This window comes from Aethalodelphis obliquidens, unplaced genomic scaffold (genome assembly GCF_003676395.1).
Source record: "Aethalodelphis obliquidens isolate GAN/ISIS:26980383/991018 unplaced genomic scaffold, ASM367639v1 scaffold25, whole genome shotgun sequence".
Classification (NCBI taxonomy): domain Eukaryota; kingdom Metazoa; phylum Chordata; class Mammalia; order Artiodactyla; family Delphinidae; genus Aethalodelphis; species Aethalodelphis obliquidens.
The window spans coordinates 33,991,176-34,135,354 of record NW_020837969.1 but is presented as its reverse complement, the minus strand read 5'-3'; the positions used below and the strand labels follow the sequence as shown (position 1 = coordinate 34,135,354).

At 43.5% G+C, this 144,179-nt stretch overlaps 1 protein-coding gene and 1 long non-coding RNA gene across 2 annotated transcripts in view; both read right to left on the bottom strand.

The window, feature by feature from the left end:
• Positions 1-3,344, bottom strand: part of PSD3 (pleckstrin and Sec7 domain containing 3) — a 565,935-nt gene extending 562,591 nt beyond the window's left edge. The window contains exon 1 of the mRNA XM_027122996.1: positions 2,376-3,344. Within this exon, the coding sequence (XP_026978797.1) occupies positions 2,376-3,092 (717 nt within the window). The 5' untranslated portion in view covers positions 3,093-3,344. The remainder of the gene's footprint in view (positions 1-2,375) is intronic.
• A 73,386-nt stretch (positions 3,345-76,730) lies between these two features.
• Positions 76,731-121,242, bottom strand: LOC113628927 (uncharacterized). Its single transcript, XR_003436300.1, has 3 exons — positions 120,783-121,242; positions 77,717-77,869; positions 76,731-76,971 (listed from the first exon to the last, which is right to left on the bottom strand). It is a non-coding gene; the product is annotated as an uncharacterized LOC113628927 (long non-coding RNA).
• Between the last annotated feature and the right edge of the window lie 22,937 nt (positions 121,243-144,179).

Sequence of the window (144,179 nt, the reverse complement as noted above, 5' to 3'; positions counted from 1 at the left end):
TTCAACAATAAAGGAGTAAATTTAGCCATTTGGAGAAGGAAGTCTACACTTAGGATCCAGACTTTTTTGCTTGAGAAGTTGATACAAGGACCTCCATCCTATGATACGCATGTAGGAATAGATTTCGCTTCCACGTAAGCAATATTTCACTTTAATAAATGTAGTAAATAATCACATTTGTATGAGTGTATTGAGTGAAAGGCCTCTTCACTGGTAGCTCACAGAAGACATTTTTAACCAGTCTGCTGTCACTATGCGGTGACTCACACAGCTAAGTTCCAACTCATGTGAGGACAGGGCGGTGCTTGCGCACCAATCTATCAGACCCAGGGAAACCGTCATGTGCCCAGGGCTGGGCGGATGGAAGCCTCTCTTTGTTGATTTCTTCCTTTCTCTAACACCCAAGGCCAGGCAGAGGTCACCTGGCTAATAACAGCCATGAGGCACCTGAGGGACTTGTAGTTCTGAAGGTGCTGATTTTCCAACTCCCTCTTTGCTGTGACAGAGACCATCACACAGTCTGACCAGCATGGTCAAGGTTAAGTTTAGCCCTGCATTCTCCCCTGACCCCAGAGTCCCCAAACTGACCCCTCTAACTCCATGCTTCCCGGTCCTACCTGCTGTCCCACTGACTTTGCTTCTCTTCTCTCCCCTAAGATAGGGCTACTGAGGGACCCTCACTGGCCCCGTGGCGACTGCCAGGCAGGTGGCATCCTCAGGGCTTTCTGATGGGAAAACTGAGAGCTCTGGTGGTTTGCTCAAGGTTAGGAGTTGAACCTGGGGTTTCCAGGATTTTAGCCAGGAATCTTGCCGTCCTTGCTTTAGATGGGGCAGATGTCTGGGGATCCATTAGCAAAAGTGGCTAATGGGGCAGACAGGCAGAAATCTACCCACTTGGAACACGTCCCACAGTGCCTCTCCCTAGAGGACTGGCAACAGCTCTGAGGTTTTCTTATACCTGGAAGGCGGAGGAGAAAGGAGGGGAGATGGAGTTTTCAAGTCATCAGAGCAGCATTAAAGTACACAAACAACTACCGTGTGACCCCACATTCAGAGACTGGGCTCTGACGCACGGATATGTCATTCCTCTTAAATCCCTGTAGGAAACGCAAGATACAAGGACTAGGATGGAATGTAAACCATTTCTTAAGGAAGCATGCTAGCATTTCTCTTCTCCAAGAGTTTCCCTCCAAAGAGAACTTGAGCTCATCTTTTCTCCCTGATTCTCTACTGTGGCTGTAAGGGCTGCCTGTTACGGGGAAAGGGGCAGGAAGGAGGGTGTAGAGGCACGCAGGAGGGAGGCACAGGCTCCAGATGATGCAGCATCACGTCCACACCTCTGGGAGGCCCCTCTCCCGATGCTGTGAATTTCATCCATTTCTCTGGTGACTTCCCCAAGCGTCCCTCCATGTGGACCTTCCACACAGTCCAGCAAGAGGCCCCTCCTCCATCTCATCCCACCAACCCCTCCCTCACCCTCATTGCCTGTATATGGACAAAGTATAGCAAGATGTCCGTGCTATCGGGAAAGAGAAAACAAAAGCATAATTTTTAATTTTGTCCACCCATTTTGGGATCAGTACATCTGAGCTGGGTGGAGAGGGGAGGCTGGGCTCAAGCACCAGCCCAGAGAGGAGGCTGAGTGGAGATGCAGAGAATAAAATGCAAAGAGCAAAGAGTAGGCTTGGCCATGACTGGAGCTGGGAGAGACGCTGGAAACCACCCAGTGCTACCCTTTCCCTTCTGGTGGGAAGGGAAGCAGGGTCTGGAAGCTGACGCTAGGAAGAAAAACATCGACCTGCCGGCAGGGGTGGAAGGTGGTCCACTGGGTACAGATGGGGCTGAGTTCCAAGACTGCACTCCAGTTCTGGAAACCTCGACAAAACCCACCGAAGGCTCCCCAAGTCCCCCTCGCCCATTCCAGAGAACAGGTTTTGCTTCTGCCCTTTCCTTTTTGGGAGCAAGAGGAGGATTTTTGCCTAATCACTTCCCAATTCCTTCATCTGGAGTTGGGGATAGGAGCCTTTGTCTTTCGGGTGGCTATGCAGCTTAACACCCAGCATAAGGGCTGGCACAGCACAGGGCTCAACAAGTGTCCGTGCACCGCCACCAACCTCCCTCTCCGCTTTCCCATAAAGGACGCTAGTCTTTGGCAGAAATCTTGGGAAGGAGCGATACATTCTCTCCTTCCGCAGGATAAGCCGCTCGTGCAGGGAAGGTGGCGGAGCACAGAAGAAGGAGCCAGGCCCACAGCGGACAGGAGACCCCAGCGTGAGGAACTAGGGGCCCTGCGGGCACATCGGCCCCCTCTCTCCACTCTCGCTTCTCTGGGAAGAGCTCGGGTCTCAGGGATTCAGCCACGCGCACTTTCTTACCTTGAGAGGCAGGGCGGCAGGTGGGGCCGGGCAGCTCCTGCTGGTCTGGAGGAGCGCACGATGCCTGCCGAGCCTGGCGCTCCTGGGCCGCGTGGACGTGCCCGAGCCCTCAGCGCTCCGCGGGCGCTCCGGGCGGGGTGCCGGCGCCTCGCCACTTCCCCCGGACCGGGGGCTTTCAGCCGCGGCGGCGGCAGCCAGGGGCTGGGGAAGGGAGCCTCCCACGGCGTCCTGAGCCTTCGGGTCCGTGCCCCACACGTGCCGCGGGGCAGGACCGCCCGGCCAGGGCTTCCAGCCCGCGGAGGGACTGCGGCCACCGTCGCCCATGCCGCGAGCCGGGCTAGGGGGTCTGCATGGCCGGGGCTGCCGCCGTCCACGGGTCCCGGAGGCAGGGGATCTGCGAGCGCGCCCCCTCCTTGCATCCACGTCCCGGGTTTTCTTCTCTCCCTCTTTCCCCTCGTCGGGAGCAGAGCAACTGGGAGCAGCTGGTGCCTCTGTCCCACGGCCCTGCCTCTGCGGGGGAGGGGCAGCCGGGCCCCGCGGGAGCCCGAGGGCCCGGCCTGCCGAGAAGCCGGTCCCGGGACCCGAGAGAGAGCGTCCCTCTTCCGGGCCCCCTGCGGCCGCAGTCCGGGCGGGAGCCAGGGCGGGGCGGGCGCGCGCCGGGGTGGGCCGCAGCTGCACGGAGAGGAAGGAAGTTTTCATCTGCTGCTGCTCAGCCATGTCCTCCAGGGGCTCGGCTGGTCCAGCCGGGTCGACTTTCAGACCTCGGTGCCCAGGGATGCGAAGGCCGGCAGCTGCGGGCAGGCGTGACCTGGCCCCATGGCTCCACGACGGCCTGAGGAAGCAAATTATACACCTTCAGCCCAGGGGGAGTCTTCCCCCTGGAGTGGGGAAGGAGTGGGGATGGAGGTGACCCAGCCGCGGGTCAGGACTGTGCATGAACAGACAGGCTGGGGGAGCGAGGCTGGGAGGGGACAGTTGGGACTCGGCTGCCCTCTCTCTGGTGTGTCTGATGGCTTTCCTTCTGTTATCCGGCCCCCTCCCCATGTTTGAATTGAAGACACTAAAGTTACTAGTTTCCATGCTTATCCTAAACTCCATATTAGCGACACCTGTTGTTTGGTGTCTGACACTGAGACGGATGCATGTAAAGATGAGCCCCCAGGACACTTCAAAGCTCACTTTCAATCTACCTTTCTCGCATCAGTGACACACAGTTGTAGACAACTTTAATGTTTTAATGAATTTCCACTTGAAATCATGTGGTTATTCAGGAATTCCCCAGGGGGTAGTCCCATAGTCCCACAGCAAAATACTAGGCATCACATACACACACACACAAATAGATAAGTAGAAATAAAGAGATAAAGATGAAAAAGAGAAAATAAGAAAGAGAGAAAGATGAAATAAGAAAATCTATCCAGGTGACAAATCAAGCAGGAGGTTTTTTGTTAAATTATTTTAAGAAATACTTTAGTTTTCTTAAACTGTGAGAACAATAGGAAATCACCTGAAAATTCATCCAGTAATTCACATTTAGTGGGCTACTACAGGCTCAATATCCCTCACAATGGAAAAGAGCCCTTTGAGTCCTGCTGACCTTGATCCTGGGGACAGCATAGCAGTGAGTGGAAAAGGTCTTTTCTTTATCAATTTGAGCTTGACTGGGAGGGAACCAGGAAATGATCCTCTGAGACAAACTGGCACGTGGCCTGGAGAGCTGGCAGCAAACTAGCCTGAGCCACAGCCTCCCAACTCCTGACCATGACCTCCCACGGGCAGCGTACCTTCAGTGGCCGAGGGCACCGGCCCTGGCTGACCACCGCTGGCCGGGGCGGCTCCTTGGAAATTCTCAGCCTGGGTGGATGTGGCCCTGTGTTTGTTTTCCTTCTTAAACATCTTCACACAGCTTTTCCACCCAAGTTTATGGAGGCTTCTCCTTGTTTCCAGACAGCTGACAAATGACTCAGTCTACATGTGTCCAGAGCTGTCTGGGCCAGGCTCTGGGCGCTGTAGCCCTTTTATAACAAACACCATGACAGAGAAAATTGCAGCAAAACATATGTCCAAGTCTCAGACTTATCCATTGAAATTATGACATACTGATCTGATTATATTTATTTTCAACAAAAATCCCATGTGAGTGATGTCTAGGCCTCTTTATGTAACTCACTCTCCTATAAAAGAACTTACTTGGACATTGTAACCACTCAACAAGTATTGTACTAGTTGGTTAACCGATTAACTCTGAATAAGGCCAGGGGGGAGCTCTGTCTTCCTGCAGAACAGGAATTTGGGGAGAAGTACCGTTGTCTTGTCTTAGCTTCCAGGGGTTCGAGCATCACACTAGGTGCTCTGCATTTCTGTTATTCACAGTTCAACCCCATCTTGAGAGGCAGGGGGCAGTGTTTCCACTGCACAGGTGAGGAAGGTGGAGCTCGGGGAGGGGAAATGATTGCCTTTTTACCACAACTGCCCCAGATGGGCAGGGGCTTAAGGAACCATCAGAAGAGAAGTTTCACTTCAACTCCAACCTGCAAATAAAACAATGTACCAGGGGCTTCCCTGGTGGCGCAGTGGTTGAGAGTCCGCCTGCCGATGCAGGGGACACGGGTTCGTGCCCTGGTCCGGGAAGATCCCACATGCCGCGGAGCGGCTGGGCTCGTGAGCCATGGCCGCTGAGCCTGCGCGTCCGGAGCCTGTGCTCCTCAGCGGAAGAGGCCACAACAGTGAGAGGCCCGCGTACTGCAAAAAAAAAAAAAAAAAAAATGTACCACAAAGTCTGTGGTGGTGGTGAGTTCAGGACAATTCTCTCTTCCGACTTGTTATTAGCAAGGCTGCCGCAGAGGTGATTACTGCCAAATGTTTCATGTCTAGGTTGTTTGGGCTGGCCTGGGAGGAGAGTAAACAAATGGCGGGGATGCCACTGGGGGGTTGACAGGAGGGCGGAGGGACTTACCTGGAGGACACGTGTAAGACACCTCCTTAGTATTGGGGGGACTTTTAGGGAGCTGGGGTTCTCTGTGAGAAGTAGGGGCAGGTGCCAGAAAAACATGGGTTTCTGCTGTGATGTAAATAGCACAGGGACTGAGAGCACGAGCTTTGGTGCTACACAGACATTTTTCTGAGCCCACTGTGTGGCTTTGTGACCTTGAGCAAGTTACTTAACCTCTCTGATAATCAGTTTCCTCTTCTCTGCGTTAACAATACCCACTTCATAGGGTTGCTGAGAGGATGAAGTGGAAGTGTCTGTCAACGTCTTGTTTAGCATAGTATCGGGCACAAAAAGGTTTCTCGATAAATGTTAGCATTTCTTAGAATGCATATGCACACACTTTTCAGGCCTAGGAAGTTTGGTTGACCCAATGGAACAATTTGAGCTGTTGCATGAAATCTTTTTTTTTTTTTTAAACCTGCAATGGCAATCATATGCAAGTTTGTACGCTTCCTATCTGATGGGTAAGCATCTGAGAACTGAAGAAGTCACTGCGATGAGGGAAGGGTTAAGGTTAGGGTTAGCAGTGAGTTTGGGGTCTGGAGGTCTGACATGATCATTTATTAGCTGTGACTCACAGCATGTTTCTGACCCTCAGTGGACTTACCTGAGCAAAATATATTTCTGCCCTTTCTGTCTTAAAGAATTGTTTTGAAGGTCAAGGGGGATAATCTGTGTAAGAGTACTCTGTAAACACAAAATTAATATTTATTAAGTCTTTACATCAGGATGGGTGTTGTTATAATAATATCATTAATAATAACTCTAAACTTAACCATCGTCTGATTTCTCTGAAAACTCAAGATCTCTTTGTCTGAAAGGATTCTAAATTGATTTCTCCACCACCACTGACCTTCAAGATTCATAAGGTGTGAAGGCAAACAACAGATAATTTAAACTGGACTCTATTTCTGCTAATGACCTCTTCTCATCACTTCTAGCGAGAAAAGAAGATCTAGAAACTTAACACGGGTGGAGCGGGGAGTGGGCACTGAGGAGAGATGTCAGGGCTTCTCTCTCTCCAACCTTGTGACAACCTCATGCAGTCGGCAGCTGAGCCCCCTTCCAGAGACGCAGAAAGAGACTGAGAGCACCGGGGTCCAGAGTGCAGCGGAGATTTCATCGGGTCTGGCTCCCTCCTCCCCTCTCTAGACCGGTGGACGGTGCACACAGCTGGTCCAGCCCATCTGCTCCTCTCTCCAAACCTGGGCTCCCTGGAAAGGCCCACCCACCCACATGAGCTGCCTCGCTGCCCAGGGAGCTACTCGCTAAAGTTTTTTCTCTAGCGTTCTTAAGAGCTTAAATGATTTAAGATTGTACAAAATGGTACCTTATCAAGATCTGTTGTCTGAATTGAAGAAAAGTAATTCTCCCAAGAGTAGTGATTCCAGAGAAAGAGTGTTAGAGGACCATGTCCCGGGGGTCCCAAGGGCTCCTGGAAATATTCCATTCAGGAGTGACATCCTCTCCACACGCACTCATTCTCTCAGGGGAGTTCACGCCACTCGTCCTTGGCAACTAAATTTGGAGCCTTCTGGAGTCCCTGTGCCCAGTTTGGTCATGACCTTCCGGCATTAGCACCTGATAAGAAGAGAAGAAGGTGGTATCTCCTGCCAAAGGATATGTTTTGGAAAATGCACTGTTTAAAAATAATTTTCCAAGAATTTTCTTCCTTCTTTTTTTTAATTTTTCTTTTTTATTTTTGGCTGCATTGGGTCTTCATTGCTGTGTGCGCGTGGGCTTTCTCTAGTTGCAGCGTGTGGGCTTATTGTGGTGGCTTCTCTTGCGTAGCATGGGCTCTAGGCGTGCGGGCTTCAGTAGTTGTGGCTCGCGGGCTTAAACCATAGACTCAGTAGTTGTGGTGCCCGGGCTTAAGTTGCTCAGCGGCATGTGGGATCTTCCCGGACCAGGGCTCGAACCCGTGTCTCCTGCACTGGCAGGCGGATTCTTAACCACTGCACCACCAGGGAATTCCCGGAAAATGCATTCTTGATTCAAGAAAGAACGAGAGACAAGGCGGAGGTGGGGGTGGGCCAGAGGGAGAGCTTGGCAGAAATGAAGCCTGAATGGTTAGGGAGGCAGAGAGAGTGGACCCGAGCAGAACTCTGTGGGGCCCCCAATTACAAAGGCCTCTCCATGTCCCCTGCCTCTCGTTTGTAGAAAAGCTGAAGTCTCCCAGGCCTCCCTGAGTCCAAAAGAGTGAGCCCAAGCAGCTAATGATCAGGACAATAGGGTCCCAGACTCAGTGTCTGATGCACACTCCTGAGCTGTTTTACAGATACTATAACTGCCACCAGAGGGAAAAAGCTCACTGCATGATGACCAGACTGCAGCCATGATATAACTGCCACACGCTGAGCAGTACTGAGTCTATGGCTAGCACAATTCCAAGAACTGGCCTCAAGAGAATGGGATTAGCACTGTTGCTCATGATCATCTATACCTTTGTGAGCATCAAAGTAATTATAGCTTGCTCTGCCTGTATACATAAGCAGGCAATAAAAACCGTCAGCAAAGAGGTACTACGGACACATGTCAACATCTTCCGCTCTAAGACCTCAATGCCCTTTCTCAGCATGAAGAAGTTACAGAAGATGTACCTTCGTTCCTAATCCCATAGAAAAGAAATGATATCTGATGGGGGCGGGGGTGGGGGGTGGGGGTGGGGGGGATTTGTAAGTAGCTCTTTGCAGGAAACTGCCCTCAGCAGGAAACCCCCTTTCTTGTTACTTTAGCAAAGCATCTTATGGAAAAACCCCGAACAAACTTTTTGGCTAACCCAATATATTGTAACTAACCTTAAACCAGGCACCCGCATGCTCTGCTCATCTCCAGCCCAAGCACACTTTTCAAATCTTCTGATCACACAATACCTTGCCTAACTTGTTGGTTCTTTCCTTAGATCAGAGAAGTAGAAATGAAGAATAAGTAATTAACAGATGATCAGATCTCTTCCCTAGCTTCCCCTTCAGTAATCTTGTGAACAGACTGTGTGAACAAGACAGCATCTAAAGAAAATCACAAGAAGTTGAGAAGCCTGCACGCAGTGGGGGAGGGTGATGACTCTGACCCCCTATCTAAATGATTAACTGAAATTATGCCCCTTTTTTCCCTTTAAAAACTGTCATGGCTGAGTAGAATCTTCAGAATTGGTCTTGGGACATGAGTCCACCTTCTCCCCAGATTGCGGGCTTTTCTGATTAAAGCATTTTTCCTTTCTACCAACCACTGCCTCTCAGGTATTGATTTTTTGGTTTGTTTGTTTTTGTTGAATTTTTGAATTTTATTTTATTTATTTTTTATACAGCAGGTTCTTGTTAGTTATCTACTTTATACAAATTAGTGTATACATGTCAATCCCAATCTCCCAATTCATCACACCACCACCACCACCACGTTGCTACTATCCCCCCTTGGTGTCTGTATGTTTGTTCTCTACATCTGTGTCTCTATTTCTGCCCTGCAAACCAGTTCATCGGTACCATTTTTCTAGGCTCCACATATATGCGTTAATATACGATATTTGTTTTTCTCTTTCTGACTTACTTCACTCTGTATGACAGTCTCTAGATGCATCCACGTCTCTACAAATGACCCAATTTCATTCCTTTTTATGGTTGAGTACTATTCCATTGTATATATGTACCACATCTTCTTTATCCACTCATCTTTTGATGGGCATTTAGGTTGCTTCCATGACCTGGCTATTGTAAATAGTGCTTCAATGAACATTGGAGTGCATGTGTCTTTTTGAATTATGGTTTTCTTTGGGTATATGCCCAGTAGTGGGATGGCTGGGTCATATGGTAATTCTATTTTTAGTTTTTTAAGGAACCTCCATACTCGGGTATTGATTTTTGGGTGGTGGGCAGCCAGACCTGAGATCAGTAACAAGAGTGATGGCAGGAATCAGCACTGAGCATTCCTGCTCAGGCCGTACAAATAAAGCTTCAGGACTTTCCAGAATGTTCTGTCTACTGGTTAGAAATGCACCTTCACAGTTGTAGCTTGGTTTCCTCCGTTATCATAAGGAGATTTGCCTAATAGTGAGCTTGATGGTGGTGACAGTGAGAGCTGCCATTTACGAAAAATCTCTTTTATGCCTGACACGGCCAAGGGCACTTTATATATATGACTTCTCACCCCCAGAACAAGGTAAATATTAGACTCTGTCTCAGACAGGAACACAAAATCTGCAGAAGTTAAACTGCTTTCCCAAAGTGACATAGCAATGAGGTGGACCCAGGTCATTCAGGATCCAAAGTCCATGCCCTTTCCACAATGCCACATTGCCTCCCAATGAATATATTTAGAGGACAGCATTATCTTCCATTTTACAGACAAAGACTTGAGATTTGGAGAGGTTAAAAAAAGAAAATTTTCTCACATCCTCCCCAGGTTCCAGGGGCACGTGGTCCCCTCAACTCCTCCACTCCTTACTTTCTCCAAACCCAGTCCCCTGTGACTATTTTTTCCTCTCCTCCAAAAGCAAGCCGGGCTCATTTCTTCAGGAGATGACACTGTGTCAGATAGTCCCCTTGTGATGACTATTTATGGAGGAACCAGATGGGAACGCTTGGGAAATGCTCTGATTAGAAAGAAGCTTTCATTTCCATCCTGCTTCTATTTCCTTTACTGCCTGCCACCCAACTCCATACACACATGGGTGTGTTCTGGGCGATTCTTTGTATGTTAAGTTGCTATGTGTCTACACTGGCATCTGATCACACAGGCTGATGCTTTTGAAGTAAATGGAAAAATTTCTTGAACAGATCAGAGCACTGGCCTGAGGAACTTGAACGCTCTGTCCTGTGTCGAGCTTAGATGGCCATCCTCTCGTTCACGGTTCTGAGACACTTTCTACTACGAGGCGCTGGGCAGTTAGAGGTGGGGTCCTTGCAGGGAGCAGGACCACTCCACCGAGGGGCTGGGGTGGGGGGAGGAGAAGGGCGGCTTGAAGGGGAGGAGTGTGTTTGGGGTCTGTGTTCGCTGAGGCCCGGGTCAGAGCCAGAGGCTGTACCTCTTCACTTGGTCTGTAATTGTCCCTTGGGGAAGCCAGCCTCATAGGGCTGTGAGTTTCCTGGAAGGAGGCTTCACGGAAGCTTGATTAGTTGAGTAGCAATGATTTCAAGTGCACATTTTGTAAGTTCCAGGTGAACTTTGTGACGGCGCAGTTTGATCCCACGTGCCCAGCACCTCCCATCTGCTCTCCTGTTTAGTCCTCGGGATGCAGAGCCTGAGGCCCAGGGAGGTGGGTCAACTTGTCCCCTGCTGCTGACCAGAGGCAAAGCCAGCCCTCAGCCCTTCTGTCATAACTGCACACAGGGCCCTGATGGCACCAGGTGCCTCCCAGACCCACCCAGGCCACACTCCCTGCCACCCCATCGCATCCTGGCAGTGCCCACCCCATCCTGGCCAGCCAACTATACTGACGCTCTGCACCTGTCTTCCAAGCCCCAGGTCTGCACGCCTATGAGCCTAGGTCCCCAGTGTCTCCAGCGTTGTCAACTCCACAGACAGTGGTTTGCCTGCACCATCCCTGCATTCCCAGACTCTCCTCCCACTCTTCCTCTGTGGGGTCCCCTCAGACAGGACAGGTTCCCCAGGGCCACCGTGCAAAGCCTCCACCCGGACCCTGGCTGAGCTCTCCCCTTCCCTGTCCTCCCCATCCTTGCTAGACACTCTGGCCATCAGTAATACTTCCTTTTCTAGCACTTTCTGCCAGAAACATTGATTCTGATGCCAATGGTAGAAGTAAGAAAGAAAAGACAGGAGAGAAGGAAGTTTTCAAAAGGCTTTAGAAATTTTCTTTTTTCTAACTCCTGACACAGTCTCAAAAGCCATCTGAAATGTTTTAATGTTACAACTCCTCTCCCATAAGTAAAATATTAGGCTAAATTGTAAACTCAGATCAGAACTACATATTGATAATTTTTTAATATACACCAGACTACAAAGTTTATTGAGACTCTACGGAACTATGACTAATTCAGCAGTGAGCTTGAAAATGTGTCTGTATATGTATATGTGTCTGATATATGTGTATATGTGTCTGATATATGTGTATATGTGTCTGATATACTTGCATAGTGAGGCACCGTTTACATAGAAGTGAAGGAGGTTTTATCAAGTCTTAATAGGAACAGTTGTACCCATATGATGAACACCCTCTTTTCACCCTCTGGTAACGGCCCTGCATGAAGGCTTTGAAGGGAAAACACAGTGATTCTCAGCCCTTGTTGGGGAGTTTGATCTTTTGCTCTACTCCCTAATTCCTGAAAGGGTAGAATGATCCAGAAGTCAAGAACCAGTCCCCTGGATCAGTGTTAAACAGAACCTCTGTCCCAAAAAAGGTACAATGTGATCACTTAAGCAATAGGGAGGGAGAAATCTAGAATTAATAAGGCTGGATAATATTGGGGATCCTTACTTGTCCAATGGATTCCCAGCTTCAGTTTTAGGATTTCCCAGCTTCTGCTGTACTTTCTTTTTTTAAGTTTCTTAAAATAAATTTATTTATTTTATTTATTTATTTTTGTCTGCATTGGGTCCTCAGGTGCGCAGGCTTTCTCTAGTTGGCAGCACGCAGTGGCTACTCTTTGTTGCAGTGCGCGGGCTTCTCATTGCAGTGGCTTCTTTTGTTGTGGAGCATGGGCTCTAGGCGCGCAGGCTTCAGTAGTTGTGGCTCACAGGCTCAGTAGTTGTGGCTCGCGGGCTCAGTAATTGTGGCACACGGGTTTAGTTACTCTGTGGCATGTGGGATCTTCCCGGACCAGGGCTCGAACCCGTGTCCCCTGCATTGGCAGGTGGATTCTTAACCACTGCGCCACCAGGGAAGCCCTCTGCTGTACTTCTTGACAGGAGCTTCAGGCTGAAGGACTGTCCCTTAACAGAGACAGACCTAGGCTTTGGTCTGGAGAGAGTGATGGAGAGGAAGGAGCCGTGGACCAGACTGCAGTACTAGCCTCACACCTTACCAGTAGCACAGATGTGAGGGTTCAACTTCTGCACGTAAAATTTTTTTTAATTTTTATATTTTAACTTCAGAATGTTACTGAATATATTTTACTTCATAGTGTTACTGAATAATTACCATGTTAGGACCATAGAAGGGAATTTGAATCCTGATGCTTTCTTCTAAGATAAGACAAATAGATTGAACAACTGATGTCATTGCCAGGAAGTGACACAAGTTCACTATTTTAACAAATGCTACCGAGCATCTCCTGTGTGCCAGGTGCTGTGAGTCCTGTGTGACAGGGCTACAGAGGTGAGACTGCACTGTCAGTGCCCAAAGCAGCTTAGACCCTGTGGAGTGCAAACTGCACAAGCAAGTAAACGTCCTTAGAGGCCATGAAACCAAAATGCCACAGGGCTCAGAAGAAAGGACATCATATTAGAGTGGGGAGAGTTAATAGAAGACGGCCTTTGTGGGCTGAATGTTTGTGTCCCTCCAAGATTCACATCGAAACCTAGTCCCAGAGGAATTGTGTTTGGAGGTGGGGCCTTTGGGAGATAATCAGGTCATGAGGGTGGAGCCCCTTTGGTGGGATTAGTGTCCTTACAAGAAGAGGCCAGAGGGCAGTTCCTGCTCTTTCTGCCACGTGAGGACACACCAAGAGTCAGCAGTGGGCAACCAGGAATAGGGACCTCGCCAGACACCAAGTTGGCCAGCACCTTGATCTTGTATTTCCCAACCTCCAGAGCTGTGAGAAATACGTTTCTATTGTTGATAAGCCACTCAGTTTATGGTATTTTGTGATAGCAGCCCAAGCTGAGACGGAAATGGGGTGCTGCTATAATAAATACTTAAAAATGTGGAAGCAGCTTTGAAACTGGGCAATAAAGGAACTTTTAAAGGCAGTGCTGGTGCAAGCTCAGAAAGGAAAGGAGAGCTGTAGAGAAAGCTTCCATCTCCTTAGAGATCACATAAATAATCATGTACAGAATGTTGGCAGATATATGGATGGAAAAGGCCGTTCTGATGGGATCTCAGTTGGAAACAAGGAACGTGTTACTGGACAATGGAGAAAAGGCAATCCTTCTTATAAATTGGCAAAGAACTTAGCTGAATTGTGTTTGTTTCCTAGTGTTTTGTGGAAGGCAGGACATGGGAGTGATAAAATTGAATATTCAGCTGAGGAGGGTTTTTCTTGTCCGTGTGGCTTTCAGGATCTTAGTTTCCCAACCAGGGATCAAACCCGTGCCCCCTGCAGTGGAAGCTTGGAGTCCTAACCACTGGACCACCAGGGAATTCCTAGCTGAGGAGGTTTCTAAGTGAAGTGTTAAAGGAAAGGCTTGGCTCCTTTTGACTTCTTATAGTAAATTGTGAGAAGAGAGAAATGGCTTGAAGATGGTATTATTAAGCAAAAAGGAACTAGAACTTGAAGATTTGAAAAATTATCGTATTACAAAGAAAATGAGAAAGCATGTTTGGAAGAGAACACTTAGGGTGTGGCCAGGCGACTGTTTGATAAGTAGATTAGTATGAGTGTGAACTGCGTCAGAGAAGACTTGAATAGACATTTCTCCAAAGGGGACATACAGATGGCCAACAGGCACATGAAAAGATGCTCCACATCATTAATCATCAGAGAAATACAAACCAAAACTACAATGATAGATCATCTCACATCTGTCAGAATAGTTATCATCAAGAAGTCTACGAATAACAAATGTTGGTGAGGGTGTGGAGGAAAGGGAGCCCTCGTGGTGCACAATTGGTGGGAATATAAATTGGTGCAGCCGGTATGGAAAACAGTATGGAGATTCCTCAAAAATTAAAAATAGAACTACTATATGATCCAGCAATTCCACTCCTGGGTATATATGCAAGGAAAACGAAAACGCTAATTTGAAAAGACACATGCACCCCAATGTTCATAACAGCATTATTTACAATGACCAAGATATGGAAGCAACCTAAGTGTCCATCAACAGATGAATGGATAAAGAAGATGTGGTATAGGGCTTCCCTGCTGATGCAGTGGTTGAGAGTCCGCCTGCCGTTGCAGGGGACACGGGTTTGTGCCCCAGTCCAGGAAGATCCCACATGCCGCGGAGCGGCTGGGCCCATGAGCCATGGCCGCTGGACCTGCGCGTCCGGAGCCTGTGCTCCGCAACGGGAGAGGCCACAACACTGAGAGGCCCGCGTATCGCATAAAAAAAAAAAAAAAGAAAAAAAAGATGTGGTGTATGTATACAATGGAATATTAGCCATAAAAAAGAATGAAATTTTGCCATTTGCAACAATGTGGATGGACCTAGATGGTATTATGCTTAGTGAAATAAGTCAGAGAAAGCAATTACTGTATGTTATCACTTATATATGGAATCTAAAAAATAGAACAAATGTATGTAACAAAACAGAAACAGACTCACAGATATAGAGAACAAACTAGTGGTTACCAGTGGGGAGAGGGGCACGATGGGGGTATGGGATTAAGAGACACAAACTACTGTGTATAAAATAGGTGAGATAAGAGCCAGCATGGAGCACCAAGGTGTGGTGGGCACGTAGTCATGCCCAGCAGGCAGGTGCAGATGACTCAGGTGTGCAGGTCTGGTTCACCTTCGCCTGGCGGACCAGGCAGAATCAGCAACCTCAACCAGGCATGCGTGGATTTGCTTCTCACCCATGCTCTCTGCATTTCAGAAGGAAATCCTGCAATAGCAGAAAAAAGGCCTTATTTATCTTGATAGGCCACGTCAAGTACAAGAGGAGTGAGGGGTAGAGGGCAGCAAGCAACACTTAAAAGTGCAACTGTTTGAAAACAGAATGCTTTTCATTAGGTCTGTGCAGCTGCTTAAATAATGGAAAATGACTGTTTATTCCATTTAACACACATAGGCATTAAAACCCCTTTTTTTAAACTTTGCTTCACTTATCTCCACTTGGTAGTCAGGGGAGAGGAAAAGGTCCTTGCTTGTGAAGCAACTTGGAAGATGCCAGGAAGGCCTACTTGGCCTAAAAGTTATGCTTATCAGAGTGACATAGACCCAAAAGATCTATCCACATGGATTCATTTCTCTGGGTTAATCATTGCCTTGGGGGTGAGGGTGGATTCTCCTTTAATACACTAATTACTCTGGGAGGAGCAAACCCACCACACTCTAGTGTCTCGGTGCAAGTGGTTTTCTTAGGCTGCATCCTTAGGAGGGCCCAGGGGTGCAGACTGGAGGAACAAGCCTCACTCACCGCCCCAGGGAGCTCCCCACAAGCCGAGGATCCGGGGCAGCTGAGGAAGATAAAGGGTTAATGAGCTCAGTGTTTCCAGCTGTAGTTGCAGCCTTTTCTTTTAGTCACTTTCTACTTATAAAATAGCGTAAGTGACGTAAAAAATTTTAAAGATAATTTTCATCCTTTCCAGCTCTTTGTTATTACAAATATTTGCTTCTGAAAGAAACATGTTCGCACGTGTACACTTATGTGACTGTGCTTTTTTGGTTTGTTTTGAGTTTAGCAAGAGGAAAAAACCAGTTAACACTAAAAAAAATCCAGCCAAGCAGAAAATTGGGAACAGCAGCAGCTGTGAGGAGAGATGTGCACACCGGGTACAAATGAGTTTCCTTTCCCCCCCCCGCCCCGAGACTCTGTCCTCAGTCCTCTGAGTCACCAGAGGCCCATCGGATAGGCGGCCATGGTGTGGGCGGGATGGTGTCGGAGGAGAGAAGGGAGAGAGCCTCCTGAAGAGTCCTGATGGAAGAGGCGCCTCAAGGCTGAGGGTTTCCAGTACCGAGGAGCCGCCCTGGCAGCCCCGGCTCGGAGGGAGAAGGCCCTGCCCCTTCCGGACCCGACAGGTGATCTTGGGCGAGTCACTGGGCTTTCTGATCCTCGTTTTCTCATCTGTAAAATGATAATGATAATGATGTCTCCCTTGCGGAATAGAAGCAAGGACTAAATGAGATACTATACAAGGAAGCAGTTTGTAGGATGGATACTGCTGTGCACGGATGCATAGATGGCTCTACTCAAGGTTACAATATGTCCCTGAAAGACGTGTCCTCCTGCACGTGGCTCACACCAGTCTTAAAAATGTATAGGGGGCTTCCCTGTTGGCACAGTGGTTGAGAGTCCGCCCGCCGTTGCAGGGGACACGGGTTCGTGCCCCAGTCCAGGAAGATCCCACATGCCGCGGAGCGGCTGGGCCCGTGAGCCATGGCCGCTGAGCCTGCGCGTTCAGAGCCTGAGCTCCGTAACGGCAGAGGCCACAACAGTGAGAGGCCCGAGTACCGCAAAAAACAAACAAACAAAAACGTATAGGAATTAGCCAGTGAAAGAGGAGGGACAGTATTTGTGTTCGCAATGAACAAAACACGCAAAGAAACCCGAGGTCTGCAATGTGCAGGGCCGGCCGGGGCTTGCGGAACTGCGAGGCGGGGTAGCGATGAGTCTCAAGGGGGTTGGGCTCGGTGCCCTGTCAGGTTTGAGGCAGACAGCAGCGGGAGCTGACCCCGCAGGGCATCACGTGCCATGTTAGGGAGCTTGGATTTTTATTCCCTAGAGCAATGTTTATCTACTGTGTTCAATGAAATGTTAACAGACATGTCTGTTAAAGTTTCTATAGTCCAGCAAGTTCAGGATTAAACAGTAAATCCTGTTTCTTTGCTGCAGGACTTGTCAGAGCCTTTACTATGCTAAGGTGCTCCATGAAGCTTCAACAAGGGCAGGCACTCTGCCGTATTTCTTCACGTTTGACAGGAGGACCTTTTTCTGACCCTGCCCTCTCTGGAACGCCCACTGCACCAGGGTTTCCATTTTCTAGCTCCACAGTTGGGAAATGCTGCCACTTCAGGGAGTCAGCGTCAGGGTCACTGCATGTCTGTGCTTGTAAATGTTACTGTGCTTTTCCAACCTTTCCTGACCCTCTGTCTGCTCGCCAAGACCCCGTCCCAACCTTCTCTTCTCAAGGGCCCTGCTTCTTCCCCAGTGGATGAGTGTACAAAAAGGATGAAGTCAAGCTGGGCTGGCCCTTGGCTACATCCTAACACATCCACGTCTGCACACTCTGTCCTAATTAGTTCCAGAGATGGCGTTCCTCTTTCCTAGGGTGGACGCCAACATGTCAGTCTAAGAAGAGGAAAGAACTGTCAGCGAAGGGAGGCTACCTGTTCCAGGTCACAGAGTTGAAATAGATGGAGGCCTGGCTAGAACCTGTCTCAGCTGCGGCGGCGGGGCCTTCCGCAGGTCCCACTGCCATCCAGACACCCGGGAGGTAGTCCTGGTCCGAGAACGTGGCAAAGGCACGTCATCAGTACAGCGTTTATACCAGCACAAAATTACTTAGTCAGATCTTGAATATGTGTGGTAGAAATCTCTCAAGTTTCTTTTACCAGAACTATTTTGTTCCCTTTCTTTTCACTACAGTTTCTTCATATAAACCACTCTTAGTCCCAGAACTACCAGGGATTAATATAATGCTTTCTGCCCTAACAATTAAAACAAAAACTAATTTATTGAGCTGCCTTTCACAGGCGCTCTGTCATTTTTGCTCTTTTCCCAGCACTTTCCCTGGTTCCCACCGTGCTGGGGATGCCCAGGAGGTGGGCATGAGACGGGTACCCTAACCCTGCAGCAGCTTCAGCAAGCTCTGCCCTCAGCATCACCACGTAGAACCAAACACTCCGGGGTGTGTTGGCTTCACTTAACATTTTTGGATTTAGAGACAACACATGAATAAAATAGCCATTTAAAGCGCTTTGCTAGAGGTGGCCTCTGGGCACTGAGTCAATGAAACCCCTTTCTTTCTCCGCTGCTCATTTCTCTTGGCACTTAGAGTTAAGCTGTTCCTTGGCCTTTTTCTTTTTCCAGGTACTTTGGGTAGAATTAGTTTCTGTTTATTTGTTTTTAAATACATCTTTAAAATCTGTATGAATGTTTTCGAAGTTTTCAAAACTCATAGCTACTTTAATCACTTTTTCCGGGCACTGTTTCAATCCAGATACTTTGAAGAAACTGGGCCTTAGAGCTGGCACACACATGTCCTGAATAAGGGCCCTTGTTCTCCAAGTTTAAAGCAATCTGATTTGGAAGGAGTGAGACGTTGCTTGTGTTTAAAAATAGCCAGCTGAATATGGGAGGCTTTTTCCAATTACTGTGGAAAGATACTTTCAGGCCCGATTAGCCCCCATACCACAACTATAAATGTTTTACAGCTTGTGGGCATAAATATATTTGAGATAATTTGGGGCAGTCATTCAAAAATTGATCATTTGAACATGACATATCCAAGGCTGAACTATTTGATCAAGTCAAATATTGCTAATTCTTCATGAAGAATATAATTAATTACTATATGTAACTTAGTTCAACCGTACATTTACACAACATATTTACCTTTTTAAAGAATACATGTGTATATATATATTCAAAGAATATATATGTATATAAATATACTTATCTGCTGAATCATTTTTTCTTCCCAGCAGCTTTGCCTCCAATTTCTTTCTGATTTAATCCATCCCTTATGCTGCTGCTTGGGATACCTGCCCATAGCACATGCATGAAGCCATGAAAGATAAAGGAATTTATGGCATCTGTAAATGATGATTAGAATGGTGGAGAATGGGATTGAATCTAAGCAAGAGGGGAGCCATTCATGAGGCTACTGATGGACAGGGAAGAAATGGGAGATTCAATGAAGTGTGAGTCATGATGAGATTGGAAGCCCACGAGGAGGGATACTTGAATAACTAAACTACAAGGACATGGATGGTCTGGGAGCTGGAGGTTGGCCTTCAAGCTTTCAGAGGTGGTGCAGTGTCCAGGGGCAGTGTCTGGGGGCAGCTGTCAGAGTGGGCAGCTGCTGGAGAGGGAAGAAAAGACCATTTGAGACACGACATGAAAAAACCGAGATGCTGGGGAACCTAGATGGCCTCCCCTGGGAATGTCTAAGTCACAAAAAGGATGGAATTTGAGTGGAAGGAAGCCCAGGAACCAGTGAGTGAAGAGGGTGACTGAGAGATGACAGAAACCGGGGAGAAGCCCAGGGAGGGGGTGGGTAGCATGTCTGAGTCACATGAACATCAGAGGCAAAGGTCTGACAGGAAAATGGGTGCAACTGTGTGGAGGTAGCAGAGGTGGGCACGGAGGCAGCCACCCCCCTTCCTGTGGGCCCCGGTTACATGGCATATGGGAGGAAAAACAGCCTTGAGTGTCCGTGGGAGAGCCGTCTCAGAGAACCTCCCCATTTCAGAGGAGAGGCCATGAACAGAAGGCAGACTCAGGCGCATCAGGGTCTGTACAGAGGTGTACGGTGATTGCTCAGGTGAAGGGAGGTGGGGACTCAGGGCCTCTAGCTGCGTGCACAGCGATGAGCCTGCTGGCTTCTTAGAGGGTGGGCTTCAGCCTGGCCGTCTCGGGCCACAGCCCTTGTCGTCCAGGGCGGCTGCCCTTCCAGTGTGCCCTGTGTGCTTCTGGGTCCTCACGGTCCCCAAGCACACTCTGGATCCTCCCACCTCTGCCCTCTGCCCCCAGCGCCCCACGAGAGATGCCCTATTTCAGTCCCATCTGTCTTCAACGCCTGACACAAAAGCCACCCTTTCTGCAAAATCCTGCAAGTCACTTCCAATCAGAAACAACCTCTCTGGCTTCTGGATTTATGTCAGTGGAATGAAATGGAATTCGAAATGGAATGTTTCAAAACAATTTTTCCCCTGCTCAGCAGAAAACCTTTTTTCTGTGCATTTTTGAGGGAGGTGATGTATCTCAAAGGGGGACCCCTGTGTTTCTAAGGCCCCCATGCTTCCCTTCTGGGGAGGGGAACGGGTTTTGTATTGCCTGGGATGGGGGTTCCAGGCCAAGGGAGCATTGGGCTCCCCCTGAGGCTGTGGTGAAGGAGAGCTGAGGCAGGTCGGGGGGACCTGGGGAGGGACTGTGGAGGGAGTCCGGGGAAAGGGACAGGGGCCGCTCAGAGAGCTCACGTGGCTGCGTCCATCCTGAGGCCCGGGAGCTGCTCTCAGGGAGCACGAGGGTGAGGACGGGCAGGAACTGACTGCAGCCCCTCCTGAGGGGGCATCGTCCGTCTGGACCGGAGCCGGCACCTGTCCGATGCCCAGTGGATGCAGATGCTGGCACTGCCGTGTCCACAGTCCCCAGCGAGGGGCCTGGTGCCTGTGCGGTTGGGACTCCGTGTAGGTTTACTGAGTGAAGCAAACATCCTGTGAGGTGGGTGGGATAGGTCTCATCCTCTGCACTTTACTCCTGGAGATTCTGAGGCATAAGAAGGTTAAGCTGACATCCATATGTTTATTTAAACAGTAACTGACAGGAACAAAACCCAGGCTCCGCAGGGACTGGCGTCATTGCCATTTGTTTTCCCCAGCTACATAGCTTCCCTGAACAGAGATTGAGGCTATGTCAGAAAAGAAAGGCAGAATTTTATGATTCTGTATTAAAATTATCCCTTTGGTAGAGAGATCATTTTCTGTAAAGCATCCCTTTTGTTTGCATAAACAAAAGGCCACTTAAAGACAATGTCCTCATGTGAACCTGTGGTAACCACAGGGTAAGACTTGGAGTGAGTGTGGACAGGACCGGGAGGTGATCTGCAAATTAAAGTGGTTGTAGAGTTAGGCTGGGGTTATGATAAACCTCCTGACTTTTCTTTGATACCTAACTTATTATTTTTATGTTACATTTTCAATAGATGCCTAAGAAAATCTCAACTTTAGAATAAGGCAACAACTAATAGCACTTGTTGAATTGCTGTTAAAAAGAATCACAGGTAAACAATATTTTCTTGTCTCTGCTGCTGGAAGACAGGAAGACAGTTGTTGAGATGGGAGCAGCGTTAGGGAATCCCCAGCCCCTCTCTGGAGGCATTCCACTTGGGATGCAAAAGCCCTGGTGTCAACTGCGGACTCTATGGGTTGAATGCCACTGTTGCAGTTGCCTTTTGTGACTTTGTTCGGGGACGTGCAATTGTGTGGGAGGGTAGAGAAGTGGCTGAAGAGCAGGCCTGGGAGTGGGAGGGGACCACGCTGCCTATGACATTAGCTCCACGTCTTCCTCATCAGACCCAACTCCAGTCCCTCCCTGCCCAGCTGTCACCAGCTGTCACCCTGACACTTCCGGCTGGCAGTTCCTGAGCAAGTTCTGATGAAGGCAGATGACAGGGCATCCAGATCCACCAGAGCAGGGCCTTGAATTAGACTCGCTGCCACAGGCCTGGGGGCCAGGCATCCTCAGGCCCCCAAGTCAGAGCCGTCCCCTGAGTCTTGCATGTAGGAAGCCTGACCAAACTAATGTCTGCTTTTAGAAGGTGGGACAGTGTTTCCCTTTAGACTGTGTGAGTAGCTCCCGTGATGGGGCAAGGAGGGACTTCTGGGGGCCAGTCAGGCTCTCCTTCCTGATCTGGGTGTCACCTGGGTGTGTCCAGTTTGTGAGAATCCCCTGAGCCAGGCAACACTTACGATGCGTCCACTTTTCTGTGTGTAGATTATAATTCAGTAGATCAAAAGTAAAGAAGAAGAGAAGAGAGGGAGGGAGGAAAGGAAAAAGGGAAGGAAGAAGGAAGGGAGAAAGGGAGAGTGATGTAAAGCCAGATCGAGGCACTTGGACCTGATTCAACAGGTAAACATGTGAACTCCAGTCGTCCCATCGGGACAGGACAGGACAGTAGCTTTATTGTAGGAAGATTGATTGTGGAGAGCGGTTGAAATGGGATGAGGCTGAAGCAAGAAAGCAAAGGAAGGGTTACAGTGGCCTTAGTCTGGGGATGAGGCTTAGATTAGATACGTGGGGATGTTAACAGGGTAGGGGGCCCGTTTCAAGGTAAGCTTTCCATTCATGAGCCCTCATGCAGCACACGCTGTCGGCTGCTTTCATAAGCTATCATTTCATATCGTGCTGCACAACATTAAAATTCACTTTCTTTACACAGTAATCATGATACTTGCTGTTATCGGCTGGGCAGGGCCCAGGACAGCCCACTTAGACGTGCTCGTCCACAGCTGAGCTCCAGAGCTCCAGCCTGGCGAGCCCCTGCTCCCAGACGTGTGCCCTTTGTCAGGAGGTCCCAAGGTACTCTAGCAGAGACCAAGCGTGTGATGGGCAACATGAACCTTGTTTTTTTGTTTTGCTTTGATTTGGTTTGGTTTTTAATACATCGTGATAATGTTGGTGTCAAATGATTAGCCTGCAAGATAAAACTACTAAGACCAGTTCACAAGATTGATTTAATGGCAGAATACTGAAGATTGAAGAGAATATTGCTTTCCAAAGTATATAATGAAGATTTTAAAGATTGGATTGAACAGATCAAGCTTGTTCTTTGGAAAAATAATATGAAGCACAGGGTATTAGCACAGGGTCCTCAGTAGAATTTAGATTTATGCAAATGTTCAGTGTTCCATAAGCCAAAATTAACAAACTTAGAATGACACAAATCTGTTGAAATATGATGCAAACTAAACATTTTAATGCATCTTTCTAGAATTCAACAGAATGTTGACATCTAAATTTACATTATGCACCTCATTTAATTTCTGCATGATGAACCAACAGGCAGAAATAGATGAACTGCTGACATGTTGACTTTTTTCCAATTCCTAGAAGGGAAACAAAGGTTTGTAGTCAGAGATCAGGGAGGAGTTCAACTGGTCCATTAGTTTGTGTAAATCCATAATTATGCACACAAGTAATTTCTATGTGCTGCACTAAATGTGTTATTATTATTCAGCTTTGCTGCAATGCCTGTCATTGAAACATAATCTAATTTTATTAAGTTCCTCAAAGCCTGGGAGAGTCTTAGTTACAAGCTGGTTCTCTACTCATTAGCATTGACCTCTATGGTTTGTTTGTTTGGAGTTTTCTTTTTGGCCTTCTGCTCCCAAGTTAACACCCCTTTGTTTCATAATCCATCCTGTCATCATGCCCTCTGGACCCAGAAGAGAGGCAGATGAATGGAAGTATTGATGCCAATTTTACAGCTTCTACAAACAGGCAAGAGGCCTGAATGCCTAGTCACTTGGCTCTGATTTCTTTGGAAACAAAGAAGGGAGGAGTAGAAAGAGGACTTGAGCAGGTATTCAAGGCCTTCATGGACTCACACTAAGCAATGCTGTCTGTAAGATGATTAAACAGTGCACAGCACATAGGAAGTCCTGCACAGATAGCACTCATTTTTGTTGTTGTCCCTGGTGTTGGTATTTTGAGGGCCTCTGCTTCAGTCTTGTACTGTCTTGAGACTTGGTCCAAAGGCCCTGTATCCCCACTCGAACTCCCAACCAGCTGAGCAGCCCTCTACCCTCTTCGAAAAGAACAGGAAGAGTCAGTTAAGATGATCAGCAGGACAGGTGGTGCTACGTGAGGATGTGCCAAAGAGGGCATGGCTTCAGCCTGCAAGAGGGACCACAAAACCCACAAAATCAGAGTGGCCTGTGTAAGAGAAACATGGGTACCCCCCAAATCTAGACATATTCACATGACACATGGATTCTGAAGTTTAATGATTAAGCAACAAATAAAATGAATTTTTACTTCATTGAGTTGGTAGTAAACTTATAAAATGCACTACTAGAAAGCTCGGGCAGGAAACATAATTGAATTATAAGAAGGGTCAAAATAGCTATTATGAAATTATATTATACAAACTACATAAAAGCTTGGGAAATTATGATGTTATAATTTTAAAAATAAAAAACAGAATTAAAATTAAATGGATATCACAAATACAGTAATATAAAAATATGGATGCTTGGGACAAAAGATAGAGGGATTTATAAAAATGAAAATAATTGTGGTTAAGATTTGGGGCAGTGTTTTGTTTTCTTTATTCAAAAAGGTATTGAATATAATATTGCTTTAAATAAGTGTTTATCTGTTATATTGTTTTCTATTCTTTTACTTCAACTTGTTGGTGTATTAATGTTTTAGGTATGTCTCATAAATAGTATATAGTTGGAATTTTTTCCCTCCCTCTCTCTTTGGTTTACTTTGTTTTTAACTTGTAAGATGATAACACTTATATTCATTGTGATAATTGATATATTTAGATTTGTTTATATGATCTTACATTATTATTTTGGTCTTACTTTTTCTATGCCACTTTTTCCCCCTTCCTTGCCTTTTAAAAAAATTAACAGAACTTTTATTCACTTTTTTTATCCCCTTTTTTTCTTCTTCTGGTTTGGAAGCTAAATATTCTATTACTATTTTTGCCAATGAAATTTCTGGAGTAAACAAAGCCTAACTGTAGTCAATATCTTAATCTTTTCCCCCAAATGCAAGAACATTGTGTTGGTTCTAATTCCACAATTAGACATCGTTTTTATTATAAACTGCATGTTTTCTACTTTATTTTCCTGCAATTCCTTCTTGTGTCTCAGATCTTCCTTCTGGGATCACTTTCCTTGATCTTGAAGTAGGTTCTTTAGAAGTTTCTTTCATAAAGTTCTGCTCCTAGGAACACTGGGCCTTCATCTCAAAAGGTTGTTATTTCACTCTTATTCTTAAAATAGTTTTTCTACGTTGTTATTCAGCTATTGATGATACCGTTCCACCATTTCTGTCTCCTTTTTGTGTGTTGAGAAGGCTGCTGTAAGTTTAGTTGTTATTCCTCTGTGGGAAACCTGCATTTTGTCTTTCACTGCTTATCAGGCCTTCTCTTTGCTTAGATATTCTGTAGTTCGTTATGGCGTATCCAAATAATTTCATTTATCCTGTTGGTAAGTTTTCTCTCATCAGAAGTCCCCTTTTCTCTTCAGGTATCACCTCTTTCTATTCTCTCCCTCCGGGACTCCGCTTATACGTTTGGTGGACTTCTCCTTCTATCTTCCACATCCCTTTATCTCTTTCCCATAGTTTATACGTTTAGAATCATATAGTCTCTCTTCAGCTATTATTAATACACTAATCTATCCATTGAGTTTTCAATTTCAACAATTGTACTTTTCATTTTAAAAAGTTCTATTACAAATCAAAACTACAATGGGTTATCACCTCACACTGGTCAGAATGGTCATCATCAAGTAGGCTACAAATAATAAAAGCTGGAGAGGGTGTGGAGAAAAGGGAACCCTCCTACAGTGTTGGTGGGAATGTAAATTGGTGCAGCCACTGTGGAGAACAGTATGGAGATTCCTTTAAAAACTAAAAATAGAGTTACCATATGATCCAGCAATCCCACTCCTGGACATCTATCTGGAAAAGACAAAAACTCTAATTCAAAAAGATACATGCACCCCAATGTTCAAAGCAGCACTAGTCACAATAGCCAAGACATGGAAGCAACCTAAGTGTCCATCAACAGATCAATGGATAAAGAAGATGTGGTATATATATAAGATGTGGTACATGTATACAGTGGAATATTACTCAGCCATAAGTAAGAATGAAATAATGCCATTTGCAGCAACATGGATGGACCTAGAGATTATCATACTAAAGGAAGTCAGACAAAGAAAGACAAGTATCACACGATATCACTTACATGTGGAATGTAAAAATAAGGATGCAGAAGAACTTATTTACAAAGCAGAAACAGACTCACATACATAGAAAACAAATTTATGGTTACCAAAGTGGAAGCAGAGGGAGAGATAAATTAGGGGCTTGGGATTAGCAGATACACACTATTGTACATAAAACAGAAAAACAACAGGGGCCTACTCTATAGCACAAGGAACTATATTAAATATCTTGTAATAACCTATAATGGAAAAGAATCTGAAGAAGTATATATATACACTTTGTATATGTATGTATATATATATATATTAATATATATACTTATATATATACTTTACATAGATGCTTACATATACATTATATATGTGTGTGTATATAGATATAAATATATATAAATATAAATAAAAATAAATAAATATATATATATATATATAAACTGAATCACTTTGCTCTACACCTGAAACTAACACAACATTGTAAATCAACTAAAAATAAAAAAAAGTTCTATTAGGTTGTTTTGTAAATCAACCCATCATTTTGTTTCTTGATCAAATTTATGATCCCATTCTTTATTTCCATAAATACTTTGTATTTAAGAATTATGTATTCTTTATCTGAGAATTTAAAAATATGAAATCCTTTGGGGTCTAAGTCTGTTTATCTCCTTTTTCTATGACATGATGTCTTGTTTATTTGTGTGTTTGGTAAACTTTTTGAACTCTTTTTGCTTGAGTGCATGGAAGTCATGCAAACTTCATCAGAGAGAACTTGTGCCTCCTTTTGCTACTACTGAAGCTGGCACTGTCTACTTCAGTCCTCTCTGAAACCCCCTGGCTGATGTCAGAACACAGGCTTCCCTCGCCCACCTGGCACTGGCCCAAGGCTGGAGCTCCCGACTGCAGTACAGCTCTCAGCCTTTGCCCTCAGGGAAACACTGCACATCTCATTTGCTTACTGCTCCCAGCTCCTGACTCTGCTTTCAGCTCACTCTGTGGTTAAGGGCTGGGGTCGGGGCTAAAGCCTGCAGGGCTGTGGCATCCTGAAGAGTTCCTTTCCTTCTCATCAGTCCAGCAATCTATCTACAATCTACGAGGTATCTCAAAAGAGATGTCTTCTTCAATGCAAAGTCCTTCAGCACCCAGCACAGTGTTTGACACTGTATTTATTTAAGGAATGGATAAGTAATAAAAATGTTACAAAAATAACAACACAACCACATTCAGTGTGTCAGCCTCTATGTCACTTTTAGAAAGTGGTATCCTATTCCCTATAACCTTACAAGGTCAATATATTTATTATTATTTGTATATTTTACAAATAGTAAATGGCAACTATACCCCTAACACAAGTATATTTTGCTCCACAGTCTATGTACATAATTGCTATGTGTGTTGTTTCAGCATAAATGAATAAATATAAATATCATTCATTTATTCAATTAATAAATGTTTATTGAGAATTTACTAAGATCCAAACATTGTTTTTAGGTACTGGCAATATAGTAGTGAACAAAACAGAAAACAAGTCTTGCCTGTGTGGAGCTTATATTATTAAGGATGGAGAGAGACAGCACAAACATGTAAGTAAATTTATAATAAGGAATTTATATATAAATTTATAATGTATATATTTATAATGAGGAATTTATATGTATAAATTTATAATTAAGGAAGATTGAGATTGCCAAGGGCTGGGAGGTTCTTACTACTTTACCTTAAGTGATCAGGGAAAGTCTCACTGAGAGTTGATATTTGAGCAGAATAAATGAATGGATGAGTTTAAACTTTAGCTGTCTGAGTACAACATGAGACAAACTACATATAATTTAAACATAAATGGAATAGGATTTCCTTTAACAAATGTCATTTTCATTAATAAAGGGTTGTTTCTGAATATTAATATATTGCATTTATACTTTAATTTCTATTTAAGATAATGAGGTTTTATCTTATTTTAACATTGTAGATCTAGTAGTTTAGAGAATAATGATTAATAACATGGGTTTGAATTCTAATTCATTTCTTCTCAGCTCTGTGACCTTGCGAGGAAGTTACTTTACCTTTTTGGTCTCAGTTTCTTCATCTTTCAAGTGGAAATAAAATATAGTGTCTTCCTTATACAATTATCGTGAGGATTAAACAAATCAGTGCATGTAATACACTGAGAACAATGCCTGTAACAAACACTGTATATTATTCTCATTTTATAGTGGTGAAAATCTAGATGCAGCTGGTTACTCTAAAACAAGATTGCAAAATCTAAATTCCCTGGCTCCTGAGGGCAGGAAGCATAACTGCATAAACACGCTTGAATTTTACTTTTGAACCATTGCAACACTTATTTACCATGTTCACGTTTGCTTTCCTCAAAGCGGTTTACATTGCTACCAGGGTTAAAGTCAACAGAGATACCTGGGTTTGCAAAAAAATTGCTGGGCAAAACTTTTCCATTGCACTGTTTCCTCCAATTTGGGGTTCAAATTGTGACTTCTGCTTAGCCAAGGAATGGCATGCGATTCTCTTCCTGAATCCTGTGTGCTTCGTTAGTTTAAGTAGGAGCAATTCTTTCCCCAGAAGAATCACAAATTGCTGAGTGTTTGGGTGCTGGCTCTATTTTCTAAACTTTCACGTTCCCCGCACAGTAGCTGATGGTCATATGTGGCGACTGAACACTTGAAATGTGGTTGGTACAATTCAAGATGGTCTTTAAGTAAAAAATACACACAAGACTTTGAAGCCTTGGTGTGAAAAAAAGAATGTAAGTTATTTCATTATTTTTTATATTAAGTTAATGTTCCTGATATATTAGCTTAAATAAAACATTATTAAAATTAATTTCACTTGCTTCCTTTAACATTTTTAAATGCAGCTACTAGAACATTTTAAGTGGCAAGTGTAGCTCACATATTTCTTTCCTTCATTATTTTCCTCCATTGAGTAGGTCTGAAGACCAAGAAAATGGCATTTTCAGTTCTTAAACTGACCACTTGGCCATTTCAAACTTAAAAATTGGTTCACAGCCAAAAAGATGACTTTACTTCACACTGGCTACATCTGTTACGCTTGAAAACAAAGTGCTAGTTATCTCAATATCCCAAATAAGGTTTTTCAAAATTTGCTCGTACTTTTAATTCCATTGAACTTGGATTGGGGGCAGAGGGCTCAGTGGGGAGAGAAAGGGAGCAGATAGAAGGAGAACAGACAGGGATCCTTATCCATCTAAGTTCATTAGGAAACTAGGATGTTTTTTAATCAACTGTTGAGACAAACGATACACTTAATTTAGGTAAAAGTGAGCAATAGAGTGAAAGATTCCCCAGGATTATTCGGATACTCACATACTCACCATGCTGCACCAGATCCAGCAAATACAAAATCCTTCTCTTGGGGTGTAACTAACGAGGATCTATCTCCACATTTGACTAAAAGTCAAATACATCTCTTTCAAGACTCATTGATGGTCCAGCCAGGGTCGCACAGGGGTCGGGGCGCTGCTGTCTCTTGTTCAAGCTCTGCTGTGGAGCTCGAGGGGGACAGAGTGAAGGAGCCACTGGAGAGGACTTTCCACCCAGAGCCCAGAGAGGGTTTCCCTCCGTGCAGAGGAAGAGGGCACAGACTCTTACACTTAATTACAGGTTCACCATCTTTTGCCCACAATTCCAAAGAAATTCCTGAAAACCAAGAGATTTTCAGAATTCATTTGAAGGCAAAACCTGGTCTGAACTGACTGGAGGCTATTCTTAGTCTCCCTTTATCCCAGTTAGTGTGATGTTCATACAGAAACTGCAGACGTGCTGCTGTGTTGGGTTGTGAGCTGCTGCCCCAGCCTCCGTGGGGTGTCACACCATCTGTCACAGTATATCCAAAATAGATTACCTTCATGAAGCCCCAAACATTCAGAACTTGGAAACACATCTGACCCCATGAATCTCAGAGAAGGGACTGTGAGCCTACCTGCGAGTACCACAGCCCAGAAGGCAGGGAGTACCAGACCTCTCCACCTACCAGGGTTTTCTCCTGACTCAGGCTCTTATCCCAGGGTTACTTTTCCCTTCTGTGCTTTAGTTCCTCGTCCACACAATCCTGCCCCAACTCAAACGGCACTTTGTGGATAACCACAGTTGCCAGATATGTTTCAGACACCCCGTGGTTCTCTTTATGATGTGGGCCAGTCTTTGTTTGCAAGCCTACATGAAATTATAGTAATGAAATTTACCTTCTCTAAACTTACTTAAACAGAAAAAGAATATAGAGGATCTTTTTCATATAACTGCAAAGGAAAAAAGCATCCCATGAGTTAGGAGAAGAAAATAATGTGTGACGTATTGTACTCTTAAGATTATACATTGTTTTCAGAAATTTGCAACATTCTAATCTATTGAGAGAGCGTGATTGTTCTCAAATTTCCTATTAAGAATTACGATTTTAATTCATTTTGAAAGATTTTAAGGATTTGGGGAAGACCTGGCAACTAAAATGTAATCAAATCTGTTTTATCTTAACCAGGGATTTTTTTTTTTTTTTAAATCCTACACTGTTTCTTTAACAACACTTCTAATTATCTGGCTTTGGTGAAAGCATTTATGGTTTCTTTCTTGGAAACGTTTCCTTAGTGACTATTCATATACCACTCCAGATGGATGTTGCATATTTGTTACTGTTTACAGCCTTTGGCCCTAAATTTCATTTTACATGAAGACAGAACATGAGAAAACTAATCAAAAGGCTGTATACTTTTCTTTCTTTTTTTTTAAAGAAATCTTTCCACTTCTCTCTCCCTGGGAGTGTAAATACGTAAATCTATATATAGCTTATGCTATGCAGTGGTTGCAGTCATATATCTGTCCAGTTACTCTTTGTTTGTATTTGAATATCATTGCTTCAGTGTAAACTCAGAACTCTGGGATCATCAGCCTAGGTAACACACAAGACATGACATAGCTTTCAAACTCTGTGCCCCTTGCAGAAGTCCTGCATGCCAGCCTATTGGGGCCTTCTCCCTCCCACCTGCGTGGGGTCATCTTAGTCGTGCCTTGAAAATTCAGACCAGGGTACCTACTGATGTGGCACCTCTGCAACCCCAGGAAGTCGACACCTGAACGCAGCCCCACTGACACCAGGCCAGTCCCTTACCTGGGATGTCGAGACCCGCCCTTGTGGTCCTTTTCTGGAAGTCCCTCTACCTTAGGACTGGTTGGTCTCCTTTTCCCCATGGAGCTACCACCTGGAGCCTGAGTCTCACTCTGCTTCTCCCGTCTCCCAGTTCTTACTCCAGCTGTAGATCCAGGCATGGCTTCAGGTGAAAGTTCATCTGTCCATTCGCTCCTGGACTTACCCCACCTCACACCATCTAATGTGTTTCTGTCATATTTAAAAATTTGTCTTTTGCCATTAAACTCCATTCTTCTGCCTTTTGTGTTCTTCTTTGGGGAATGAACTCAAATGCGGGCTGCTTTGATTGGATCACCCTTCCCAAACTCCACAGGTGACCAGAGAAAAGGCACTCCATGAGGAAGCAGATGATTTTTCCATGATGTATGGGACCCATGTGCTGTCATGGTTAAGCTGGTGTTTTGGGGTTTTGTTCTTGTTTCCTTCTTTCTAATAGTTTCTCAAGTTTCATTTCTGCCTGAGTTTCACAAGAACACATGTAAGTTCTGCCCTAACCCAGGCTTAGGGCGTGGTAGGCAGCCCTTAAACTGGCTTGTCTATACTTTCTTGCGGGTTTGCATCTGCCCCACCAGCACTGTATTCACTCAGCTTAAACAACGGCATTAAAAAAAAATATTTTATGTATTTATATTTTGACTGTGCCGTGCAGCATGCGGCACAGCCAGGGATCGAACCCACGCACCTCGCAGTGGAAGCCTACCTGGAATCTTAACCACTGGACCACCAGGGAAGTCCCAGACAACTGCATTTTCAAACTCTGAGCTCAACAGCAGTTGCCCTGGGAGCGAAGTGACCCGGGAACTAAGCCCTATGCTGCACTCAAACTGGCAACAAGGATTCTCCACAAACTCCTCCTCAGCAGAAATCTACACTACAGTCTCCTCCACCCATTTGTGTATTTTCTGGATCACAAAGTTTGTTTCAAGTTGTCTCTAAAGCTCCAAATAATAATTTCTGGAGGACAACACTTTTTCCACAATACTTGTTTGGGATATAATTCATAGAACACAAAACTCATCATTTTAAAGTGTTTTTTAGTATATACTAAAGTATATACGAATAAAGTAGTTTTCGTATAATAAAGTATATACTAATAAAGTGGTTTTCAGTTTATCCACAATGTTATGCAACTATCACCACTGTATAATACCAGAACATTTTTATTATTTCCAAAAAACCTCCATACCTGTTACCAGTCACTCACCGTTCTCTCCTCTCCCCATCTCCTAGCAACCACTAATCTACTTTCTCTCTGTACGGATTTGTCTATTCTGGACATTTCATAAATGTCATCGTACAATATGTAGTCTTTTGTGTCTGGCTTTTTCACTTAGCATAATGTTTTTAAGGTTCATCCATGTTGTAGCATGAATCAGGACTTTATTCATGGCTGAATTATATTCCATTGTATGGATATACCAAATTTGTTTAATCATTTATCAGCTGATGGATATTTGAGTTGTTTCCACTTGGGGATATTTTGAAATATTGCTGCTATGAACATTTGTGTACAAGTTTTTGTGTGAACATATATTTTAAATTCTCTTGGATATATACCTAGGAGTGGAATTGCTGGGTCATATGGTAACTCTATGTTCAACTTTTCGAACAAATGCAAAACTGTTTTCCACAGCATCTGCACCATTGTACAATCCCAGCAAGAATGTGGGAGGGTTCCAGTTTCTCCACAGCCTCATCAACGCTTATCATTACCTCTCGTTTAGATTATAGCCATCCTAGTAGGTGTGAAGTGGTATCTCACTGTGGGTTTGATTTGCATTTCCCTAGTGACTAATGATGTTGAGCATCTTTTTATCTGCTTCTTGGCCATTTGTATATATATTTTAGAAGAAATGTCTATTCAAATCTTTTGTCCATTTAAAAAATTGGATTATTTGTCTTTTTATTATTGAGTTGACAACTTCCTTACGTATTCTGGACACTAGACTCTTGTCATATATATGACTTGCAAATATTTTCTCCTGTTCTATCCACTTTTTGATTGTGACTTTTTTTTTTTTGGCTGCATTGGGTCTTCATTCCTGTGTGCGGGCTTTCTGTAGTTGCGGTGAGCGGGGCTACTCTTCGCTGTGGTGCATGGGCTTCTCATTGCGGTGGCTTCTCTTGTTGTGGAGCATGGGCTCTAGGCACATGGGCTTCAGCAGTTGTGGCACGCAGGCTCAGTAGTTGTGGCTCACGGACTCAGTAGTTGTGGCTCACAGGCTTAGTTGCTCCATGGCATGTGGGATCTTCCCAGACCAGGGATCGAACCCATGTCCCCTGTATTGGCAGGCCGATTCTTAACCACTGTGCCACCAGGGAAGTCCCTGATTGTGTCTTTTGATTCACAAAAGGTTTTAATTTTGAGGAGGTTCAGTTTATCTTTTTCATTTGTTTGTTTGTTTGCTTGGAATACCCTCTTTTAAAAAAATTAAATCTATGTGGAACGCCACTATATAAAAAGCGCTCCGGTGAAGCAGAAATGGGGATCTCATATCTGATCATGCAGGAAGCCTTCCAGCACATCAGGTTCTATGGCATCTGATGAGGTCCTGGAAGCTTTTAGAGCTGATCTCTAAATATCAGCTTTGCACTCCTCACCTTTCCCAGTGATCTACATAACACATGGGTTATTCTACTGTCTCACAGCAGTGAGAAAGAAAATAAGTGAATGTGGGAAAGTGTTTTGTGAACTTAAAGGGGCATCAAAAAATGGAAGTCAGAGATCATAGAAATCGGAGTAAAAAGACTATTAAAGATTATGTAGAAATAAAAACTGAGGTCTTGAAGAGTCATTTTCAAAGTGCTGTCTCTTGATCATTGCTGGAGAGCTTAAAGGCTCTTTCATGGAGTGTGTGAGGTGAAAACTATTTCCGTAATAATAATAACTATTTTCATAATAATTCTAAGACATTATTTGCCCTTTTCACCCTCATCCTCTCACAAGTATACAGAAAAGTTTCCCATGGTGTCATTATTACAAAATCTAATGGAATGTGTGCTTTTGTATTCTTGTGTTTTGTAACTTTTTCAGATTTAATTTATAATATATATCTAATATACATCTATCTATCTATTATCTATCCACCTACTTACCTACCTACCTATCTCTCAAGTAACACAAGCAAAGAGCTCTTAAGGGTCTTAATAATTTTTAGCAGTGTAAAGTGGTCCAGAGATCCAAAAGTTTGTAAATGTTGGTCTAAAAAGATTAAATAACATAACTAACTATATTTTCTGTGACATGTTTTATTTTCGCTATTCTGGAAAGAAAACAAAAGGTTAAAAACAGTATGGACTACATAGTTGTATACAAGCTTAAAAATCATTCATCGTACATATAAGAACTGGGCAATTTAGACACTTTACTATATTCATGTTATGCCTCAATTCAAAAGTAATTTTAAAATTTGGACATAAAAAAGAGTTCTGGTAGAGAGAAGAATTAGAAAATAAGTAGCTGCACAGATCCCAGGTAATTGTCTAGGTCAATAAAAGCAAGAGTGATTTGACAGAAGCAGATTGTACCTCCCTACTAACTATTATCTCATTCCTAGAGAATCCTCACCTTAGATTCTCACTCTAAAGAAACTGAAGGAGAAAATATCTCAAGAATGATGGGAGGGTTCTGTCAGTGCACTGATAAACAAAAAAGTTGGCTGTTTAAGAAGGTGGAAGGAGACACATGTGCAGACTGGAGAAGGGACCCACAATCAGGAACAGATAGCTAGTGAAATTGTACTTGGGATTTAACCAGCTTGTTGTGTTTTTCTACCCCAGCCCTACTCGGACTATGTGATGCAGACCAACACTTGCCTTGGGAAGAGTGTTGTCAGAAATGAGGCAAATTTTAAGCACTAATAACCTGGGGGTGAGGTGATGGTGACTCTGGAACAGGTCCCTTTTCATCCCCTCGACTCATTAAAGAGCTCAAAGATTCGGGGAGAGGGAGAGAGGGAGAGAGGGGATGAGAGGAAGACTACAATGAGAAGTAGTGCAAAGACCAAGCTCTGTGCCCCCATCTCCACCCCCCAGAACAAGTTGGTGGGGACCCAGTGGAAACTAGTTTGGGGGTCCAAAGGAGAAAAGACCTGGGTTGTAGCCTATGGGGAGCAGTAGCCAGCCTTGGAGAGACTGCTTACCCTACTCTGTGCCATCTTGGGTTATAAAGCAAAGATTAGGACATGTGAGCCTCAACAGGCAACCTCATTCAACACCACGACTCCAGTTGTATCTTACGTACCAGCAATTTCCAAATGGTATCTCCAGGCCAAACTTTCTCTTCTCAACTTTAGACTAAGACATGTGGCTGCCTACTCAACACATGCATTCAGATCTCTCACAGTGTCACAAATTTAACATGTCAAAAATCCAGTTTCTGACCTTTCCCATGCAAACTGCTCCTTTGCCATTGTTTCCAGTATAAGTTAATGACATCATTCCCTAGCTCAGTAAAATTGACACCTCCACTTGGATATTTAATAGACATCTCAAAGGACAAAAAACTCTCGACTTTTTACACCTAGTCTTTACCATCTCCGTAAAAAGGTCTGTCTCCTCTCTTCCACTCATTCTCCGTCCCCAATCCCAGCACAAAACTCTGTTGTTTCTGTCCCCACTTTAGAGATCTGACCACTGTTCTTCACCTCCTCTGCCACCAGCCAAGGCACCCTCACTTCCTGCCTGGGCAAATGCAAGCTCCTTGGAAAGGTCTCCCGCTTCCACAGCAGGAATCATCCATTCTCCACATGGCAGCCAGAGAGAATTTTTTAAATACTGATCTTTCCAGGGGCATCGCATTACACTTAGAATGAAATCACAACTCCTGGTTTACAAAGCTCTCTGTACTCTGGCCCTTCTCTACTTCTTTAAGTTTATCCCATTCCACTCTCCATTCACCCACTAAGTCCAACCACAGGGGTTTCTCTGTGTTCCTAGGGTTTCCAGATAACATACAGGATGCCCAGTTAAATTCTTTTTTTAATTAATATACTTTGATTTTTAGAGCAATTGAGCAGAAAGTAGAGTTTCCATATACCCCCTCCACCTTCCCACACAATTTTCCCTGTTGATATCTTGTGATACATTTGTTACAACTGGTGAATCAATATTAACACATTATTATTAAATAAAGTCCATAGTTCACTCTTTATGTTGTACACTTCTCTAGATTTTGGCAAATGTATAATGACATGTGCTTAATGGCACATGTTTATCTTTTTTGGAGTTACATTATCACACAGAATAGTTTCACTGACCTAATGATCCCGGGTGCCCCAGCTACTCAACTCCCCTCTGATTCCCCTCCAACCCCTGGTAATTGTTGACCATTTTATTCTCTATAGTTTTGCCTCTTCCAGAAAGTCATATTGTTGGAATTATACAGTATGTACCCTTTCCAGACTGGCTTCTTTCACTTAGCAGAATACATTTAAGGTTCTTCCATGTTTTTGTGGCTTGATAGTTCATTTCTTCTTGTTGCTGAGCAATATTCCACTGTATGGATATATCAACCTTCGTTTCTATTTACCTATTGAAGAATATCTTTATTGCTTCCAAGGCTTGGCAATTATGAATAAAGCTGCTATAAACACTCATGTGCAGGTTTTTTGTAGATAAAAGTTTTCAGCTCATTTGAGTAAATATCAAGGAGCATGATTGCTGGATTGTATGGTTGGAGTATGATTAGCATTGTAAGAAACTGCCAAACTGTCTTCTGAAGTGGATGTACCATTTTGCATTCCCATCAGTAATGCATGAGAGTTCCCATTGCTCCACAGCCTCACCAGCATTTGGTGGTGTCAGTGTTTTAGATTCTAATCATTCTAATAGCTGTGTAGTTTGTTAGGAAATTTGCAATTTCCTGATGACATAAGATGTTGAACATTTTTTCAGAGGCTTATTTGCCACCTGTGTATGTTCTTTGATGAGTGTCTATTCAGATATTTTACCTTCTTTATAATTGGATTATTTGTTTTCTTATTGTTGAGTTTTAAGAGTTCTTTGTGCTATTTTGAATACAAGTTCTTTACTTGTATGTTTTGCAAATATTTTCTCTCAGTTTTTGGCTTGTTCTTTCATTCTCTTAACCATATCTTTCAACAGAAGTTTTTTGTTTGTTTGTTTGTTTGTTTTTTGCGGTACGCGGGCCTCTCACCGTTGAGGCCTCTCCCGCTGCGGAGCACAGGCTCCGGACGTGCAGGCTCAGCGGCCATGGCTCACAGGCCCAGCCGCTCTGCAGCATGTGGGATCCTCCCGGACCAGGCACGAACCCGTGTCCCCTGCATCGGCAGGCGGACTCACAACCACTGCGCCACCAGGGAAGCCCTCAACAGAAGTTTTTAATTTTAATGAAATTCTACTTAACGAATTTTTCTTTCATGGATTGTGCTGTTAGGTGTTGTATCTAAAAAGTCATCATCAAATGCACCACTTAGATGTTCTTATATCTTATCTTCCAGAAGTTTTATAGTTTTAAATTTTATATTTAGGTCTATGTTCCATTTTGAGCTAATTTTGGGGAAGAGTGTAAGGTCTAGGTCTAGATTAATTTTTTGCATGTGGATGTCCAGTTGTTCTAGCACCATTTGTTGGAAAGACTATCCTTTCTCTGTTGAATTGCCTTTGCATCTCTGTCAAAGAACCATTGACTATACTTATGCAGGTCTATTCCTGAACTCTCTATTCTGTTCTACTGGCCATTTATTCTTTCACCAGTACTACACTGTCTTGATTACTGTAGCTTTACAGTCTTGATGTTGAGTAATGTCAGTCCTCCAACTTTGTTCTTCTTCAATATTATGTTGGATATTGTGGGTATTTTGCCTATCCATACAAACTTTAGAATCAGTTTCTTGATAACCACAAAATAACTTCCTGGTATTTTCATTGGTACTGCACTGACTCTATAGGTCAGGATGAGAAGCACCGACATCTTGACAATAGTCTCTGCCTATCCTTGAACTTATTTAGATCTTCTTTGATTTCTTTCATCAAAGCTCTTTTTAGTTTTCTTCATATAGATCTTGTACATATTTTGTTAGGTTTATATATTCCTAAGTCTAAGTGTTTCTTTCTTTATTCTTTTTCTCTCTTTCTTTTTTTTGGTAGTAATGCAAATGATATTGTGTTTTTAATTTAAAATTCCAATTGTTGGGAATTCCCTGGTGGTCCAGTGGTTAATGTGGACATGGGGTTCGATCCCTGATTGGGGAACTAAGATCCCACAAGCCGTGTGGTATAGCCAAAAAATTAAAAATTAAAAAATAAATAGAATAAAATAAAATTCCAATTTTTCATTGCTGATATATAGGAAAGCAGTTGACTTTTGTGTATTAAACTTGTGTCCACAAATCTTCATGTAATTTCTATTAGTTCTAAGAATTTGTGGTTGATTCTTTAGGAGTTTTCTACATGCACCCAGTTAAATTTGAATTTCAGATAAACAACAAAGTTATTTTTTTCTTGGTATAAGTATGTTCCAAATATTGTACGGGACATATTAATACTAAAATAAAAATAGTTGGTTATCTAAAATTCAAATTTAACTGGATATCTTGTATTTTTATTTCTATATCTGGCAACCCTACCAATTTCTCATTTCACTAAGCTCATTTTTGCCTTGGAGAATTTCAGCAAATAGTCCCTCTTCCTGTCATGCTGTTTCTCCTACTTTGCACGGTTGTCTTGTTCTTGTTCTTCAGAACGTAGTTTAAATGTCATCTCCTCAGACAGGTCCCCCTGGCCACCCAGTCCAATCCAAAGTCTCCTCCTCTATCACATCAGCCTATTTTAATGCTTTGTTTAGCAGCCATCACTTAACGATTTATTGAGTAATTGACCCATTGATTGTCTGTCTCCTCCCCACGTCTCACTAAGGTGCATTTTCTTGCTCAGCACTGCACCTTCAATACCTAGAATGCTGCCTGTCATTTGTAGGTGCTCAATAAATATTCGTTAAATTGATAATTGAATGAAAGTACTTTACGCCACAAAGCTGAGTATTTAATCCTTCCTCTTTTTCCTTTGTGTTTATATCCAATCACCAAATCATGTCCAAAAATCCCACCAAAGGTATCTCCAACCCATCCTTTCTCCTTAGGACTGCAGTGTCAGTCCTCTGACTCAGTCCTCAGCTGGGGAGGAAACTCTCACTATCTTAGCATCCTAAATTGAATGGTGCCATGCATCTCCTGCACACTAAATTTTCTTTTAGTGTCTTCTTCTCTTAGACTAAGCTCCACAAAGGAGGAACTGTGTCTGGGGGCTGCTGTGTCCTCTGTGCCTGGTGTGGAGACTGCCACATAGTAAATATTCAGTAAGTGTTATCCATTATTATTTTAGAGTAGCAACAATAATCATTTATTAAAACCCATTTCACTTCAGTGAAAGATGCCTACTAACTAGAATTTGAATTAAATATAATCTTACCAGTGACATTCATGTCATGACTCATTCATCAGTTATAACTCCGGGCTGGCTACGGATTCAGAATTTAGCAAAAATCAACAGAAAGCTTTCTGTGAGAATCAGTTGGCTAAATGGAATTGATGATAAAGAGCACTGTATATTTTATTATTTCTAAATTGTGTTACATATCCTTTATATCAGTTATAGACATATATTGACACACACGTACCTACAAATACCTTTTTTTTGGAGCTGGTTGTTAAACATCTACTGATACACTACTGCTTGTGGTGGTTTTATCAGACGTGAATTTTTCCAATTAAAAAGTTTGGTGGACATAAACTTGATGGGCAGAAAATGCTATATCCTTGTCATTTTTCTCTGTGTTTACATGATTCTGTACTAGTTTCCTGTGGCTGCTATAACAAAGTACTACAAAGAGTGTGTCTTAAAACAACGGAACTTCATTCTCTCACAGTTCTGAAGGCTAGAAGTCTGAGACCAAGGAGTCAGCAGGGCCATGCCCCCTCTGAGGCTCTGGGTAGAACCCTTCACTGCCTCGTCCTAGCTCCTGGGGGTGGCTGGTGATCCTTGGTGCTCCTTGGCTTGGAGCTGCCCCTCTCCATCTCTGCCTCTGTGGTCACATGGCTTCTCCCCTGGGCCCTCCTACTGTCTTGTCTTGAGGGCGCCAGCCATGTTGGAGTAGGGCCCCTTCACCCCAGGATGGCCTCCTCTTAACTAACTGCATCTGCAGTGACCCTGTTTCCAGTAAGGTCACACACTGGGGGTTAGAACTTCAGCATAGCTTCTGGGGGGACACAATTCAACTCAACAATTATTAATGAAGAATAGATTTAGGTAAGATTCCTTATAAGATCGAACTTAACGAAGTCTGTTTATCTTTGATTTCAATTAGAACAAAGCACAGGAAACACTGCTTACACTCCCTTTCTCTCCTACCCTTCCTGCTTTCCCAATGCAATGCGATTCTTAGAATATCGAGGTGATCACTGCATAATAACTGCTTGGATTCACAGTTCTATCTGACAGCAAAAGTGCTTCCAGTGTGGATACTGGAATAGAGGTGGTGCGCAGGCTTTGTGACCAGACAGACCTGAGTTCAAATGCCAGACAGATCTTATCAGTTCTGTGACCTTGGGAATAGTACTTCAACCTCTTTAGACTTCAGTGTTCTCATCTGTAAAACGGAGATACTAATATCTATTCAGTAGCACTGCTGTGAGGATTTTATGGGATAACAGACTATGCCTGACACGTAGTAAGAGCTCATTTAAAGTAGCTGTTATTACTATTGGTTTTTTTTTGCTGTTGTTGTTACTTGATAAATCCCAGTCAGTCATCTTGTTTTAAGTAATTATTCCTCACCTGATGGAGTGTCTGCTGCAGAGAATCACGTGGGGAAATCAGTGAGGCAGGACCAGACAGACGGGGCCCGGGAGGACCAGTTCTACAGCCCCCGGGGATGGGGGTGGGGGGCTCTGGAGCTAGAGTGGCCCCAGCTGGAGCGAGGGGGCTGCACTTTTAGACGCCCACAGCAGCCAGTCACTGGACGTGGGCTCCCCAGCGAGGGGAGCGTGACCGCGGACGAGGATGCCCCTGCAGAGGCCGGCGGTCCGGGGCAGGGAGTGAGCTGCTAGCTGCCACCGCCCACGCTTTCCGCGGCGGGGAGGAGCTCTTTAGTCCCTGGAGGGCGGGGTCTGCGTCGTGCATCACAGCGGCCCCTACAGCGTCCAGTAGATGTAGGATTTTCTCCCCTGCCCCCAAAGAAGTAGGCTTCTTAAGTAAATAATTTCACAGTCACATCTGCGAAGCTTTCTTCACAACCCCCAAATTCTCAAGTCCTTTCTCCACACTTGTTTACTTCAGGGGAAACTGGCTTCAGCGGAAAGAAGACTGACCTTGTCACAGAGGCAGGCAGGCAGGCTTATCTCACGGGTCACCAGCGTGCCAGACCCTCACCGAGCTCGGCGGAGCGCAGAGTCTCGTCCACGTGAAGGCTGTAATAGCGCACGTGGTGTGGTGTGCCTGGGTGTGGGAAGCGACAAGAACCGCGTCCATTTAGCAATCCCACTCCTTTCCACCTGTAATTCCACTGCTCCTTTATCCAGAAAGTTCTGGCTTGCCAGGTCACCATGATCACTTTAGTTTATACCCTACACTCTAAAAGATTAAAAGCAAAATATAAAAGAGCAGAGAGGAGACCCTCCTTGTCCTGATCCAGCATCTGAATCACACTGGCCATCTGACTGTTGGCATCACGGGTCAGCTCTCCACCTGGTGTCCATCTGGCCACTTTTCTTTCTTGATTTCCGACACATGGTTCCCTCCCTCTTTGCATGACCCCTTCTTTCTTGACCACTGGCCGGCTCATGGCTGGCAGCTGCACAGGACCGTCAGTCTTAGCTGAGATCCTTGGCTTTCAGTGTTTATCTTGTTTTGGCTGTTGTTAACCCAGTGTTTTTCGTTGCTGCCTTGTTCTTCTGGATCTTACTTATAACTCTTCTGAGCTGTGGCCAGTGGGAAGCCCTCTTGGACTGTCCTGACCCCATGGCTCCTCAGGTTTTAGGGCAGTGCCCCTGTGTCCAAGTTTGGTCTGAGACATCACAGTTCACCTAGCTGAGTAAGAGCCTGTCAGGTTGGAGCAAGGAAGGCAGGATGGGGTGGTGGAAAGAGGGATGGACCAGGAATCAGAGGCCTGGGGACTGGTCATTGAACCCTGCAATGTCAGCGCTCAAAGGAGCTTAGAGATTGTATTGTTAAAATCTGTTATTTAATTTAAAAGGGGACTAAAGCCCAGAGGAAAGTGTCTTGCCTCAGTTATAGAGCTATTTAGTGGCAGAGCTTGTATGAAAATCTGAGCCTGGAGTCTAGTCTCTGGTTTCTGCTCACAAACAGTATGAACTCAGCAAACACATGTCTCTGAGCCTCACCTTCCTCATCTCCCTCCAGGGGACAGCAATAGCCTCAAATAGGATCAATGTGATTAAATACGATCATGTATGCAGGAAGGATGTCTAAAGTCTTAATGCAATGTAATATGAAGTCTCTCATTTGTCTTCTTGACAGGCTATAGATAGTTAAGTACCTTATTTTTCTTGTGCTTATTTTTTATTTTTTTTTTTTTTGCGGTACGCGGGCCTTCACACTGTTGTGGCCTCTCCCGTTGCGGAGCACAGGCTCTGGACGCGCAAACTCAGCGGCCATGGCTCACGGACCCAGCCGCTCCGCGGCACGTGGGATCTTCCCGGACCGGGGCACGAACCCGTGTCCCCTGCATCAGCAGGCGGACCCTCAACCACTGCGCCACCAGGGAAGCCCTCTTGTGCTTATATATTGAGACGTAAGTCTACATGTTACAGGAGGAGACAAACACACATCACTCCCCTAAGGTTAGACTTAACTTACCTACCTGTGGCTAGTGACAAGAGTAGCAAGTGCTTAACTAATCAAGTTATCTAAGATTTTGAAGAATAGTAAACTTTGCTGCATTTTTCATGATTAATCTATTTTTTTCTCATAATCTATAAGGTGAGTTCAATGAAATTACACATACACAACTTATTTTTTAAAGGTTATATTCCATTTATAGTTATCCAATATTGGCTCTATTCCCTATGCTGTACAATGTATCCTTGTAGCTTATTTATTTTATACCCAGTAGTTTGTACCTCTTAATTCCCTCCCCCTATCTTGTCCCACCCCTCTTCCCTCTCCCCACTGGTAACCACTAGCTTGTTCTCTATAGTATCTGTGAGTCTATTTCTTTTTTGTTATTTCACTAGTTTGTTGTATTTTTTAGATTCCACATATAAGTGATATCATACAGTATTTGTCTTTCTCAGCCTGACTTATTTCACTTAGCATAATGCCCTCCAAGTCTATCCATGTTGTTGCAAATGGCAAAATTTCATTGTTTTTTTATGGCTGAGTAGTATTCCATTGTATATATGTAGCACATCTTCTTTGTTCATTCATCTGTTGATGGACACAGGTTTTGCTTCCATATCTTGGTTATTGTAAATAATGCTACTATGAACATTGGGGTGCACGTGTCTTTTCAAATTAGTGTTGTTGGTTTTTTTCTGATACATGCCCAGGAGTGGGATTGCTGGGTCATATCGTTTCAGTTTTTTGAGAAAACTCCATATTGTTTTCCATAGTGTCTGTATCAATTTACATTCCCAATATACAATTTATTTTGGTCTCAAATAATTTGTAGAACTAGGAAAAAAAAAGGAAGGTAACCAGAATGTAAAGTTTGTCTCAAACTTTTTCAACATTTAAAACAACAAAATGGAGTAGAGGAAAGAGCACGAGGTTTGGGCTGGGAGGCTCAGATGTGAGAAGGGTGGATTTATGTAATCGGGGTAAGCTGTTCTCCCTCAGGTTACCACTGTATCAGAAAAGAAAAACGATAAGATTCCTGCCTCAGCAGGTCGTCGTGAAGTCAAGCAGGAGAACGTACCTGAAGGAGTTTCGTAAACTCTAAAGCGGATTCAAACTTCTGCTCAAGCCTGTTTAGTTTCCGTGTACCCTGTTGACCTACACCGTGCATTACCATTTTTTACCTGCTTGCTAACCTTTTTAGAAAGGGGCTTTCATATGGAACTTGGATTTCTGTCTCTACTTGGCAGCCCTGGACTGACATTCCAGGCAGCAGGAGCATCAGGACAGCCCACCTAACACGGAGACCAGGTGAGAGCTGCTGCTCCTCATCAGGCCACCGCTCCTCATCGGGCCACCTCTTGTTTTTATTACATTGAAATTTTTCTTGTAATGGAGTGAAGAAATAGTGAAGCATTTCTTAGATTCAAGTCTTCATCAAAAGTTAGAAAATGAAAGATAGATTGAGAGGGTTGCAAGGCTCAGAAAAAATGAGAGGAAGTGTGTTTCTTTGCAGAAGCTAAGTAGTGTTTATGTGTTTACTATGTAAACAAGTCTATCTGTATTCCAAGCACGTCCTAAGATGCCTTTATGAAACAAGCCCAGCCTGAATACTGTGACAGGACTCGACATGTCAGGCAGTGTTAGCGATATTATGTCAGCGTCTCCTTATCTATTATTTTTCCTCCTCTCTCTACTTAGCAGGATAGGAATTGCTTTTACAGTCATTACATCCCTCTGCGACCCTGAAGCCCTCTATCATAACATTTTTGTAGTATTATCCAGTAAGTATCAAGTGTCTCCAGTTTAAGTGTGAATTGCTTATTTTTAACCTCCCCACATTTCCAGCCTTAAATTCCAGTTCATGTAAGGGAATATGAATTTAAGGACCAGAAGGACAGACAGTTGTCTACCATCTGCCACAGGAAGTCACTTGTGCAAGATGTAAAAATTGACTCAGAACATGAAATCGATTATAAAGTCCAGAGGCCTGTCAGCCTGAATTTCCTCCTGATTGGCCTTGAGTACATTCCTTGCAGGTCATATGTTCTACCTTTACTTAATGGCATTTAAACACATTCCCAAACACCCATGAAACTGTGCACCTCAGATTGGGACTTGAACCCATGTGCCAGGACTCAAACCCAGCTTAAAGCCAGATTGGAACTTGAACCCACACGGCCAGGACTTGAACCCGGCCAAAACCCACAGCCTTCCAACTGAGATCACACACCTGGTTTCAGGACTTAATGAAGCTCGGGTTCTTGATGTTTCATCGCAGAAAGAATTCAGTGAGAGACAAAGTGATAGGTAAGAAGTGGATTTATTTAGAGAAAAACACATTCCACAGACAGAGTGTGGGCCATCTCAGAAGGCGAGAAAAGGCACCTCGGTATGGGGTTGTCAGTTTTTATAGTGGTGGGTAATTTTATAGGCTAATGAATGGGAGGAGTATTCCAGCTATTTCTGGAAGGGCAGGGATTTCCAGGATTTGTGCCACCGCCCATTTTTTTTATTATGGTTGGCCTTGGAACTGTCATGGCTCCTGTGGGTGTGTCATTTAGCTCGCTGATGTGTTACAATGAGCATATACTGAGGCTCAAGGTCTAGTGGAAGTCGACTTGTCCACCACCTTGGACCCATTTGGTTCTAATCCGTTTATGTCATGTCCTCGGGCTATGCCATTCTTTCAAAAGTTGTGTCCTGCTCCCTCCCCTCCTGTTTCACCCAGGCTAGAAACTCAGTTACCTTGGGTCCTCTTTCTGCTTCACCTTCCACATTAATTTAGCTACTACATGTCATGAATTCTACTCTGAAATGTCTCTGGAATCTGTCACAATTTCCATCCTCACTGTCAAATATCATTGCAATAATTTTTAAGCTTTTCTTTTCCCTGCCTTTTCCCCAGTTCCAGATATTTTTGTGGTAAGAATCTTTGCTGCAAGGAGTTTTGCTGCATAACTAGTTGGCCGTAAGACAATTTTATTGTAAAAGATAAGAAGGACATAATAAAAAAAGATTAAAAGGACATAATGAAACATGAAAAATTAATAACAAAAAATGTTTAAGATTTTATTGTAAAAAATGAAAACACAAAAAAATTTGACTACCTTTAAAATGTGTAGATTCAGGGTTATGTTGTATTGGGGTATATCTTAGAGAAAGTGATGATAGTTTCTCAATGTTGATCATTAAGGATTCAGGATCTAATGTCAGACATAAATTCTTTATGATATAAAAATATTTGCTGCAAGTCTCTCCAGATTTTCCTGGAAGTAAAACAAACAGACAGGGACACTGCTATTTTTCATCAGTATATGGAACATATGTAACCGCTAGAACATAGCTGGGCTATATTGAAATGTTCTATCACATGCCTAGTCCTTATATTCCACTAAATCAAGGAAGCCACATTCTGTGCCAAACACCAAAATTCCATCTACATCATGTTCTCCATTATCAAATGGCAAAAAATTTCGCATTTTCAAGAAACCTACACTCATCGGGAATCACATAACTATTTCTTTTGAGTGGGTAGGAGGACCTTGGTGCTTCTTTTGCCTCCAACTTCTAATATTGTTAATATTCATAAATTTTGTTAAAAGTACAGGAGAGAACAAGCAGTGTATCTAAATCAGCCAAAGGATGGATCATTAATGCTCTTGAAGACTGTTGTGAATTACTAGGTGCATCTTTTATATTGTCTTGAATGGCACTGAAACCAAACTGTCAACCAGCTGGTTTACCTTTTAGAGCAAAACTGTCCTACAGCCAGATAGTTGTGCAATGAAACTGCTCACAGCAAAGATGTTTATGGCAAAAATACCAGACGTGCTTTCCCGCACCCCACTGCATTCTTAATGTTTTGTATATATTTACATGCAAACAAATGGTATAACCATCTCTCTTGTTCCTGTGATTTTCTATTGTCTGATGAGGTTCAAAGCTCTTACGGTGGCACCTTCCAGAGCTGGGCCCTTGTTTATCCCTTCAACCTCAGTTTTGATAATACCAAACCCCATTCAGACCCCACTCATTCATTCATGAATTTCACAAATTTTTATTGAAACCTGTAATATTCTGAGTGTTATTCTAGGTTCTGAGGACTCATCAGTGAACAAAACAGACAAAAATGTCTACCTTTCTGGAGCTTATATTCTGGGGATGGGTTGTAGGTGGCAAATAATAAACTAAATAGGTAGAATATAGAGTGTTTGATAGTTATATGTGATATGAGAAAATAAAAAATAAGAGGATAGGGTGTAAGAGGAGGGATGGCAAGTTTCTGTAAGAGGATTAGGAAGGCCTACGGAGAAGGGTCATTGAATAAAAAATGGAGGGGGAGAGAAGTGTGGCTCGGGGAGTCTGGGGGGAGCGCTAGGCTCCCGGGGGTAGGGGGGGAGTGGGCAGTCGGGGAGTAGAAGGAGGTAGGAGGGATGGGGGGCTCAGGTCATTCAGGCATTCAGGGCCTTGGTCGGCCACAGTGAGGACTTCAGCTTTTACTCAGTGAAATGGGAGTCATGGGGGTTTTTGAGCTGGAGAATTACATGATCTGTCTTACCATATACGTGGATCGATCGCCCTGTCCGCTCTGCTGAGAATGGATTGAAGTGGGGCAGCCCTGCGAGAGATGATGGTGGCTTGGATGAAGGTGGAAGCAACAGAGCTGGTAAGACGTGATTGGGTTCTGGATCCTTTCAGTGGAGCCAAAAGGATTTGTTGACACTTTGGAGAGAGGATTACAGAGAGGATTCAATCGTGACTCCTAGGCATGTGGCTTGAGCAACTAAAGGATGCAGCTGCCATGACTAAGAAGAGGCAGACCATGGGATGGGCCAATGGAGGAGGTGGAAAGGGTAAGAAGTTCAGCTTGGGGGGTATTAGGTTTGAGATGAATGTTGAAGAGGCAGCTTGAGGTGCGCCCCCTTCACACCCAGGAATAGCAGTGTTCTCACCTTTCCCTCCTTACCTCATTCTTTCGTGTTTATGTGGGTTTTGCACTTGCTTAAATGCACTTTCCTTTTGGCCTCCACTTTACCTCTTATTGCATTGCATTGTAATTATTGTTTTATCTTTTCTCTTCCTTTCATCATACTGTCCTGCTACTCATCCTCAGCATAATGCCTGATACAAAATAATCAAGAAAAGTCTATCGAATAATTCAAACCTATTGGGGCCATAATCTCCTATGTTCAGTTGTTAGATTTCTTGATATATGTTGCTATTTTTTTCTCTCCCACAAAAAGAGCTGTTTGGCACACATTGTTTTAATCAATGTGAATTAAATTCTATTTTTGTTGGTGTGCTTTTTTTCATATTCCCTTGGGCATGCGATTTATCAAGCATGAGTAGTATCTGGCACGCAGAGTCTCTAATAGCTTCCTTTTATTATTAGATCAATGATTGAATTCTTGAGAAAGGAACTATCTGGAAAGAGAATGCCCCAATTCCTTGAAAATGGTGCTAAAGAGAACACATGGCCGTATAAACAATGAACAGTGAAGTTGCTTTGGGGGCACTTGAAGCCTTATTTATGGAAACTTGGAACCATTTTAAAGTATTTTTTCAGCAGCCAGTGAGTTAGTTATGATAGTTTGGCCTCTGAATATTGGATGCATTTAACGTGTTTTTCTTTAGTGTTTGGCATATTTTAAAAGAAACATGAAGTAAATAACTAATTTTAACAAACAAATTCTCACCCACACCTCTCCACCTTCACCAGACCTCCAGTCCCTCTCTGCACTCAGTTAACAGCTATTTTCCTCATTTTTTTTCAGAACTAAGCCTTCATAATTTATATTTATGTCTATCCTTTTTTTTTTTTTTTTTTTTTTTTTTTTTTTTTTGCGGTACGTGGACCTCTCACTGTTGTGGCCTCTCCCGTTGCGGAGCACAGGCTCCGGACGTGCAGGCTCAGCGGCCATGGCTCACGGACCTAGCTGCTCTGCGGCATGTGGGATCTTCCTGGACTGGGGCACGAACCCGCGTCCCCTGCATCGGCAGGCGGACTGTCAACCACTGCGCCACCAGGGAAGCCCTATCCTTTTTTTTTTTTACATAAATGGGCCCCTACTGCGTTATCTTTTCTGTCACATAGTTTTCTTTCACTTAACATATCTTAAGCATGCTTAAAAAGTTATAGCATGTAAAATAGCTAATACATATCAGTATACTTTTTTCTCGTTAATACCTCCATAACATCCCACTGTATAGATGGGCTATAACCTAACTTAAAACATCCTACTGCTGAGTATTCACGGTTAGACATTTACTGTTGCAATAAAAGATGCTACAGTGAACAACTTTGTGTATATACACACATATATATACCTATATATACAGATACATTAGCATTAAGTACAATAGGTATTTGTATGTATACATATTACTATATGTATTTGTATGTATATGTATATATAGATATATATGTGTACACGGTTCATATACAGCCTTCATGCTAATTATCTGTAGGATACATTTCAAAAGGGCAATTGCTGTTATAATTTTTGATATATAATTGACAAGTCTGAGAAACCCAGCAGGACACACTGGTGTCCACAAACACAGGCTGCACAAAATTTAATCAGGACCCAGGTTTCCATTATCAAAGCCTCATTAGCCAAGCCATCCGCACTCATTTCGAGATTGCCGGCTGGCCAAAAAGCAAGTAGCAGATGTTGACCTTGCAGAGGTTCACTTAATAGAGTTGAATTTGATTCAGATTCAGTCACTGCTTCCGCAGCCGTCGGGTGGGCCAGTAGTACTGCAGAGGTGAGGTCGTGGTGTGCACTGCCAGCTCGACGTGCAGGCATGACTCACACCTTTGCCTTGAAAGGCTCCACTGTGTGTTTGATCCTGGGTGTAGTGGGGATGTGACTCACCCACTGACTCAGACCCCCAGCGCCTCCCAGACCTGCTGATGGAACTTCCATGTGGGGCGTTAACTCCGTCCCACCCTGCTCTCCAGCAAGTTGGTAAAGAGAGTTGCAGCCTAGGATGGCCTTTGGCTGGGCAGAATGCAGCTTGTCCTTGGGGTTCTCCATCCCCACCTCCTGCCCTCCACGCAACTACCCAGCTCCCTAATGTCACTTTAAACACAAAGGGGTCTTTTAAGTATAAACCAACAAGTGTGGATGGGTAATATTGTGACTACACATTTCAGTTCAGTCTATGTGCTTAATTACAGGGATATAATTTATCTGTAAATAAATCCGCCAGCGTAAGTGCAGTTTGAGCCTCATCCCTCCTAAGCAGGGAGATGGTAGCTTCACAGCCTGGGTGAGTGGACCTCATGTTTTGGGTGGATCCTTCGTCCTCTACTAAAGCCCCATGCTTCCCCTACCCCTTCCAGAGTCACTTCTGCACATGCTCTGGTTGACAGGGTTATGAATGGTACAAGATAAATTACGTGCTACCAATTGTTGGTCTTTTGGTTTATTCTTTTGCTTTCTCCTTCCTTTCAGGAGATGCCGCTGCTTCTCCCCAAATTTTCCCTTTTTCCTCATGCTCCTTGTGGTGTCAGCATCTGCATTAAATTTATGTCTGATTTATGTTTGTTCAGATTTTTCTATCTCGCAAGAGATTTTTCTGGGACTGGCTTTTTTCATGGCGGGAGAGGCTATTTCTCAGCCATTCAGGAAACCTCATTAGTGGGTCAGGAAAGACCAGCTTTTAGGCACAATCATCAGAGAGAGTGCTCCCTACACACACACACACACACACACACACACACACACACACACACGCCATAAAACGAGCCCTCTCTATGCTAAATACCATTTCTGCAATTTAAAAACCACTTGAGACTGGCAGAAAGGTCCCCTCAACACCTTCCCTGAATCCTGCACTGCATCCTCAGGCCGCCCTGCCCTGCGGTTTGGGGTGTTAGCAGATGGGAGGGATGGAGCAGATGTGCTTGAGTAGAAGTGAAGCCGGAGGGAGCATGTTTGTTTCATCATCTGGGTAGAATGTTGTCACAGGTGGGGCTGGAAGAAGACGGCTGTGATCCTGTCCCTGGGGTGATGCTTATTCTGAGCTATGGCTTTAATTTTAGCTGCCTTTCCTAAATTCTTCCAAATTGGCCAGTTAAAAGCACAATATACCATTTGCAGGAAGCATTTTTTATTTCAGCCTCACCTCTTCAATCCATGCTCTGAAAGTGTAGCTTGTCAAGGAGAACCAAGGGCACAGATGTGCTACATCTCAACACATATTGACACTCACTGCCACGTGGAAGCTCAGTTTAGGGGAAGGAGATCTGAGCAGGAGACAGGATCTTAGAAGGAGACCCAGACTGTGGCCTTGAGGAGGTGAGTTAACCTCTCCTGCCTGCCACACACCCTGCCCCAAGCGCAGTCATCTAAAGGCAGGAGGCCAGCTCAGGCCTCTCACAGCCCCTTCTATCTCTACGATCCAAGCACTTAGTTAATTTGTTATTGCACTATTCCTCCCAAGAAAAAGAAAGAAGTACAAATAAGTGATTACCCAAGTTCCATGAGGTGAAGAACATTACATTAATGGAAAATCTACTGTAAGTCAAATGATGTAAGTCAGACCAGATGACTGTCCAAGCCCTGGGATTCCTTGAGTACATTACTTTTACTCAGAAACAATGGCACAAGAGAGGGAGTATGAGGTCATGTAAAATGTGCTCAGCACAGGCCGAGAACACAGTCAGGCACCAAGAAGTGAGAGCTGCTATTAAAAATAATAATAGTTTTGTTGTTAACTTTAAAAAAATTAATTAATTAATATTTGGCTGCATTGGGTCTTCATTGCTGGGTCTTCATTGCTGTACACAGGCTTTCTCTAGTTGCAGTGAGTAGGGGGCTACTCTTCATTGTGGTGCATGGGCTTCTCATTGCAGTGGCTTCCCTTGTGGAGCACAGGCTCTAGGCGCATGAGCTTCAGTAGTTGTGGCACGCGGGCTCAGTAGTTGTGGCTTATGAGCTCTAGAGCGCAGGCTCAGTAGTTGTGGTGCACGGGCTTAGTTGCTCCGCGGCATGTGGGATCTTCCCGGATCAGGGCTCGAACCTGTGTCCCCTGCATTTGCAGGCAGATTCTCAACCGCTGTGCCACCAGGGAAGTCCCCATTGTTAACTTTTTATAGAAAGTTCCTAATGTGATGTCATAGTCACGTATATTATCTGTCTATATAGTTTCCACTGAGCAAACAGGAATATACTTTTAATTTAATATTGTATAGTATCTCTCCATGAAAGATGCCTCATTTGAACTCCTAAATCATGGACTAATTTTACTACAAAAAATAAAAAGTTTAGGGACACATTTACTCAGGAGAACAGGACAGTCTAGTAAGAAGAGTATGAGCTTTGGGGCTGTCTGGAGTTCTTCTTGGCTGCAAAAATTAAGGACCTTGTAGTTAGACATGGTGCTGCCTTTGAAACAGACATGTTCTGGAATCCTGGGGTGTTATTCAGCACGCAAAGCCTCAGTTTGTTCCTGACCTAATGCAGGGCATCTGCCTGTGAGATGCATGACCAAATCCACCCGTGCACCCCTTCACCAGGTGAGATGCATAATCAAATCTTAAGGTGAACATCCACCTGTGCTCCTTCACCAGGTGAAATGCATAATCAAATCTGAAAATGAACACCCACCTTTACCAGGTGGTTGATCTACAAGGTCAAAGGATGTGAAAGTCTTGGTTTGGTTTGTGCCTCAACCCAAAGGTGTAGAACACTGACTTTGATCCCGACTCTTCAGAAGCAAGATGCTTTCCATCTGGGTGGTCTCTCCCAGTCTGCCCAGCATTGTATAGCTGCCACCTCCCTGCCAAAGTGTCCTGCCAGCGTCAGGCTTGGCCCAGGTGAGGAGGCTTGCAGTCCACTTGGAGCTCTGTGCTCAAGCAAGCAGGCTCTGGAGCTGGTTCCCTGCCCCGGGCCCGTGGTGCAGGCTACAAGGGGCAGAGCTGATGCTTCTGTGATGCTCATGGAGGTGAGAGCCACGGGGCCCTCCTCGGTCCTCACCCAGGGGGAGTCTGTCTGTCCTGCCTTGTCCTGGGGGTTCACTTTGGCCACGTGAGACCATCAGCAACTCACCCAGTACCTGCTAGTCCCTTCCTTCAGGGCAGGTACCATTGCTGTAAGAGCTCCTATCTTCCCAGTATCTGTCCTTGACCCCCAAAGGCTGGTTCCTGAGCCAACTCCGTGATTCTGAGAACCACGGCTCCCTCATGGCTCCAGGAGCCCCCCCAGCGTGGATCCCATTCTGAACTAAACTTCTGGACTTGTGATTCAGGCCCTCCCCGACAGCTCTGCATGGCCTGGCCCCAGCCCCCTCTGTACACACACCTCCTTACCCTCTGCCCTCACTCCAGGCCCACTGACCTCCCTCCTCATCCCACGGGGACCTGTTAAACTTGATCCGAGTTTTGATCCTTTGCAGTAGCTGAGCCTCTGCCCTATGTGCTCTCCCACCCAATTTTACATGAGTTGTTCCTTCTTATTGTGCAGATCTCAGCTCATATGTCACTTTTTCAAGAAGGCCTTCCCTGATGACCCCAGTCTCTTTCTCATCACCCTTTTAAAAATCTTTCCAGAGCATTTACCAGTAACTGACACTTCCATATTTGCATTATCATGTGTGTCTTTGTCTGTCTCTGGCCTTACAATTTAAGCTCCATGAGAGCAGGATGTCACCTGCTCAGCCTGTGCTACAACACCTGGGACATCTCTTGGCATGTGGAGCTGCTCAGCAAACGCTTAGGAAATGAATGAGTGTGAACCCCACCCCAGGTGGAGGGAGGCCAGAGACCCCCACCCTGCTCATCCCTTCTTTGGTTGCCACATGGCCACCTCAGCTCACAGCCCCTACCCCACCAGGCCTGCCTAACACCTGCAGGTTTAGGCTGCACAGTGTAAAAAGATGTCCTGCATTTTGTCACAAAAGCACCACTGTTCTCCTTTTTAAAACAAAATGCAAACACAGCAATGAAAGATCGAGACTTATACTATATACTCATTTCTTCAACACATGGTTAAAATTTTCCTTTCTAACTTTTAAAAGTTGGTTTATCACGAATAAAGCCAAATCACATTCCAGGGCATCCTCCATACTCTCCCTCCCTGCCCGCCCCCACTCCCCTGGCAGAGCCTGAGGGCCCCCACGTAGCATGGAGCTGGAGCAGAGACACGGGGAGAAGAGCTGGGGGATCAGGCGGAGGCACTGCTCACCCCCCAGCGGCATGGGCTCTGAGTGTGTGTGCCAGGCTGGGTGCCAATGCTGAGAAAGTGAAAACTGTTCCCCGTGACGGAGGTAATGGATGACAAGCTGGGTTGGCCTGAACCAGTGAGAGAAACTGCACGGCCCCACTTGGACGAGAGGCTTAGCTGAGAACTGCTTGAAAACAGGCTGGAAAGCCAAGCTGCCAGGCTGCCCTCAGGGGCGTCGAATCTCACATGGATTCTCCAACCATACAGCCCACAAACCCAGGATGACCCTGGTCTGGAGTAGGGAGTAAGGTGTAGACAGTGCATAGAGAGTGTCAAGGGGAACCAGAAAAGAGATTCAGGAACCTTCAGATGAAATCCAACGCATCTACTGAAGTCCTATCTGTAATTCTAATTCCTAACAACGGTATAAACTTTGCACCCTATGGGGCATTTTCTCTACATTACCTTGTTGATCCTTATAACAATCTCATATAGGAGGCAGAGCAAATAATATCATCCTTACAGTCAAGAAAATGGAAGCTCCGAGTGGTTAAGAAATTGACCACAATGTCATAGGTGTCAGATTCTCTTGTGGGTTCAGTTCAGTAGGTTCAACTGAGTCTAAGAAACCACTTTCCCTAAGTTTTAACTTTGAATAACTTATATTAGCCTAAAGATCTTGCCATTAAAATGGTAATTATTCATTTTATAAAAAGAATCTTAATTTATCAAAAGAATATATGACTTGTTTAAATAACAAACTCCTTTAAATGTATGCTAAAATATTTTAAAATATCTTTATTGATGTATGTGCACTGGTGCATTTAAATGATCAGATTTATTGTATAAATTAAACAGGCAAACTAGAGTATGTAAGGAATTCCTATAAATCAATAAGACAAAGCAAACAAAATAAAAATGGACAAAAACTTTTACCAGCTGAGTCATGGAAAAGGAGGCCCAGAAGCCACACAAATACCTGCTTGAGAAGGAAAGCTAGTCCCCCTCCCCCCTTCCTCCTGGACACATAGTTGCCCAGCCAGGGACCATGACTCCCAGCGCCTCCTAAGGATGTGCCTAACTTTTGCCAATGGAACGTGAGTTGAAGGAGTGTGTGCAGCTTCTGCCTTATTTGCCTATAAGACAATTGCTTTCTCAGAAACTCTCTAATTTTTTTCCAAAAGTTAGTGTGTGGCAACTACCCAACTTCAACCATGGGGACGAGGAGGATGACCTAAGGGATGGCAGTGTGACAAAGGGAAGGATCCCTGAATACCAGCCTGACTGCCCAACGCAAGGTGGTTACGCAAGAGAGAACTACTGTACCTGGGGCCTCTTTGTTACATCAGCTTAGCTTTACCCTAACTAATACAATGTTCAACCTAACTAGTAATTGGGAAATTCAGGTTAAAATGAGATGTCATCTCATGCCCTAAGGATGGCAACAGTTTAAAAGTCTGATGATACTAAAAATCGGCAAGACTATGGGAAATGAGAAACCTGCATATAGTTCTGCCAGGAGTGTAAATTGGTATAACCACTTGGAGAACAATTTGTCAATATTACTGAAGTAGAAAATGAGCTCCCTACAATCTGTTCACTTCACTTCTAGGGACAGTAAACTTGCATATGGAGACCGTCTGTAGGGTGATTCCAACATCACTTTTATTAGCAAAATTGAAAGCAACCTGCAAGTCCATTAATAAGGGGAATAGATAAATAAGTTGTGATATTTTCACATAATTGAGCACAATCAGCACTTAAAATGGATGCACTGCCTCTACATGCATCAATATGAATAAATTTCAAAAACACAATATTGAAGAGAAAAGAAAGTTGAAGAATATGTATAATATGACAGCACTAGGTAAAACTCAGAGTAGACAAAGCATAACGATGTATTGCTTTGACTACATATATATGTGGTAAAAGTATAAAAGTGTAATCTGGAAGAATACATACCAGATTCTTGAGACGGTTGTCTCTGGGGAAGGAAGGGAAGATGGATCTGTGGAGAGAAACAAGGAGGGTTTCAACATTACTCACAACGTTTTATTTCTTTTGTGAAAAGATGTCATGTGAAAATTGTTAACATTTGTTAATTATGGCTGTTGGGTCCGCTCAGTGGTGAGCTACAGCTGGATCACCCCGGGAAGGGTAGATTGTGTGCAGATCCTCCCAGCTCCCCATTCAGTGATACCACCGTGATAGCTGGAAGTATTCACATCAATTCACAGAAATCAGCAAGTCCTACAAATCAGAGCTTTGTTTTCCTCTTGAGAGTTGGTTGTTAACATTGACCACTGGGTACCTACTAAATTAATCTTGGAACTTTTAAATATTTTTTAAACTTTTCAAAATATAAAAATTAAAATTCTATATCTAATTTTTCAGGATTATGCGTTTTGCACAAAGCATCCTGAAGGTGTGTCTTGCTGGTGGTGAAAAAATAAAGCATCTCTCAGAAAGAGCCAACCAAAGGTCAGGCTTTTGAGAAAACCTGGTTCATTTGGGTTGGGAGAAAACTTTGAACCTTCTACTTATTACACATTTTCAACGGCTAATGTCTTCAAATCATATATGACATTTCCTATGTGATAAGAAGCTTCCTGCCTCTTTTCTAAGAAGAAAACATCTTTCACAGCTGCTAGAATGCCTACATTTACCTCCAAACTCCAGGCATCGACACAAGTTTGAATCCTACTTCTGTAAAAATAAATCTGGTTTAAAGGGTTTACAATGTGGCCTTGAGGCTCAACCTGGTTTGAGCCAGCCTCTGCATCCATCACCTTGGGAAATGGGAATCACATCCTCTGAACCCCACATCAGGACAAGTGGCCACATAAGGAGGGAGGACTGCGGGAAGGGTGTTTGACTTCAGTTCTGTCATTAAGATTCTGGGCTTTTGATCTTCTAATCGTAGTACCAGGTGAAAAAGGTGACTTATTCCTCATTAATCACACACAAATCAATCCTTGGAATGATTATTTCTAAATAATTTTCCATTTTTGTTATTAAAAAGTAAAACATTAAATGTAGAAAATAAAATCATCCATTCATAATTTCATGACCTAGAGATAACAACCGTTAATAGTTCAATAAATAACTTTTCAGATTATTTTGTCTATTTACCTTTTTTTTCTAAAATAATATTAAACTATATACACTGCTTTAACTGGCCTTTTTTAAAAATTAATTTACTTATTTTTGGCTGTGTTGGGTCTTCGTTTCTGTGCGAGGGCTTTCTCTATTTGTGGCAAGCGGGGGCCACTCTTCATCGCGGTGCGCGGGCCTCTCACTGTCACAGCCTCTCTTGTTGCAGAGCACAGGCTCCAGATGCACAGGCTCAGTAGTTGTGGCTCATGGGCCTAGCTGCTCCACGGCATGTGGGATCCTCCCAAACCAGGGCTCGAACCCGTGTCCCCTGCATTGGCAGGCAGATTCTCAACCACTGCGTCACCAGGGAAGCCCTAACTAGCCTTTTTCACCTAAGACTCTATCATTAACTTATTTCCATGTCATTAAATTTTTTTCAGATGTGTTTTTTATAGCTATATAGCATTATATAACTGTAATCAAATTTATTTCACCCATTCTTCCATTGTTAAATATTTGGATCATTTGTTATTCTTCCATATAAATAAGCATAGTTTAAAAAAATGAGTAAAAAAGAAAAATTAACAAAATTCATCTTCACTTCCATAGCTGATGACTTGGGGCAAGGTAATTAACTTTTCCTGAATCAGTTCATTTTTCTCTAAACGGTGTTAATTCCCAAGTCGTAGAGTCATGGCTGCTGCATTTCCTGACTCTACAGAGGTTTTCCTGCTGTGTGTCCAACCTTGTCAGCTACTGAACTATTCTGACTGAGGTTGGTTGGCTGACTTATCAGCTAGGGGGGCCCAGAAGGGGAGGAGAAGGCTCAGGGTTTGGTGAGCTGGGTGCTCAGGGAGACTTGACTCCATCTTCACCCCATTACCCTGACCTCTGGGCCTCCCTGAAGGAAGGACTTCTTGCCGCTGCTGAGTACTCTCAGCAGACGGCCTTCAGCTGCCAGCCGTTCACGGATTCCTCGGCTGCAAAGAGCTACCTCATTCAAGGTCAAGCCTTTTCCAGGGCAGCCCATACCTAGTGACTGACAGGTGGGTGCATGAACAGCCAACAATCTGGCCCAACCCAGGACAGCTCAGACAGGTGATGTTCGCTCCAAAGCTCCCTGGGTGCGGGGTGTGGGGGTGGGGTCGAGGCTGTTGAGGCTTGGCTGCCCTCCTTCCGCAGGCACTGAGCACATTCCCCAGTGAACAACCAGTCTGCTTCCTGGAGAACCCACCCCATGAAGCTGGTACCAGGATGGGGGTGACAAAAATAATGTGGGGTTTGGAACTGGTTCACTTGCTACCTGACTTACCTCTCACTGGTGCTGAGTCAAGCACGAATAGCCCCTGCCACAAAGCGGCTCTTGGTAGTAGGTTGACAAGTGTCCCCAGAGATTCGCGTCCACCCAGAACCTCAGAATAGGACCTTACTTGGAAATAGGGTCTTTGCAGATGTAATTAGCTAAGGACCTCAAAATAAGATTTAGGATTAGCCTTAAAGTCAATGATGGCATCCTTGCCAAGGGGAAGCGGGGAAACCTACAGGCAGAGAGACATAGGGAAGAAGGCGTGTGAAGATGGAGGCAGAGACTGGAGCCACGTAGCCACAGCCAAGGAGCGCCAGGAGCACCAGAAACGGGAAGAAGCGAGGAGCGTTCTCCCCTCGGGGCCTCAGAGGGAGCCCGCTCTGCTGACTCCTTGATTTCAGACCTCTGGTCCCCAGTACCCGGGGACAACACATCACTGTTGTTTAAGCCACCCAGTTTGTCATGGCTGCCCAGGGAAACTAATGCCCGGTCTAGTCGTTAAAACTTTTGCCAGGGACCAGTTGAGAGGGTGGAAGGAAATGCTGGTGTAAAGTGCCAGATGTGTGAAAAGTTTGGAGGAAACAGCGACTCTAATGACAGTGGAATTCAACAGCTATTACTATGGCAAAGTTGACACGCGTCATGAAAACCTGCGAGCGATTTACGGTGATGGAGAGTCAATGTGGAAGCCAGGGACCCTCCTTACAACAGCAACGAGGGTCTCACCTCCCAGAGGGAGAAGGCAGAGAAAGATGACCACCAGACTCAGGACCTAACTGTCGGAACAGCAGAACCAAGAAGGGGAAGGGTCCAGCCAAGGACCCCTGGGATGGTTTCAGCTCCCCCTTCTGTCTTGAAACTCCTAATTCCCCAAACCCTCCGGGCCTGCAGAAGCAAGCCACCCTCCCTTTAAAGAGTGGCCCTCCTGCCCCCTCACCACCACCTTGCAGGCAATGCAAAGACCTCCACCCACAAGACACGTGTCCCATCAGGACCTGCTCCCACCCACCTCTTGATCCTAGTCCTATAACTGGGGTTAAGCTTCAGCATAACTCAGCCCTGAGGATACAGCATGAGCCTGCGTGCATGAGCCTGCATGCCTCACTCTTCTGTGGTTTCACTGGACCACAGCTCTCGGGAGTGGCCCCGGAGAGACTCCCTACAAACCTCCCTTCCGGCGCTGTCTCTGTCTCAGGACATGATCCGGGAAACCCTCCTTAAGACAGTAAGCACTGTCATCGGCCGTGGAGGCTGGCTACTCGCATACAACTTCATGTTTTTAAATAAGTTTCTAATGTATTAAAAAAGGAAATTGGGAAGAAAGGGTGGTGAAACTGACACCCATGAATCCGCCAGCAGATGGACAGCTCCGAGAGCCCCATAACTGGCACCGCCATCCTCTGTGCTACAGGTCAGTTTATCAGAGAATTGAAGAACACCTGATCTATAAAAGCTCTGTGTGCACTTACAGTTTGCTGATTGAAAGACTGCTTGACACTAAAAGCAGGCTTTGCACACCAAAGCCTTCTTACATGTCGGAAACAAAGGGCTCTCAGTAGAGTTCAGGTTTACAAAGGCACATTCGTGCTTGGAGATTTATAGGTTTAGTTTTTTCAGTTAGGTCATCTCATCTCTAGGTTGTAGATCAGGAGCACTGAGAACACGCAGGTAAGGTCCTGGACATTTATTGGGATTGATGACAATTTCTCGGGTACCTGGGAACCACTCCAAGGGAGGAACTGGATTTAAAGTCCAGGCGACAAACGAACAAACAAACAAACAAAACCCCCTGCTTTGGGGACTTCCCTGGCGGTCCAGTGGTTAAGACTCTGCACTTCCAAGGCAGGGGACACGAGTTAGATCCCTGGTCGGGGAACTAAGATCCCACGTGCTGCACAGCGTGGCCAAAAAATTAAAAATAAAAAAATAAATCGGACCTCATCAAAATTTAAATAAATAAAGTCCAGGCGACGTGCACTGTGCTGTCCCCAGTAAGACTATCTGGGACTGGATGGAGAGAGTTAAATAATTTCTTAACACATCAGAAAGCAAGTTCTGATGGTGATATGACCCTGAGGAGAGCTAGCAGTGATGCTTCTACTTTAAGCTGAAAGGCTCTGGCTGCCCTGAAGTCCAGTTAAGGAAGCACAGAGGTGCTGGCACAAAAGAAGCTTAAGAGTTCAGGCAAAAGGGCTTCCTTCTGTGAAACCACCAAGAAGGTTAATAAATGACCCAGAGAATGGGAGAAAATGATTGCAAATCCCTTATCTGATGTGGGACAGGTGTTAAGAATATACGAAGAGCTCTTGGAACTCAATAATAAAGAAATAAAAAACCTAACTAAAAATGAGGAGTCTTTGAATAGATATTTCTCCGAAGGAGATATGCAAATGGCCAATAAAGATGCTCAACATCGTTAGCCATTAAGAAAATGCAAATCAAAACCATTAAGGATGCTAGGATCAAGAAAGATAATTACAAATGTCAGTGGGGATGGGAGAAATTGGGAGCCCTGTACATTGCTGATGAAAACGTAAAATGGTGCAGCTGTTCAGGAAAACAGTTTGCAGTTCGTCAAAAGGTTAAGCATAGGGCTACCACATGACCCAGCAATCCCCTCATCGGTATATAATCAAGAGACATGAGGGACTTCCCTGGTGGTCCAGTGGCTGGGACTTCATCTTCCAATGCAGGGGGTGCGGATTCGATCCCTGGTCAGTGAGCTAGGATCTCACATGCCTCTCCGCCAAAAAACCAAAACATAAAACAGTAGCAATATTGTAACAAATTCAATAAAGACTTTAAAAATTGTTAAAAGAAAAAAAAAGAGAAATGAAAGTGTATGTCTACACAAAAACCTATACACAACGTTCACAGTAGTCCCAAAGTGAAAAAACCTAAATATCCGTCATCCAATGAATGGATAAGCAACATGTGGTCCATCCACACAAAGGAATATTATTCAGCCACAAAAAAATTATGAAGTGCTGATACATGCTACAGCACCCGTGAGCCTTGAAAACATGTGCTAGGTGAAAGAAGGCAGTCACAAAAGATAACATATCATATGATTCCATTTCTAGGAAATGTCTAGAATGGGCAAATCTAATGAGACAGAAAGTGGATTAGTGGTTGCCTCGGGCTGGGGGATGGTTCATAGGCAGAGACTGTTAATGGGTACAGGGGATCTTTCTGAGGTGACAGAAATGTTCTAAATTTAGACAGTGATGATGCTTGCACAATTCTTTCCATATGTTAAAGTCATTGAATTGAATTGTACACTTTAAATGGGTGGATTTTATGGCATATGAATTATATCTCAATAAAGATATTGAAATAATTTAAGAGACTTCATTCCATTAAGACTGCCCTATCCATTTCTTCTGCGAGAAGAAAAGGAGCTATTGTATCTTAGTCTCCTGGGAAAGTCTGCATGTCATTCTACAGCTGAGGTTTCAGTTCCTCGGTGTATATTTTCCATGCAGGCTAGAACTATATATGTATGACAACTGCCCAATCAAAAAATTTACAAGGATGGGAAATTAATGTGAAAAATCCTTTTCAGGGCTGTTATTTGGCTCAGTGGTACCTTTGCTGCAGCAGGAATATCCCCTATGGATCTGCTTCTTTTCCATTCTATATTCCTCATGTCTTTGTGGTGGGTTACATTATGTTTCAGCAGATATTCCCTCTCACCTCCAAGTCCGTCCTACCTCATCCCTCCCCCACGCCAGGAGAAGTGCATTTCCCAGGGAAGTTGGGTTTGACTGGGTGGGTCACTTTGGCTAATTGAGTGAGGGAAGCAGTGGCTCCTGCTTATCCCAAGTGGATGCTGGAAAACACGTTGAGAGAATTCCCACCAGCCCTCTGATAACTACCACCGTGGGAAGTGAGCATACAAGATAGTGTCTCCCTCAGTATGAGTCCCAGATGGAGGACATGGGGCAGAATAGAAGCTACCCGACTGCCCATGACTGCAAGGGAGAAATAAGTGCTGCAAGCTGCTGACATTTTCTTTACGCAGCGTTATCATAGTGAAAGCTGACTGATACAACCATCACTTTATTCATTCAGAAAACATATTTGGAGCACTGCCATGCATTAGATTTCATGGTTATTCTTTAAGGAATAAGACAATCTCTTCTATTCTCAGGCACCTTTCCGTCTAGAAGGTAAAATAGGAAAAGACACAAATAAAATACAAAATATGTGGTGAGTGACACAAGAAATATAAAATGTAAGAGCTGTAGAGCAGAAAGAGATTATTTCTGACTCAGAGGAATCACAGAACTTCTTTAAAGAGGTGACATTTCCATAATCAGTTATTTTAGGAAATGAAAACCCAATAGTATATAGATTGTTCTCACCAGGTGCCACTGTAGACAGAGGAGAGCTGGAGAGCTCCTGCTTTCCCCACAGGCGCCCTCTGCCCTGGCTACAATGTAGACAAGCCTCTGGGGCTGATGTCGCCCTTCAGAGCAGGAGGAAGGGGTCAGAGAAATCATAAAGTGACTGGGAAAGCCCTGTGGTGATAGTTTTAGTTGAAACTGACTAGATTTTCTAGATTCAGGAAGGATGGGGGCTTAGGTAGACTTGAGTTGTAATTATAGGAAAATATAGGCAGTTAGGTTTCTGTGCCCCTGAATGTCACACACTGCACACAGGAAGGGAGCAGCTCTTCCAAATGAGGCCATAATCTCAGAGAGCCAGATGCTTGGGTTCTTGCCCAGATGTCTTGTTCCTTTAGGTAACTGTTCCATTTTATTCCATTTGCTAAAATAAAGGCTGACGAGTTTTCCATATATTGTGCTGTGACCAATAGCCAAGAAGAAACATCAAACCCTAAAGAAAAATCAACACCCTTGCTTTTTTCTATATTGAAGGCATGCTTTGGAAATGAGGAAGTTCCTCCCAAATGTTTCTATTAAAACATCTCTACCAAAAAAAACCCTAAAAACAAAAACACAAACATCTCTACTCACACACTCCACTTTTTTTTTTTCAAGTACATTTGTAATAAAGAAAACCTGAATGTACCTTTAACACGATGTACTAAAACAGACCACACACACACTGAAAGACTCAAAACCATGGTGGAAATTACACAGGCATTTTTGACAGTCTGGATTTTAACTTTTACTTTGGTACATTTTTATGAAGTCACAATAATAGGAAAATACGTTCTCCAGTTTCTTTCAGTCAATTTTAGGATAATCTCTAGGTCTCCAGAAGGGTCAGTACAATCTCCTGCAACTGATTTTGGCATCTCCAGCAACACCAGTGGGGAGCACTGATGTGGCCCTGGGTCTACTCCTGGCTCCACCAGGAATTCCCCTGAGGCTCTGGCAAGTCCCTTCCTGCCTCTGGAGCTCATTTCCTCATCCTTGAAATGCACGGGCCTCTAAATAATCTTTAGGCCCTTTCCAGCTGCCACTCTTTGATTCCACTTTTTTTTTTTCATGAAACTTTTAGATTCATAGCTTGATGACTGAATCCTTTAGAATAAAAAATATTTTTCTCCTAATAACATATGTTTTGTTCAAAGTCCATTGGAGCTAATTTTATTCATCTTCCTACGGGTTGATTCAGAATTTATCTTTATAGTTACACACACACAAAGGGGGTGTTAATGCTGGAAGAACCACGTCATCTTCTGCAGACTTGCCTCTTAGATCAGTTAACTCTGCCCCGTAGATTACAAGTGACTGTGGGTCACTCAGAGAAGAGAGAGTTAGCGGGCTTTTCCATCAGGAAGAGAAGCAATAATATTTCAGCAGAGGCTGCTCAGTACAAACCACTGCCTAGTCCTTTTATTCCCATGGAGCTTTACTGGCAGATTCAAAGGTAGAGATGAGTTTGGGGCAGGTAACAGTATTGGTAGTTTGCGTTCAAGCACAATTTTTGTGAGTACTTATGTGCCAGACACTGTCCTGAAAACTTCCCATGAATCAATTAACCCTCAAAATAACCTCACAAGGTAATATTCTTACAGATGAAAATACAGACACAGACAGGATAGGTAACTTGTCTAAGGTCTCAGGGTAAACGGCAGGGTCAGAATTTGAGTCTAGACAGAGCCCAGCCCAATGGACTGGACAAAGTCTGTCCCTGGAGCTCAAGGGCAAACTTGGAGACCAACTCAAACCACGGGGCGGATGTTTGGAATTGGGGGGGTGGGGATGGAGTTTACTGTATTTAACCTACTTTCTTTCTCTGCCTTGAGGGGATTTAAATTGCTGTTACATGAATGTCAAAGGGAAAAGAAAATATTAGCATTTAAATTCTAACATTCAAAGTAGGATTTTTTGCTTACGAGACAGGCTTAATATGACATGAAGGGAATGAAGCTGTATTAGAGCCTGGCTGGCTGTCCAGCCCAGCGTCCACATGGGGGTGGGAGACAGCCCATCAGGAAGAATCGAGGACAGCCCCCTTTCTCCTCCCAAGGGTAGTCGGGGTGGGGATGACATGGCCATCAGAGGCAGCTGTGTGCTTGATAGAACTTGGAAACCTGAATCGGGGGCAGGAGGGGTTCAGTGTCTCCGTCCCAGCATTGATCAAAGGGCAGAGAGAGTGTCTAGTTTGGGAAGCTAAGCTTCCTGCCCATCTCCTGTGGGGGGATGGTAAATTGAGAGCAAGCTCACAGCAGAAGAGCTGGGGGTAGACCCTGGAACAGGGGACAGGATGGAAGACGGAACAGAGGTTTGGAAAGTCCACAGCTGGTGGGGCTAAGTCATGGGAAGAGGCACTAGGTCTTCCTGAGCTGAGAGACAGTGAGGCTAGTGGGAGCAGCCCCCCAGGGCACAAGGGAGAGCCCCTATCAGCTGGGATAACAGAGAGCATGGCCTGGATCGGATGCCCCTGAGCTCCCCCATCAGAGGCAGGACGTCCCCCTCTCTCTCAGAGGAGCTGGATGGGGTTTGGAGAACTTCAGGTCAGAGTCTAAGCAACTACCCCCCAAACAGCATTATCAATGGGCTGTTTAAATTACTGGATCACACTCGGTCTACAAAGCTTCCTCTCCCAGAGCAGGAGGGGTAGAGGTGGCCAGCTCATGAGGAAGTCCAGGAAAATCTATAAACAAATGAAAGAAACTACACTTTATCTGCCTTACTGAGTTACAGCAGTCTTTGTTTTTGAACCGTGCACTGCATGTAAACAGGTAACCACGATGAAGCGTGGGAAGTGTTGAGGGAGAGTGACAGAACCATGCTTGCTGCCATGTCAGATCCTGCCCCAGCGCTGAGCGTCCGTTAACTCGTCTAAGGCTTAGACATTCCCATGAGGTGGTGCTATTTTTACCCTCATTTTGCAGGTGAGGAAACTGAGACACAAAGGTGAAGCAACAGGGTCAGGATCACACAGCTGATCAGCGGCGGGGCTGGGACTGAGCGCAGACAGTCCGGCTCCCAAGTCCAGGCTGTCACCCTCCGGCTACGCTGTGCAGATACAAAGTGTGACAAGCACACGGAGAAGACGCGCTCCACTCTGCCCGCTGCAGAGCAGGCTTCTTAGAGGACGTGCTGTGGGCTTGGCCTTGAGGTGGAGAAAGGAAGCAAGGCGGGTGGAAACAGGAAAAGAGAAGGCACAGAATCCTGAAGGAACATGCATTCAGGGAAGGGCAGTGCAACAGACCCCTTAACGTGCTAAAGGGATAAGTCCAGACGCCTCTAGAATATCTGCTTGTGAATATTGTATTAGCTGCTGCTCAATGGTAGGCTTTATACTCAAGATTTCTTCTTCTTCTGACCAAGAACCAAAACTTCCTAAAACCTGCACACTTTGACTTCACTTTCATTACCATGCTGCTTTCTTTCTTTCTTGATCCCTTTGCATAAAGAAACAGTTTTTACTGCTTTATGAGAACGCTTAACAATGAGTATGAAGCAGTGAAGCACAGCTACCTGGATGTTAGCATCAGGCAGGCTCGCTCACCAGCTGAATAACTGTGATCCAGATTCAAGCCTCAGCAGAGCAGCCCCGAACAGTCAACACCGGGAAAGTGAAATGCAGGACCGCAGGAGCCCGCTGTGTCCTGCTGAAAGGCCTCACATCCCCAGTTCGCCACAGGCTGGGAGCCTGGGGACAAACGGGACCGGAGAAGGACTCTCGGAACGTGGACATTCTCTCAACCTAGGAACTATTCTGGAGAGTCTTTCTGTCTTAGAGTATTTTTCTGTTTATTGCCCAGTTGTATTTCTTATTTTGTGAATTTTCAGTGTACATATTTTGTCTTTTTTTAAATTGAATATTCATCTTTTTAAGCACTTTTTAATATTCTTAGAATATTAACCAATATATGTTGTGAATGTTTTGCTCAGTTTGTTATTAACTTCTTAAATTTTAAAAAAGTATGTTTTATATTTAAAAGTTTTTAAAGTTCATGTTGTTAAATCACCTTATGTTTTCTTCATTTGTTTATATTACTAAAAAGTTCTTTCTATCCTAGTTCAGAAAAGCAGCCCTATATTTTTTTATATCTGCTTCCTGGCTCTCTTACAGCTTAGAGGTTAAGAGCCCAGGTTCTGAGTCCAGTGAAGGTGAAGTTGAATCCTGGTTCTGCCCTTCACTGGCTGTGAGAATTTCCCTTCCTTCTGTTTCCTCACTTATAAGCCAGGCACACAACGATGCAGTGAGAGAAGTACACTCCCAATATGCAGATGGGAAAATTGATATTTAGAGAGGGGAAATTGCTTGTGCAGAGGTACTTGGTAAATGGAGCTGGAATTGGACACCACGCTGTACTGATTTACATGGAACATAATTGTTTTATTTTTATTATATTATAGAAGAAGTTTTGCTAGCATTCTATTTGAGATGTTTGCATCTATCGTCAAAGGTGAGGCTGTGGTGCAGTTTTCCTAATGGACATGTTTCCTAACCGTGGTGTTTGAGCTACATTTAGGCTCTGCCTGTGTCTTCTGAGGCCTCAGTTATCATATTTGATTGGCCTGCTTCAAACAGGCTTGTACACAGTCCCTCTAGTGGGACCTACAAAGGACAGGGGGCTGGACAGCGATTAGAACAGATCTTCGGTTTAGTTAAAGGCTGTTAGTATGTGTTTCTCTGCATCAGAAATGAAATAAATGTGTGTAAACAGGTGATAAGAAGATTCCACTCCCCCAGGGCTCCTTGAAGCAAGACCTGTCTGGAGATGGTGTGGGTTCATTCAGAGCCTGTTTCCAAGTTTTCATTTAATTTGATTAGAAACAGCTGGAAGATCAGAATGACTGCGTAACCTCTCCAGTGATGCAGAGGGAAAGAATGTTCAAGTGACAGAACCACAAGTCACCACCCTGGCTTGACTCACACGTGGAAAAATTGCGTTAACTAAGTTACAAGCCCCAAACTTCTCATCCTTTCAATGTTCATTTTTACGTCTGTTCAAATTAATATTACCCCATGCTGCCAATTCCTGTCACAGTGCTAATTATTACAGAACTAACATCCTTTTTATCTTTACAAAGGGTTTTTTAAAAATATGCATATCAATATAAAATTTTTAACAATCAAAAACAATTATTTCCATTATTCAGTCACGAGCAGAGGGGAGAGGAGTTTCTCCAGACAATGCAGGGCTTGGTGTTGACCCAGCCCTGAGAAATGTGCTCGCGGTGGGGCAGAGTCTGATTCAGTTGCTGAAGGTTCAGCCTCGTCCATCCGTACCACAGTCAGTGGCTTGTGAACCCTGCACCAAGGCCAGGCTCCATCCCCTCCCTGGAGACACCCCTCTCAGGCAGTGGTCCAAACTGTCCTCAGATCCTTAATCAAACCTACTACTCGACTAGCAGAGAAGTTGAGAGAATTCTTTGCTAATCTTTTCTAATCTTCACTTGCATAGTGTAAATAATTAAATCAAAATGATGAGAGTGTCAACCTCACAAGCCATTCTCAGAATAAACAGTAAAACTTCTACATAGTGTTTTAAATAAATCAAGTTACCTTTAAATGATGAAAACATTTAAAGTTGCCTAAAATGTGAAATACAGAAAAGGAAGGTGGTAACAGAGACAGGAAAGGTGATCCATAATCTCACCACCTCCAGACAACCACTATTAACATGTTATTTTTCCCCAATATAAGTATTTTGCTCTTTCTCCCTCTTTCTCCTCTGTTTTTGTCCCCTTCTTTCACTCTCTCATCCAGAGGTTGCCTCGTTCATCTTCCCTCACAGATGAGACAGAAGGGCAAAGAGGGAAATGGGTACAATGGGATCCACACACCTGGCCTTGGATCTCCACACACCATGTGTTCCCAGCCCCGATAACCTAGAATCCTGATCAGCTTATTTCTTAATTTCCCACAACCATCTCTGTAGAGGTTAGCAGACACCCATCTGTGAGCAGGGATGGATAAAGAGCAGAGACATGTGGATGGGATACAGAAGGACTGACTTTTCCATGGCTGGCTGGCCCCGGCAGAGCTCCACAAGTTCTAGGTGTTACAGCCAACCTCACCACTGCCTTTCCAGTGGTTCTTATGGTGCCCTATTTGGGTAGTTCTAAAATTCCTTTTCTCCTGGTGGGGCAGAGACAGTTAGGGCTCACCAAGTATTCTGTTTGCTCATTGACAATCCCAGCTCTCCAGCAGTTAAGCAAGGCTGTGAGACTAATTCCCTCTTTCCTTGCAGACATGGATGCCTTGTGTTCCATGCAGATGGTGCAGCTACAAGATAGAATATTGAGGGATTATATGTTGCAAGACTCTTGTTGACTCATGTGAGACATGTCTTGTGAGAGAGAGAAATAAACATTTTTTAAGTCTTTAAAGTTTGGGGCTTGTTTATTATTGCAGCACAAACTAGCATATTCTGACTAATACAATTGGAGGGGTTCTCTCAGTTGGCCCTATACGCTGATCTTTTTATATCCTTAAGAGAACAATTTGATCATAGCATTTCCTTGTTTAAAAATTATCAGGAGCTAGCCATTGCCTAAATAGTGACGTCAAAATGCCTTACCCCAGCAGACTATCTCATCCAACTTATCCTTGTGGGCTAATCTCCTGGTGTTCTGCCCCCCAATCTATAGCCTAAATTACAGCCACACTGACTCCTAGGCCGTTCCCCAAGTTTCCATTTCCTGAATTTCCCAGTCCTTTAAATGCTGTAAGGCCTTTGTTCATGCTGTTTTCTTTGCTTAGCTGGCCCTGCATTTCTCCACATAGCATATTGTTACACATCCTACAAGACACAACTCAAATATGACATCTGTGATGTTGAAGCCAACACCGCAAAACATTGTCAGCTCCCTCTGCCAAGTTGCCACAGTGCTTGGTAAGTTCTTTTCCTCAGAAAGTCTCCTACCATATGATTTATTTGCATGTACACTTTAGGCTCTTAAAGGTGACGTTATACCATATTCTTTTCTAGCACAATGGCAGTTACATAGGCATGCGTATGCATTCTCTATAGAACCTACTATTGTGGCCACAGTGGTGGTTTAGGAGCAGCACCTATAGTTTCTGTCAGTCTACCCTCCCTAGTCATTGGTGTGTAAAACTGATGTTTCTGAAGCAGAATGTTATGTAAAGCAGCTTAAGACAAGTCCTCTGGGAGGGGCCCAAGATGGTGGCATAGGGAGACCCTGAGCTCACCTCCTCCCTCGGACACACCGAATCTACACTACACCTACATATAGACCTCAGATCTAAAGACACACACAGACTGAAAGTGAGGGGATGGAAAAATATATTCCATGCAAAGGGAGAAGAAAAGAAAGCAATACTCCTATCAGATAAAATAGACTTAAAAAAAAAAAAAAGACTGGGGCTTCCCTGGTGGTGCAGTGGTTGAGAGTCCACCTTCCGATGCAGGGGACACGGGTTCATGCCCTGGTCTGGGAAGATCCCACATGCCACGGAACGGCTGGGTCCGTGAGCCATGGCTGCTGAGCCTGTGCATCTGGAGCCTGTGCTCCGCAATGGGAGAGGCCACAACAGTGAGAGGCCCACATACCGCAAAAAAAAAGACTGTAATAAAAGACAAAGAAGGGTGTTACATAACGATAAAGAGGTCAATCTAACAAAGACTATAACATTTATAAACATTTATGCACCCAACATAGGAGCAACTAAATATGTTAAGCAAATATTAACAGCATAAAGGGAGAAATAGATGGAATACAATAGTAAGGAACTTTAATACCCCACTTACATCAATGGATAGATCATCCAGACAGGAAGTCAATAAGGAAACACTGGCCCCAAATGACACTTTGGACCAGATGAACTTAATGGTTATAGAGAGAACATTCTATACAAAAGCAGCAGAATATACATTCAAGTACACATGGAACATTCTCCAGGATAGATCACATGTTAGTCCACAAAGAAAGTTTCAATAAACTTAAGAAATCTGAAATCACATCAAGCATCTTTTCCAGCCTCAATGGTATGAGGCTAGAAATCAAGTACAAGAAGAAAACTGGAAAAAAACAAAAACACATGAAGACTAAACAATATGCTACTAAACAATGAATGGGTCAATGAAGAAATCAAAGAGGAAATTTTTAAATACCTTGAGACAAATAAAAATGGAAGCACAACTTTCAAAAATCTATGGGATGCAGCAAAAGCTGTTCTAAGAGGGAAGACCTAAATATAAGACCAGACACTATAAAACTCTTAGAGGAAAACATAGGAAAAACACTCTTTGACATAAATCACAGCAAGATCTTTTTTCACCCACCTCCTAGAGTAGTGAAAATAAAAACAAAAATAAACAAATGGGACCTAATTAAACTTAAAACCTTTTGCACAGCAAAGAAAACCATAAACAAGACGAAAAGACAACCCACAGAATGGGAGAAAATATTTGCAAATGAAGCAACGGACAAAGGATTAATCTCCAAAATATACAAACAGCTCATGGAGCTCAATATCAGAAAAACAAACAACCCAATTAAAAAATGGGCAGAAGACCTAAATAGACATTTCTCCAAAGAAGACATACAGATGGCCAAGAAGCACATGAGAAGATGCTTAACATCACAAATTATTAGAGAAACGCAAATCAAAACTACAATGAGGTATCACCTCACACTGGTCAGAATGGCCACCATCAAAAAATCTACAAACAATAAATGTTGGAGAGGGTGTGCAGAAAAGGGAACCCTCTTGCACTGTTGGTGGGAATGCAAAGTGATACAGCCACTGTGGAGAACAGTATGGAGATTCCTTAAAAAACTAAAAATAGAACTACCATATGACCCAGCAATCCCACTACTGGGCATATACCCAGAGAAAACCATAATTCAAAAGGACACATGTACCCCAGTGTTCATTGCAGCACTATTTACAATAGCCAGGACATGAAAACAACCTAAATGTCCAATGAAAGATGAATGGATAAAGAAGATGTGGTACATATATACAATGGAATATTACTCAGCCATAAAAAGGAAAAAAATTGGGTCATTTGTAGAGATGTGGATGGACCTAGAGTCTATCACACAGAGTGAAGTAAGCCAGAAAGAGAAAAACAAGTATCATATATTAATGCATATATGTGGAATCTAGAAAAATTGTACAGATGAACCTATTTGCAGGGCAGGAATAGAGAGGTGGACATAGAGAACAGACATGTGGACACAGAGGGGGAAGGGGAGGGTGGGACAAATTGGGAGATTAGAATTGACATACATACACTACCATGCATATACACTATATACTACTATACTACTATGTAGAGTGTATATATACTACTTACATATATACTATACAATGTATATAATTGACTTATATACCACTAAAATAGATAGCTAGCAGGAACATGCTATAAAGCTCAGGAAGCTCAGCTTGGTGCTCTGTGATGACCTAGAGGGGTGGAATGGGGGCGGGTGGGAGGGAGGTCCAAGTGGGAGGGGATATAGGTATACATATATCTGATTCACTTCATTGTACAGCATTGTAAAGCAATTATATTCCAGTAAAAACAATTTTTTAAAAAGGAACAAGAAAAATCTCAAACAATCTAACTTTACACCTAAAGGAACTAGAAAAAGAATAATAAGCAAAGCCCAAAGTTGGTAGAAGGAAGGAAATAATGAAAATCAGAGTGGAAATAAATGAAATAGAAACTAAAAAAAAAAAAAAAGAAAGAAAATGTAAATGAAACTAAGACTTGGTTCTTTGAAAAGATAAACAAATCAACAAACCCTTAGCAAGACTTATCAAGAACAAAGGAGAGAGAGTCCAAACAAATAAAATCAGAAATGAAAAAGGAGAAATAGCTAACACCATAGAAATACAAAGAATCACAAGAGAATAATATGAAAAATTATATGGCAAAAATTAGACAACTTTGAAGAAATGGATAAATTTCTAGAAACATACATCTTCCAAGACTGAATCATGAAGAAATAGAAAATCTAAATAGAGCAACTACTAGTAAAAAAAAAAAAAAAAAAAAAGGAAATAATAATCAAAAAGATCCCCCAAGGTACTTCCCTGGTGGTCCAGTGGTTAAGACTCTGCCTTCCAATGCAGGGGACGTGGGTTCGATCCCCATGTCAGGGAACAAAGATCCTACATGCTGCAGGGCAACTAAGCCAGCAAGCTCTAGAGCCCGTGTGCCACAACAAGAGAGAAGCCCACATGCCGCAATGAAGAGCCTGCAGCGAAGATCCTTGCTGCAACGAAGATGCCGCGTGCCACAACTAAGACCCGATGCAGCCAAGTAAATGAATAAATGAATTTTTAAAAAACCCCAAAACAAAAGTCCAGGTCCAGATGACTTCATAGGCGAATTCTACCGAACATTTAAAGAAGAGTTAATGCTTTTCCTTCTCAAATTATTCCAAAAAGTTGAAGAAGAAGGAACACTTCCAAACTCCTTTTATGAGGCTGGCATTATTTACCCAATACCAAAACCAGAAAGAGACACCAGAAATAAAGAAAATTACAGGCAAATATCCCTGATGAACATTGATGCAAAAATCTTCAACAAAATGTTAGCAAACAAAATTCAACAATACATCAAGAGTATCATACACCATGATCAAGTGGGATTCATTCCAGGGGTACAGGATGATTTAAAGTAAATCAATCAAAAAAAAATAAAGTAAATCAATCAATGTGATATACATTAAAAAAAAAGAACTATAAAAATTATATGATCATCTCAATAGATTCAGAAAACCATCTGACAAAATTCAACATCCATTTATGATTAAAAAAAAAAACTCCCAGCAGAGTGGGTATAGAGGGAACATGCCTCAACATAATAAAGGCCACATATGACAAACCCACAGGTAACATCAATGGTGAAAGGCTGGAAGCATTTCCTCTAAGATCAAAAACAAGACAAAGATGCCCACTCTCACCATTTTTATTCAACATAGTCAGAAGTCCTAGCCACAGCAATTATCCAATAAAAAGAAATGAAAGTCATCCCAATTGGAAAGGAAGAAGTAAAACTATCTGCAGGTGACATGATACTACATATAGAAACCCCCAAAAACTCCACCAAAAAAACTATTGGAACTAGTAAATGAATTCAGTAAAGTTGCAGGATACAAAATTAATATACAGGGTATTCCCTGGTCGTCCAGTGGTTAGGACTCCACGCTTCCACTGCAGGGGGCCCAGGTTCAATCCCTGGTTGGAGAACTAATATCCTGCATGTCACATGGTGCAGCCAAAAAAAAAAAAAAAAAAAAATTGTATAAAAAAAAAAATTTCTATGGAACCACAAAAGACCCCAAATAGCAAAAGCAATCTTGAGAAAGAAGAACAAAGCTGGAGGTATCACACACTCCCAGACTTGAAACTATATTACAAAGCTATAGTAATCCAAATAGTAATATACTGGCACAAAAACAGACATGTACATCAATGCAACAGAATAGAGAGCCCAGAAATAAACCCACACTCACATGGGCAATTAATCTATGAAAAGGAGGCAAGAATATATCATGGAGAAAAGACAGTCTCTTCAATAAATGGTGCTGGGAAAAACTGGACAGCTATATGCAAAAGAATGATACTGGACTACTTTCTTAAACCTCATACAAAAATAAACTCAAAATGGATTAAAGATTTAAATGTAACACTGGAAACCATAAAACTCCTAGAAGAAAACATAGGCAATAACCTCTTTGACATTGGTGTCAGCAATATTTTTTCAGATATGTCTCCTCAGGCAAGGGTATCAAGAGCAAAAATAAGCAAATGGGACCACATCAAACTAAAAAGCTTTTGCATGGTGAAGGAAACTCAACAGAGCCACTATGGAAAACAGTATGGAGGTTCCTCAAAAAACTAAAAATAGAGCTACCATACGATCCAGCATTCCACTTCTGGGTATTTATCTGAAGAAAATGAAAATACTAACTCAAAAATTTATATGCATCCCCATGTTCATTTCAGCATTGTTTGCAATGGCCAAGATATGGATGCAACCTATGTGTCCATCAACAGATGAATGGATAAAGAAGATGTGGTATATATACAATAGAATACTACTCAGCCATAAAAGAAGAATGAAATCTTGCTGTTTATGGCAACATGGATAGACCTGGAGAGTATTATGCTAGGGTAAAAAAAGTCAGAGAAAAACAAATACCATAAGATTTCACTTATATGTGGAATATAAAAACATAACAAACAGGGACTTCCCTGGTGGTTCAGTGATTAAGAATCCGCCTTCCAATGCAGGGGACGTGGGTTCGATCTGTAGTCGGGACCTAAGATCCCACATGCCACGGGGCAACTAAGCCTGCATGCCGCAACTACTGAGCCCGTGTGCTCTGGAGCCCACAAGCCATAACTAGAAAACCCATGTGCCGCAACTAGAGAGATGCCCGCGTGCCACAACTAAGACCCAATCCAGCCAAATAAATAAATTAAAATTTAAAAAAATAACAAACAAACAAAATAAAACAGAAACAGACTCATAGATACAAAGAACAAACTGGTGGTTGCCAGAGGGGAGTGGGGATGTGGGACAGATGAAACAGGTGAAGGAGATTAAGAGGTACAAACTTCCGGCCACAAAATAAATAAGTCATGGGGATGTAATGTACACATAGGGAATATAGTCAAGAATACAGTAACAACTTTGTACGGTGACAGATGGTAACTGGACTTATTGCAGTGATCATTTCATAATGTATATAAATATCCAAACACTATGTTGTACCCTGAAACTAATATAATATTGTATGTTATGACTCAATAATAAAAGGACAAGTCCTCTGTGTACTCTTCTCCCACAACCAGAACTCTGCCCTTGAATCTCTCCTACATCAAAATGTTAGATCTGGGAATTCCCTGGCGGTCCAGTGGTTAGGACCCCATACTTTCACTGCCGTGGGCCTGGGTTCCATCCCGGGTCGGGGAACTAAGATCCCACAAACCGCGTGGCCAAAAAAAAAAAAAAAAAAAGAATGTTATAGCCAACACTGAGGGCGACTGACAACGCCTGTCCGTAAGAGGCGCTCAACAAAAGTGTGTCCAGCCTACAAGGAAAATAAACTATATATTGTAAGGGAGGAAAGCTATGTGGGAAATGGATTGAGTATTTTTAATAATAAATTGGTATAATTATTCTTTAAATGGTTTTAAATGATGAGGGGGAAAAGCCCCAAATGTTCATTTGTTCATTCATTCGAGGTTTCTTTCCCATGAGCTGGGAACAGCTGGAGGCCCTTCACGTGCCACGTCATTTAATCTCGGTCAATGCGCCCGATAATCCCAGAATGGGCGATTTTTTCTCATTTACAGCGGAGTCAAGGATAGGCGGTCACCCACCTGACATGCGTCCCAGCCAACGGCAGAACTGGTGCCTGCGGTTTTTACCTGATTTCATTAGCAGGGAAGCAGGAGGGGGTCCATGTTCTTCATGCCTCTCCCTGGAGACATAGTCCGTGAAGGCTCAGATCAACAGTTATCCAGGTGACCCTCCAAGCCACTTTTGTCTTTTTTTTTTTTTAACATCTTTATTGGGGTACAATTGCTTTACAATGGTGTGTTAGTTTCTGCTTTATAACAAAGTGAATCAGTTATACATATACATATGTTCCCATATCTCTTCCCTCTTGCTTCTCCCTCCCTCCCACCCTCCCTATCCCACCCCTCCAGGCTGTCACAAAGCACCGAGCCAATATCCCTGTGCCATGCGGCTGCTTCCCACTAGCTATCTACCTTACTACGTTTGTTAGTGTGTATATGTCCATGACTCTCTCTCGCCCTGTCACAGCTCACCCTTCCCCCTCCCCATAACCTCAAGTCCGTTCTCTAGGAGGTCTGCATCTTTATTCCTGCCTTACCCCTAGGTTCTTCATGACATTTTTTTTCCTTAAATTCCATATATATGTGTTAGCATACGGTATTTGTCTTTTTCTTTCTGACTTACTTCACTCTGTATGACAGACTCTAGGTCTATCCACCTCATTACAAATAGCTCAATTTCGTTTCTTTTTATGGCTGAGTAATATTCCATTGTATATATGTGCCACATCTTCTTTATCCATTCATCCCTTAAAGTCCTCAGGCAGAAACCAGAAACTAAAGGGCCCAGGAGGAGACAATCGGCTTTTAATTACTTGGAGGCTGTTCTCTCAGACGAAGATTCATTTCATGTGCTTTTACCGTCTCTTCCTTTGGAAGCATTTTCCTGCTTAAAAAGTGTATCTACAAGCAAGAGGGAAAAGTGAGAAGGCTTCAATTCAATTCAATTCAATTGTACTCCATGGATTCAATTTTCTCAGAAGAGTTCCGGAAAACACGGGTCTGAGGGAAATAAAAGCTGACCTAGTTCAAATGGAATTTAGCAATGCTGCAACGCGGAGGTGGTCCCTGCTCCCAGGACACAGGGTCTCTAGGAAGCCCCTAAGCGGCGTCCGTTGGTACCTGGAGGTGCCTAATCCTTGCTTCCCAGGCCGCTCCTGGTCAAAGGCACAGTGTAGCCGTAAGAAAACCCTTGATTTTCAGGCAACGCCGGACGAGGGATGGGGAGTCAAGCTGGGATTGTACGGCTTGTGTTTCGGCTCTGAGACCTCTGCACGTCTCGGGACCCACGCCCCCTCCCATCCGTACCCCCGCCCCGCCTACCCGAGCGTTCAAACCCCGATTCCGCTCCTCCCGGGGGACGTCAGAGGCCCCCCCACGGGTGTCGGCTGTCAATCCAGGATGACAGCACCTAACTGAGGACTGTCCCGAGAGTCAGGAGCACCCAGACAGGATCCAGGGCCCCGGTGCCCCTCGCTGGCGTCTGTTGGTCCCCGTGAGCCCGGCGTCTCCTCCCGGCCTTGTTACTTTGTCAGCGCCCAGGGCGCCCCTCTGGGAGCCTGGGGCTCGGCTGCAGGGGTCTCCAGCTCTCCCTGGGACCCCCTGCTAATGCTCCCGCCCCCGCGCTGCTCTCCTCTGAGAGCCCTACCGAGCTGCGTGCGCTTTTCCATTTTCATCCCCCGGGGAGGTCCAGCCCCTGGAGTCAGCCGCATGCTCTGCCGGCAGTGAATTCAGCTTGCTGGTACCTTGCACCCCAGTTGCAAGTTTGTGATGAGCAAACGGTTTCACTGCATTTTAAACCCTTTAAAGAAAAATCCGAGATGTCATCTGTGCTTGAAACACACCACCTGCTATACCTGCACTGTTCCACAGGGCAGGTGCTAACCTCACGAGGCTGTGAGCACCTGAAATGGGGCTGGTCGGAATTGAGTGCTGTGACGTAAAATACACCCCAGATTTCAAAGACTTAATACCAAAAAATTAGAATGTAAAATGTTCAAATATATTTCTGTTGATTACATGTTAAGATCCATAGGGTTAAATAAAACGTATCATGAAAAAACCTCAACTGTTCGTTTTTACTTGTTTCAATTGTGGCACTAGAAACATTTACTATGGCTCACATTGTATTTCCAGTGGCTCGCACTGTGCCAGACAAACCTGGAAGGCACAGATCCTAACTATTACAGGAATACCGCAGTCATCAACAGCGTCATACTGTTGGGGCAGCTTTTTCTCTGAAGAGATTAGGAAGCCAGCTGCGTATGTCACATGCGCTACATAATCATTAATATTTTGAAATAGTGCTTGCAGCTGTTGTATTCTCCTTCTACGTGTTGTCTGACCGTTTCTTTTACTTTATTGAATAAGTTCACAGATAAATGATTTTCAGTTGGCAAAAAAGTTAAAAATCATGCATAGGGTTTTCTATTATAAGAGTAATATAGCAGCTGATAAAGCATCTGTCATCTCCTATGGAGAATTTATAATAATTTATAATAATGGAGTCCATTTGTTTTCTGGTTTATTTATTTTTTATACATTTCAAGCTATTTTTGTTAATATTATGTAAGCTATTTTGGATAAGCAAGTCACTTTTAAATTTTTTAACTGCCAATTGCTCATGCAAAAGTGAATCAAATTCAGTAATTACCACAACAATTCCCATGGAAGTTGCATTATTTAAGGACAGCCACTTTTCATTGCAACATCAGAACAAACTTTTCATTAAAAAATAATAAACACAACTCTGTCAAGCAATCAAGGTAATACGGTATTTCTTTGTTCTTTGAGACATATAACATTTTTATTTGATTGATACGTGATCCAAGTACAGCCTTCTAGTGCTTCATAGAATCTTTACGACTTTTGAAGGTTCTTTCTTCACATACACATCCAGTCTAAAAACTGGTCTCCTATAAGGAATATCTGTCCCTTTCAAAGCAGTTTAGAAATAAAATGACACATGCAGTCTTGGAATAGGCCAGCCAGAGTCTCATGATAGTTTTGATCATTTAAAATTTTTTTCCAGAATGTCTATTTTCAAAACATCTTTGTGTGTGTGTGTGTGTGTGCTGTTTGATTTTCTGTAAATATTAATGGGATAATAACTTGGGGGAAAAAAAGAAAACCAACGTTTTCATTAAATGGTGTCAAAAATTATTTCTCATTGTAACAAGCTGAGGTCACAGAATTTATCAAAGTCAGCGAATTCATCAAAATTAAGCTGCTGTTGGCCTTTATGTACTGTTTGTACAGATTGTTTTACTTTGTTCTTATTTTAATCCTCCTTCTTCTTTTTTTCTTTCCTACTTAAGTGTCCTGACCTTCTTTATCTTTAAAAATTCGTCTGCATCATTTTCATTACCTGTATTTTCTTGCCTTTATTAACTCATCTTATCCTTACCTTCACGAGTTTAATTATTAAAGTTTTGGGAGTTTTTTAGTTCCCAATGTGCTATATCAGAGAGGTTTTGACATTTTAAACTCTGTCAGTTTTTCTTTCTTACAATGTGGGCTTCCACTGGGCTACTTCCTTCTTATTGTATTTAAATTTTAGTATGAACAATAAATCTGAAGAAATATACCTACTTAATTTGAAATCAAAGCCTACAGTAGAGCAAAGGTAATTTTATTTTTTTAATATAAATTTATTTATTTATTTATATTTTATTTTTGGCTGTGTTGGGTCTTCACTGTGGTGCATGGGCTTCTCATTATGGTGGCTTCTCTTGTTGCAGAGCAAAGACTCTAGGTGCGCGGGCTTCAGTAGTTGCAGATCATGGGCTAAGTAGTTGCAGCTCACGGGCTCCAGAGAGCAGGCTCAGTAGTTGTGGCGCACGGGCTTAGTTGCTCCGTGGCATGTGGGATCTTCCTGGACCAGGGCTCAAACCTGTGTCGCCTGCACTGACAGGTGGATTCTTTTTTTTTTTTTTTTTTTTTGCGGTACGCGGGCCTCTCACTGTTGTGGCCTCTCCCGTTGCGGAGCACAGGCTCCGGACGCGCAGGCTCAGCGGCCATGGCTCACGGGACCAGCCGCTCCGCAGCACGTGGGATCCTCCCGGACCGGGGCACGAACCCGCGTCCCCTGCATCGGCAGGCGGACTCTCAACCATTGCGCCACCAGGGAAGCCCTGGCAGGTGGATTCTTAACCACTGCGCCACCAGGGAAGTCCCAAAGGCAATTTTAAATGGTTATGATGCTGCTTTGTTGCATTGAACTGTGCAGCTGTTTAATCAAATCACTCTTCCGCTGCATACATTGACTGACTGATGGTTGAGCTCAGGAGTTTTGTCACTGGACCACTTGTGTCAGTGACTGTTTGGCACATCATTTCCTCTGGAACCACCAGACTCTGCTAGGACAAGACCTACGAGGAGGCTGCCCACAGGGTGTGGCTTGTCAAGATGCATGAGCACACGGCTTCACACACACACGTTTCCCCGTGGGTAGGTTTGTGTCCTCACGCACAAGAAGTCTGATCAATTCCTCTCACTGGTTTCCGCCAACAAAGAAAAATACTGCACAGGGATTTTATCATTTTATACACTGGGTTATTGTGTCTGTTCCTGAGAGAAGAACATTTCCCTTTTGACCAGGTGCTATTGAAAGTGGAATCCTCTACCTACCATCTTACACGTTTGATAATTGGGAGAACTTTCCAAGGACCTGTTTCTGTCTCCAAGTGTTTAAATCCTACTTTCTGCTCTGCTATCTGGTTGTACCAGTGCAGGCACCGCGGGACACACACTTATCACAACCTGACCCTGCACCGTGACATCACAGCAGGCAAGCTGGGGTGGAAGCAGGGAACCCCAGGGGACAGCTCCCTGTCACTTAACCCTGCACAAACGTGACAGTGAGCCCCATAAATATACGTCACGACCCAGCTGCACACATCCCCGATTCAACGGCCCCTTAGATGGAGCACCAAGACTCCCTGCATGCTCGTCACACCCTGGACACGAGAGGAAGCACAGAGGCACAGCGGGAGGGGACAGAGACAGAGGGCTGGACCAACGGTGCTTAAAATATCTTATTTTTCCTTTTGCGGGTATATTTTACAAGAACATGTGACCATGTGAGCACACTGCTAGGGCCCCTCCCAGAGTCTCGGAAGAGGCCCACACAGTGAGGGTCCCTGATGCATCAGCCTTACTAGCTTCACAGTGGGTCCGCCCCTACTCTGAGGTCAGCTTGAGCTGAGTTCCAGGACTGGCCCAGACGTCTCAATTCTCCCTTGTGTCAGGGCATCCCTCGCCCAGCCCCTGTGCCCTTTACCCAGATGGGGGCACCTTTTGTCTTCCTTGTATGCAGGAGCATTCATCAACGTGGAGGGGCCCTATCTTCAAGCCCCCTCCCACCTCGGCATGGCATTGCCAATGTCTCCCAGGTGGCAACAGCTTAATGCAAGCATGTCCCTTCCTGGCCTGTTCTGATAACCAGAGCTCCCTTGGTCCTTGCTCTGAGTTATGGAAGAAACTATCATTAGGCGAAGACCATGAAAAGTTAAACAAACTTTTTCAGGCAAAATTCTAGGAAGCTACACAAACTTTGCATGTTGACGACAAGAGAAGAAAGTTCCCAAGAATATAATGTGATTTATCATAATGTAGATAAGTTGTAAGTGATTCTGGGAAGAGCATCAAACGTCAGCATAGATGATGTAATGCAAACCCCAAAGATTTTTTAACCCAGTTGTGACATTTGAGATGGGATGTGATAGCTGCCCTCAATAATTGCTGTGTCTACTTACAAGGAAAAGGATGAATAACTTCGCTTGGTGCAAAGCAATCTAAATTCAATCAGTGAATTAAATTAAGTAAAAAATAATTAGGGCCAAATGTTGTGAAACTCCATTAGGTTATGGAAATCTCCCAAAGGAGATGCAAATAACACCATTACTCAGAACTGAAAAAACAATATTATCACTGCATGTGTTATGAGTAACTGTGCTGTGCTTCTTCCAGGGCACTAAAGGGATGTCCAGATACATGTTTACTCTTTCTTTTTCCACAAGCTATGATTCTGTGGGAACCGCATCTTTGCTTACCCAGTGCTAAATTATGAGAACAAATTTCTTCATTAATATAATACTTAAATGTAAAGACTGTTGACTAGGGAGTTTAATTACTTAAAGCCCTAATTAAAATGCAGTCATCTCATACAGTAGCTGAATTTTCCATGCAAGCCAATTAATTTGATGCTGTCCAATGAAGAATGTCAAGCTGGGAAGAAAAAGATGAGAGCAGGGATGACAAGTAAGCTTCATCTAGCAAGCCTACTCTAACTTAGTAGTAGTGTTTGCTTGGAGCTCTCGGTTGAGAAAGATAATACCATGATCCATCAGTGACGTCTGCCAAGGCTTAGGACAAGCCAGCGACAGCCTGTCTGCCATTTGCAAAGCTGCTGGACCACAGCTACTGGTCAGGATCCAACACACTCCAGGCAGTGTGGACATCCAGGACTGGGGTTCTGGGCTGAGACTCTCTGCTCCTCCCCTAAAGGGAGCAAGAGACCAGGAACCCATGTTGTAGGCACCCCCCTCCTTAGGCTCTGGAATGCAATAGAGCCGTATCCACTACAGGGAGGCCTTAGGGGTCTTTTTACACAACTGTATCATTTCGATTATGAGGAAGCTGAGGCCAGAGAAGCTATTTCACCCATTATGGCCATAAGACAACTTAGAGGCAGCGTTGGGACCAGACCCCAAGCTCCCTGGCACCCAGACCTGCCCCCCCCAAGCCCCCACCTGCACACTCGTCCCAGGTCCTTCACAGCCACAACAGTTTAGCCCTAAAGCAGTGGACATACTCAACCTCTGGGCTGTTGACCATCTACACTCACTGGTTCTGTTCCTGTTTCATTTTGGTGTCAAAGGCCAGACATCCTCTTGTCCTTCAGGGTCCAGTGGCTCACAGGTGCACTGAAATTCAGGAACAGCAACAAAGCAACCCTGAAGTGCCCAGTCAGGGCTCAGCCTGGAAAGTAGTGTCATTTGTCATGTGAGCTCTGAATCGGGATGTTCTTGACCTGCATCTGGAGAACCCTGAACAAGCCCACATTTCTTTCCAGTCTGTGAGCAGCGAGAACCCGTGAGGGCACATATGAGTCAGACCTGGTTTCAGGCTGACCTTGGGCTGACCTTCAGAGCAATCTGCCTATGAGAGGCCTAGAAACAGAGGAGCAGCTCCCCTGCCTCGCCACGGGATCATCACCCAGCACAGGACCACCTGGTCCGTTTCACTGGGCTCCCTTTCCCTTGCACTTTCTCTCTTCCCATCGGGCACCTGAGAGCATGACGACACCACTTCATTCTTCCAAGGACCTGGCAGGACGCGGACAGAACAGGTAGAATAGAATTCATATCAGCAGAAAGCTGGTCTCCCATCTCCTTCCCGGGACAATATATGTTTCATTAGCGCCCTTCTGAGCTTTCTTCTTTGTGTTACTTCCTAGGTTTGGCCTCAGGCCACAGCCAGGGGGGTGATGAACAGGACACCCAACGGGGAGATGAACCATCCCTGGAGCTGGTGTGGGTATTTGTTTTCTTCATACATGCAGTGCCTTTGGCTAGACCACCAGGCAGTGTTGCTCTGGCATAACCCAGATTGCAGCCAATAAACACGGAACCCAGCACAGTGTCCCCAGTCCTCAGAGGCTCTGCTTCCCGGGAGCCTGGGCAGACAGCAACTACCCTGACAACTGCCCCCCGAATCTTCACATGTACACCCAGGGCTCTGTGAAGGGGTCCATGTCTCTGCATCATCACCTAATGTTTAAAAATGAAATATCCAGCTGCTAATGCAAAGCATCTAACACAGTGCCTGGCACATGGTAAGTGGTAGGTACCATTAACTATTAATATAAGTATTATGATTCTTATTGTGTAAGTAGTATTATCCTACAGTGTGTAATACTATGTACCCAAATCTTCATAAGAGCTGGCATATTACAGAACTTTACAGCTATTAAATAATTTTCAGTCATAATCCCATTTGATCCTCAGAAAAATACCTTAAAATCCACCTCTACATAAAGTTTTCTCCATTGGTTCCAATCTCTTTCTTCTCTGAACCACCATAGAATTTTATTTGTCTCTATTTGTCCCCCAACCCCTGCCATCCCCTCAACACACACACACACACACACACACACACACACAAAACCTGGGAATCATGCACATCCTCTGTGGCACTGCTCTGAGCCCCAGCAGGTGACATCACCTGGGTCCCCCGATGGCTGGACTTGGTCAGTGGAAAGTACCAGCAGGAGATCGGAGAATGTGTAGTCAGGCATTAGGGCTCTCCTGGTAAACAGAACCAACTGTGTGTGTGTTTTTGTGTTTGTAATATATGTATTAAGAGATGTTTTATAAGGAATTGGCTCATGTGATGATGGAGGCTAAGCCCCGAGGTTTACAGGGTCAGCCAGCAAGCTGGGGACCCAGGAAAAAGGATAGTTTGCATATTCTTCAAGAAGATGTCCATGGGGCTTCCTTGGTGGCGCAGTGGTTAAGAATCCGCCTGCAATGCAGGGGACACAGGTTTGAGCCCTGGTCCGGGAAGATCCCACATGCCGCGGAGCAACTAAGCCCGTGCGCCACAACTACGGAGCCTGTGCTCTAGAGCCCATGAGCTACAACTACTGAGCCCGTGTTCCACAACTACTGAAGCCCGCATGCCTAGAGCCCGTGCTCTGCAACAAGAGAAGCCACCGCAGTGAGAAGCCCGCACACCGCAACGAAGAGTAGCCCCTGCTTGCCACAACTAGAGAAAGTCCACGTGCAGCAACGAAGACCCAACACAGCCAAAAATAAATAAAGAAAAAGAAGATGTCCATGCTGGGTCTGTCTGTGAATCTATACCCATATCCAGGTATCTATGTATCTAAGTATATTAAGTGACAGAGTCCTGGTTCTGGCAACATGGGCATTTGAACTAAAATAAGCTCCATCTCATCTACAAACATAAAATATAACAAAGATTGTAAACACGTAGCCAATATTGAAAAAAACAAATGGACTTTCTTCAATTATCAGCAATAGCAGAAAGGTCTTGGGCAGGATGAGAGGCTTACAAGCTGCCTTGGGTGGCCCCCGAGACATCAACCTGAATACAGGTCCAAAAGAGTGAGGTTTTAATGCTCCCAGAAGGGCATTTTGATGTGGTCTTAGGCTCTGCAAAGGAGGGAGCTGAAACTGGGAAATACATTATACAGCTAAGTCCCTAGAAAGAAGTTCTAGAAAAACTCTACTAGTAGCTTGTTCCTTGAAAGGATTTTGGAATAAAAATCAAATAAATGAACAACAACAAAAATTCTTCCGTGAGAATGAAAATCCAATCCTGAAACCCCCGCAAAGTATAGAGTCCTCATTTATGGGCTCATAACCCGTATAATTAACACAAAAGTGGTTTCCAGATCATTGAAACCCATGGAGCACTTGGCAAAAGAAAATGCAAAACAAGTCTGTAGGGACATTTTCCTACCAAGCTCATGGGACACCCACAGAAACAAACAACTTCAGTTGAAGATGAACTCATGGTGAAAAGTTACAAACCACAAAAGAAAATGAATCATCATAAGGAAACTATGTGCCCCCCACCGAATTGAAATATTAGAAAGAGACTATATAATACTATGTTTAAATCATTAAAAAGTTAAAAAGAGGGAATAGAAGCCGTATGAAAGATCAGGCACTAAAGAAAGGAGAATCAAAACAGAACTAAAAATGAAACATGTAGTTATTGAAGTTAAAAATTCAAAATATGGGTTAAATAACAAATCAGATACAATGGAAGAGAAGAATGACCTGAGGAAATACCCCAGAATTCAGAGAGAAAATGATTCTAAGAGGTAAATGACAGTTAGTTTAACAACATATTCAAATTTACACCTAGATACACAGCACTTACTTCCAGTAGGTGCTGTGCTGTGTTCTCTACAGATATCATCTCACTTAATCCTCGTAAAAATCTTATGATCTAGCTTCCCTTGTTTTCACTGCAGTTATTATCAACTCATGGCTGTTCCCAGTCCATCCTTCACTAACCCCACATGCCCCAATGGCCGAGTGCTTTAGTCCCAGCATGTCTTCAAACACTCTTTCATTCTGAGGCTCGCAGCAATCCTTCAAGGGGAAGGGCAGGAATTACCCTCTGTGTTAGGCAGATGGGGCAGTGGAGACACAGGGTTCAGGAAACTCGCCTCCATCCACGCAGTCATCTAGTGACTTCAGGACTTGCACGGCCTTCTGCCTTGGTTTGTTGCTCGTGTCGCCTTGCAACATTATCCTAAAATGGTGACGGTGGAAACCCCAGCATGATGGGGTCTCCAGGAGTTTCCTCTTTCTTCCTGGTCTGTACCACTTTCTTCACGCAAATAGCACAAGATCTCTGAGGTCTTGAGGTCTATAAAAATGCAAGGAAATTCCATGATCTCCGAATCCCCAACAGCCCAAATGCCACCTTCTGCGTGAAGACTGCTCTCCCCCTACCTCCCTGTCTCTCCCTTTCCAGGCAAGACTCGTCACCATTCCCTCTGTGCTCTGACATCCCTCTGCACAGGACTTTACTAAAAGTTTTCACTTCATGTTACAGTTAGCTGTTATAGGTCTGTCTCTCCAGCTAGAATGAGTTCCTTAAAGGTGGGTCTATATCTTCTTCTACTAGAACCCTGGCCCCTCAAATTAATAATTTGGAGCAAGTTTAAGAAAGGGACTGTTTACAAAGATGGGACCAGGATTTAAGCAAAAGAAAGAAATCATACAGTATCTTTCCTTCCCCCCCCATGTATTTACCCACACACCCCCCAGACCTGACCCGTTAGTGGAACCCTTCCAGAACACAGAAAGCCATATGGGCACAGCTGCTGACAGGAGCCGACCCTAACCAGAAGCCAGAAGGCAAGGGTCAGCCTCCCAGGGCAGAGCGGGGAGGGCAGGGCAGAGAGCAGGACAAATGGAGGACGTGCCCAAATCTGTGCATTCCCAGCATGTAGCAGGGCGCTCAGCACACAGCCGTGGACAGAAATACTTCTGACTGAATTACTGAATCTTAGATATTCCTCACTGATGTACCCTAGAATGGTAGAAAACATTTTTAGCATTGCTACAGCATACTGATCACAGTTTAAACCAGAGAAGTACCAAACATCTGATCAAAGTTTAAAGTGTTATGTTGTCATAAGGAACTCAGGTTTCTAAACCAAAACCTAAAACTCATTGTTCTATTTAAGAATATTATAGCCAAGGTGCTGTATAGTGCTGTATGAGTATGAGGTTATAATCCTTCCCTACTAAATGGATTCCAGTAAGGATCCTGTATACTCCTTAATATTAGAAAAATACATTTTTTGTTCTACTTTTCTTGCCCAAATGCTGAAGCTCCTCAGGCTGTTGGGTAATTAAATCACTGTGAGACTTAAAATGACAAACGGCACCACTTATGACAAACATGCCCAAATGCCTCAGCTTCACCACCTCTGAAGAAAGCAGAGAGTGGGTCCAGAACTCCCCAAACAGGTACTGTGGGTCCTCTGGTTTCCAAAGCTCTTTTCACCAGCAGTCAGATTCTCTGCTTTTATAAGTATGTCCGTGTGGTGATTTTTGCAGCATGAAATCCTTACTTTAAAGGCCACTCAGTATGCATTTCTCTAATTGACTATTTAACAAAAATGCCCTGAAGGGTTTGCATCACACACCCAAACGCCTGGCACATCTGAAGTTGATAAACCGAGATTGCGGCTCCAGCTGCAAACTCACCAGCGACCACCGATTTGCTGAAAATGAATTGCTTAAGCCATTAATCACCCAGGGCAGTTGGTCCAGGACTTGTGGTCACTGGTAGTCCCCGCTCCCTTTCTCAGAAGTGTTCTGATTGGTCCGTAAGTTATATGGTCGCCCTACTTAAGACCCACTATCAGTCTGATCTTCAAGACTCTCGGTATGTAGATGACAATGCTCAAGCAGCACCTTCGCTGACATTAAAATCTCGACGTCTGTGCTGTCATCTGTCAGTTCATTGCCATGTTGTATTAACTTCCTGCAGCTGCTGTAACAGACTTGGGGGCTTAACACAGCAGACATCGGTTGGCTCACAGTTCTGGTGCCTCGGAGTCCAAAATCAGGGTGTGGGCTGGTGTGCACCCCTTCTAAAGCTCTGAGGGGAGCCCATCTTTCCCTTCTCCAGCTCCCCCTGGCAGCAGAAGCCCTCGTGTTCCCGGCTGTCAGCACCTCACTCCCGTCTCTGCCTCTTCCCCTCGCGGTTTCCTCCTCTGTCTATGTTAAGCTCCCAGTCTCATCATTATAAGGATGCCTGCCATTGGAGTTATGTCCTACCAGGATAATACAGGATGAGCTCTTAACCTCAAAATCCTTAACTACATCTGCAAAGACTTTGTTTTGTTGTTTTTTTCAAGTAATGTCACATTCACAGGTCCCAGGGGTCAGGACTTGGACAGATCTTTTTGGGGGCCACTATTTAACCCACTACACATATTAAGTGAAGCTTACATTTTCTAATTTTATTTTTGAAAGTGTGGGATTTCTGTGCTACATTTTTAAAGATCCTGCTGAGTCACTTACACTTGACATACTTATATCCCAGATGTCCCCGTTACAAATTAAAAACCAATTGAGGACAGCCTTGCTGGCCCCTGCCCTGAGAAGTCTGCTTTCTATAACACTCTCCACGACAGATGAGTCCAGTTCATTCAGAGGGTCCATCACTGGGAATAGGGTGACGGGACTGAGGCACTTGCCTAGGGCACAAAATTTAAGCGAGTGCACAAAATCTCAGTGATCAAGATAAGTAATCTACTAGATCTTAGGTACTGTGTGTCTAATATATTAGATAGACATTACTTATCTTGATCATTGAGGTCTTTGGCATCCCCTGTAAGTGTGCAAGGTGAGCGTCTCATTGGCCTCAGCTAGGCTCTACATCTTCTGCTATTTTCCTTTGTAAGAGTGGGCATAGCTCCTGTGTTTGCAGTGTTCTCCAATAATGAATGTACAAAATCTGCTCTTTCCTTTCCACTCTCAGTATTTCTCAGCATCATAATCTGCATCTTCCATAAATAAACACAGAATGTAAATGTTTCGGAGGGTTAAGTTTCCTCAGTCCCTTCCCTGTCCCTCACCACCAGCCTGCCCCACAGTCTCTTCCGGTCCTACAGTCCAGAGAATAAACAACAGACTTTCTAATTTTCCCTTTTTGGCCATCAAACCAGTGGACACGAGGTTTTTTTCTTGATGGAAAAGGTAACTTTAAATCAACTCGGGACCTCACACTCATCTCATGAGTTGTTTCTTTCTGTTGGAAGCATGTAGTGTGTTACCACCACTGTATCTCATTCCGACAAGTCACTCTCAAACTTCTGAAGATCACAAGGCACCATCCTGAAAGGCTGGCCCTAGCGGCAGTATCTTCCAAGTTAAGCCAGCAGGATCTGAGAAACCTGGCCCCGATGACCTCAGCCCCTGGTCCTCACCCGGAGCCCTTCTCCAAAACGTCACTTCTGGAGAATTCCAGCCTGTCCTGACATTGCCCTCCTTCCTCGGAGAGTTCTCAGGGCTTATGGGATCTCTCCCCATAGAGTCTTGGTCTGCATCTCTGAGCCTAACTCAGAACCCCTCTTTCACGAGAGTGCAAGAGCTGTCCTTCTCAAGCAGGTGGTGTGCCACGTGCATCTAAGTAGGCCGGGGAGGGCCCACGGCCCCCAGCGAGTCTCAGGAGAGACCTTCCACTGCTCAAGGTTTGCTCAGCTTCACTGTCAGGACAGAATAGAACTTCATGGTTGGTCTCCTTCCCGAGCAATCACTCCTTCAAAGTCACTGTTTGGGTGTGAAGTCAAGTCAGAACAAGGCAGCAAATTGTGTGGAGACGATTGAAAATTTTTATGGGTTGTCTATGTGGTTCCAAATAGGAATGCTTAAGAAAGAAAGATAATTTCCTGACTTGACTTTTTACTTCAAGCCCAAATATGTGAGTCTAGTGGCTATTAGCTATTCATTAATATCTCATTAATAGATTGAATCCATGTTATTTCTCTTTTCAACTTGATTTGCTTATTGGTCTTTAGTTTTAGCACTCTCAAAGGACATTGTTTTTAAATAACTGAAAAACTATAGCCTTTGGAGATGGTAAAGAAAAATAATTTATCCTTTTGTCATGCCCAAGAAATTTTGTTATGTATATAAACAGCTCACACAACTCAACATCAAAAAACAAACAACCCAATTAAAAAATAGGCAGAAGACCTGAATAGACATTTTTCCAAAGAAGATATGCAAATGGCCAACAGGCACATGAAAAGATGCTCAATATCACTAATCATCAGAGAAATGCAAACCAAAACCACAATGAGCTATCAGCTTACAACTGTCAGAATGGCTATCATCAAAAAGAACATAAATAACAAATGTTGGCAAGGATGTGAGGATAGGGAACCCCCATACACTATAGGTGGGAATGTAAATTGGTGCAGCCACTGTGGAAAACAGTATGTAGATTTCTCAAAATACTAAAAATAGAACTACCATCGGACCCAGCAATTCTACTCCTGGGTATATATCTGAAAAAAAAATGAAAACACTAATTAGAAAAGATACATGCACCCCAATGTTTATAGCAGCATTATTTATAATTGCCAAGATATGGAAGCAACCTAAGTGCCCATCAACCCATCAACAGATGAATACACACACACACACACACACACACACACACACACACGCACACACACAATGGAATATAGTCGGCCATAAAAAACAACAAAATTTTTCCTTTTGCAACAACATGGATTGACTTAGGGGCATTATGCTAATTGAAATAAGTCAGAGAAAGAAAAATACTGTATGATATCACTTATATGTGGTATCAAAAAATAAAACAAACTAGTAAATATAATAAAAAAAGAAACTGACTCACAGACATAGAGAACAAACTAGTGGTTGCCAGTGGGAAGAGAGAAAGGGGGATATAGAAGTAGAGGATTAAGAGGTACAAACTACTATATGTAAAATAAATAAGCTACAGGGATATATTGTACAACACAGGAAATATTTTATGATAACTATAAATGGAGTATAATCTTAAAAAATTGTGAATCACTATGTTGTACACTTGTAACTTATTTAATATTATACATCAACTATACTTCAATTTTTAAAATTTGTTTTTAACTAAAAAAACCAAGAAATCTGTTTTGTGTAGAGAAGAGTCAACTAATTACTCTTCTCAAATGTTAATTGTGGTACCAGTACTTGGTCATTTGGGATCTTTGTATAATAATCATAGGCTTTGATGTAGGCTACAGTATTTATGTACTGTAACATAAATATAAATTACATTTGTATTAGAGAATTGCCTGCACAGCTACTCTGAAGTTAATGAATCTGTGCAATACATTAAAAAAAAAATTTTTTTTTATCATGTGGTTTACTAAATAAACCATTGAGTTGAGAACAATTATAAAAATACACTCATATTCTTTCAGTTTCTGCATCATTAAACTAGTAAGACAGAGGGACAATCAACCAATCAATAATTAAATGCCTACTAAAAATATGAGGCAATATCTATTATCAATTATCATAGAGAACAGTCACTCATAAGCTAAAATCACAGATAATATTAAAAGTCATACATTTATTGGCTTTTGCATATAATGCTTGCAGATCTTTTATTTTTAAAGTTGTATTTTGGAGAGGCTAGTATTGAATTACATTATTTGAGCACATAAATTTGGACAATAAAGAAAGTGACCTGAGAGTTTGTTGGGAACCAGAGGAGACTTCAGTTTGAGACTGAGAAAAAAGAAAAAATGAAAAAAACAAAAATAAAAACCATGAGACTGAATAACCTGGAAAATATAATTGAGAATAGGTCTATTCTAGTCACGGCTATAAGATAAAGGGACAGTTTCTCATGTGAAGTTGGGATAACCAGTATAAGACTTGGTAGTCATTTTCTCTGTCAGAAGAGGAAGAATTAGGAGAGAGAACAAGAGACCAAAGTGAAGGGAAGGGAAGAGGCTCTGGCTGGGAGGACTTCCTCGGCTCTCTTCGCCTCTTCCTGGTGGCAATCGTTACCTTTCCACTCAGTTCCCACTGTAAAGGGAAGGGAGGCAGGTCGAGAAAGAACACGCCTGACAGTTGGAACCAGATGTAATATTGCTTGTTTGTTTCCCAGAGACGACTTTGCTAACATAGACCCAGGCCCAGCTGTAGGGCTGCACGTTCTCTTAGATCCAGGCTACAGGCCACAGGACACCAAGTGTTCCGAAAGAAAAATATTTAGGCACATCCACTGCTGTGTGCACTTAACACTCAGACCAATGCCACTGCTGCTCATCAGCCCCTGTGGAGCTAGTGTGCCCTGGGAGCACGGCCCCCAGGCCCTCATCCTCCTGCTCTGCTGCAGACGCCCTCAGCCACCTGGGGCTCAGTTGTGGGGTCATGGCTCACTTCCTTTATGGTGTCTGAGCTGAGCTTGGACAGCTCCACCATCAATTACCTCTTTTGGCACTTGCTTTTAGCAAAGTTGAAACATCGTGTGGACGTTATTAAAAGAGAAAACTGATGCTCTGAGGATTCTACAAAAGCCATACATAACTAAAATTTAAAAAAGAGAAAGTGAGGCCAAACCAAGAAGAGTGTATTCTGGGGTACTCTTGTACCATTTCCTTGAACAGTGATGCAGGGAATCTTAGTTGGGTTTGAATTCCAAAGGCGAAATTTCCAGAGCATTACATGTAGTGCCCTGTCCCTTGGCCACAGAGGAGGTAGTGATTCAAGCTTGTTAGGGGTGGAGGGCAGTGAATGAAATATTGTCATGTCAAAAGGCCAATGGGACTGCTGGTTAGACAGGCTTCCTATGTAAATAGATCCAGCCTCAACAGTTAACTCTCTGACACAAAATCTATGGTCTGTTTGCAAAGGCAAAAACACAGAGAGATGACCCATAGCAGCAAATCACTGAGAAAAAGGTGATTTGGCTTCTTTGTCCCAGGTGTTTTGTACATGCTGTGTTACACTTTTGAGGTCACAGGAGATAGTAGGTTTTTAAAAATATAACTTTTCTCAATATGTATTCCTCCTCAAAAATTTCAGTCCCCAGGTAGAAGGACGTGCGCTCACTCCCTCTTGTGAGAGCACTGGAATCACAGCTAACTGCTGAACAATCATCGACACGAAGACACTGGAACTCACCAACAAAAGATACCCCACATCCAAAGACAAAGGAGAAGCCACAGTGAGATGGTAGGAGGGGCACAAGCACAATAAAATCAAATCCCATAACTGCTGGGTGGGTGACTCACAAACTAGAGAACACGTGTGCCACAGAAGTTCACCCACTGGAGTGAAGGTTCTGAGCCCCACGTCAGTCTTCCCAACCAGGGAGTCCGGCAACGGGAGGAGAAATTCCTAGAGAATCAGACTTTGAAGGCTAGTGGGATTTGATTGCAGGACTTTGACAGGACTGGGGGAAACAGAGACTCCGCTTGTGGAGGGCACACACAAAGTAGTGTGCACATTGGGACCCAGGGGTAGGAGCAGTGACCCTATAGGAGACTGAAACAGACATACCTGCTAGTGTTGGAGGGTCTCGTACAGAGGCTTGTCTGTAAGAGGGGGTGTCTGTGTCTCACTGTGAGGACAAGGGCACTGGAAGCAGAAATTCTGGGAAGTACTTCTTGGTGTGAGCCCACCCAGAGTCCAGCATTAGCTCCCCCAAAGAGGCTGTAGCCACCAGTGATGGGTTGCCTCAGGCCAAACAACCAACAGGGAGGGAACCCAGCACCACCCATCAGCAGACAAGCAGATTAAAGTTTTGCTGAGCTCTGCCCACCAGAACAACACCCAGCTCTACACACTACCAGTCCCTCCCCTCAGGAAGCTTGCACAAGCCTCTTAGATAGCCTCATCCACCAGAAGGCAGACAGCAGAAGAAAAATTACAATCCTGCAGCCTGTGGAACAAAAACCACATTTACAGAAAGACAAGATGAAAAGGCAGAGGATTATGTACCAGATGAAGGAACAAAGATAAAATGTCAGAAAAACAACTAAATGAAGGGGAGATAAGAAACATTCCAGAAAAAAGAATTCAGAATAATGAGAGTGAAGATGATCCAGGAACTCGGAAAAAGAATGGAGGCAAAGATCGAGAAGATGCAAGAAATATTTTCCAAAGACCTAGAAGAATTAAAGAACAAACAAATAGAGATGAACAATACAATAACTGAAATGAAAAATACACTAGAAGGAATTAATAGCAGAATAACTGAGTCAGAAGAATGGATAAGTGACCTGGAAGACAGAATGGTGGAATTCACTGCCATGGAACAGAATAAAGAAAAAAGAATGCAAAGAAATGAGGAGAGTCTAAGAGACCTCTGGGACAACATTAAATGCAACAACATTTGCATTATAGGGGTCACAGAAAGAGAAGAGAGAGAGAAAGGACCTGAGAAAATATTTGAACAGATTATAGTCAAAAACTTCCGTAACATGGGAAAGGAAATAGCCACCCAAGTCCAGGAAGCACAGAGAGTCCCAGGCAGAATAAACCCAAGGAAAAACACACCGAGACACAGAGTAATCAAACTGACAAAAATTAAAGACAAAGAAAAATTATTGAAAGCAACAAGGGAAAAATGATAAATAACGTACAAGGGAACACCCATACAGTTAACAGCTGATTTCTCAGCAGAAACTCTACAAGCCAGAAGGAAGTGGCACAATATATTTAAAGTGATGAAAGGGAAGAACCTACAACCAAGATTATTCTACCCAGCAAGGATCACATTCAGATTCGACATAGAAATCAAAAGCTTTACAGACAAGCAAAAGCTAAGAGAATTCAGCACCACCAAACCAGCTCTACAACAAATGCTAAAGGAACTTCTCTAAGTGGGAAACATAAGAGAAGAAAAGGACCTACAAAAACAAACCCATAACAATAAAGAAAATGGTCATAGGAACATACATATCAATAATTACCTTAAATGTGAATGGATTAAATGCTCCAAGCAAAAGACACAGGCTCAGGGCTTCCCTGTTGGTGCAGTGGATAGGACTCCGCACTCCCAATGCAGGGGGCCCAGGTTCAATCACTGGTCGGGGAACTGGATCCCACATGCTGCAACTAAGGGTTCACATGCCACAACCAAGGAGCCCACCTGCCGCAACTGAGACCTGGTGCAACCAAATAAATAAATAAATATTAAAAAAAAAAAACAAAGACACAGGCTCGCTGAATGGATACAAAAACAAGACCCATTATATATGCTGTCTACAAGAGACCCACTTCAGACCTAGGGACACATACAGACTGAAAGTGAGGGGATGGAAAAAGATATTCCATGCAAATGGAACTTGAAAGAAAGCTAGAGTAGCAACACTCATATCAGATAAAATAGACTTTAAAAGAAAGAATGTTGCAAGAGACAAGGAAGGACACTACATAATGATCAAGGGATCAATCCAAGAAGAAGATATAACAATTATAAATATATATGCACCCAACATAGGAGCACCTCAATACACAAGGCAACTGCTAACAGCTATGAAAGAGGAAATGGACAGTAACACAATAATAGCAGGGGACTTTAAGACCTCACTTACACCAATGGACAGATCATCCAAACTGAAAATTAATAAGGAAACACAAGCTTTAAATGACACAATAGACCAGATAGATTTAATTGATATTTATAGGACATACGATCCAAAAACAACAGAATACACTTTCTTCCCAAGTGCACATGGAACATTCTTCAGGATAGATCACATCTTGGGTCACTAATCAAGCCTCAGTAAATTTAAGAAAATTGAAATCATATCAAGCATCTTTTCTGGCCACAACACTGTGAGATTAGAAATCAATTACAGGGGAAAAAATGTAAAAAACACAAACACATGGAGGCTAAACAATATATTACTAAATAAGAAGAGGTCGCTGAAGAAATCAAAGAGGAAATCAAAAAATACCTAGAGACAAATTACAACAAAAACACGACAATCCAAAACCTGTGGGATGCAGCAAAAGCAGTTCTAAGAGGGAAGTTTATAGCAATACAAGCCTACCTCAAGAAACAAGAAAAATCTCAAATAAACAATCTAACCTTACACTTAAAGGAACTAGAGAAAAAAGAACAAACAAAACCCAAAGTTAGTAGAAGGAAAAAAATCGTAAGATCAGAGCAGAAATAAATGAAATAGAAACAAAGAAAACAATAGCAAAGATCAATAAAACTAAAAGCTGGTTCTTTGAGAAGATGAACAAAATTGATAAACCATTAGCCAAACTTATCAAGAAAAAAAGGGAGAAGACTCAAATCAATAAAATTATAAATGAAAAAGGAGAAGTTACAACAGACAGCACAGAAATACAAAGTATCCTAAGAGACTACTACAAGCAACTCTATGCCAATAAAATGGACAATCTGGAAGAAATGGACAGTTTCTTAGAAAAGTATAACCTTCCAAGACTGAACCAGGAAGAAATAGAAAATATGGACAGACCAATCACAAGTAATGAAATTGAAACTGTGATTAAAAATCTTCCTACAAACAAAAGTCCAGGACCAGATGGCTTCACAGGTGAATTCAATCAAACATTTAGAGAAGAGCTAACACCCATCCTTCTCAAACTCTTCCAAACAATTGCAGAGGAAGGAACACTCTCAAACTCATTCTATGAGGCCACCATTACCCTGATACCAAAACCAGACAAAGATACTACAAGAAAAGAAAATTACAGACCAATATCACTGATGAATATAGATGCAAAAATCCTCAACAAAATACTAGCAAACAGAATCCAACAACACATTAAAAGGATCATACACCATGATCAAGTGGGATTTATCCCAGGGATGCAAGGATTCTTCAGTATATGTAAATCAATCAGTGTGATACACCATATTAACAAATTGAAGAATAAAAACCATATGATCATCTCAATAGATGCAGAAAAAGCTTTTGACAAAATTCAATACCCATCTATGACAAAAACTCTCCAGAGGGACTTCCCTGGTGGTGCAGTGGTTAAGAATCTGCCTGCCAATGCAGGGGACATAGGTTTGAGCCCTGGCCTGGGAAGATCCCACATGCCGCTGAGCAACTAAGTCCGTGCACCACAACTACTGGGCCTGTGCTCAAGAGCCCACGAGCCACAACTACTGAGTTCGTGTGTTGCATCTATTGAACCCCACATGTGTAGAGCCCATGCTCCACCATAAGAGGAGCCACCACAATGACAAGCTCATGCACCACAACGAAGACTAACCCCACTTGCCACAACTAGAGAAAGCCCGCACGCAGCATTAAAGACCCAACACAGCGAAAAATAAATAAATTTATTAAAAAATAAAAAAAGAACTCTCCAGAAAGTGGGCATAGAGGGAATCTACATCAACATAATAATGGCCATATATTACAAACCCACAGCAAACATAATTCTCAATGGTGAAAAACTGAAAGCATTCCCTAAAGATCAGGAACAAGACAAGGCTGTCCACTCTGGCCACTATTATTCAACATAGTTTTGGAAGTCCTAGCCACGGCAATCAGAGAAGAGAAAGAAATAAAAGGAATACAGGGCTTCCCTGGTGGCACAGTGGTTGAGAGTCCGCCTGCCAATGCAGGGGATATGGGTTTGTGCCCCGGTATGGGAAGACCCCACATGCCGTGGAGTGGCTGGACCCACGAGCCATGGCCACTGAGCCTGCACGTCCGGAGCCTGTGCTCCACAATGGGAGAGGACACAACAGTGAGAGGCCCGCATACCACAAAAAAAAAAAAAAAAAAGGAATACAAATTGGAAAAGAAGAAGGAAAACTGTCACTGTTTGCAGATGACATGATACTATACATAGAGAATCCTAAAGATGCCACCAGAAAACTACTAGAGCTAATCAATGAATTTGGTAAAGTTGCAGGATAGAAAATTAATGCACAGAAATCTCTTGCATTCCTATACACTAATGATGAAAAATCTGAAAGAGAAATTAAGGAAACACTCCCATTTACCATTGCAACAAAAAGAATAAAATACCTAGGAATAAACCTATCTAAGGAGACAAAAGACCTGTATGCAGAAAACTGTAAGACACTGCTGAAAGAAATTAAAGATAGTACAGACAGATGGAGAGATAACCCTGTTCTTGGATTGGAAGAATCAATATTATTAAAATGACTATATTACCCAAAGCAATCTATAGATGCAATGCAATCCCTATCAAACTACCAATGGCATTTTTTACAGAACTAGAACAAAATATCTCAAAATTTGTATGGAGACACAAAAGACCCCGAATAGCAAAGCAGTCTTGATGGAAAAAAAGGGAGCTGGAGGAATCAGACTCCCTGACTTCAGACTATACTACAAAGCTACAGTAATCAAGACAGTATGGTACTGGCACAAAAACAGAAATACAGATCAATGGAACAGGATAGAAAGCCCAGAGATAAACCCATGCCCCTATGGTCAACTAATCTATGACAAAGGAGGCAAAGATATACAGTGGAGAAAAAAGACAGTCTCTTCAATATGTGGTGCTGGGAAAACTGAACAGCTACATGTAAAAGAATGAAATTAGAACACTCCCTAACACCATACACCAAAAGAAACTCAAAATAGATTAAAGACCTAAATGTAAGACCAGACACTATAAAACTCTTAGAGGAAAACATAGGAAGAACACTCTTTGACCTAAATCACAGCAAGATCTTTTTTGATCCACCTCCTTGAGTAATGGAAATAAAAACAAAAATAAACAAATGGGACCTAATAAAACTTAAAAGCTTTTGCACAGCAAAGGAAACTACAAACAAGACGGAAATACAACCCTCAGAATGGGAGAAAATATATGCAAACAAATCAATGGACAAAAGATTAACCTCCAAAATATATAAACAGCTCAAAATTAAAAAAACAAACAACCCAATCAAAAAATGGGCAGAAGACCTAAATAGACATTTCTCTAAAGAAGACATACAGATGGCCAAGAAGCACATGAAAAGCTGTTCAACATCACTAATTATCAGGGAAATGCAAATCAAAACTACAATGAGGTATCACCTCACACCAGTTAGAATGAGCATCATCAGAAAATCTACAAACAACCAATGCTGGAGAGGGTGTGGAGAAAAGGGAACCCTCTTGCACTGTTGGTGGGAATGTAAATTGATACAGCCACTATGGAGAACGGTATGGAGGTTCCTCAAGAAACTAAAAATAGAATTACCATATGACCCAGCAATCCCACTACTGGGCATATACCCAGAAAAAACCATAATTCAAACAGACATATGCACCCCAATGTTCATTGCATAACTATTTACAACAGCCAGGTCACGGAAGTAATCTAAATGCACATCGACAGACGAATGGATAAAGAAGATGTGGTACATATATACAATGGAATAGTACTCAGCCATAAAAAGGAATGAAATTGGGTCATTTGTAGAGACGTGGATGCATCTAGAGACTGTCATACAGAATGAAGTAAGTCAGAAAGAGAAAAACAAATATTGTATATTAACACATATATATGGGACCTAGAAAATGGTACAGATGAACCGGTTTGCAGGGCAGAAATAGAGACACAGATGTAGAGAACAAACATATGGACACCAAGGGGGGAAAGTAGCAGGGGGATGGTGGTGGTGGTGTGATGAATTGGGAGATTGGGACTGACATATATACACTAATATGTATAAAATAGATAACTAATAAGATCCTGCTGTATAAAAAAGTAAATTAAATTTTTAAAAAGTATTTCAGTCCCCATAGTAATTTTTCAGGTTTTCTTGCATATGCAGAGAGTGAAATAAAACAGATTTCCATGCCCATGTGTAATGATCATACTGGCACTTGGTAATCTGAGCAGTGGTTTTCAAAGCGCGGTCTCACTACAAGCAGCATTAGCACCACCTGGGAACCGGTTAGGAATGCAGATTCTTGAGCATTACCAGAACCCCTGACTCAGAAGCCCTGTACGTGGAGCCCAGCCATCTACACCAGCAAGTCCTCCAGGCGATCCTGACACAAGGCAAAGTTTGAGGAAAACCTTGTCATTGTTTATTAGTGATTACCGTGACATCATTATAAACTAAGCAAAAGGAAACCACGGAGTTGCACATTTTGGGGTCTGTTCTCACATCTGCTATTCAGCAAGATAGATAATTTTGGAATTGCTGTGTCCACATGTATCTCAAACATAAATCCTGGACTCACTCCACTGAAAATGGAATTCTGAAACAATAGATTTCCTGCTGTTTGCCTTTCAGCTTCTGCAGAGACATTAGATCCAAAAAAAAACCTTCGCAGCTGAGTTGCCAACATTGAGGATTATTCTAAAGGATGCATGTTACGCGGTTTCAGATGCTGGATGGCACTTCATTGTCCTGGGCAGTAACTGGCCAGGGCTCTGACTCCAAAAAGAAACGTGACGCAAAACTCAACACAGGAACAAATCGCAGCTTTTTTTTTTTTTTTGGCCGCGTTACACGGCTTGTGGGATCTTACTTCCCCAACCAGGGATAGAACCCGAACCCTGGCAGTGAAAGCACCGAGTCATAACCACTGGACCACCAGGGAATTCCGCAGCTTTTTGTTTGCATATAAATGGATGGGAATATTCAGGATACTGAAGGGAAGCACAGCGCCTTACAGTATCATTAGTGGGACCAACCTCTTCCCCCCAGGTCACTTCCATTTTAAATTAAAGCCGCATTTTATTCCAGGGTAAACACTTGAAATTGTCTGGAATATGCAAAACTGGAAAATAAGGTAAAGAAAAGGAGGAGTCTTCTGATAAACGTTTCCAACCTCACAGTGTACCTGTGGATAAGTGCTCCTTGGAAAATTATCAAGTGTTCACATCCCTATAAAAATTAAGTCTAAAGAAAAGAAAACCAAAGGACTGTTTGGAGCCTGATAAAATCAGTATCTTCACTTCTTCCAAAAAACAGTACATTGGAGTTTTAACGAGTGCTGGAAATAAGCTTTACTAAGACACGGGGTCAGCGTGGCATTGAGTTTTGAGACTCTGATACTCTCAGCCACCTCCCTGGATGGGGGGGGCGGCCCAGGTGTGTGTCCCCTTTCCCGATACGTCGAGGGCAGGAAGGGCCTTGGCATCCCAGCACCACCCTGACAGCTTCTCTGCTTCCCGTCTCCCTCAGGGCACAAAGCTCACATCTTGCTCAGGCTCCTTTGCTACTTTCAGTTCAGTATTTGCACGAGTTTTGTCATCTGTGTCCTCTGATCTTCAGAAGAAAGATGAAAATGCAATTTTTAGGGGTTATTCATGGTTTCCAGTAAAACAGCCCATGAGCAGGAAGGAAGGAAGGGCAGAAAGGAAAAAAATGTGGAAGAGGAAGGAAGGCTTTGCTGAAAGGAGAAGTGAGCAAGTATCTACAGTCTCCGCCCAGAATCCGTAGCATGAATGGTCCAACTTTGGAGACTGCCTTTCAGGGATTACCCCAAGCCCACAGAAAGATTTCCCTGGACAGTTCTCAACGCCGTGGTGAAGGGGTGCCGTGTGCCTTGTAATAAGGACCACCGTTTCCTAAATAGAAGATACGCACTTGTGCCTCAAAACTATTTCATGCAGTGACTCTCCCCCGTGAGGGAGTGTGGGCCTCGCCTGCGGGAACCCGGGATGCACTGAGGCACGTGGATGGGGCAGCAGAAACCTAAAGGGCCAGAAACAAGAGCTGCTCTGAGTTTTAACATGTCCTCATAAAACCCTCTTTTGTTGTGACTCATGTCAATAGCCGGTACAGGACAGAGAATGACCAAGGCCTTTGCCACTAATAGTGACCTCCTTCCTTTATTAGGGCAAAGCAAGCAGGGCAACAAAAATGGCAACTTCTGAATTTGTGTCAGATATTTCGAAGCCTTCTCATGTCTCTAATACCCTAGGGAAGAAGAGAAATGGAACCAAGAGACGAGCCATGCCTGAAGTGTCACTGGAGAGAACACGACAGGAGCCCATGACCGAGCCCCTCTCCCCAGCCCCAGGGAAAATCGACCCCAGCAAAGAATCATGGTGACACCTGAGGTTGGGACCAGAGAGGGTGGGGAAGAGCGCTCCATGTTCCCCAGGGAGGAGGTGTCAGGAGGGAGGGCTATCGAGAGGTCCAGTCGAAGGACATTGTAAGGTGACCACTCAGAAGGACATTGGATTTGAGGTCACAGATGACCTTTGCTGTGACAATTCAGTCGAGCAGTGAGGACGGAAACCAGATTTCAAGGGAGCAGGAAATACAGGAGAGGAGAGGGAGCAGAGACGGTAGAAAACCCTTTAGTGAAACAAAGGAGAGGATGCAGGGAGTAACTGGATGGAGAGTGTGACCTGGGGGTGTTGTACACAGTTATAGGCTGGGGGAGAGGAATAAATAGATGAGAGAAACAGAGTAGGAAATTGATGAAATAAATCCCCAGGGAAGGTAGGAAAAGAGAAAGACCATTAGCAAAGATGAAAACAGTTGGCTTTGGAGGGACATGAAGGATTTCTTTTCCTCTAAGATAGGAGGGAGAGTAAGATGGGTAAGGAAGTGGACAAGACGAAAACTGAGGCTCGAAGCTGCCCAATAGCTTCTGCTAAAAGAAATTTTCACATGTCGAGAGATAGGGAAGTCATTCTTATACACGAGCTAACTTGAACGTTATGCTAACTAAAATAGCTTGTTTGTGGCCTATCAAACATACGTTGTACATCTGCTTTAATTATTAGAGAAAAGGGAACTTTGACCAGAAGTAAAGACTGTCCAGGGCTTCTGGGTGGCGCAGTGGTTAAGAATCCGCCTGCCAATGCAGGGGACACGGGTTCAAGCCCTGGCCCGGGAAGATCCCACAGGCTGTGGAGCAACTAAGCCTGTGCACCACAACTACTGAGCCCGCATGCCACAACTACTGAAGCCTGTGCGCCTAGAGCCCATACTCCGCAACAAGAGAAGCCACGTCAATGAGAAGCTTGTGCACTGCAACGAAGACCCAATGCAACCAAAAAAAAAAATGTTCATATTAAAAATAAAGATTAAACGCATGTCTTCCTGGCATCTCTTGCTGGTCCTCCCTGATGATAAGACCCCCTTCCCAGGTGCCAAGCCCATGCTGACTTGCTGTGTATGTGCTGGCCTGTGTGACCGTTTTTGGTTTGTTTGTTTGCTTGCGTTTTGTTTAGTTTTGACCTTGAAGAAATATATCCCTGACTTGTTTAATGTTCTTTGTTCTGACAAGATATAAGACTGTGGTGGAAACCCCGCTTCTCTGGAGCAGCTCCTCAGACTACTGTGGGAAGTGCGCTTCCAGGCTAGTCCTGTTTGACGCAAATAAAACTCTTTTCTATTGCTATTATTGTTTATTGATTATTTTTTTTTGACACTTCTTTTCTGAGTAGCCCAGGGAGCAGGTTCTCTGCAGACGTGCTCATGGGGATGGGAACAAGAGGAAACTGAGTTCATGTAACAAGCTCCAGAGATGCTATGGAAACTGGTTTTTAGGGACCAAATCTTAAGAAAAGGAAAAAAACCTTGCTATTTATTTAAAGCTTCTTCCTTCAATCACGACATTTCCTGGTAAAACGGCACTTAAAACAAGGAGAAAAGTGATGCTCAGGCCAGAGCAGAGTGACATTCACAGGCACCACTTTTTCTGAAAGAGACACAACAGCTAATTGCGGCCTTAGGTATGAACATGGGACGCGGTTGTCTCAATTGCTCTCATAGGGACAAAGGGATATCTGCCAGGTGAGGTGATCATTACCTTCATTCTTGGACTCTTTCGGCAAGAACTGCGGAGGAAGCGTGTCATTGCCTCACCTCAGGTGTCCCTGGCCTGCTTGATTGGCTTGAAAGGGGCAACTGAGGAGCCACATTTCCATCTCCTTCGAGGCTCTGGTTTTTGGATTCTGCCGGGGCAAGAGGAAAACTATGCGAACCTCAGTCGAGAGCCCAAGTAAATAAACAAGTCTCGACAGAACACCAGGTAACAGACACTGCTTTCTGGTGCTTCCAGCCACGCTCAGAAAACAGTAAGCTCCAAGAAGCTATTAAAAATAGGAGCTTCCCTGGTGGCGCAGTGGTTGGGAGTTCGCCTGCCGATGCGGGGGACACGGGTTCGTGCCCCGGTCCAGGAAGATCCCACATGCCACGGAGTGGCTGGGCCTGTGAGCCGTGGCCGCTGAGCCTGCACTGTGCTCCGCAACGGGAGAGGCCACAGCAGTGAGAGGCCCGCGTACCGCAAAAAAAAAAAAAAAAAGGAAAATATTCAGCTTCCCATATAGATACTGACACAACATGTGCGACCACCCCTTATAAAATATTAAGCCTAAAATGTGCACTATCACAAAAGGGTTGAGTATATGAACACTTGCCTAGAACACTGATTATGTTTCCAATGGAAAACGAGGTAAAGAGTGATGCTTTAAGTTTGGGTACACAGGTGAGCTGGGTATACTGTTTAGCTAAGAAGTAATACACTTAGTCACAATTCAGCCAAATATTCTTTTCCAAAAATATAGTAAGAGAGGAAAAATGTTTACTAACTCATTTATAACCAACATAAGCTGATACAGAGCAAGATTTAAAGAAACTCAAACACCCAGATATATTTTGGTACTACATGAACTAGAATTCAAGTTTAACACTTCTGACTTTAAGGTAAGACTGACTGAGCCTTTTCTTAAAATCAGAAATTATCTAAGACATTATACACACAGAACAATCTCACTTGACAAGAAAGCTTATTGTTTTAGCTGTCAGGCCTTTAATTACTTCCTTATTCTAATTACTAGGACTTTATCTGTATCTATTTCCTAATTATCCCAGGAATCTAAATTCCCTGAATCTTCTTTTCTAGGAGAAAGTTACTTTTCTTCCTGTGTGTTCACTTCCTTATGGCTAGCAGGAAAAAAGGAAAAAAAAAGAAAGAGAGAAAGAAAAAAAAACCATGGCATACACTACTAACTTCCTTTGAATGTCTTTCTTACTTCCAAATTGTATGTTACATCGAACAATTTCCTTGCTTAACCTTACAATGTTTAGTGCTGAGACTTCTTTTTAACTTTTGCAGTTTTATTGAGATGTAATTGACATACCATATACATTTAAGGTGTACAGCATAATGATTTCATTTCACTTCATTTCATATATTGTGAAGTGATTAAGAGACTTCCCAAACGGGTCAAACCTTTTCTCTTTTTCTGAATATTTTAAGATAAAACCACACCCAAGAAGTATTTTAAGCCAAGCTATTCAGTAGTTTTTAAAAATACTTATTTAGAAAAAATAATTTAAGCCATTTTGTTATACCTTCCGTTATTTCCCACCATCAAATTTGTTGACTATACCTATTTTACACATGAGTACATTCAGGCGAATTTACTTCCCTCTAAATTTATTTATCTACTGAGGCAAATTTATTTTTTATCTCCAATCATTATTTAAAGTCCCTGCCTCATAAGATAGTAGTGAAAATTATATGATTAATGGAAATTAATTACATATAATGTAAAACACTTAGGAAAGTGCTTACAAGTGAGCAAGGGCTATAAAAATGTTAGCTGCTATTACCATCATTTCAGGAGTGACTAAGAAAACAGTGATCACCTGTTCTGATAGTTGGCCTGTATTTTCTATCTAAGAAATCTATGACTTTTTTTCTTTTTTCAGAGAAGCTATTTCAAAGCCAGATTTTTAAAGATATTAAATTAGTTATTTAAAGTTGAGCAGGATTGTGGTTAACCAAACATTTCCTGTTAAAACTTCGGACAAACGTATGTAGAATAGAACAGACTGCAAGGCTGTGAGCTACAGAGGGACTTTATGTGTGCCACTATCTCCTAAACAGATTTCTCAGTATCTGAATTATCAGCTTCTGCTGATGTTTCAGCCAAAAGAACACAGTGAGGTCACGTTACTCGGGAGCTCACCTCAAGTCCACACGGTGCCAGTAAAACTGTGTGAGTCATGGTTTGTTCTTTCGTAACTGCTACAAAATATGACGTTTTGTAAAGAATATAAAGTATTGCAGCATTTCCCCTTACTGTGCTAAATTACACAGTCTTTAGAATGCAGGGAGTGGGCAGTGAAGCCTGTCATGAGTGGGCATCTCGGGGTTTAGTGTAAAAGTACATGTTTCAGTCAGACCACAGGCTCCCTGGGAGCACACCTAGGAAGAAACCAAACCACTTATAGAGGCCCGAAGATGTGGTCTCTCACCGCAATGGTGGGATTTTATTTCCTATGGAGGTGTACTGATGATACTCAGGTGTTTAAAAAGAAACCAAATAGGGAAGTCCCTGGAGGTCCAGTGGTTAAGACTCCACGCTCCCAGTGCAGGGGGTCCAGGTTCCATCCCTGGTCAGGGAACTAGATCCTACATGCTGCACCTAAGACCCAGTGTAGCCAAATAAATAAATATTTAAAAAAAAAAAAAGACCTGTGCTTACACTGCAGGGGACTTGGGTTCAATACCCAGTCAGGGAACTGAGATCCCATGTGCCACGCAGCCAAAAAAAAAAAAAAAGAAAGAAAAGAAATCAATTAAAGAGTTCACATAAATTCAAAGCAATTTCAATTTTTGAGAGAAATATATAAAATAACATAATCACTTTGCAAACTAAAACCAAATCATGCAGGACCTTACTTAAAAACAAAAAACCCCAAAAATCTAAAATATATTTAGAAAGGCAGAGAGCAGGAAGGAAAAGACAAAGGAGGCAGAAGGGGGTGAAGAAAAGAGAAGGAAAAAGGAGAGAAGAGGAAGTATAGGAAGAGAAAACTTTAGGAAAGTTATAACAGAGACAAGCGATACAAGAGAATGATTAAAAGAGTTGCTTCTCATTAAAGAAAAATAAGAAAATGATTTTCTATATCTATTTCAAATTCATTTTCTGATTAAATTCTGTAGTTTTTTTTATTGCATCGGGTCACAGTTGTATGTAAAATCATAAAATGTGGATCACAGATAAGAGCATTTAGGGTGAATTTTTTATGTTTCATTTTTATTGGCTTTTACTTTGGCAGAAGTATAAATATGATTCTTATAATAATAAAGAAAAATCAGTGTGATCCAATTAAATGAATCAAGGCAATACAGGAGGTTCCATTTGAGTTGGACCTCAACCTCCTGAATTGAAAAACATATATAAACTTATAGTAAGGAAATTCTCAAGCATACACAAAGGTGGAGAGAATAGGAAAATACCTTCATGGACTCATGACCCAACTTCAATAATGATCAACACATTGCCAATCTCACTGCAGCCTTCCCCCACTAACACACACACACACACACACACACACACACACACACACACACACACACACACGGGGGCAGAGAGGTCGAGCTGATGTGTTTGTGTGTGCAGTTACATAGTTTCTCAAAACTATCTAAAACCCAGCAAAGCCAGCATATTTAGACACTTCTTGGAAATGCAAATTCTTAGTTGCACTGCAGACCCACTGGATCAGAATCTCTGGGGGGAGACTCAGTATTCTATGTTTTCCCAGGTTCTCCGGGTAATCCTGATGCACGCACACTCTGAGAAGCAACGTATGCAAGCAAATTCCACACATGAGGTCATGTGACCTGTAAACACTTCAATATGCATCTATAAGTGATATTATTACATCAAACAGAAATGAGTAATTCCTTAATAACATCCAACCTGGGGTAGTCACCAGTCCCGATTGGCCAAGGTCAGTCTGGTTTATACCCGTTGTCTGGGAATAATTATTAAAACTACCCCTTTTCACTCTCAAAAGTGTCCCAACTAGGATGACACACTTTATGGTAACTATACTCACTCTCAGTCTAACCTTCGTGCACTTGATATACAATTACTAGGTTCATTTGCTTCCTTTTGTATTGTTTTAAAGGTGCTTTTCAATTTCTTAAAATTATGTAAAACATTTTCATGTTTCTGAAGTAAAGGTTCATCTTGGTTCCCTCCACCCTAATTCCCCCCTACCCAAAGGTAAACATTTTTTATTAGTTTTGTTTATTCTTCACTTGTTTCTTTTTGAAACTATGGGTGAACTCATATGCTGTTTCACTCTGTCCCTCTTTAACACTGTTCCATAGCTCAGGGTTTTAGGTACCACATGGCGAGCTCCCTCCAGGGTGGGTGTACAGACCATTCGCATTCCTCTTACAGCTGCAGAGTGACCCTTTGTGTGAAAGTAACAGCTACCAACGCCTACTGACAGACATTTGGGTTTTTGACAATCTCTTGCCATTTCAAATAGAGCAGCAATAAGCAGCCATGTGCATATTGTCATGTCATAACTTTGCCTGCATGTCTCTGACACAGACTCCTAGAGATGGCACTGCAAAGTCAAAGGATGAGCGCACACATAACTTTGCTAGATATTGCGAAATGCCCCCAGGGGTGCCAGCAGCTGGCACACCCACCAGCACTGGATGAGTGGGCCGGTTTCCCACCACCTTCTCTACAGGATGTGTTGTCTAACTTTGGGATGTTTGCCTGCCTGGTAAGTGAGATGTGGTATCTCAGGGCAGTTTGCTTGTTAACTTATTTACATACAATGTACATACAGAAGGTGTACCTATCAGAAGTGCGGAGATGGTAAATTTTCACAGACTGAGCACATTCTTGTAATCAGCACACCAATGAAGAAACAGAAAAATTACTAGCACTGCAGAAGCCCCCTCGTGCTGACTTAGTGAGTTGCAAGTTGCGTTTCTCTTACTTTGAGCAAGGGTAAGCTTCCTTTCATATATTTAAAGGCCATTTGTATGTTTTCCTGTGGAATTTTCTGTTTCAATATTTTGCCATTTTCCTACCAAATAGACGTCAGTATGATTTATAGGAAACCCACAAAGCTTTTAGGAGAATTGTGGTAGCAGAAAATAACATCAACTGGGACAGAAAAGCATAGAAATGTTATAAAATAAAGAGACCCCTTTGGACCCACAAACTTCTGTACACAAAAAGCAGGATGGGAACACCACTCAGCTGCAAACATGGGCTACATTTTACTCCCAGGGAGGAATGAAGAGCCTGGAGGGCAGAGTCAAGAGCTGTCAGGAATTGTTCCTAGAGTCATAGGCCTGACCCCTAACCAAGAACCTGGCAGCAGGTGCGGGACTGGATTTTAGAATTGCTGTGTTTCTCCTGTTACTGCCTTTTGAGTGGGAGCATCTATAGCAGTTATCCTATGCTGTCTCACTATTGTAGGCTGCACATGCAGAGGGCAGGTAAGTTCTCTCTAGCTTGCAAGACTTCAGATTGAGAGGAATATTACACAACGAGCTGTATGTGAAGAAACGCACTTGAGAAGCCTCAGCTATACATAAGCTTGATTTAAATAACTTGATCCTGAACCTCAAGCCTGAGTCTGGTACCTTAATGCACAAGATCTAGGGGTCTTCTGAGAGGGGATGAATGCACTTTGCATATGGAAGGGATGCAGATGACAGTAGCCAGAGGACAAACTATAGCATATTGTATTTTCCAAAAATGGCCATGACAACACTCCTGACCCCCACATGCTCTTTCAGAACTTTTCAGCTCTCCCATCAAGAGATGGAGTCTATGTCTCCTCCACTGGATCTTGGGTGGGACTTGATGACTGTCTCAATGAATAGACTATGGAAGAAGTGACATAGAATGACTTCCAAGGCAAAGTCATTACAGGCAATATAATTTCCTCCTGTCTCTCTCTCTCAGGACACTAGCTTTTGGAGCCCTGCACCACATGTAAGGAGTCTGAGGCTGCCATGCTATGAGGAAGCACAAACTTCTTTAGTCAAAAGCAGAGACCGTGTGAAGAGAGAAACACCTGGCCAGTCCCCAGATGCTCCACACACGGCTAATCCCACTGCTGCCACCCTCAGACTGACCACACCAGGTGCTACCAACCAGAGCTACTCAGCTGAGCCAACCCAACCCTGATCCACAAAATCCATGAGAAACACTACACAAGAGTCCTTGTTTTCAGACACGAAATGTTGGGCACTAGACAACTGGAACAGATTTTGATCCCTGCTCTCAAAGTAAGAAAAAATCTAATTCTCTACTAAATTTAAACTAAACTAATACAAAACAAAACACCCTCAGGAATGGTGGCTGAAAAACAGCTCAAATTTTAGAAATTCATTCTGGAGCACAAGAGATGTTGGTTAATTTAAATTTAATTTAAAATTACACATCATCTGTAATTTAAAGTTATCTGACTGCATTACGCTCCAATTTACAACGATGGTATTTAATGCCTGAATTTTCTAGTCAACATTTATTTACTTGATATGAGATTTCAATTGTTCCCATAAAATTAAGCTAGGTTTTAAAAAAATCTAGTCAGTACAAATTAGGATAACCAATAATAAGAACAACATTATCAAAAGCGAACATACTCTAGGAACAAAATTGGAATGACTGTTCTCAGAGATTCATCAGTTATTATAAGCTTTGCTCTGAATGGAAATGTTAAAGAAGTCAGTGGATAGAAATTATTCTGTGAATCAAAAAATATCCATTTTAAGCATAACTAGCCAAATTTATCTTTAAAAAGTTGGGACTTGACAGAAGCTTTGAAAGCCCTAATCTCTATCATTTGATTTGCCAAGAGCCAAAACACAGTCACTGGGTATATTTTCCAATACTTTTATTCTATTGTATTTAAAATAGCACCAACTCTTACCTTGACTGAAGTAGTAAGCAACCATAAAAATGTTGGGTTATACACTTTTGATACAGAGGAGATATATATGTGAGCTGCCTTGTGAGCATAGAAATGGCATTAAATTACTGAGGCATTAGATGTCACTGCTGCTGTCATTCAGTTATTCAAAAAAAAGTGTTTAATCTTCTGGATGGTTCATGCGTTTTTCTTCTGAAAGCTTTTGGAGTCTCAGCACATTTCGTCATATTTAATGGGTGTTGTTCTTACTTTTAATTTTAACAGAAAATTAGGATGTGACTTGACTTGCTTTAGTTAAGGCTGAGAAATCATAGGTTCTAGGGATGCCAAATTTCACACCTAGACAAGATGCATAAGAGCTGAAGACCGCTTTTATAAAGCTTTGCCCGCCCCCAAGGCGAGCTGTAATGAGACTGAATGTGAAGACGATTGGATGTAGGTGTGTGTGGGGGGCTTCCCCTCCACTGCCCTCACCTGCCATGGGGAAGGGGAGAGGATGCTTCAGCCCAACCACAAGCCAAGTGGGAGAGGGGCTCCAGCAGAACCACGTGGAGAGCTTGGCGCCAGTGCAAAAGTGCCGAGGTGGTGTCGCTGGGTTGGCCTGAGCAGAAGAAGAGATGCCTGCAGCGCTGCGCCTCCCCCCACCTGCAGGCACAGGTGCACCTTCCTCCCGTGGGTCAGGATGCCCGGAGATGGTAGTGGACAGTGTCATGGACAAAAGGGGTGTTTGCCCAAGGCCTTCTTCCAGGGGCAGGCCTATGGTGCTTCAGCAGAACCAAACTGGAGGAGGACCTCCATCAAGGGGCCAAGGGTTAAAAGAGGTTAAAAACGACCAGCCAGGTGAGTCAAGATCCTCTTCACCAGAATTCAGTGGGAAGTACCCAGAGCGGATTCTTTTAAAAAGCATGGACGCTCCCTCATCCCCAACAAAAGGCCTCAGTTGTAGGAACCCACACACTTAGAGAGCAACCACACATGAGCTTGGAGCTGGACCACGAGAGCTTATATGCGCCTCACCCCCCCTTCCTGGGTGGGTCACACCAGTTTCTCTGGGTGTCAGGTGGGGCCCCAGCAGGAGAGCAAGATGAGAGCGGGGATCGGAAGTGCACTAGTCTGCCTTTATATTTGCTGCAAAAATATATTTCAGAACATTCCAGATGAAAGACATCTTGAGAAACATTTACTTGTAGTGACTTTTTAAAGCATGGACTCACACTAATAGTGAATTTATTAACCTTAGTTGTATGAAGAAATGTTTTACCCCTTCCTCCAGTTTCTGTATAAGTGATACATAATTGGAAATTGCTCTGAAAACTGCCTGAAGTAGAGTCTTGAACATATATCGGAAGTTTCGAGACATCCTTTGACCTGTAATTCCTCTTCTAGCAATTGATCTGAAATAATTAAAAAGATGTACAAAATATTAGCTGCAAGGATGCTTACTGCAGCATTGTTTATAGTGCTAAAAATTGGAAACATCCTCAGTTTTCAATAACAGATTGAACAATATTTCAGTTCAATAAACATGGCACATTCATACAAAGGAATACTATCCATTATGTAAAATGATGTTGTAGATCATTGTTTCTCGACCTCTTTCCAATATTGTCCCTGTAAGGAGCCTTTTTAGACTTTTTTACCCTAATATCTTAATAGTTTCTCACCCACCTCCTTCCCCCATGAAATTTTTTCTTTTCTTTTCTTTTTTTGGTGGGGGTTGGGGGGCATGCCATGCAGCTTGTGGAGATCTTAGTTCCCTGACCAGGGATCGAACCCCTGAGCCCTGCAGTGGAAGCTTGGAGTTCTAACCACTGGACGACCAGGGAAGTCCCAGCCCCCCTGAAATTTTAATACCATGATGTACATCTGTTTATGTACTGTGGTCCTTTGAAGGGTCACAATACATTGTAATATCTAAGATTTTTTTCACCCCTAAGAGCCAGTATTTTCCAACTTGAGGGCTCATTCTCACTCATTGAGAAAGCATGTTGTTGATTGATATGCATTGACATGGAAAAATGTTTATGATATTTGGGAAAGTAAGAAAAAAAAGGTTGTATGATACAATCCACATTTATTTACTTGTAAATAGGTATAGAAAAAATATAAGTTTCTATATAAAGGTATTAATTTTGGTTGTCTCTGGGTGAAAACCAGACCAAATATTTATTAATGTCCTATTATGTGAGGCACTTGTCATGTCATTTACGCCCGCTAACTCTGTGAGGGGCTGGGGGCTCACAGTGAGACCAGGGGAGGGTAGCAAGCATGGAGCTTTGTACAACTTGGCATTTAGTAAGTGGTAGCTATTTTATTATGATCTTTATTATTTTAATTATTATCTTATTTTAGAGGTTCTGTTTATTTGTTGTTGTTTTTTAAGACAGCAGAGGTGAAATGGCACAGGGACCCATGGAGTCAGGCAGCCCAGGTCTGAATCTTTGCCATTGGCTGGGTAGCCTTATACCAGTCACTTAATCTCTGATGTCCAGCCCCTCACTCACTAAATGATCATGATGACAATAATTATACCCACCACATAGGCTGGTTGTGAGGATTAAATAAACTAATCCACGCACTGTGCTTAGAATAGTGTCTGGTATATAGGGAGCCCTCAATAACGTTGCCTTGTATTCTTACTTAATCTTCACAATGAACCCATGGTGGGGGGATATAATTATTTCAGTTTTACAGGTGAAAGGACTGAGGCTCGGAGTTTAAATGATGGAATACGACTGCATTCCATCCCAGGGTGAGGACATCTGGAACCACAAGACAGTGCATGGCGGTCCAGGGACCAGGTGGAAGTTGGTGATTAAAAGAAGGTAAGTTCTCTCCAGTTTCCTACTCATGTCTGTGGTGAAGATTGCCCGCCTACGTGCACAGTGTGCGTTTTACACACATACATACAACTGCCTTGTGCTTCCCGGCGTCCTTTCTGGGGACCACATGGAGAGATAGGATCAGGGAAGGTGCGTGGCCTGAGGCTGAATCCTGGCTCCACCAGCGCTAGTTAAGTGGCGCTAAAGTGCACACCCGTCCTCGGATCCAATGTTTCCTTACATGTCAAAAAGGGGCCATAACGTACACCTCATGAAGTTAGTAAAATTAAATGAAATACAAATAGCTACCGTTTAGCACATGCCAGGAATGCATGAGTTACATTAGGTTACACAAATCCCACAGGGGCTCTCAAAGGGCCACCTCCTCTCCCCCTGCCCCTTCCCTTTCCTTGTTCTTTCCTGATGCTGATCCAGGAGATGTCTCGTTCATTCTCTGTCCACCCAACAGGCCCTCAGCGAGCTGCTTCCTGGTCCTGGCACCTGCCAGCTCTGGGAGGTGAGAGGAAAAACATCACCCCAGCTCTGGAGTGGCACTCGGACTGGTTAGAGGACAGTCCCATAAAGGTGTCACCGGAGTACAGTGTGATGCAGCGTCCCAAGGGACAGGCACATGACATTTAAAAAGGCTTAGTAACATTTCATTTCAAGCTGCAAACCCTCCGTGATTAAACCTTTCCTTGTTCTGCGTCCGCTGCCAGAGAACGCCATCTCAGAGATTCATAACTGGCACCAAGGCACCTACCTCACTTTCTAGGAACCTCCTCTCACATCAGATAGTGGTTTCTCTTCCTTCAGACCTCTCTGTTGCAGGGACAGCGAACTGCATCAAGTTCCCGAGCAAGTGACCTCTTTTCCCAACTTTGAAAGCTCTCTCAAGGGCTTAGGTGAAAGGAACCCAGAACTCAGTCCTTAGAAGAAGGCTGAGGAGTGTGTCCCACTACATCTCTGTACGTCTCTAATACTTAATCACATGCTCCCAGGGTGAGTTAAAGGGATGACAACTCTCATAGTTAAGATCTAGTTAGGTAAAAAGAAAAGATGTTTATAATCGAAGCCCTAAAACAATGGGGAGGGTTCTCTTTCCCGCAGAAATTCCTTAGAATGATGTAGAAAGAATGCCTCCTAAAAATGGAGAAATGCACAAGGTAACCTTCTTAAGATCCATCTCCTCCAATTAGGGGGAAGCAAACACTAAGAACATTCAGTTCATACAACAAACATCGACGAAGCCCCTGGGGTACATCAGTAAACAAAACAGTCAAAATCCCTGCCCTGACTCGGTTATGTTCTACTTAGTGGAGGCAGACAATCATGGTAATAATGCACAGAGCCTGTCTTAGAATGTCATAATTGCTCCTAAAAAATAGAGCTACTTAGCAAATAGAGCTCGCCAGGGGTGACCGGGACAGGAGACTGCAATTGAAAACAGGCTGGTCGGGGTGGGCATCGCAGGGGCATGAAGAGTTGAAGGAGGGGAGGGAGCATCAGGTCCCAGGCAGGCGAGGCCGAGGCCAGCGTGAAAGCTCCGGGCCGGAGGTGCCTGGCGCGCTTGGAGAGCCGGAAGGAGCCCGGGAGCCAGTGCGGCAGGAGCGACGCCGGCCCGGAGGACAGCCGATGTAGGGACTTGGAGGCGACTCGCTGGCAGGACTTTGGTTTTCACTCCAAGTGAGACAGGGAGCCCTTGGAGGGTTTGTGTGGCAGCACAGTGTGATCTGACTTTTGCTTCAAAGGGGCCACCCAGCCTGCCAGGTGGAAAGTATACGGGGAGGGGGTTTGTGAGGGAGCAGAGAGCAGTCCCTGCAATGGTCCAGGTGGGAAATTATGGCGCTTGGACCCAGTAGTCAGATTCTGGGTTTTTTGAAGACACAGCTGACTAGACTTCCTGGAAAATGGAATATGGGGGAGGGGGGTGAGAAAAAAAGAAGAATCAAGAATGACTCAGATTCTCGGAAGGATGGAGAAAGATGGTAGATGGGAAAGATTTAAGGGGAGAGTTTGGAACATGTCGTGTGAGAATCCATTAGACACGATGAGGGCGTTGAGCTGCATCAGCTGAGCTAAGACAGAGCCCATTCCCTCCTGTGGCTCCTGGTCAGGCTGCAGGTAAATCTGCGCTGAGTTTGGAAGGTGCAGATGAGGTAGCGTCTGTGGACGAAGCGCTGGCCACTGCGCTGCCAGGGTGGGTAGCAGATCCTGCAGCCTCCCTAGCCCCACCCCTCCCCAGCTCTGCTGACCTCGGGGCCGGGGTGCAGGCCGACATGTGGTCCAGGTCAGAGATAGCGAGAGGCAGATGTGGCCCCAGTCATCCGGCTCCCTCCTACTCCAGGTCCAGCTCTTCCTCCCAACTGCAGGTACAGCTGACCTATGGCACCTGAAGGCCCCCAGGGAAGAGTCAACAGCTCTTCACAGACCCTTCAGCAACTCCACAACTGCAGAAATTCGAATCCCTGCAATGAATCCCCCCCCCCCCCCGCCAATTTCCTATCACTCATAGTGGTCCTGCCCTTCTGATTAGACTCTGCTACAGCATTGAAGTGAGATGCTGGGTAAGTGTTGGCCGTGAGTCTCAAGGTCAAGGTCCCAGCTGGATGTGTAAATCTGGGAGTTGTCGTCATATGACTGGTATTTGAAGCCCTGAGACTGGATTGGATCACCCAAAGAGAGAGCATTCCAACAGGAGATGAGTCCAAGGCCCAGGACCCTGGGAGCTCCACAGTAAAAACGTCGGAGGGGAAACAGCCAAAGACTGAGAGCTACCAGTGAGATAGAAGGAAAACCAGAAGAGCACACGCAGTTCAAGGTGAAGGAAGAAGGAATGTCAGGAGAAGACCGAGATCGACCGTGTCAGGTAAGATGAGGACTGAGAGATGACCGCTGTGCTTGAAGTTATTATTATTGACATTTTCCAGAGGGATTTGCTGAAGTGGAGTAAAATCTGATTACAGCAGGTTCAAGAGGAAATAGGGTGAGAAAAATTGGAGAACACTCTTGAGACATTTCTTTTTGAAGGAGAGCAGAGAAATAATGAGGAAAAAATGACGTCAATAAAAAGTTGCTGTTTTTTTAAAGTTGGGAGAAACAAAACCTATTTGCTTTCTGGTGAGAATGACCCAGTAGAGAAAGGGCCCGATTGCTGGAGGAGTGTCCTTGAGAAGTGATGCCGATAGGGTCTAGTTCCCAGGGAGGGCCCCTGGCCGCAGGAGCCTGGACACCCTGTGAAGGGGCAGGAACATGGGGTCACATGCTTCCTGACTGGACATGTGTCAGGAGTTTGGAAGCTCTCTTCCAATGACCTCAGTTTTCTCAGTGAGTAGAAAACAAAGCCATCAGCTGAGACAGAGCACAGAGAAAAGGTGTTGGGGGTTTTAGGAGAGGAAAAGGCATGAAATATTTCTCTAGGTGAGCAGGAGAGCACACGGACCAGGGAAATATAGGATGTTCTCAAGGCAGCATCAGGGCCCACTTGGGGACGGTGGTCTTGAATATCATGTGTAGTGTGAATGTGCGTGAGCCACTCTCAGCTGTGCAGACACAGTACAGAGAGAATGAGGGCAGGGTCAGGCAGGTTTGTTGAATGAGAAGGATGAAAAAGGCAAAAACAAGGGGGGATGAGGGTGTGCACAAGAGAGTGATTGTAACAATTGGCCATTTAACTGGGCAGACAGGGAAGAAAGGGGGTGAGGGACAGGGAATAGGTGACAGAGTTGATGGAATGAAGGTCCCATTGGGGTCAAAGGATTTTGGGGCTCAAGGTGCTGTATGAGTAACTGAAAAGACAGGGGATGGAGGCGGGAAGTGGGAGGCGTAGATGAAGGTCATGGGAGGTAAGGACGTGGAAGTGAGTGGCTGACGGAGGGTGGAGGACAAGATTATAGGGAACAAGAATGAAAGGACCTGAAGACCAGGGCACTGCAAGGATCACAGATGTGTACATTGAAATCAACAAGAGTTAATATGAGAAAAGTGAGTGATAGTGATTCGGGAACTAAAATGATCCAGAAATGAGGGGACTTGACTGTTGTGATCCCTTTCCATCCACTCATGGGTGAGGGAGGGGTCCCTGTCTGAATAGCATGGGACACAGGATGCTCAACACGGGACAGAGGAGAGGGCAGTGGTTCACCAGCCACACACACTCACAGCTGGGGGAGGAGGGCACCGCATGCCATGCAGGGTCTCACGGGGGCTGCTCTCAAGATTACAGTGAACCAGCGAAGCCTGGGGGCAGGCTTTGTAGTAACAAGAGGGTGTGGTGCCCCTGTGCTCCGTGGGAGGGGCTGATTGGCTTGTTTGGGTAATTTTTCAGGGAAGTGAACTTGTCAGCTTGAGGACCACGTGGGGCGCAGCTGACCCAACTGACAGGAAGCCATTCCCACTGGGGTGGGAGGCATATCTGGCAAGAGCAGGGCAACTCAGGATCAGGCCTTTGGGGCCTGTGAGGCTCCAAGGCGTCAAGGCGGCATTTGAAGTTTTAGGCTTTACAGTACACTTGACCCCAGCTGATGACTCTGACAATGAGAGGGAGTGGGTGGCAGAGTCTGATGAGATGGGGTTTAAGGCTGGGAGATGTCAGGACAGGGGGAAAGGGTGTGGAAGGAGCAATGGGGGGCGGGTGGTGGAGAGGACATCGACCCCCTGCTACCTGAGGAGCTGCAGGGTCCTCCGGGAAGACTTGGGTTCAGTTAGGCAGTGAGGGGACCATCCAGAAAGGAAAGCTGAGGGATACAAAGAAATAAGCTGATGGCTTGCAGCGAGTTGCAGAGGCATTGTGGAAGGTTCCAGGAGTTGGGGAGGACTGAGAGACAGGGGAAGAGGGGCTCTGCAGAACCACATGGTAAATAGAGTCCAGGAGGGGACTAGGGCCCTGTGGGCTGGGCTCCTCGTGGTGACAGACGTAAACAAGGGAAAAGGAACAATGAGATTAGTCATGACAGCCTCAAGGCACAGCTGACCACTCAATGGGCAGGTTCTGGCCAGGCTCTGCCATGATTAGTTCTGGAATCGTGGATTCATCTCTAGGCTTCACTTTCCAAGTGAGTGAAATGAGGGACATGGAATAGAAGATTTCTTAGGGTAACTTTTAGTCCATAATATGAGATTTTATCCAGTTTGCCCAAGTGCTGCAGCACCTTTAGGCCACGGTGGCCCTGCCCCGCTCACCCAGCCTCAGTGCACAGGCTCTGTGAGCAGAACCAGTTCAGAGTCATTTCTCACGATTCCCTCCTTTCCACCAGCCCCATTCTGCTCTGAACTCATCACCAACGTTACTTCTGTCCTTGCCCTGATCCTCAGAGCCACGCACCTCTCGTCCTTACTGTGCTCTTAACGCTCAGTGTTCTGGGTCTCCACGTGAGTCTCCCGCTCACCCCTCCTGGGTGGAGGTCAGAGATGCCTCAGTAAGCCTTGGCTCCTTCCATGGTCAGGACCCTCTCTACCACCGCTTGGGCAAGATTAACCTAGTTATAGGGTTCTCAGATTTCTCTGGATGACCCATACTTGTTCACACGGGGCAAGAAACATTTTCTACTCTCTCTCCTACACAGGCACTGCACACAAAGCACAGGGGTCTTGGACTGGGCCTGCTCTTCTCCTAAATATCCTGAGATGCCGGAGCAGTAGAAGTCCAACTTCCAAGGCAGCGTAGTTCAAAGACATGTCTCTCTTCCACCTGTGTGAGTTCTTCCCTTCGAACATGCTACTCATGCAAAGGAGTCGTTCTTCAACCAGCAATTCTGCACAAGTTGCAGGGGCTCATAGGCCTTCTTAGGTCCACCTCTTAGAATCCCATAGATCCCCTTAGGGTTTCTTGGCCAGGATCCGTTCCTGGGAATTTTATTTCCTCCTTTTCAAAGACAGAGAGAGAGAGAGCATCCAGAAAGGAGATGGAAGTCTCCATCTGCCCTCATTTCAGGGAAGAGAAATTCCCGGGAGAGAAAGTGGAAAAATCCCATCTCCTGACAAAGACTTCTTCCTGGGAAACTTGTCTTTTCAGTTCATAAACACAAAGGGGCCTTGACCACTCCCTGGACAGCCTCCCCTCCCCCAACACTTGTCCTTGAAATCTCAATCCTCTGCTCATATCCTGCCCGTGTATCTAATTGAGATTCTGGAATTAGGCAGAAATGTAGTCTACATTCTCATTTTCTAACACAATCATATTTGATCATTGTTATTAATGACACATTCTAATATTTATTCTTCTGAGGAACATATAGGTTAACACGAGTGGCACACCTTCTAATCTTTTTTTTCTAATTATTTATAAACTATGCATTTTGTGTAGTCATCAGCTGTCTTTCTCTAAAGGGAGTGCTGACATTTCCCATGGCTGGCAACTGCTCTGCACAGCAGCTGGTTATCTGATTTGTCTGGTTAACAAGTTCCTCTTTGACATTTAATAAACTGCAGTGATTTCACATTTAGGTATTTCCCCCCTCGCTTGATGAGGGCAAAAGCACCATATAAAGGCCATCTTAGTAGGTGTGATTGCAAAAATAGTGGCAATTTTTATGGATAAGCAGAACTAAAAAGTTACCTTTTCTATCTCTGTTTTTTTGAAGTTTAAATCTTCAGCTTTTCTTTGGAAATACACGATCTTATTCTAACATTTTTACTGTTTACAGGTTTTCTTCATAATGTATTTGCCATCAACTGCTTTGGTTATGGTTTTGTCTCTTTAACACTAAAGATATTATTAAATAAAGGGCAAAAAGCAAAGTTTTGTTTTTTGTTTTTTTTTATGGAACTATAGCTCTTTAAATCAGAATAGACTTGAGTCTTCCAATAAAATCTTCCATCAGTGAGTGTTCAGCGAGAACTCTACACATCCAACCAGTTGACATTTCAGAATGTATTGAAGAAAAGCACAATTCAAGGTCATCAACCTGCCTAGATCCTCAAACACTAAGTCTCTGGCAATTTGACTTTATGCTAGAATAGCTTTAGATGGTAAAACCAAGAATATTTTTCTGACTCTTCTTCCTCCAAAGGAAAACGTATCCCAAAGCAGCCCAGCAAAATACCCCCAAATCACATCTCCCACCATGTCAGAATTCTTATTTTAACACAGTCACAGTTATAGAAAGTATAAAACTTTTCAAAGACCCAAACATTTCTTCCTAAAATATATTCTTGCTGGTGTTTTGCTTCACAAGAAAGTTTCCATCTTAAGCAGCGACTTACCAGGCTTGCATCTGGCCAGGTCCTTGGAGTGGTTCCTCTTTGTTTTGAGGTTGTGTCTGACACAAAATATAAAATTCGGTCACTTCCTCTGCCTGGTATTAGTGACTTGGTTTATCCCAATGGACTGACTCCACGACAGGGTGAAATCCAATCCCTTCTCTCTGCAAATCTTCAAATTATTTTCTTCCTCATTCTCCGCTTCTACACCATAGGCCACGACGAAAACCACACAATCTTGGTTTACTTGTCAAGGAAAAGGTGCCAAATGTACATGTGTCAAGCCAAGTAGGAATCATCGATCACAAAAGGATGTAGAAGGTTCTTCAAATAGATTAGTCACCCCATTAGCTTTCTGTTTTGTATATATTTGTCAAAGGAGTAAGTTTTTTCAAAGCGGGAATGATATCCAAGTGCCGACAGAGAACGGGACAGGGACTGTAAATCAGCAGGAGGGAAATCAGACCCTGTGGCTCTGACAGTTAATCCAGCAACAGGAAGTGCACTGGTTTAGCTAACGCTGGAGAAACAGTGGCCTCTTATGGAGCCAGATGTCACACTGATTACACACGGTGTGGTGACTGGTAGCTTATTGTGACAGTCATTCAAAGGGAAATACGGGATGAGAGGCCTACAACTGAAAAGCCATCTCAGGCCTAATTATTTCATTTTTATTAATAAAGTCCAAAAGTTCCATAATGTTCTTATCCTCATCCTTCCTTCCCAGCGTGTTACCTTCCTCCTCGGAGACATTTTAAATATGCAAACATACTCTAATGAGGTTTAACTTTTAAACAATTAGTATCGACATGTGAATTTTTGTTTTCCTAATGTTTCTGGCATTCTCTACCATAGGAATATCATAAGAAAAAGATATTACAGTATTTACTTTGACAACCTATATTGAAAAGTATCTTATAACCGGGAAATATCTTCCATCTCTACATGGAGCAGTTTTGCCCACTTGCCACATAAAATATAGGCAGGCAGCACAAACACTGGGGGATGGTGAGAGGTAGTGAGAAACTCAGGTTCTTCCAATCCTTGCTATGTTCATTTCTTTTCTTTTATGCCATTTTTACAAATGTAAGCATAGCTAAGAAAATTAGCACATGCGGGTCTACCCAAAACCTAGTAACAAGCTGATCCTAAAGAAAACCAGAGAGGGTGCCCCCTTACCCTTTTCAGATCTAGTATTTACTGGGGCTTGGGGACCATGCTATTCAGAGAGCTCTGACCCTCTACCAGGCAGACCCTCGTGTGCTCACCTGTGATAAGGTAGAGTGAGATCCAGAACAGTGAGGGGACACGTGGGCCAATGTAAATTGTAGGGAGAAGAAAAAATATTTCAGGAGAGTTCTCTGAACTTTAAGTAGCATGTCTTTGGTGGAAAACAACAATACACAGGTAACTGTAAAATACAGTCAAAGATAAGCCAAAAGGGGGCTTCCCTGGCGGTCCAGTGGTTAAGACTCCACGCTTCCACTTCAGGGGGCGCGGGTTTGATCCCTGGTCCAGGAACTAAGATCCCGCACGCCACGAGGCCAAAATATAAAATAAAAAATAAATAAATAAAAACGAAAAAAACGATAAGCCAAAAGGAAGGCTCCATTTGTCAGAAACTCATCTGTTAAAGGTAATTCCCAGGGTTTTCAATTTAAGTGATAATACAAGGTCATGTGAGATCATACATTTAGCAGAAAACTTGGTGTCAAAGACCGTTTTCCCCCTCATATTGCCTCCAGTCAGTAGCCGTGTCATGTCATATTATCTGTTTATTAAGCACAAAGCCAGGAACCTTCACGGATCCAAGATTTTAAGATAATTATTCTATAGGTTTTCAATTATTATTTTCCTTGGGGTACAATTATGGTCTTATTTCCTAGAAGTATTTTATTTAGTTACATGTAAATTCATAAAAAATTCTCAACACATAAATGTTTCATGATGTCACTGGATGGTCAGTTTTCATTTATGCCTGAATGCAGGTTCACTGAAAACATTTTGCAGCCCTGGTGGAAAACCAAGAGGAATCCTGGCAGAGGTTTCCTGGAGGTTAGCAAACCTAATAAAATACTGTACAATGAAGCATTGTTTGCAATTGTGACTTAACTGCATCCTTATCTACTTCCAAAGTTGCTTTTGTATTTATCTGAGTTGTAAACAGCTTCCAAAGGTCAGACTACTTTACAGGGAAGAACTCTGATTTCCTGTCTGTGAAGGCATGTATCTCTGCTCTATCTTTGCTGTATTTTATTTTCTTCAGCCCTATTCCCTTTTTCCTATGAAGGTCACCTCTCCCTCTCTGTCATGTCTCAGGATCTATTCCACTCCACTGATATTTTTTAACTCAGATAGAGAAGGATGCCACCTCTCTACCTATTATATGCTATTTTCTTTTGAAACAGTTATAAGGGAGACAACATATCTAAAGATTTTAAACAGTAGTGAAACAGGAGGGAATGGGGCAGGGTACAACCTTTAAAAGAATGACATATCCATAGGACAAGATAAAAACTGGTTAGAACCAACTAGGTCCAAGATGGTGGAAGATTTGACTTCCAGTGGACCTTGAGCCTCATACGTTAGCATCATTGTAATACATTAGCACAAGCTAAGTGACACGCCCGCCAGTGCCATGACACTTCCAAGGCCGACCATGAAAGATCAAAAAGTGGGCAGTGGCCCAATTCCTGGAGATCTCCACTTCTTCCCCAAAATAGTTGGAATAATTCTCCCACTCATTAGCTTATGAAATTACCCAGTCCATAAATACTAACCACCCCATATTTTGGGGCCTCTCACCTTCTGAGATGGCCCACACTCTGTCTGTGGAGTGTGTTTCTCTCTAAATAAATCCACTTCTTACCTATCACTTTGTCTCTCACTGAATTCTTTCTGCAAGGAGTTTCATTAAGTCCTGAGACCAGGTGTGTGATCTTATTTAAAAGACCATGGGTTGAAGTCCCAATCTGAGTTGCACAGTTTCAGTAGTAGTTGAACTCATTTCTTATTCTTTTTTCCGAAATATTTTTTTCTCATTATAAAAGTGATAAGGCTCATTGCACAAAATTTGGAAAAATCCAAAGTACAAAACTTGATAATACAAATCAGCCACATTACCATCAACAAGAGACAATCACTCTCCCAGTCCTTTTTTTCTACATGTATTTATTCTTCATAATATTCAGATAGTATTATGCCCTCTTTCCTCCACCTACTTTTATATTTTGAATACTTATGTCCCCATGTTATTTAAATGTGGTTTTAATTTCTATACAATACTCATAATGTATTTACTTCTCCCCCCATGGGAGGCACTTAGACATTTACCAATTTTTCCTTATTTTAAATAATGTCGTTGAGAATGTCTCTCTAGACATTTTAAAGTTGCCCCTCGGGACTTCCCTGGTGGCGCAGTGGTTAAGAATCCACCTGCCAATGCAGGGGACATGGGTTCGAGCCCTTGTCCGGGAAGATCCCACATGCCACGGAACAACTAAGCCCGTGCGCCACAACTACTGAGTGTGCACTCTAGAGCCCGCGAGCCACAACTACTGAGCCCGTGAGCCACAACTACTGAACCCGCGCTCCTAGAGCCCGTGCTCCGCAACAAGAGAAGCCACTGCAATGAGAAGCCCGCGCACCACAACGAAGAGTAGCCCCAGCTTGCCGCAATTAGAGAAAGCCCGCACGCAGCAACGAAGACCCCAACGCAGCCAAAAATAAATAAATAAATAAAAGCAATCTTTTAAAATAAATAAATAAAATTGCCCCTCTTTCTCAAAACAACCAATTAATCCAGTCCTTCTATGTACATACAAGCCTCAGTCCCCTGTGAGGTGAGGGGTTGCACTTGCATTTCCTTCCGTTGAGGGGCCCAGAGAGATTCTATCACTTCCCTGAAGCCACGTAACTGGTTATTTGAAATTTAGAGTCTTTGATTTTTTTCACTTTCTCCATCTTTCATGCTCAATCAAACACTAAGTCTGTCCTTTTGAACTGCCTTTTCTCAAACCCATTTATTTTTATTTTATACCAGCTCTTGCCACCCGGTTCCAGGCCTGTCCTTGTAGCCACACCCCAAAGCCACCTAAATGGGTTTCTTGTCTCTGGACCCCCCTTGTTCTAAACCTCCCCGCACACCAGTATCAGATGGGTCTTTCTTTAAGCCACTAAGCCAGTTCAAAGCTTCACTGACTCCTCATGTAGGTAGTGAAACCCTACATGAAACATGAACCCCTGCCTGGCTCTCAAAGCCCCATTTTCCCTTCCAGTCTTACCTCATCCACTGGCCCCGCCCCTCATCTGCTCACCCTCCCATTCCTGGCTCCCTGCCTTCTCCTTATACTCTTTACCCCAAGCAGAATACTCTCATTTCCCCTCATCTCTTCAAATTTTACTCAGGCCTCTAAGGCCCAGCTCAAGTCTCATTTACTCCATGAAATAGAGTGAGCTTCCCATTGGATTTGAAGTTGGCTGACTTGAGGTCAAAGCTCTGCTGGGGGATCTGGGAAGAAACAGTTAACTTTTCTGAGTCATTTTTGCATATGCAAAGATAAATGATTATACTAATACTTGCCCTTTGTCAACCTCCCAGAACCCTAGGAAGGACGGAATGTGCGTCACAAAGGTCTGGTAGCAGCAGAGTGCTAGGCAAATGTGAGGCAATACCGTCCATGCGTTGGGCCAGTTCAGCATCCAGGTCTGCACCACGCAGTGTAGCACTGAATTACGTCCTGTCCCATCAGACTCTCTCGTTGTTTCATGTACGGTAATCATTTTCCCTCAACTTGGCTGTGAAGTCTCTGAATGCAAGGCAGTACCTTACCTCACTTCCATAACCCTCAGAGCCTAACACAGCACGCTGTCTTAAAGACTGCTCGTCTAATCCACATGAGTTCTAGCTGGATTCGGGTCACAGTGGAATTTAGATACAAAGGGAAGAGCCCAGGCTTCTGCAGGTCTTCTGGAGTAGGAAAGTCTTACACTTTGGGGAGTCCTAGAAGACTGGGATCAAGGTTAGCATACGCCTTTGTGAGTCTACGGAAATGTACTCTCAATTTGGATCTTGTCTCTCCAGAGACTTTCACTGAATTTTCACAATGACCCTTATTAAGTACATTTAGTGACATCAGAGAACAGAGGCAAGGATGTCCTGTAGACATCCGGGAACAATATCCACACCTTGGGTATCTTTATCAGAAAGATCAGGCTACCTGACCATGAAATGCTGTTGAAGATGGTCCACTGATGATCTGTTCGTAAATTACTCATTTAATCTGAAATTCATTTCTCAGTTTTGATTACCTGTTTTCTAGAGACCTAAAGAACATTTTACCCTAATAGGTCTACCCCTAAAAAAGCCAGTTCTAGGGATAAGGTTAGGGTTAGTGACAAGAAATGGGGTTCACGTTAGAGTTAAGGGTTAGTGCTGCATTTAGGGTTAGAGTTCAGGTTACTGTCAGAGTTAAGGCTCAGCTTTGGATGAGGCGTCAGTTTAGATGTGCAGATGCAGATTCATGCCAGAGTTGGTGTTAGTGTTGTCAACTACAAGTGGCACTCGCCATCTACCTCTACAAGGATTAAACTATGTGCTGTTGCAGCTGCTGATTTTCAACACCCCTGAAAGGAGTTCAGGGTGGAGCGCTGAAATGAGGCACTCTGTGCTCTGGGAAAAACTGGCAGAACAGGTCTTCAGATAGTTAGGTATTTTCAGGAGCCGACTTTATGAGCCCGGTTCTTGTATCTCCTCATATCTAGAAAAGCACTAAAATCCTTCATGGTGACATCTACTCCTCGTGACTAGCAGTAAGCTTCCCGAGACTAGCAGAAAACTTCTACAAAAAATCTGTGCTTGATTACATGTATTCCCCTTCACCAAAATCACATATATACTGACATTCCCCCATACCTCTTTGGAGCAGTTTCTCAGAGCTCTCCGAAATGCTGTCTCTCGGGCTGCAGTCCTCATTTTGCCCCAAATAAAACTTAACTCGCAACTGTCAGATGGTGCCTTTTTTTAAGTCGACAGTGCGACACGCAGGTTGGGGGTTGGGATTAGAGTTAGGGTTAAGGGGACAGGTTAGGGTTAGAGTTAAGGTTAGGGTTAGGCTAGATTCCTGGATACAAGGATGATTTTACAAAAACGTGTTCTTGAAAATTCTTTGTATGATAAAGGACACATTTTTACCGACTTCCCGGGAACTAGTGCGGCACTGTTGAAAAGAACCTTCATTCTACAGCATTTCAAGATCAAATTCAATATACAGTTTTCCATAGTTCATCAGAGTGTTTTTTAAATCTCTAATCCTGAAAGGGCAAGTAACACTTTTAATGTCATTGTTAACACCCTGAAGTTCACTTTGTAGGTTGTGTTCAGTTTGTACTGCCCGCTTCCCCTCCTGATATGCTGAATCCCCGACATAAAAGATGACACCATTAAAGAAAAAAGCCATGATCTGGAATCCACTTACATTTTATCTGAAAATTACATTTTAAAATAAACACCGTATACTTTTGAAGTGCTAGTCATTTGTCAGGTGCCATAAACATAAAGTACAATCTGTTTTTAGTAGAAACACATTTCCAAATGGTTACATGTAGCTCACATCTGCATTTCCCGCCCAGGCCTCTTTCTCAAACTATTGCAACAGGTCCAAAAATGAGCCCGTGTCTCCACAGCCATCACCTAACACACCTGCTGCTTCTTTTCCATTATTCTCAACAGCAACACCATTAACCAAGGGTCCAAAACAAAAACCTTCTCTCGACTCTTCCTCACCTCCCACCATCCCCTCCTGTTGTAGAAACTCTCAGATCGCCACTGCATACCCTCTTTCTGTCTACCATGCTTTACTGCACTCACCACACGTTTTTTTTTAACCTTTATTGGAGTATAATTGCTTTACAATGCTGTGTTAGTTTCTGCTGTACAACAAAGTGAATCAGCTATACATATACATATATCCCCATATCCCCTCCCTCTTGCGTCTCCCTCCCACCCTCCCCATCCCACCCTTCTAGGTCATCACAAAGCATCCAGCTGATCTCCCTGTGCTATGCAGCACTTTCTTATGCTCATCTCCCTGGAGTGGATGGTAAGCTGCTGGAAGCTGAGACCATCTCATTCATTGCTGCACCACCAGTGCCCTAAACAGTGCCTGGCACCTAGTGAGCGCCCACAAAATTTTGCTGAAAGAAAATAGCTTACAGGGCTAAATAACTCTCAGAGATCCTCTTTATATATTAGTACATCCAGTCCCAAAATAAAACTTATGCTGTGTAAGGCTTCTTTAAAAAGCACACCCTGCATCTTAACAGGAAGATACAGATGAATAAACAGCTGACAAAACAAACTAAATAGCGGCCAGTGACTCACCAGCTGACCGTTCAATTGCTGCTAATTGATGCAGGAAGCAAGCAAAGACAGGGACAGACCTCACTCTTCATTACTAGCGGGCTTTGCAAGGTGCTCGAAAGCTCTGGGTAGCAGGACGTTCGCACATCTCACGGTGGGGAAAACCCAGGCACGGAAGCAGACCATAGCAAAAATGAAATTGGGAGGCTTTGTGAATACAGAACCTGATTAATACCAAATTGGTGGCCACAGAACAGCCAGCACACCCTCCCTCGTCCACTTGTGTAGCAGGGAGCCTGGCATGTGGTTTTTAGGTGCCATTCATGAGAAGATGATGCCTCTATATAGACAGTAGACGTTTCTGTAACCTCTGGGTGTCTGCCCTGCCATAGAACTAAAGCGGAGGAGGTGCTGGTTTCACAATAATAAAGTCAGAAAGCTCAGCCACCATCTGCATTACAGAGCGGAAAGCCCAGAAGACGCAGCCCTGGGCACATGCCTACCGCTTGAAGTGTCTTCTCCTAGGAAAATGCTACTCCCCTATTTAGCGGGTTGGAGCTTAGTGAGAACTCCCACCGACAGCTTCCACTTGGGAAGGCGTAGGTGATCAGACGAAGCACAAGCGGATGAGTGGCGGGAGACCGTATATAAATAGGCAACTCTGACCCGCAATCCCTGCAGCAACCAGACCAAAACGGTGAGGATTTGATCAAGATACGCAAGCTTCCTTAACGTCCCGCCCCCGACTGCCCCCCCTCCCCGCCCCGTCCCGTGCTTCCAACTCTGGAACAACCGGGGAATCCCAAATATTCTTCCTAAATCAACCACGCAGAATGCTTGGCTTGTTGCCCAGTTCAACAGCCTGGGGTCAGGGCCTCCTGTCCACTAGGAAGCCTTCCGACCGCTGCCTGCCTCGCAGTCTCTCCGCCGCCAGTGGTGGCGGCCACTCCCGGCGTTCTCGCGGGGGGAGGGGGGGAGGGGTCTCCGCGGGTTTTCTCCCTGCGTGTCTCTGGAGCGTCCTGAGCCCCGCCTTCTGTGATGGAAGGAGGACTGGGTGCCGCGGGCGGGGTGGTGGCGTCCGGAACTGGAAGGGGGCCCTTTGGAGTTGGGGGGAGCGGCTGGGGTGCAGGTAGAGGCCTGGGGGCCGCTGGGGAAAAGGGGAAGGAGGTGAGGAAACGCGCCCCGCCGGGCCGCGGTGCGGGCGCCGGGCGAGGGGGGCGCCGGTGATGGTGGCCGTGGGAAGCCGGTCGCAGCCGCAGGGGCGCCCCGCGGGGAGTCGTGCCCCGAGGCCGGCGCCTGCGCCCTGCGGGACCGCCGTTCGTGTGCCCGGGGTGTGTGGGGGGTGGGCCTGTCCCGAGAGCGCGGGGAGCCGGTCCGCAGGGCGATGGCGCCCGCCTGAGCACCCGAGAACCCCCGGGAGGTGGGGGAGGAGGCGCTGACTCCGCCTCCTCGTTCTCTTTCTGACTCAGTTCTTCCCATCTTTCTCCTGTCTGGACCCCTCCAGACGGGACGTTAGCCTGTGAGTCCATAACCCTCACGTGCCCACACCCTGTCCCCCCGCCTTGCCCCCATCGGGGGCTGGAATCAGATCCCCCCAGGGCCCTGCTATAGCGCCAAGGAACTAGCTCCAGGGCAGAAGCCTCTCAGAGGACGGGAAAAGAAGGCTTCCGCCCACACCCGCGCCTGCATCCCTCCGGCCACAGAGAACTGGGAAGGTCTTCCCCCCCCCACCCTCTTTTAGGACGGGGTGATGTTTCCTTTTTCGTTGTTGTTGTTTTTTAGCTGCGTGGGGTGTTTCCAAGAGCGGAGCCTACTCTTCCAAGCAGTGCGCTGGCTTCTCACTGAGGTGGCTTCTCTCCTTGCGGAGCGCGGGCTCTAGGCGCGCAGGCTTCAGTAGTTGTGGTGCGCGGGCTCAGTAGTTGTGGCTCACAGGCTCTAGAGCACAGGCTCAGTAGTTGCGGTGCACGGGCTTAGTTGCTCCGCGGCATGTAGGATCTTCCCGGGCCAGAGATTGAACCCGTGTCCCCTGCATTGGCAGGCAGATTCTTAACCACTGTGCCACCAGGGAATCCCGGAAACGCAGGTTTTTGTAACACAACTTCCTATTGAAGAATTCCAGTTGGATGTTCCACCAGCATCTAAGCAAACTATTTTAAAGACTGGAGTAGGGACTTCCCTGGTGGTGCAGTGGTTAAGAATCTGCCTGCCAATGCAGGGAACACAGGTTAAAGCCCTGGTCCAAGAAGATCCCACATGCTGCAGAGCAACTAAGTCCTTGTGCCACAACTACTGAGCCTGCGCTCTAGAGGCCGTGAGCCACAACTACTGAAGCCCAAACGTCTAGAGCCCCTGCTCCGCAACAGAAGACACCAAAAGCCCGCACACTGCAACGAAGAGTAGCCCCCGCTCGCCACAAGTAGAGAAAGCTCGTGCGCAGCAATGAAGACCCAACGCAGACAAAAATAAATTATTTATTTATTTTAAAAATAAACTGAATTAATTATTCCCCACAGCCCACACAAAATACTGAGTTCTCCTAATTGCATGTCCTTTTCCAGTGAATAGTTCCTTCTTGCACTTACCTGCTGAGGCCAAATGATTGGGAATTCATTTATGTTTCTTCTCCCTCACACCCAACATCCAGATTCACATTTAGTAAAATTTCCCTCCTAAATATCAAAAACACCCCTTTCAAATGCCACTGCACTAATTCAGCCCATCATCTCTCACCTGAACTATTGCCAAAGCCCCACAATGGATTCTCCTACCTCTTCTGCAATCCATCCTCCATAACTTTACTAAAGTTTTTTTTTTTCCTGAAAAGCAAACCTGATGTGTTGCTCTTCAGGGACTCCCTGTGGCTTTCTGGGCTGCTCTGGTTCTATTTCTGGGTGGGATAAGAGGCCAGGATTCTGGCTGACTGAAGTCCAGGGACAGCTTACTTGCCTTTAGAACAAAGACCATCCTGTCTTCAACCTCTTCATGTTTGCCATTGCCCAAGAACCTCCCATGAGCTTGACATGAACAGGCTCAAGGGAACTCACATTCATGAACAGACAGGGTAAGGTACAGCTTTCTAAGGAGGGTCTTCATAGCTTGAGGGAGGACTGACCTTCACCTCCTGGTGTTCACATCCTTGTGTAATCCCCTCCTGTGCGGAAGGCCTGGCCTTACTGACTGACTTCCAAGGAATAGGATGTAAAAAAGAAATGAGATATAATTTCCAAATTGGGTTAGAAGCATGCTGTGGCTCTGTCTTGGGTGTTCCTTCTCACATGCTCTTGGATTACTCCTGGGGGAACCAGCTGCCCTGCCTGAGGCAGCCTGTGGAGAGGCCACGTAAGGGAGCCTGAAGCAGATCCTTTCTCAGCTGTGCGTGAGAGGACAGCAGCCCTGACCAGCACCTTGGCTGCAGCCTTGTGAGAGCCCTGGAACCAGAATGACCCAGCTCAGCCATTCCTGGACAACCCACAGCAACTGTGAGCTGTGTTTAGAGCATTTCTGCTCATTTCTGTGAGCTATTCTGTGAGTTGTGTTTAGAATTCTAACCACGACATTTTGGAGTAATTTGTTATGCAGTAATAGATAATTAATACCAAGTCCAAGAGAAGGAGGATCTCACTGAGGCAAAAAAGACAAAAGAAAATTTAATAGAAATTTAATAGAAAATTTAATAGAAATTTAATAGATTCTTTAACAAGAATCTCAAATAGATGCAATTATACAATTTTAAAAAAGATTTGCTGTAAGTACAAAACATGACTTTGGATTTAAAAATTCAAGAAACACTAAAAATTATTATGGCTGTTGTGAAAATTCAATTGATGGAGCAGATAACTAAAAGGGACAAATAATTCACAACTCACAGCACAGAGGAAAAAAGGAAAGAATTGCAAATCATAAGGAAAACAATAAGACACTTGGAAAGCAAACCTAAGAAATCTATTATACAAATAATAGGATTTTTATGGGAAAAGAGAACAAATAGAGAAGTGATGATTAAGGGTAAAATAGAATATAAAACTATTCTAAAGTTTTTTTAAGTGTTCGAATCATTTTACTGAAAGGGAGTTCCAAACAGGATTGGGCAAAAAAGACACACGCCTAGACATATTCTGGCAATGTTTCTGAACTTCAATGATAAAGAAAAAAAATATGTCTAAGCTTCTAGCCAGAAATCACAGGATACCTATAAAGAAAAGAAGATTCAACTTCTCTGCAGGATTGAAAGCTAGAAGATAGTGGACAATCATTGTAAGCTACTGAGTGAACAGGTATAAGTCCCAAGATCATATACCCAGTGAAGACATCGTCCTTTACACTTGCACACCACCCACATATTCTATCCAAGCAAAACACTTCAGGAAGTAACCTAACCAAAGGAAAAAGAAATCTGAACAAAGGGCTTAGATAAGGAAACTAAAGAGTACAAGAAACAGTGGTGAGCAATGAGTTTTGTAAGACATGCTTAAATCTAAAGGGATGACTATTACATTGTTTGACATTACATACATGCACTGAGAGTAAGAAGAGCCTTCCCATTTCTGGTTAAGTATGTAAGGAGCTTGGAAATTGTCACTGTGTTCTGACAGGTAAACAGCTAAGCAAACTGAATCAGCAACTGTTCTTAGTCTATCAGAGAAGTGAGGTCACAAAGTAACCTGCTGCTCCCCAAATCAGAGAGACAGACATGTGGATACTGAGAATCACAGCTTACTAGAGCAGAAGCCCCCTCAGGAACCAATACCAAGGTAGGGGAAACTGAACTTAAATTGACAAGTTGCTGGAGGCTCAGTGTGAGTAATTCTGAGTTAAAAACTCCAGAGGGACACAGTCAAGGAGGGCCTCCCTTTACCTCTAAGAGTACTACCCTCTTGAAGTGAAGACTGGAGAAAGACCTCCTCATGCTTCTGGTGGGGGGGTGGGGGGAGGGAGCCTAGCCATTTTGAACCATGTCTGAGTTCTCTGTCCTGCCCCCCAGAGTATTCAAGGGCTGCCCTCAGGAGAAATCATTTTTCCCAACTGAGCTGCAGGAAGGGGATACTCCAGCTCCCTCTATTCTTCCACATGGGGGACAGAAAATACAAGATTTCATCCCCCTCTAGCTATTCTGTCACATGCAAGGGCGGGAAGAGCAGAAATGGAGAAGCACTTCTGAAGTCTGACGTTCAGGGGCACAGTCTCATTAAAAGAGTAAGATTTATTTAATCATAAGATTAAAGAACATTTCTTCTCCACACACACTTGACTACCATATTGCTAAAGAACTATTTACCAGTTTCTTTTATGCAGTACTTCATATCTGGCCACCATGAAAAATCACAAAGCATACTAAACTGAGAAAAAACACAGTTTGAAGAAACTGAAAAAATAGCAGAAGCAGAATCAGGTATGGCAAGAATGTTGGAATTATAAACCAGGAATTTTTTAAAACTATGATTAATATGTTAAGGGATCTAATGGACAAAGTAGACAGCAAGCAAAAACAGACGGATAATGTAAGAGAGATGGACATTTTAATAAAGAATCAAGAACATACAAGAGTAAAAAACACTAACAGAAATGAAGAGTTCATCAGATGTGCTCATTAATAGACTTGGCATGGTTGAGGAAAGAATGTCTGAGCTTGAGTCTATTCCAATGGAAACTTCCAAAACTAAAAAGAAAAGACTTTAAAAAAACAGAACAGAATATCCAGGAACTGTGGGACTACAACAAAAGGAGTAAATATGTGAATGGGAATGCCAGAAGGAGAAGAAAGAGAAAGGAACAGAAGCTATATTTGAAACAATAGTGCCTGAGAATTTCCAGTAACTAACATCAGACACCAAATCACAGGTTCAGGAAGCTGTGCTTAAAGAAACACAATCAGGATGAATGCCAAAAAAGAAAAAAAAAAAAACCTACACCTAGGCATATCATATTTAAAATGCAGAAAATCAAAGATAAAGAAATAAATCTTGAAAGAAGCCAGAGGGAAAAACAGTTTACCTAGAGAGAAGCAAAGATAAGAACTACATCTGACTTCTCTTCAGAAACCATGCAAGCAAGAAGACAGTGGAGTGAAATGTTTAAAATATTGAAAGAAAAATCCCCACCAATGTAGAATTCTGTACCCTGTGCGATTATCCTTCAAAAGTAAAGGAGAAATAAGACTTTGCCAGATGAACAAATTTTAAGGGAATTTGTGACCAGTCAACCTGCCTGGTGGGATATGTTTAAAGAAGTTTTTCTCAGAAAAGGAAAATTGTATAGATCAGAAACTCAGATCTACATAAAGAAAGGAAGAGTGTTGGAGAAGGAATAAGTGAAAATGTTTATTTTTCCTTTTCTTAATTGATCTAACAAATAAGAGTTTGTTCAAAATAACAATAGAAACAATATATTAGGCTATATATGCTTATGTACAAGTGAAATAAATGACAGCAACGATACAGGGATGAGAGGGAGGAATGGAATATATTTTATTATAAGATGCTTGCACTACCTGTGAAGCAGTAAAGTGTTATTTGAAAGTGGACTTCAATTAATTGTAAACATATACTGCAAACTCTAGGACAAACACTAAATAAAAGTATAATGGATATGCTAAGTAAGGAGAGAAAATGGAATCATATAAAGTGCTCAGTTAAAACCACAAAAGGAAGAAAAAGAGTGGAGGAACAAAGAACAAAGGGCAACAAACCATAGAAAACAATAGCAAATATGGTAGATATTAATTCAGCTATATCAATAATCACTTTGACTGTCAGTGATCTAAATGCATCAATTGAAAGACAGAGATTGTCAGAGTGGATCAAAAACCACTACCCAACTATATGCTGTCTACAAGAAGCTCACTTTATTTAAAAAAAATTTTTAATTGAAGCATAGTTGATTAACAATATTGTGTTAGTTTCAGGTGTACAGCACGGTGATTCAGTTATATATATTCTTTTTCAGGTTCTTTTCCCTTATAGGTTATTACAAAATATTGAGTATAGTACCTGTGCTATACAGTAGGCCCTTGTTGGTTATCTATTTTGTATATAGTAGCGTGTGTATGTTAATCCCAACATATGGGGGGAGAAGTGGGAGGTGGGTGAGGGGAGGGATAAATTAAGAAACCCACTTTAGGGACTTCCCTAGTGGTGCAGTGGTTAAGAATCTGCCTGCCAATGCAGAGACACGGGTTTGAGCCCTGGTCCGGGAAGATCCCACATGCTGCGGAGCAACAAAGCCCGTGCGCCACAACTACTGAGCCTGCACTCTAGAGCCCACGAGCCACAACTACTGAGCCTACGAGCCTAGAGCCCATGCTCCGCAACAAGAGAAGCCACTGCAGTGAGAAGCCCATGCACAGCAACAAAGAGTAGCCCCTGCTCGCCGCAACTAGAGAAAGCCTGCATGCAGCATGGAAGACCCAACACAGCCAAAAACAAAAATAAATAAAATAAATAAATGTATAAGAAAAAATATAAAGAAACCCACTTTAAATATAAAGCTAAATATAGATTAAAAGTAAGTGGATGGAGAAACATATACCATGCTAACACTACTCAAAAGAAAGCAGAAGTAGCTATATTAATGTCAGAGCAGTCTTTGAAGCAAGGAAAATTATCAATGATAAAGAAGGGCATTGCATAATGATAAAGGGGTCAATTCTCCAAGAAGGCATAACAATGCTTAACATGTATGTGCCTAACAACAGAACATCAAAGTACGTGAGGCAAAAACTGATAGAACTGCAAAGAGAAATAGGCAAATCCACCATCATAGTTGAATAGTTCAGCACGCCTCATCAGAAATCCAGCAGGCAGAAAATCAGTAAGGACACAGTTGAACTCAACACCACCACCAATCAACTGGATATAACTGACACCTACAGACTACTTCATCGAATGACAGCCAAATACACATTCTTTTCAAGCTCACATGGAACATTCACCAAGATAAATCATATTCTAGGCTATAAAATACACATTAACACATTTAAAAGCATAGAAATCATACAATACATGCTTTCAGGTGACAATAGAATTAAAGTAGAAATTCATACTAGAAAGATGGCCAGAAAATCCCCAAATACTTATAAATTAAACAACACACTTCTAAATATCACATGGGTCAAAGAAGAAATTGTAAGAGAAATTTTAAAATACCTTGAAATAATAAAAATGAAAATACAACTTATCAAAATGTGTGGGATGAAGCAAAAGCAGTGTTTAGAGGGATATTTATAGGATTTAATGCATATATTAGAAAAGAAGAAAGATCTAAAATAAATCATCTAAGCTTTCACCTTAGAGAACTAGGAAAAGAATAAAAAATTATATTCAAAGTAAGTAAGAAAAATCATAAAAATTAAAGCAGAAGTCAATGAAATTGAAGGCAGGAAATCAACAGAGAAAATCAACAAAACCAAAAGCTGGTTCTTTGGAAGATATTAATAAAACTGATAAGCCTCTAACCAGGCTAACTAAGAAAAAGAAGACACAAATTACTTTAATAGAAATGAAAGAGGACTTCACTACAGATCTTTGAGCTACGTCTGTTCTTTTTTTCTAGTTCCTTGAGGTGTAAAGTTAGGTTGCTTGAGATTTTTGTTTCCTGAGGTGGGAATTTATTGCTGTGAACTTCTCTCCTAGAACTGCTTTTGCTGCATCCTGTAAGTTTTGGTATGTTGTATTTCCCTTTTTGTTTGTCTCCAAAAATGTAGGGGACTTTTAACACCCCTACTAATATTGTATTGCTATCTATTTCTCCCTTAAAGTCTGTTAGTATTTGCTTTATATATTTTAGTGCTCCTATGTTAGGTGCCTGTGTATGAATAACTGTTATGTTTTCTTGATGAATTGTTCCATTTGTCATTATATACTGTCCACATGTGTCTCTTGTTACCTTTTTTGGTTGAAATCTATTTTGTCTGATATGAGTATGGCTACACATGCTTTATTTTGGCTGCTGCTTGCTCAGAGTATCATCTTCCATCCCTTCTCTTTGAGCCTATATTTGTCTTTAGAGCTGAGATCAGTCTTCCAGAGGCAGCATATAGTTGGAATTTGTGTTTTAATTCATCCTACCACTCTGTGTCTTTTGACTAGTGAATTAAATCCATTTATATTTAGGGTGATTATTGATAAGCAAGGGCTTAGTACTTCCATTTAATCTTTTGTTTTCTGGTTGCTCCATATCTCCATTGTTTCTTTTTCTTTTTCTTTTCTATTTATTTTGGCTGCACTGGGTCTTCATTGCAGCATGCAAGATCCTTAGTTGCAGCATGTAGGCTCATAGTTGCAGCATGCAGACTTCTTAGTTGTGGTATGCATGTGGGATCTAGTTCCCTGACTAGGGACTGAACCCAGGCCCCCTGCATTGGGAGTGCGGAGTCTTACCCACTGGACAACCAGGGAAGTCCCTCCATTGTTTCTTTTTCTTGTGTTTCTGCCTGCCATTTTGTTTTGGTGGTTTTCTATAGTATTTTTCTCAGTTTCCTCTTTTGTATATTTTGTGTCTCTGCTCTAGATTTATGTTTTGTGGTTAACATGAGGTTTGTATAAAATATCTCATAGATAAAATTGTCCTTTTTTTGGTTAACACATCATATCTTCATTTGCTTATACAGATTCCATCCTTTTCCTCTTCCCCTTTTGTGTTTTTGTTTCCCCAAATTATCCCTTTTTATGTTGTGAGTTTATTACTGAATTGAAATGGGTATAGTTATTTTTTTTCCTGCCTTTTCCCCCTTTAATTTTTATGCTGTAATAAAGTGTTTTAAAACCTATTCTAATAAACAGTTGCAATTTTCTGTTTCTATTTATCACTTTGCTCAGAGGTTTGTATATTTTGGCCATTTTGTTTCTGGTAGAAAACTCCTTTCAACACTTTGTAAGGCAGGTTAGTGTCGATGAATTCCCTCAGCTTTTTTTCTGGGAAAGTCTTTATATCTGGATGATAACTTTGCTGGATAGAGTATCCTTGTGTGACAATTTTTATCTTTTAGTATTTTGGGAATGTCATTCCACTCCCTCCTGGCCTATAGGGTTTCTGATGAGAAATCTGCTCATAGACTAATGGGGGTTCCTTTGTAAGTTACCATCCTTTTTTCTCTTGCTGCCTTTAAAATTTTTTCTTTGTCATTGACTTTTGACAGTCATTGACTTTTGACAGTTTTAATACGATGTGTCTTGAAACAGGTCTGTTTACATTGAGATAACTGTTTTTTCTCTTAGCTTTATGGGCTTGTATATCAGTTCCTTCCTCAGATTTGGGAAGTTCTCAGCTGTAATTTCTGTATGTAAACTCTCTGTTCCCTTCTCCCTCTCTTCTCATTCTGGAATACCCATTATTATAATGTTGCACTTCCTAAAAGTGTCAGATAATTGTAGTGGAATTTCCGAAATTTTTTAGATCTTAATTCTCTTTCCTCTTCTATCTGTATTATTTCTAGCTTTCTATCTTCAAGCTTGCTAATTCTCTCTTCCATATGGTCTGCTGTATTTTCAAGGCTTTCTAATGCATTTTTTATCTTGTTTATTGAGTCCTTCATTTCCAGTATTTCTGTTTGGTTCTTTTTTAGCGTTTCAATTTCTTTTGTAAAGTTTTTCTTCTATTAATTAGTTTTATTCCTGAGGTTATTGAACTGACTTTCTGAGTTTCCTTGTAGCTCATTGAGTATCTTCATGATGACTATTTTTAATTCTCTATCAGATACATTGCAATATCCCATGACTTTAAGTTTAGTTTCTGGAAAATTGTCATTTTCTTTTTGTAATACAGTATTACTCTGGTCCTTCATGGTGCTTGATGAATTGTTCCTCTGCTTTTCTTCTTTAGGTAAAGTTTTTGTTTTCCTTTGATTCTAATGAGACAACAGGTTAGAAGCAAAAGGCTTGCTTTTGTTTCCAGTAGGTGGCGCTATAGCACAAATTTTTGGCTTCTCTTACCTGAGCTGCCTGAGTTGGGTTCCTGGGTGCTGCGGCTGCAAGTGGGGGTTGGGGGCCAGAGTCTTGGTGCCCCCGTGGCTGGAGGGATGGGGCCACAGGTCCTGCTGCTGCTGCTGCCCAGTTATGTGTGGCCATGAGCGCCATGGCAGCTGGTAGGCCAGTATGCCACCTCCCCTGCTGCTACCTGGGGTTGTGGGCTCAGCTGCCACTTCTGGCAGTGGGGGGCAGGATTCCAGGCAGTGCTCCACTGTTCCCCTCATTCCACCTCCTCTATATGTTACAATCCACTCACCTTTAGATGTACAGATGTGTGGAATTCTCCTGCATCCTTGTGTGTTGGGCAGAGACACATGTGTTGAATTGTGGGAAACAAAGGAAGCATCTCACTCTGTCATGATTTCAACATCACTCCCCAAAGGGGAGGATCTTAGTCAGCACCTAGATTCAGGCTGATTGAAAGCCAGACCTTCAGGTAACAACTTAAAAAAAAAAAAAAGCAAATATATACAGTCCTATGGGACCATAAGCCCTAGTGGCCCCCAGAGCTGGGTGCTCTTGAGGTGTTCCCTGGGCAGCAGTCACAAAAACTGGGGTTCCAGATGGGCTTACAAGCTCCTTTCTGGGAGATACTGGTGAGCTATAGTGAGGCAGAGGGAGAGCACAAAGTTGACACTCTTGGCCTATGTTCCCTGAGAGCACCTCTGTATCTTCTACATGTGTGCAAACCTGAAGCCTGCCTCCAAGCAGGACTAGCAAGTAGACCTCTTCCACAGAAAGGCTGGGGGTGTGTCAGTCCTCGGTGCAGTGCCCTGGGGGTGGTAGCCTGCCAAGAACTGTCACTCCAATTGTTGCAGTCCTGTGGTACCCAGGAACACAACCCACCCCCCCCCCCCGGCCTCCAGAACAAGACATGGTAGTCATAAAACCCAGGGCGCCAGATGTGTGTTGATGCTCCCTTCTGACAGATACTGGCACTCTGGAGCATGTCAGAGGGAGAGTGAAAACATTGCACTGACTGATAAAAGGGAAAAAACAAAAAGGAAGAGAAAAAGAGAAAAAAGGGAACTATAAAGAAAAAAAAGGAAAAAAAGATGGCACCTGCTGGCTGTAGCAAGGCAGAGGGAGAACAGGAAGATGGTGCCCACCAGCCCCTGCCCTGGAGAGTATCCCCTCAGTCCCCGCCCCACAGACCCATGCTTTAAATTTAGGAAATGGGTCTCTTTCACATAAAGTCCTGGTGCTTTTCAAAGAGCTGCTTTTGTGTTGGGCCCCAGGGTGTGTGAGTCTGTGTGTCAGCCCTCAGTTCACCACAGCGCCGTGGGTCTCCTGGACACAAGCCCCATTGAACTTCAAAGCTGAATGTTTTGGGAGCTCTTCTCTCAGGCACCAGTCTTAAAAGTTGGGGTTCTTGAGGTGGGGTAGGAATCCTTCCCTCCTCAGGGAGGAGCTCTGGGTTTTGAGTTCCCTCCCGATTGTGGGGCACTGTGTGGGGTGGGCTTTATGGCGAGAGTGTCTCTGCCTCTCCTACCACTCAGTGTGGTTTCCCTCTTGTTTGCCCAGTGTGAAGGTTTGCTCTGCCAGTTTTTAGGGCTTTATTCAAAGGAAGTTTTCCATACATAGCTGTAGATTCGGTGTGCCCACGGGAGGAGGTGAGTTCACGATCATCACCATCCTGAACAAGAATCCTCATCAATACTGTATAGTTTTCAGTATACAGATCTTTCACCTCCGTGGGTAGATTTGTTCCTAAGTATTCCACTGGTTTTGATGTTATTGTAAGTGGGATTGCTTTCTTAATTTCTCTTTCAGAGAGTTCATTGTTAGTGTACAGAAACTTGATTGATTTTTGCATGTTGATTTTGTATTGTGCAATGTTACTGAATTCATTTACTAGTTCTAACAGTTTTTCAGTGAAGTATTTGGGATTTTCTGTACATAGAATCATGTCATTTGCAAATAGAGGCAATTTTACTTCTTTCTTTCTGATTTGGATGCTGTTTATTTCTTTTTCTTTTTTTAAATGCTGTGGCTAGGACTTTCAATACTATGTTGAATAGAAGTGGTGAGAGTAGATACCCTTGCCTTGTTCCTGATGTTAGAGGGAAAACTTTCAACCTTTCACTATTGAGTATAATATTAGCTGGATTATGTTTCTTCTATACCCAATTTATGGAGAAAGGAAGTTGAAATTTGAAAGGAAGTTGAAACATGAAAGGAAGTTGAATTTTGTCAAATGTTTTTTCTGCATTTATTGAAAGGATCATATGATTTTTATCTTTCACTCTTAATGTGGTGTATCACAATTATTGATTTGGTACGTTGAATTATTATTGCATCCCAGGAAAAAAGTCACCTACTGCTGAGTATGATACCCACTCCCAATCGTCTAGTGAGCCTGACCAGAGAATCTAGGCAACCACAGAGACCATCCTATAGCCTCACTTGGGCAGAGAACCAAGCCAGCCATCCTATCCAGTCATTCTCAGCCAGTGACACCCACCCCTACCCCCAATCTCAGAGCTTGAATATTTGCCTTGCCCCAAAATAGACCATAATAGCAGGCCCCGCCTGCTCAAGGACATTACCAGAAGACATGTCCAGAAACCCAAATTGAGCTGCCTGGTAAAGAACTGTCTCTGCAAAGAGAACCCTCAATGTCTGGAAGAGAAGAACAATTATTCAAATGTGCAGATACCAATGTAAGGAATCAAGGAGCATTAAAATATGACACCACCAAAGGAAGCTAATAAAGTGCTAATAACTGATCCTAAAGAAATGGAGATCTATGAGCTGTTGGACAAAGAATTCAGAACAGTCCTCTTAAGGAAGTTTAGTGAACTACAAGAAAACACAGACAACTAAACAAAATTAGGAAGACAGTGCATGAACAAAACAATAAGTTCAATGAAGAAATAGAAACCATAGCGGACAAGGGGAAGATGGTGGAAGAGTAAGACGCGGAGATCACCTTCCTCCCCACAGATACACCAGAAATACATCTACACGTGGAACAACTCCTACAGAACACCTACTGAAGGCTGGCAAAAGACCTCAGACCTCCCAAAAGGCAAGAAACCCCCCACGTACCTGGGTAGGGCAAAAGAAAAAAGAACAGAGACAAAAGAATAGGGACGGGACCTGCACCATTGGGAGGGAGCTGTGAAGGAGGAAAGGTTTCCACAAACTAGGAAGCCCCTATGCGGGCGGAGACTGCCGTGGCGGAAGGGGAAGCTTCGGAACCGCTGAGGAGAGCACAGCAACAGGGGTGTGGAGGGCAAAGCGGGGAGATTCCCGCACAGAGGATCGGTGCCGACTGGCACTCACCAGCCCGAGAGGCTTGTCTTCTCACTCACCGGGGTGGGCGGGCGGGGCTGGGAGCTGAGGCTCGGGCTTCGGTTGGAGCGCAGGGAGAGGACTGGGGTTGGTGGCGTGAACACAGCCTGCAGGGGATTAGTGCACCACAGCTAGCCGGAAGGGAGTCCGGGGGAAAAGTCTGGACCTGCCAAAGAGGCAAGAGACTTTTTCTTCCCTCTTTGTTTCCTGGTGTGCAAGGAGAGGAGGTTAACAGCGCTGCTTAAAGGAGCTCCAGAGACGGGCGCGAGCCACGGCTAAAAGCACGGACCCCAGAGAAGTGTATGAAACGCTAAGGCTGCTGCTGCCGCCAGCAAGAAGCCTGTGTGCGAGCACAGGTCACTCTCCACACCCCCCTTCCAGGGAGCCTGTGCAGCCCGCCACTGCCAGGGTCCCGGGATCCAGGGACAACTTCCCCGGGAGAACGCACGGCACGCCTCAGGCTGAGGCAACATCTCGCAAGCCTCTGACGCCGCAGGCCCGCCCGGCACTCTGTACCCCACCCTCCCCCTGGCCTGAGTGAGCCAGAGTCCCGGAAGCAGCTGCTCCTTTAACCCCGTCCTCTCTGAGCGAAGAACAGACGCCCTCCAGCGACCTACATGCAGAGGCGGGGCCAAATCCAAAGCTGAGCCCTGTGAGCTGTGAGAGCAAAGAAGAGAAAGGGAAATCTCTCCTAGCAGCCTCAGAAGCAGCGGATTAAAGCGCCACAGTCAACTTGATGTACTCTGCATCTGTGGAATACATGAAGAGACAACGAATCATCCCAAATTGAGGAGGTGGACTTTGAGAGCAAGATTTTTGATTTTTTCCTCTTTTTGTGAGTGTGTATGTGTATGCTTCTGTGTGAGATTTTATCTGTATAGCTTTGCTTCCACCATTTGTCCTAGGGATCTATCTGTCTGTTTTTTTTTGTTGTTGTTGTTGTTGTTTTGTTTTAATTTTTTTCTTAATAATTATTTTTTATTTTAATAACTATATTTCGTTTTATCTTACTTTATTTTATTTTACTTTATCTTCTTTCTTTCTTTCTTTCTTTCCTTCCTTCCCTCCTTTAGACAACGAATCATCCCAAATTGAGGAGGTGGACTTTGAGAGCAAGATTTATTATTTTTTTCCCTTTTCCTCTTTTTGTGAGTGAGTATATGTATGCTTCCATGTGAGATTTTGTCTTTATAGCTTTGCTTCCACCATTTGTCCTAGGGTTCTATCTGTCCATTTCTTTTTTAAAATTTTTTTCTTCATAATTATTTTTTACTTTAATAACTTTATTTTATTTTACTTTATCTTCTTTCTTTTCTTCCTTCCTTTCCTCCTTCCTTCTTTCCTCCCTCCCTTCCTTCTTTCTTTCCTTCTTTTTTCTTTCTTTCTTTCTTTCTTTCTTTCTTTCTACTTCTACTAATTCTTTCTTTCTACTTTTTCTCCCTTTTATTCTGAGCCATGTGGATGAAAGGCTCTTGGTGCTACAGCCAGGAGTCAGTGCTGTGCCTCTGAGGTGGGAGAGCCAACTTCAGGACACTGGTCCACAAGAGACCTCCCAGCTGCACATAATATCAAATGGCAAAAATCTCCCAGAGACCTCCTTCGCAACACCAGCACCCAGCTTCACTCAACAATCAGCAAGCTACAGTGCTGGACACCCTATGCCAAACAACTAGCAAGACAGGAACACAACCCCACCCATTAGCAGAGAGGATGCCTAAAATCATAATAACTCAACAGACACCCCAAAACACACCACCAGATGTGGACCTGCCCACCACAAAG